Below are 144,179 nucleotides of genomic sequence, written 5' to 3' on the forward strand. Positions count from 1 at the left end.
TGTGTGTGTGTGTGTGTCTATATGTTTATTACGTATAGCCTATATGTGTCCATATGTTTATTACAGTAACTTGTAAAAATTAGAAAAAAATAGGTCGAAGGTTTTTTGAGATTTTTGGAAACAATATTACCTCCTTATGTATTACACATATACGTATCAGATACAATTAAAATATATGGCCAATGTCTGTTCGAATGTTCATCAGAGTATTGTTAAAGATTGTAAGTAATTCAGTCAAGAACTTTTCTTGTTGTTTTGTAATAACGTTTCCTATTTATATATTACATATTTATTTATATATCATATATATTAAAAATAAGTATATAAAAACATGCGCGTGTTCGAATACAGCATTGTGTCAAAATTCCGAGCAATCGGCGGAGAAATTTCCGAGATTTAAGATATCGAACAAACGAATTTTTACAATTTTATGTAGATTTCCTCAATGAGTACTACGTACATACTTATATATTATATGTGGAGCTCCAGTAGGTATATGAAAACACTCGCGTATTCGCATGCAACGATGCTCCAGAAATTCCGGAGATTTAAGATTTTGAACAAACATCTACACTTTTATTTATGTAGGTGTAAATGTTCGTTTGTTCAAAAACTTAAATCTCCGAATGTTCTTCGCGAGTTGCTTTCAAAGTCTGACTCAACTTTACATTCGAATACGCACTTAGTTTTGTATACGTCCTGGAGCGCCATTTCACCGATTGCTTTGAAAGTCTGCCACAACGTTGACTCAAATACAAGTGTGTTTCTATATACCTACTCCAACGCCATATGGTAATTACATTTTTATTATATGGTACCCCAATAAGTAGAGGGTGTCTCACTTAATTCTACCACCTCAAATATCTCTGGAACAACAATAGATATTCAAAAACGATTTTCACCAGCATGAACTTACGGCAGGTGCTTAGGAAACCAAATACTACGCGAAGTTTTAAAACGTAAACAAATGCTACTTTCAACAGAAACTTGTGTATTTTAAAATGGAAACCCCATATTATTACGTATGCAATCAATAGCACGAAAAATCACAAAAATAATGGCTGTGTTTGCATCGCATTACGTCAATTACATCCCAAGAAATTGTGAAGCAATTGATGCTTGAAATAAATGAATCGCACAGCTACCGCACGTCCTCAGACTCAAGCGTGCAACTCAGTCGTGGTGTGATTGACGTTCTACGCCAGTGGAGTGATAATGTATGGCGTGGTATTGTATGGAAACACATCATTGGTCCATATTTCATTGATGGCACTCCTAAAGGAGGATAGTTTAGCTCCTTCTTGAGCTGTACCTTACTTGAACCGGTCCACTTCTTATAATGTGTCAAATAATGCGGTATCAGAATGATGGATGTCCTGAGCATAATGTTTATTGTTGCGAAATGACAACTAGAGGTACAATTAGTTCAAAAATGGCTCTGAGCACTATGCGACTTAACTTCTGAGGTCATCAGTCGCCTAGAACTTAGAACTAATTAAAACTAACTAACCTAAGGACATCACACACATCCATGTCCGAGGCAGGATTCGAACTTGCGACCGTAGCGGTCGCTCGGCTCCAGACTGTAGCGCCTAGAACCGCACGGCCACTCCAGTCGGCGTACAATTAGTGGTAACACACTTGGGTTATAAACTGTAATGAGTCTTGTTAGCTGATTTGCTCGATTTGTGGACAAGAGTTTGTAGCGTAGCTGGAATGAAGTTTCTCTTTAATTATAAACAAAATAGTCAATTATAATCTGTTGTCATGCTGTTCAACGCGAATGTTTTTCGTTTGTTCTGTCCAAAATATGTCTCAATGTCCATACGATTTTAAGAATAGACTGAATGCGAGCAGTATTTCATCAGCTATTCTTTCGCGCAAATTTACAGTTCCATAGCTAAATGAATGACCTTCAGTAACATTCAGTATTCGATCATCACTTTAATTTTCGTTATGGATGATTATATAGGGGGAACGTCATCCATATTCTGATAATACACGGAAACATTAAGCAACGGGTGTCTCACTTAGAAATATCATTTGAATGTTGTTTGTTTGGGAGAGGACCATGTTGTGGAATGACGTATCCGCACCGGTTTTCCACACTCAGTTCGACTGAATGTCCAGCCGTATTAGCTCCGTTGCTACAGCTAGAGCTGGCAGGATTGTGTACTAGATTTCATACACTGCACACATCCGTAGCACCTGTAAAATTAATTATGTGTTCTTTCTACTATAGTGTATGCGAACAATAAGTAAAAATTTGTGATATCCTGTCCTTCCTGGTGCTGCAGACGTACTCAATATAAAAGAAATCCTTAGGATCACGACGAAACACTGTTTTATTTGATGCTGATTAGTGATCACAGTTCATGACAGCCTAAGTAAGTCATGTGGCCCTGTTTCATGACTCAGCGTAATTAACGTTTCTTTTACTTCACTAACGATCGCTTACTGACTAAATTTCGATAATTTCATGTCAACTTATATAATGTTCCCATTTTCACAAAGAGTTGTAAGCAATTAATTTTGGTCAAAACTAACAATGAAATTATGTAGTTTAATTTACACTGAAGACGCAAAGAAACTGGTAGCGACCCCTTGAGCACGCAGAAATGCCGCAGCACAACGTGGCATGGACTCGACTAATGACTGAAGTAGTGCTGGAAGGAATTAACACCATGAATCCTGCTGGGCTGTCTATAAATCCATAAGAGTACGAGGGAGTGGACATCTCTTCCGAACAGCACGTTACAAGGCATCCAAGATATGCTCAATAATGTTCATGTCTGGGGAGTTTTGTGGCCAGCGGAAGTGCTTTAACTCAGCACAGTGTTCCTGGAGCCACTCTGTAGCAGTCCTGGACGTGTGGGGTGTCTCATTGTCCTGCTAGAATTTCCCAAGTCAGTCGAAATGCTCAATGCACGTGAATGGATGTTAGTGATCAGACAGGGCGCTTACGTACGTGTCACCTGTCAGAGTCGTATCTAGACGAATCAGGGCTCATATCATTCCAACTGCACACGCCCCACACCACTACAGAGCCTCCACCAGCTTGAACAGTCCCCCATTGTCCATGGATTCAAGAGATTGCCTCCATACCTGTACACTCCGCTCGATACAATTTGAAACGAGACTAGTACGAGCAGGCAACATGTTTCCATTCATCAACACTCCAAATGTCGGTGTTAACAGGCCCAGGCGAGGCGTAAAGCTTTGTGTCGTGCGGTCACCAAGGGTACACGAGTGGGCTTTCGGCCCATATCGATGACGTTTCGTTGAATGGTTCGCACGCTGACACTTGTTGATGGTCCAGCATTGAAATCTGCAGCAATTTGCGGAAGGGCTGCACTTCTGTCACGTTGAACGGTTCTCTTCAGTCGTCGTTGGTCCCGTTCTTGCAGGATCTTTTTCCGGCCGCAGCGATGTCGGAGATTTGATGTTTTACTCGATTCACGATTTTCGCGGTACACTCGTGAAATGGTCATACGGGAAAATCCCCACTTCATCGCTACCTCGGTGATACTGTGTCCCATCGCTCGTGCGCCGACTATAATACCACTTTCAAACCCACTTAAAATATTAATAACCTGCCACTGTAGCAGCAGTAACTGATCTAACAATTGTGCACACAAGTGAAATGAAACGAATTTTCAGGTGTGAGTACGAAACTATAGTGATACAGAGACAACTGCATTCTAAAGGTTCGACCAAGAGCGGAAATCTCTTCTGAAACGCGGATGGACTACTACGAATCTTTCCTGAAGTACCCGTACTTCTCTGCAGTCCAGTGTCAGATAACGAAGAAATATGTTGGTTTTGCTGTAGACTGCCGAAATCAAGAGGACTTATGTTGACATCCATCCATGACTGACGATATAACCATGTTGTTCTGCACAAAGGCAGAGGAAAATGGTTGTGATTGTTTAGGAGATGATTTGGGTTTATGTGTTTAAGTGTAACAGTAACCTCAAAGGACCTTTCTAATAACAGGTAATGCCTCATTATATTATGTCATGGAGATATGAAATATTTTAAATAATTGTGAAGCAACAATAATATTTTCGGTAAAATACTGAAAAGAAATATCAATGTTGTTGTTGTGTTCTTTACAAATAAAACTGTTTCTGTGTCAGTCACTTGTTTATTTTGCCACGAAGCGTTTCGATGGTTTACAGCACATCTTCAGGTGGAGAACTGTTTATTTACAAGGCTGGTGTTGGTGAAGAGTACAGACGTCTTTTCACAGACGAAGGCCAAGGGCAGTGTAGATTATTTTGCGTCTTTTCCTAATGATAAAAACTATTGATTTAGAAAAGGCACTTTAGACGTTAAAAAAACGTGAATATCTGGCAGTGAATTGTACTTACAGGGAGAGCAGAGTTGTAAAAGATCTGCGAACTGTTGCCTGATGTATGTCCTCTCCACTGTGCGTTGTGTTTACACTGTCGTTTTAAGGAAGTTGTACATGTTACAGGTACGTTTGTTTATGTTGGATACAGAGATATAAAATTAAATGGTTTCTACAAAACTATGTTTTCCTTTTTTTAAGGATATGAATGACTGCATCAGAACAGTGTCATGTGCACAACTCAATTATTATATTACGTAGCTACATATACATTTTGTTGTGTGAATGTGGTGCAGCATTGGATGCAAAAATGATGATTAAATAGTTATTTACATAAATATGTTTTCGTTTTGTTTTAAAAACTGATAATGGGTGCTCTCGAATACAGATAGGTTCACACTTCAATTATTATATTAATTCCCTACATATAAAAAGATTACAACAGATTATACATATGTATTTTAGCTTGAACTTGGTGAGGTATGGATGGGAGTGATTAAATTAAATTCTGCAGCACTGAATACAAAAATAATGATTAAATAGTTATGTACATAAATATGTTTTCCTTTTTTTTTAAGAAATGTCAATGGGCTGCTCTTCAGTACAGATATATGCCCATTTAAATTATTACATTAATTTCTTATATATAAAAAGATTACAACAGATCATACATACGTATCGTGTGTTGACCTTATTCAGAGATGAATGGAAGTGGTTATATTAATTGCTATGCATTGAAACTGTATATTATGAGAATGCCTGAAGTTCTTTGTCAAATCTTTTGAAAAAGTCGGTTGAGTCTGTTTCGCTATTGTCATTGAGCAAGTGTTCCCGAAGTTTTTCTCTACGTATATAGATTTCTACTTCTCCATATAGAGCCATTCTGTGTCTTTTGTTCAGCGTATGTAGTATTTCAGGGTTGCTCTCTACAAATGGTTGTCCTGTATATTTTATATGGGAGGCTATTGCGGATTTATGTGGTGTGTTGTATCGGAAGGAGTTGATGTGTACTTTGGATCTGGTGTGGAAGTTACCGCCTGTTTGATCTATGAGCTGAGCTGTGCATTTACTACATATGATTTTATATACTGAAGCGCCAAAGAAAGTTGTGTAGGCATGCGTATTCAAATTCAGAGACGTATAAACAGGGAGAATACGGCGTTGCGGTTGGCTACGCCTATATAACATAACAAGTGTTGAACTTATTGATGGATGAATGCGACATGTATATTAATTGCAATGCATTGAATGTGTAAATTATGAGAACGCCTGAAGTTTTTTGTCAAATCTTTTGAAAATGTTGTTTGAGCCTTTTTCACTATTGTCATTGAGCAAGTATTCCCCAAGTTTTTATCTGTGTATATAGATTTCTGCTTCTCCATACAGAGCCATTCTGTGTCTTTTGTTCACTGTATATAATATTTCAGATTTTAGATCGGTTACGGCTGCTACAATAGCAGAGTATCAAGATTTAACTGAGTTTGAACGGTGTGCTGTAGTCGGTGCACGGGCGATAGGACAGAGCATCTCCGAGGTAGCGATGAAATGGTGACTTTCCCATACGACCATTACACGAGTGTGACATGAATATCAAGAATCCAGTAAAACATCAAATCTCCGACATCGCTGCGGCCAGAAAAGGATCCTGCATGAACGGGACTAACGACGACTGAAGAGTATCGTTCAACATGACAGACGAGCAACCCTTCCGCAAATTGCTGGAGATTTCAATGCTGGGTCATCAACAAGTATCAGCGTGCGAACCATTCGACGAAACATCATCGATCTAGGCTTTTGGAGCCGAAGGCTCTCTCGTGTACCCTTGATGACTGCACGACACGAAACTTTACGCCTTGCCTGGGCCCGTCAACACCGACATTGGAGTGGCGACGAGTGGAAAGATACTGCCTGGTCGGAAGAGTCTCGTTTCAAATTGTATCGATCGGATGGGCATATACGCGTATGGAGACAACCTCGTGAATCCATGGACCGTGCATGTCAGCAGGAGACTGTTCAGGCTGGTGGAGGCTCTGTAATGGCGTGGAGCGTGTGCAGTTGGAATGATATGGGACCCCTGATACGTCTAGATATGGCTCTGACAGGTGACACGTACGGAGGCATTCTGTATGATGACCTGCATCCATTCACGCCCATTGAGCATTCTGACGGGCTTAGGCAATTCCAGCATAACAATGCGACACCCCAGACGTGCAGGATTGCTACAGAGTGGCTCCAGGACTACTCTTCTGAGTTCAAGCGCTTCCGCTGGCCACCAGACCGCCCAGACATGAAAATTATTGAGCATATCTGGGATGCTTTGTAACGTGCTGTTCAGAAGAGATCTCCACCTTCTCGTACTCCTTCGGATTTATGGACAGCCCTGCAGTATTCGTGGTGTCAGTTCCCTTCAGCACTACTTCAGACATTAGACGAACCCATGCCACGTTATGTTGCGGCACTTTTGCGTGCTCACGGGGCCCTACAGGATATTGGGCAGGTGCACCAGTTTCTCTGGCTACTCAGTGTACATGCCAAGGACGTAAATCTAAGTCTTCGGCATATCTTATCGTTTGTTTGGAACGCAGTTCTTATTTTGTTTCACTTGAAAAAAATTACCTTTTGGGAGATGTACCGAAGAAGTATACTGTGAGGTACAATGAGTAATCCATCAGTTGCATAAGTGTCACGAAATCCAACAATCTCTGAAGTGACATGTCGAAAGAAGAAATGTCGGGTACGTCCTTCCTGTCTTACATCCACATGGTGATGGACAAAATCGGCGCAAACACGGCGTAAAGACTATTTGCAACCAATCAAGATCAAAGTGTGTTTCAAATCTGTAAACGACAAAAGGGACCCAATAACAATGTCGGGAATAAACTGCACATCGTGTTCAAGGATCACCGAAAATGAACGGTACCGCACCGGAGATATCGGTCGTGACGGAGCACCTGCTGTGTGGGACCTAACACACAGGCAGAGTTAGGAGGAAAGGTACATATATTCTTTGAGGGGTGATAGCATTAGTAATTCTGAACAAGAAACTTCATAGGCGGACATACGCCAGAATGGCTTCCGAGATATACACGTTTATTTGTATACAGTTATTTTTCCTGTATTGTCGCTGTTTACAACGTACCTCAGTAGTGTAGTGGAAGCTAAGACGAAGAATTTGATATAGGACACTCGTGGTCAATCAACTTGGGAAACTCCCTCACATTGGCCTACAACAACTACCTAGTCTAAAGCGCACGCATGTCGCACGGGATTTTCAATATTCTCATGTATTAGCCCTAGAGAAGAAATGGACAGGAATTTTTTGCAGGAAATTTAATGTAATTTAATTTTGTACTGCGACACTTTTCGGCCGAGGGTGCGGTTTTCGAGTTATCCATCAAAAACATAAAAAAGTGATATTAAATGCGTTCTATCTAGGAAACCACTCGGAAAAGGGCATTTGTCCATATGAAGTTTTTTCTTCAAAGTCACCAATACTATCATACCTCAAAGCATATACCTTTCCTCCTGACTCACCTTGTGTCTAGTCTGGGAGATGTCTTGGTACCGAGAATTCAAGAGCGTTGTTTCGTTGCCTAGCGACCGTAAGAAGCCGTCCAATGACGGATGGCGCTTGATCAGGTATCTCGAGCCACGTTGTCGTGCTTCAAAACAAATTTGCGCATGTGCTACACGTAACAGTTGTGAGTTAACGAGCATTTCGCTCTCATTTAAATGTATGGCCGAAAGAATTAGCCTTCAGGAATTGAGAAACGAACACTGTCGTCCAGGACCGTGTGCCACAAAGAGCGCAGATTCGCCACGAGATGGGGAAATTCACAGGCGTCTATTACGCTGAATGAGGCCTAAGCGCTGTAGTGTGCGGGTGAGACAGACGAGAACCTACATCATAGGGAGGCGTAGCAGTGTTAAATATGGCGGACCTAAGGTCGGCCATAAATTGAAACATTTATGAAAACTGTTTAATTCTGTAGTAATTAGGGGACTGAAGCCACAGAAATTTTAATCTACCATCCTTCATAAATTTTCATGGTGATCACAACAAAACTTGGATATTGATCATATCTATAATAGTTTAGGATTTATTGTTAAAGTGAAATTAACAAGTTTTGTAGCAAAGACCTGAATGCTAAAATCTGAGCGCTCTGGTCGATCTTAACGATCGACATTTCATATAGAGGCCCATCATTACAATGACAAACGTTGTAAATATCAACTCTGTAACTTTATTGTTTAAAAGATACAGTAAATTTAAATTATCAGTATTTTCAGTTAAGCGTCAGATCATAATTTCCTTCACACAAAATACACTGAACGATAACAGCATGACATCTTACTGAATCATTAGGTAATAGAATATTTGTTATAAAGTTTAAGGCATAATAGTGACTTCTGTTTTTTATTTATTTATCAGAAAGCACATTAGTGCAAGGCTACTGGCCATGACATTCCAAGCTAAGAAAGAAATTGTATTGGTTTTACGTAAAAGAATTTACCATTCATTATGTAATGGATACTATTGTTGCTTTATTTAGAAAGTGAAAGTGGTCAAGCTTTGATTATTTAAATATGTCAAAATGTAAAATAATGTAGACCAAGTTGTAGCCAATCAGATGGACGGCTTCAGGAAAGGGAACTTCACTAGTCGGTTGAGCGACGATCTTTGACATGCGGGGGACGCGGCCGGAGGCGGGCAGAGGGACAGTGCTGGTGGAGACGCGAAAGCGGACGGTCGGTCTTTAGGCAGCTATGAAGAGAAACGACCTAGAAACTTTCGCATTGTGTGGTATCGCAGGACCTAGTCTCTGAGCGGTGAGCAGCCGTGTGCCTGGTGTGAACTTCAACTTCTCGCGTAGTTAACGAGGTGGAGTGTTGGACTTGTAATTCGCGATGAGATTGTGCGTGATCGAACTGTGTCAAATGGCTATGCGCTCGAATGTAATACTAATTCTAAATACGACCACTTTCACTATTAATTTGCTTCCTTAATAAACATTATTCTAACCAAATCGCAACTGTTTGGCCTACATCATTTATGGGTCGTTAATAGAGATTCCGACATTATTATTACTTTTGTTATATGCTACACTAACGTTGTATGTTTCATACAATTTCGCAAACTTGCCATGAGCCAGACGATTTAACCAAATAGTCACAAGTGTGTAATTTAGGGCGTGTAATGTGACACGTGCCGTTCAACCCCTAGACGAGTTTGAGCCAAGACATTTCGACGGAGAGGAACCGCATGGGAGCCCGATTTCTTTGGAATGTTAGCTCGCGCAATGAGTTTCTTGCGTGTAACCGGCGCTGTCGTTTTGCATTGTCTAATTAAATGTCTAGTTCGTAGTTTTTCTTTTCTTGTGTTGTTCGTTTATTCACTTCAGTTTCATTTTAAACGATGTCCAGTGCGACGTATGATGCAAGCCTATCACGTAAAAGTGAAAAAGAGGAAGATAAGCATACTATGTAGCCAACCCAGCGGATTAATTTACTCGGTGAGGCAATATCTTGAGAGAGAAGAGGGAGAAAATTAGCCCTTATTTCCTGTTATTCGGGTCATAAAAGAGGACTATAACAACTTAAAGGGTAAACATAAACACTGTTCTAATGATAGAGAAAGAACAACGCGATATTCACTGCTTAGTCACATTAATGTGACCACCTCTCAAAAGACTGAATACCTTTTGTAGCGCAGACCGGTGCCAGACGTGCAGGAAGAAGTTGGACATCGTTCTGGAAGGGATGTGGAGCCATGCCGACTCCAGTACCGTGACTAGCTGCGCCATGTTTCTAAGGCTGAGGACCCATGACCCACACAGTGCAGTCGTGGTGGACCCACAGATTCTCGATTTGCTTTAAATCTGGGGAGTTTGGTGACCAGAGGAACACGGTGAACTCTTCCTGATATTCTCCGAATCATCCACGTACACTGATAGCTGTGTGGCACATCCCATTGTCATGATTATAGAAGCCATCGTGCTGAGGAAGAACAAACTGCATGTAGGGGCGAACATGGTCCCCAACGTTAGATGCATACTTGTGTTGATCCTGTGCATTCCTGAATGACGAGAATACTCAGGAAATTTCACGAAAACATTCCCCAGACCACAAAACTACCCCTCTGACCTGGGCCCTTACGACAATTGTTGCAGGTTGTTTGCTTTCGGATGTTTCACTCTGTACAGGCCATCAGCCAACTGTCCGGTGGAGTACAAAGAGCGATTCATCTGAAAAGGCCACTGGTCGCCACTTAATGGATGACCGGTTGCGCTGCTGGTCTGCAAATTGCAGTCTTTGTAACTGATGAACGAAAAAAATGGCTCTGAGCACTATGGGACTTAACATCTGAGGTCATCAGTCCCCTTCACTTAGAACTACTTAAACCTAACTAACTTAAGGACATCACAACCGAGGCAGGATTCGAACCTGCGACCGTAGCAGTCGCGCGGTTCCGGACTCAAGCGCCTAGAACCGCTTGGCCACCGCGGCCGGCAACTGATGAACAGCAGTTAGTATCGTTGCATGAACAAGGCCCTGCTGTGCAGGCCCATATGCATCAACGTTCTCTGAACAGTCATTGAGGAGACACTGTTGCTAGACCCTTGGTTCATCTGGGTGGTCAATTGCTGAACAGTCACATGTCTATTCGCTCGTACATGTCTTCGCAGCTGTCGTTCACAGTTGTCATCTACAGCTTGTGGTGCATCACAGTTGCCTTGGCGATAGTTTTGGATAGTGCAGTTTGCCATACACAGCATACTTTATCCATCGTGGCACGCAGGACGGCAACTGGCACCAAATGTTTATCAGATGGTTACTATATGCAGGGGCTAGCACTGCTTCAAAGGTTTCCTCTGCCAAGGCACATTTTTAGAATTCTCAATAAAAGGCGGCAGTTGCCACCGAGGTTACTGTAATGGCGTAAAGTCAAGCGCCGGTACGCCAGTCGGAAATGAGAGCAGAGAGAGCTGTGAAAAAGACGTCAGCCATTAGCACACTGGCCAACCCCTCTCCAGGACGACAATGCAACGGCAGCGGCCTCTATGCGAAGAGGACGTAAGGTCTGGTCGCGGCCCAGTTCTACAGCAGCATTAAGATTATTCACTTCAAGACCAGCGACTTAGGAATCGTATATACTGAAGAACTTTGTTTAATTTCTCTCACAACCTTTGCTTGCAACACATTTGTTTAACACGAAGTATTGTCATGTACTTTTCGTAATAAAACGCATTAATACGATTTGCTTGAATTGTTGTCTAGCAATCCGAGAAGCAGCTTTCCTAGACACCCCATCATTAACAACTAGGCAGGATTGACATTGACGATGAGTTACAAGAAACACCCAACGCTTGGCAGCCACGGATTTTCTTTTGTGTTTTGCTGGATCCTTAGTTCTGCATTGGATTTTCTTGCAGGGGCGTGTTTACTTACTTTAATAGTGTCTCTTATAGTGTTTTTGCTAATCAGTGTTTTCAGGTGGGCACTGCGAAAATTTTCTTTGCTTTTGTACTTATTTTTATTCCTTGCCTTGTCTGTTTACTGCATTTGTCTCTCTCTCTCTATGAGAAACCCACCCCCTGCTCTGGCGCCTCGGATGCAAGCGACGGACGCAACACAGCTAACACAGATGTTTGAGTTTCAGAAGCAACAAACTGCAGCACTGCTAAACACGGTGCAGCGCTACTCACCCTGAAGGCACCAATACAGTGCAGCAGGCAGCTACTGTAGCTCCGAGTCCCATACCGCCTTTCCTCCAGTTTAATGAACAACAAGAGGAAGGACTCGATTGGTTGCAGCAGTTTGAAGCCAACATAATCGCTTACAATGTAGCAGCTACTCTGAAAATACATTGCTTTTTGTCCACAGAAGGAAATGCAGTGTTTCGCCTCATTCAGAAATTGTTCCCTAATGCTAAACCAAGTGAACTTTCCTATGTTCAGGTTGTAGATTCGCTAACTAACTGCTATGACCAACAAGTCAATGTGGTGGCAGCTACGTACCAACTGTTTAATTGTAATAAATGGTCAGAACAAACTTACCATGAGTGAGTAGCAGATTTTCAGGGTTTGATGAGGAAATGCAAATTCAAATGAGCTTATGTTGCTTTATATTCAGCTGTTGTGTTGCGTGATGCGGTTATGTGCACTGTAACTGATGTCAAACGTAGAGAACAGATTTTAAAACAGTCAGATGCATCATGTCAGCATGTAGTGCAAGTACTAGATCAGTACGACTCAAGTGCCATGTCGGAGGACAAATCTGAGCAGCCACCAATCTGACAGGTTGACTCGTCTCTTGCTCACGACTGGCTCAGAAGGCAGCGACAGCATGCATGCGCCACACTGCGTCAACAGCTCTCTAAATAGGCGAATGGAATTAAGTCAGCCCGCATCTCGTGGTCGTGCGGTAGCGTTCTCGCTTCCCACGCCCGGGTTCCCGGCTTCGATTCCCGGCTGGGTCAGGGATTTTCTCTGCCTCGTGATGGCTGGGTGTTGTGTGCTGTCCTTAGGTTAGTTAGGTTTAAGTAGTTCTAAGTTCTAGGGGACTTATGACCACAGCAGTTGAGTCCCATAGTGCTCAGAGCCATTTTGAATTAAGTCATGTCGTCGTCGTTATTCACGGCACAAACACCAAGACTGCCCATCCCGACAAGCAGTGTTACGCTTGTGGCAGGAAAGGTCACATACAATCTATAGGTTTGCAACTGAACAAACAAGAATTCTGCCCACTCACAAAAATCTAGCCACAAAGCCCATGTCATCAATGCAGTGTATTCAAAGCCTGCAGCAAGCATTAGCAAAACTAACAACCGAACAGTTTATTCAGTGCAACGCCAGTCCAACAAAGTTTTTGTTCAATTCCATATTAGTGGAAAACGTGTGAAATTTCAGTTGGATATGGGTGCATCTGTTACATTGCTGAATCTTAACACATGTGAACTGTTAGGCTCCCCACGGCTGTCTAAAACTAGCGCGCACCTGATGGCTTACAATGGACAAGACATTCTCGTTCTCGGAAAATGTACTTCGCCTGCCATCGTGAGCTGCGACTTTCACTGTGCTACAATCACAGCAGTGTGAGAACATATTTGGCCTCGATTCATTTGATTTATTAGCCTTTACAATTGAGGACAATGTGGTGTCAGTGACTGCATTCAATTCCAAAGACAGTGTAGCTATCTTGCTGAAAGAATTTCCTGAACTCTTCTCTGAAGGTTTGGGCAAAGCTAAAAATTTTGTTGCACATATTAATATGAAACACAATGTTCAGCCAAAATTTAGCTGGGCCAGAACTATTTCCATTGGATTACGGGACAAAGTCGCCACTGAATTTCAAGAACTGCAAGATAGCAGAGCTATTGCGCCCATACAAGCTACTCAACGGGCAAGTCCACTGGCTTTGCTCCCCATTCAGGTCGCATTCGCCTCTGTGCTGACTTCAAGTCTACAGTCAATCCACAAACTGTGATTGATACTTATCCATTGCCATGCTCAGAGGATCTCATGGACAGATTAGGCGCTGGTCGATACTTTTCAAAAATTGATTTGCGTGACGCATATCTTCAAATACCACTAGATGAAGAATCTCAAAACGTGTGTGTTGTGAACTCTCATTTGGGCTTGTTTGAATACTTGCGTTTGCCTTTTGGCAGTGCTTGTGCACCCGCAGTTTTCCAACTGAATTTGGTGTGGTGTCACCGTCAGACACAGCACTTGCTAGGTGGTAGCTTTAAATCGGCCGCGGTCCATTAGTACATGTCGGACCCGCGTGTCGCCACTGTTAGTAAATGCAGACCGAGCGCCACCACACGGCAGGTCTAGAGAGACGTACGAGCACTCAGCCCAGTTGTACGACGACTTTGCTAGCGACTACACTGACGAAGCCTTTCTCTCATTTGCCGAGAGACAGTTAGAATAGCCTTCAGCTAAGTCCATGGCTACGACCTAGCAAGGCGCCATTAACCATTTCTAGAGAGAGCCTCACTTGTATCATCAAGAATGCTGTATACAAATGATGGATTTAAGTTAAGTATTCCAGCAGCTACGTACTTTTCTTTATAGCATTCATTACGTATCCTGTTTCAGACCTAAGCAAGCCGGCGTGATTTGACGCGTGCATTTCGGCCTCCTCTTGCAACACAGTGTTGGCTCTTCTGCCAACACTACATTTGGTACAGCTGACTGCTCAACTGCCAGATTGTTCAGACTGTTCGGACGATATTATCGAAGCGGGTCGTACACCCGAAGAACACAATGCAAATTTGCGTGCTTTGTTTCGGGTGTTATCTGACGCAGGACTAAAGAGCAGGCTGGACAAGTGTGATTTTTTTAAACGTGAGTTGCAGATTTTGGTCATCTCATAAACAGTCAAGATGTACATCCTCTTCAGTCACATTTTTTAGCCATACGTGATCTGCCAGTTCCTCGCAATGCCACAGAATTGCAGTAAGTCTTAGGGAAAATGAACTGTTATATTCAGTTCATACCGAATGCTGCACAAACCGCGGCTCCATTGCATCGCTTGCGTCACAAAAATCTTCCCTTCCTTTGGATAGATGAGTACCAAACTTATAACTGAATTGCTCAGTGATCGATGCTTAGATCACTTTGATACTGACAAACCAGTTGTATTGCAAGTTGACTCTTCCCCTTACGAAATTGGCACAGATTTTGTGATAAAGACAGGCCTGTTGCTTTCGCATGTAAAGTGTTGTCCAAGGCTCAGTGTAACTATTCACATATAGAGAAAGAGGCATTGCCCATTGCGCATGGTGTCACCAAATTCCACCAATATGTGTTTGGAAGAACTACTTAGTAACGGATCGCAGTCCTTGTTTCATCCGACGAATCTAGTTCCTGTACAAATTGCCCAAAAATTGCAAATATGGGCATTGTTGTTGTCTCAATATCAATACGAGGTTGTTTATCGTCCGACAGCTCAACACGGTAACGCGGACGCACTTTCACGTCTTCCGATTGGCCCGGATACAGACTTTGACGCTTCTGCTGCGTCTTGTTGTCACATCGATGCTCAAGATTCTGAATTGGTTCAATCCTTTCCTCTAAACCACTGGAAAATTGCACAGACCACAGAATCTGATTAAGATTTGAACATCTTGCTAAAATAAATTAGCACATCCTGGCCTCGTTCTTTGCACAGCATAAAGCACACTGTAGTGCGCCGATACTTTACACGTCGGCGTAGCCTCGCTACGCAGCAAGGTGTGATTCTTATTCAAAATGACAGTGGACAGTCACGTGTGTTCATCTCGGAAACTTTGCAAAAAGAAGTGTTGCAGTTACTTCACCGAAGACTCGGGGGTTGTTCGTACGGAACAGTTAACGTATCGACACTGTACTTGGCAGGGTATGGACACCCAAACAGAACAGATGACGTCACAGTGTCAGGCATGTGTGGATAATCGGTCAGCTCCGCTTCTCTGCCTGGCCTAAGTCGCAATCAGCATGGCATCGACTTTGCGGGACCTTTCTGGAACACTCGTTGATTGATTGTGGTAGACTCTTATAGTAGGTTTCCTTTTGTTGTGCAATGAACTCGACAATGCCTCGTAGCACAGTTCGGGCGTTGTCCTCTATTTTTTGCCTCGAACGTTTGCCTGAAGTCATAGTGTCGGACAACGAACTTCAGTTCACGTGAATTTGAAACATTCTGTGAACTAAATGGCTTACAGCTTCTAACTAGTGCGCTGTTTCATACACAGTCAAACAGCGATGCGGAACGTTTTGTGAGAACCTTCAAGCAGCAGATGGCCAAACTTTGCGCAGCACACACCAACGATCAAGCATTGTAATTGTTTCTCGCCTCCTATTGATCGCATGCACGAGTGGACCATTGCCGGAGGAGTTGCTTCACAGCCGCCGCCATCGCACACTGTTCCACCTGCTCCACCCTCCTCAGCATCCGGCGCCGAAGGAAGGCCGCGAGTATCGCTCCGCGCCGCATGATATTGTCTTTCACAGGGCTTTTAGCGGCAGCAGACGGTGGGCGCGAGGCGAGATCCTTCGTTGACTTGGCGGATGCATGTACACTGCTTGATCAAAAGTATCCGGACACCCCCAAAACCATACATTTTTCATATTAGGTGCATTGTGCTGCCAAGTACTGCCAGGTACTAAGTATCAACGACCTCAGTAGTCATTAGACATCGTGAGAGATCAGAATGGGGCGCTCCGCGGAGCTCACGGACTTCGAACGTGGTCAGGTGATTGCATGTCACTTACGTCATACGTCTATACGCGAGACTTCCACACTCCTAAACATACCTATGTCCACTGTTTCCGATGTGATAGTGAAGTGGAAACGCGAAGGGACACGTACAGCACAAGAGCGTACAGGCCGACAGGCCACACCAGCCGCCAGGGTGTGTCATCACAACACCGGGGGACGACCCCGTGGAGACGGAGCCTTCGCCTTCTCCACCTCCTCTCGTACTTCCTATGGAGATGCACCTGCCCACGCCGCAGCAGGCGACGCATTTTACATCTTGCTATGGGACTTTGGAGGTGGACATTGATACTTCTGGTCGTTTTCCGTAGGACGTTTCCGCCAGAGCGAAGCCCGAACGACAGGGTACGGCTTGAAGCCTGAAGCCTTTGCTTGTGACACAGCTGTTTAACACAAAGTTAAGGATTGTGATGTACTTTTCGTGGTAAAACTCATTATTACGATTTGCTTGAATTGTTGTCTAACGATCCGAGAAGCAGGTTTCCTAGACAGTCCATCACTGACAACTAGGCAGGATTCAAAAGATATTGCCGAACTGGAGGGCGTTAGAAGAATACTCTGCCATTTTATTGACCTATGTATCAATGTCAAGCCCCTCTGTGATCCCGCTACAGGAGGGCATGAAGTAGGAGCACTGAGAAAGCATAAATAACTTTTCTGCTTCGGCTCACGTTCAGATTTAGTGTAATGCTTTTGAGCAGTCCCTAGTGCTTTCATCCTGTACACCACAGCAAAACTTGCGGTCGCACTGCTCTCCAAAGGGGTGATATGTTGTTCAGTGTGGTTGCTAGCTCACGATGACCTCAGAGAAGGGGCGAAGCGTCAGGAAGATGTCGTGAAGTATCAGATATTGTCCAGAACGTATTCCTCTTGCCTATAGCATTGAAAACTGTCGTTTTCGACTGTCAAACGTGTGGGAATCGACGTCCGAAGGAAAGGGATGATTTTATGGAGGCCGTTTATGCCACCCCCTGAGGTCTTTTCGTGTCGATTCTGAGCGACGGTGTGTCTGGAACGTTTTCCTCGGCCACTCATAAGAAAACCTCGTGATTCTGATGTCCGCCGCAGAGGCGTCAAAAGAAGGGGTGAAACGTGCGTAAGAGGGGATTCGACGACCTTCCATCGTGTGACACGTCCATCGCGGCACTAGACAGTATTGTGGTGTAATATAGCACCAATGGGACATCATTATCCAACTTTACACGCGACGTGAACTTCTGAGCTGCGGTGTTTTTTTACACGTGTCGACACATTGCTGTCTGAAGCGTCGTCGAGCCAGCGCCATGCTATTGCACCACTACAGATCAGGCTTGTAGGCACCTCTGAGAAAAATTTCAAACTTATGCTTCGCAGTGGGAGAAAATTACGTGGTTTCGAGAACGTGCTGCTTCAACTCTGTTGCGCAGTGTAGTTACAGTAAATAAATTTTGACTTACAGTTAGGACCTGCTGGCTATCGCGTTTTTTCCCCTCCTAGAGTATGTGAGTCGCAGCGGCTGGGGTTCAGTGTATCACATCCCGTCACAATGTCATCTGGCCGCGTGAAATGTCATTGTCAATCATTCGTCTCACAGACTATATTAAAATTTGACGGCTTGTAGGTACTTGCTATGGAGAAGACCTAGGACGCTCATTTCTTCATGGAAGTTGTAGAATACCGGCTGCAGCAAGCAAGGGGAAAATCAGTAATGACAAGAGGAAATCCCTCAGTCGCTGACGGGACAGGTAGACTTAAACTGCGGCCGCCAGAAATGGTGAAACATTGGGAAAATCGTCAAACAAACGTCGTCCGAAGATCGCAAGACAAAAGCCAAGTGACAGTACGTCGCGAAGTGGTGACGAAAGCTTCAACAATTTTGTATCAATAGAAAATAGCAGTAAAGTGAGTAGTGTGAGTGTAACACTAATAATCAGTAATAAACTAATAAGAGAATCGAAGTTTCTGCGCAGAAAAAGAAACTTGAGCGCTACTGGAAACAATTTCACCCAAAATAAAATACACTTTTTGATTGCAGATGACGGTCACGACCCGGAAGCTTCGGCAGGGCAAGATGAGAGAGAGCTGTCGAAACGACGCACAGAGCGGAAGCCCGGAGACACACACCACAAGACGCGCCGAGTGAGTGTGAGTGTGTGTGTATGTCTGTGTGTGTGTGTGATGGGCAGAGAGAAAGAGAGACAGCGAGAGAGGGGGGAGGAGGGAGCGAAAAAGAGAGAGAGAGAGAGACAGGGAGAGAGAGAGAGAGAGAGAGAGAGAGAGAGAGAGAGAGAGACAAAGCACATTCGGCTGTTATGTATGATGAAGGCTAGACTGGTTGGTGCTTTTTCCAGTACCGCTACTTACACTGAGGCGACAAAAGTCCTGGGATACCTCCTATTTGCCCGGCTTAGTGCAGCAACTGGACGTGGCACCAACGAAGACACAAAAGTGATCGCAACCTAAACGCTGCAATAACCTCTCTATTGCCGCTCGATAATTTACCTCTTCTTCCACCGGCTTGGGCTAACCATGACGGAAAAGAATAAGCAAACGGCTATAGAGAAAGTAAATGTTTACATAAACCTTCCATCATGACAAACGCAATCTTCTCACACCATGTTGTGTGTAAAATGGTCGCCGCGCGGTATTAGCCGAGCGGTCTGGGCGCTGCAGTCATGGACTGTGCGGTTGGTCCCGGAGGAGGTTCGAGTCCTCCCTTGGTCATGGGTGTGTGTGTTTGTCCTTAGGATAATTTAGCTTAAGTAGTGTGTAAGCTTAGGTACTGATGACCTTAGCAGTTAAGTCCCATAAGATTTGACACACATTCGAACATTTTTGTAAAATGGTCAGGTCAGATTATTGGCGCATTCATTTTTTTTTACTCCGGCACAAAATCATCACCATCATTCCACGTTGTTCCATCTTATTCGGTGGCTCGGCGAACAGGATTTCTCTACCAATCACAGTCCTTAGACTTCTCTCTCTCTCTTCGATGCTGTCCCAGGTATGTCCACTGTGCTCGATGTCAGATTTCACTGTATCCTTGTACCTGAGAATTTCCCTTCCTCTTGGTCTTTTGTCCGTGAGTTTCAAACCATCAAGTAGTCCTGACAGCCTGTTAACATCCATGCGTCACATGTAATTATATCACTTCAGTCCCTGCGAGGTTATTTTGTCTTGTAAAATTTGACCTAGTTTTCGGATTTTCTCATTCCAGATGCTATCCCTCCGTGTCTCTCCGGCTGTGCTACCGACAGATCTCATCCCAGCTGCCTGAATTCCGCTGATGTCTTAATTCTCATGGTGCATGCTTCATAGCCATGTCAAAGTGGTAATAGGTTCCATAAACGACTCTCTTAGACTTTAGTGATACTTTCTTGTTCCATATTAGGTCACTAACTATAGTATTTCATGCAAATTATTACCTGCTTGAATTCTGTGAGTGATTTCTTTCTCTCTAGAACCATTATCGGAGACAAAACTGGCTAGATATATAAAATAATGGTCATCTGTAGCTATTTTCCTTCCATGTTAACAAGTTGCGCTGGTTGCCCACATATTTCCAAGTACATCACATCATTTTTCTCCTCGCTGAAGATGTGACGATGTATTTTAACAGGCCAAGGATTTATTTGATGACGAAGGTCCTTGTAAGAGTCGCCCACACACATACAAGGGACAGTCAAATGAAAACCGAACCCCAAAAGTAATCACTACACCCGTTAAGACATTTATCCCACTGGAAGATAAGACGATCAATTCATGTTTCGTAGAAAGCAGGTGACCTCTGACAAATTCACAACGACAACCACTCTCACACTTCCTCGCCCGACTGAAACCGACGTCCACGCATGTCTTCCTTCAGGTCGCCAAAGATGTGAACACCACATGATGAAGGATCTGGGCTGTATAGAGGATGTTGTAGTGTTTCCCAACCAAATCGCTGAGGCATTGCTTTTATCCGATTGGCAGTCTCGGAACGGACGTTATCGTGTAACAAGATGATTCTGTACGATAGTGTGCCGACAGTCCGAGGGAAAATGGCAAAACCAACAGTGGAAACATTCCACATCTCTCCATTACAAAGAAATCCAAAGCTGTTCACAACAATTCACGACGACCTTCTTCTTCGACTGCAGGTTCCCTCTGCTCGTCGAGTTCCTCGAGCGTGGAACCACAACCTATGAAGACACTTTGCAGAAACTGCGACGCGTCATAAAGTCAAAATGCCCAGGAATGCTATCGGACAGAACCATCCTGGTTCAAGTGGCTCTGAGCGCTATGGGACAACATCTGAGGTCATCAGTCCCCTAACTAACCTAAGGACATCACACACATCCATGCCCGAGGCAGGATTCGGACCTGCGACCGCAGCAGCAGCCCATTCCGGACTGAAGCGCCTAGAACCGCCCCGCCACATCGATCATTCTGGTGCACGATAACGCCCGCCCCACACCGCCAACCGAATGAAGGCTATGCTTTAGTGATGTTATTGGGAGACACTACAACGTCCTTACACCTTGTACTTTTCACAACTTTGGGCCGGCCGGGGTGGCCGAGCGGTTCTAGGCGCTACAGTCTGGAACCACGCGACCGCTACGGTCGCAGGTTCGAATCCTGCCTCGGGCATGGATATGTGTGATGTCCTTAGGTTAGTTAGGTTCAAGTAGTTCTAAGTTCTAGGGGACTGATGACCTGAGAAGTTAAGTCCCATAGTGCTCAGAGCCATTTGAATCTTTTGAACCACACCTCTTGGCGATCTGAAGACAGATATACGTGGACGTCGGCTTCAGTCGAACGAGCAAATGCAGGAGTTGATGCGGTTATGGATCCATCAGCAGTCGACAGCCTTCTATGTAAGAGGAACTGATCGTCTCTTCTTTCAATGGGATAAATGAGTTAACACGTGTGTGATTACTTTCGAATGGAACCATTCCACGATCCCGTTGTGGCGCGTGTTCAGATGACATTTCACTGTCCCTCCTGCATCATCAGTTAACATCTTTATTTAGCGTTACTCAGAAAATTCATGAGCGAAACCTTAGACATTCAAGTAAGACTAATTCCCAATTAAATATACAGGGTGTTTCAAAAATGACCGGTATATTCGAAACGGCAATAAAAACTAAACGAGCAGCGATAGAAATACACCGTTTGTTGCAATATGCTTGGGACAACAGTACATTTTCAGGCAGACAAACTTTCGAAATTACAGTAGTTACAATTTTCAACAACAGATGGCGCTGCGGTCTGGGAAACTCTATAGTACGATATTTTCCACATATCCACCATGCGTAGCAATAATATGGCGTAGTCTCTGAATGAAATTACCCGAAACCTTTGACAACGTGTCTGGCGGAATGGCTTCACATGCAGATGAGATGTACTGCTTCAGCTGTTCAATTGTTTCTGGATTCTGGCGGTACACCTGGTCTTTCAAGTGTCCCCACAGAAAGAAGTCACAGGGGTTCATGTCTGGCGAATAGGGAGGCCAATCCACGCCGCCTCCTGTATGTTTCGGATAGCCCAAAGCAATCACACGATCATCGAAATATTCATTCAGGAAATTAAAGACGTCGGCCGTGCGATGTGGCTGGGCACAATCTTGCATAAACCACAAGGTGTTCGCAGTGTCGTCTAAGGCAGTTTGTACCGCCACAAATTCACGAAGAATGTCCAGATAGCGTGATGCAGTAATCGTTTCGGATCTGAAAAATGGGCCAATGATTCCTTTGGAAGAAATGGCGGTCCAGACCAGTACTTTTTGAGGATGCAGGGACGATGGGACTGCAACATGCGGCTTTTCGGTTCCCCATATGCGCCAGTTCTGTTTATTGACGAAGCCGTCCAGGTAAAAATAAGCTTCGTCAGTAAACCAAATGCTGCCCACATGCATATCAGCGTCATCAATCCTGTGCACTATATCGTTAGCGAATGTCTCTCGTGCAGCAATGGTAGTGGCGCTGAGGGGTTGCCGTGTTTGAATTTTGTATGGATAGAGGTGTAAAGTCTGGCGCATGAGACGATACGTGGACGTTGGCGTCATTTGGACCGCAGCTGCAAGACGGCGAACGGAAACCCGAGGCCGCTGTCGGATCACCTGCTGCACTAGCTGCGCGTTGCCCTCTGTGGTTGCCGTACGCGGTCGCCCTAACTTTCCAGCACGTTCATCCGTCACGTTCCCAGTCCATTGAAATTTTTCAAACAGATCCTTTATTGTATCGCTTTTCGGTCCTTTGGTTACATTAAACCTCCGTTGAAAACTTCGTCTTGTTGCAACAACACTGTGTTCTAGGCGGTGGAATTCCAACACCAGAAAAATCCTCTGTTCTAAGGAATAAACCATGTTGTCCACAGCACACTTGCACGTTGTGAACAGCACACGCTTACAGCAGAAAGACGACGTACAGAATGGCGCACCCACAGACTGCGTTGTCTTCTATATCTTTCACATCACTTGCAGCGCCATCTGTTGTTGAAAATTGTAACTACTGTAATTTCGAAAGTTTGTCCGCCTGAAAATGTACTGTTGTCCCAAGCATATTGCAACAAACGGTGTATTTCTATCGCTGCTCGTTTAGTTTTTATTGGTGTTTCAAATATACCGGTCATTTTTGAAACACCCTGTAAATACCCCGCAGTTTAGTGGCGTGCTTACTGAATTTCTCGTGTTACAGCGAAAGAAGGCTGATCGCGGTTCGCCATCACGAGACGCGTCGCCCCCTGCCGGAGGTGGCCAAAGGAGCGACAGCAGAAGCAGGGACTCCTCGCCACGGTAAGCTGCCCACGGCTGGCCTGTTTGTGTACAGCACGGGGACTGAGAGCTGACGTAGGCACATAGCGGGACGGGGCTCCGTGTTGCGAGGCATTCAAGCGCGTGAAAAGCACACCCAAGTCTTGTCAGATTTCGGCAATGTGTTGCGAAACGTAAGCCAACAAAATTCAACATCACTTTACACGTCACAGGCTGAACCGAGCACGCGCCGCACTGGAATACAGCCTATTAAAGCCAAAGCGCCGAGACGAGTGATGGCTGTTTCGGAACTTGCGCACTACGCAAACATGATGAAAGACCTTGTCGGGCTTCCAGACGCGTAGCGTGTTTATCCGTCCACGCGCTTTCGGTAGAAAGCTCCTCAGCTGTTGGCTGACTGCCATTTGGTTGCTGGTGTCTTCCTTATCCAGTGTGGTATCTCCGTCTTTGGTCGACGTGACCGTTTGAAACGTCCCCTTAGAACAATTATACACGACTGTGCTGATAAACCTCTTACACTATTTGCTTTTCAAACAGCTGAGCAAAACTGAACGTACTCAAACATTCACTAAAGTGACACACAATATTTTTAGCGCAACGCAATCTGACTATCAAAGATCCCTGCAAAAGAATGGCCCTGAGTAACATTAAACTATACCTTTCAGAAATCACTTACCTCACAAAAATCTTCATTACTCGAACTACTGCAATACAGCGAGCGCCACTACTGCCAGCTAAATAAAAGATTCAAACTACAGAAGGCAGTAACTACTGATAGGGATAGTTAGCAAATGAAAGATATTAATAGAGAACAAACAATGTATTTACCTTAATAGTCATAATATATATAGCAGTTCATGACAAATTACAAAACTCCGCCATCTCTCTCCCCACATCCACCACTGCTGGCGGCTCACCTCCAACTGCGCAACGCTACGCGCTGTTCACATCCAGCTGCCGCTGCCCAACACTACAATGGCAGACAACAATGCAAACTAGCCACAGACTGCACACAGCACAGCCAGTAATTTTCATACAGAGCGCTACGTGGCGTTACCAATATAAAAATCTAAACAGCCTACTTACACGTTCCTTAGCTCAGCGCCTTAGAAGGCGATGTTACGCGCACCGCGTCTGTCGCGCCCGCTTTAACCTTATTACGGTTGCGTTCGGTGCTGCACTCAGTTGCAAGCCGTTGTCTTTACTAGAATGAGATTTTCACCCTGCAGCGGAGTGTGCGCTGATATGAAACTTCCTGGCGGATTAAAACTGTGTGCCAGACCGACACTCGAACTCGGGACCTTTGCCTTTCGCGGGCAAGTGCTCTACCAACTGAGCTACCCAAGCACGACTCACGCCCCGTCCTCACAGCTTTACTTCTGCCAGTACCTCGTTTGGAAGGTAGGAGACGAGGTACTGGCAGAAGTAAAGCTGTGAGGACTGGGCGTGAGTCGTGCTTGGGTAGCTCAGTTGGTAGAGCACTTGCCCGCGAAAGGCAAAGGTCCCGAGTTCGAGTGTCGGTCTGGCACACAGTTTTGATCTGCCAGGAAGTTTCGTTGTCTTTACTGATTAACTATGCGACTGTGCTCGAGGCCCAAGAGAAAGACAGGCCGCTGCGCGTACGTCCCGGAGGTAGTCCTGAACACGCTCGCTCGCTCAGCTCAGCAGACAAAATGCGTTTCTAAACCTGTTAACCCGCAGCTGGGCGTGTAAGTACTAATGAGAATTGCATCTTCCACTGGAATCTGCTATTATGAAGTCTTACTGATTAACAGTACTACAGCCAAATTTAATTTAAGGTCAATACTCGATATAAATGGTATAACGGCGTGTTTATAGCATTTAGTCTCTTCTCCTTAGCAGTACTCATTACATGCTGGAAGTGGTGCCTTGTTGTTCTGGTCTTCAGTCCTGAGACTGGTTTGATGCAGCTCTCCATGCTACTCTATCCTGTGCAAGCTTCTTCATCTCCCAGTACCTACTACAACCTACATCCTTCTGAATCTGCTTAGTGTATTCATCTCTTGGTCTCCCCCTACGATTTTTACCCTCCACGCTGCCCTCCAATACTAAATTGGTGATCCCTTGTTGCCTCAGAACATGTCTACCAACCGATCCCTTCTTCTGGTCAAGTTATGCCACAAACTTCTCTTCTCCCCAATCCTATTCAATACTTCCTCATTAGTTATGTGATCCACCCATCTAATCTTCAGCATTCTTCTGTAGCACCACATTTCGACAGCTTCTATTCTCTTCTTGTCCAAACTATTTACCATCCATGTTTCACTTCCATACATCGCTATACTCCATACAAATACTTTCAGAAATGACTTCCTGACACTTAAATCTATACTCGATGTTAACAAATTTCTCTTCTTCAGAAATGCTTTCCTTGCCATTGCCAGCCTACATTTTATATCCTCTCTACTTCGACCATCATCAGTTATTTTGCTCCCCAAATAGCAAAACTCCTTTACTACTTTAAGTGTCTCAGTTTCTAATCTAATACCTTCAACATCACCCGACTTAATTCGACTACATTCCATTATCCTCGTTTTGCTTTTGTTGATGTAGTGGTGCCTTATGCAACTGATAAACATTTTAGCACGATTTTATTTTATTGTACGCCAGTACAGCCGTAACAAGTTATAAGTACGCCCAGGGATTTCCCATCATTATAGGACTAATAACAGTAAGATTCCATAATAGCGGATTCCAGTAGAAGATTCAGTTTCAGTTTGTACGGTCACGCCTAGTTACGAGTGAACATGTGTAGAAACGTAGTTTGTCTGCTGATTTGAGCGAGTGAGCGAGCGCAGGACTATCTTCGTGACGTGCGCGCCGCGGCCTGTCTTTCTCGTAGGCCTCGACTGTGCTCCAGTGACGTCAGAGCAAGTACCACGGCAGTGTAAGGACGATACCAGTAACCACATGACTGTCAGTTACGAGGTAGCACGAGACAGAAAATTTATATATCTATGATAGGTATAAACCAAAACCAAACGGATGGGCCATGACGATGTCGTGTGCATACAGACAAATTGCCAGCGTATGACGAAACAGGCCCCACCGCCTCAGAATAGCATCATCATTGGATTAATATAGTGTTCATTTTGTTGGTGTTTTGTGCTTCGTACAAAGGACAAGAAAATCACAAAAATCCATACTCCTCACCCCCCCCCCCCTCTCACCCCAAATTAGGCTAAACATTCATTTATTAAAATTTTAGTGCTTAAGGTTTAAGATTAGAAGGGCAATCTCATCATAAAAACTGCGACTACTAACAGGACAAGCCATGCTGCACAATTAGCTTGTCAGCAATGTGTTATATAGATTAATAAAGCAGGAAAAAAAAAACAAAAGTCTTTAGTAATCAAAGTGCAGTTGTACATGTTCTGTGTTATATTTAGGATAAATATCCTCACTCCACCATGATAGTTAGTTGCCACTTGACAGTTACTAAGGATTACTCACATGGAGACCCCCCTCCTGCCCTCGCCTCCGGACGTTGCTCTCCGATACAGTGGAAACTTGGCTGGGTCGTCGAATGATGAAAATAAAGTGACATCTATCGTAGTTTACGTACCAACACGGAGTAGCCTCTGAGGAAATGACGGTCAAAGTTTCGACGTAACTTCATCATGTTAATCGCGTGACGGAAATCCAGCCGGCCGGAGTGGCCGAGCGGCTCTGGGCGCTTCAGTCTGGAACCGAGCGACCGCTACGGTCGCAGGTTCGAATCCTGCCTCGGGCATGGATGTGTGTGATGCCCTTAGGTTAGTTAGGTGAAATAGTTCTACGTTTTAGGGAACTGATGACCTCAGAAGTTAAGTCCTATAGTGGTCAGAGCCATTTGAACCATTTTTTGAACGGAAACCCAAGTGCGTTGGTAGTGCCTAAGAGCCCAGTTTCGAAGTTTTGCGCCTCATGTTCAAATACAGTCTTATGTTGATTTTTTTTCCGCAGAAGTATGTGAAAGTATTATTTTATATGAGATCGTGTAATAAAATGGAATTAATGGAAAGAGAAACAAAGTTAAAAATCTTATTTAAAGCAGATTTTACCATCACAGCTTACACGAATTAACACCTTCCAGAAAACAGTTTCGTCTTCAAGAAGTGAACGACATATTGGCTAATCGAGTATTCAATGTTCAAATGTGTGTGAATTCCTAAGTGACGAAACTGCTGAGGTCATCCGCCCCTAGACTTACACACTACTTAAACTAACTTATGCTAAGAACAACACACACACCCATGCCCGAGGGATGACTCGTACCTCCGGCGGGAGGGACCTCGCAATCCGGACATGGCTACTCGAGTACATCAAGACGTAAAACCAACTAATGGAGCGATATAAAAATGTGCACACATAACCACTAAATCTGGGAAGCTCACAAAAGAAATCTGTCATCAGTTTCTGGACAAAGTTCTGCGACCTTACGTAGAAATGGTGACGGGTCTCTAAATTACCAACTGAAAGGGTGGAGAAAATGCTCCCTCCTTATGTTATGGGCTGTTTATTGATGAAATCGGAATATCGACTTATTCATTAAAGGTAATACCGCCGAAGTTCATGCCGTTGTGTAAATCCTACATTCGCCGGTTACACAAGCAGCCTACTCTCACTGCACGGCAAAGAGAAATCACAAGCAGAAACGATGCAGTGAAGATACACGCCTTGATTCATAATCAATTGCAATCTCCGGCTTTCGAGAAAGATGCTTCAATACGCGTGCTTTACCGCGAAGTTATCGTCAGATCGCGGGTTTGTTTTCCTAATGATATTCACACAAAAAATGTGATTGTTTTATATGTGCCTTCACACAGTGCTAGTGGTTTCCGAATTTTTATGCTGGAAATGTTTTTATGAATACACTGGGTCTCTTGACGCACAAAAGTAAAATAAAAAGCAACAATAGAAATACTAAAATTCTGATGTCTTTCATTTTCAGTTACTGTTAACTATATAAGATTACTAGCTGACAAATCCGGTATTGCCCGGATATTCATTTTGCCAATTTTCTGTTAGAAACGAACACAAAACATGAATTGTGTCTGTAACGTAATATCGAAAAAAATTCGTTTTCATGAATTTGTGAAAACGACTTTGAAATTATGGAATAGTCGTAAAAAGAAATATGCTTAATGTACGAATGTATAAGTACAGCTGCTTCGCGTGACTACAACGCGATTCTGTGAACTCTCTATAGCAACGCCTCGTCATAGCTCTGTAGACGGTTATTGATTTCGCCTACAGCCGACTGCACTTCGTAGTTGAAAGCTATCAAAAGTGCTGCTAGGTGTGGGGAATTTCCTTAAGATGACTCGGCTGAAAGAGTGTTTTAGTACTAAAGAATAAATGTATTAAAACTTCATACATGATGCGATAGTTTTTCATGCATCTCAGTGCTTATGACGTCGTATATCCTGTTATATGTGTGGTACCAGGATATTATTTTGTAGGTTCATTTAGCGGTACACAGGGTGAATCAAAATTCCTATTACAAGCTTCAAGTGGTTGTAGAGGGGACTTGGTTTTTATAAGGAACCCATGTCCGGAAATACACCGTTACGACATAAAATCGGTTTGACGATAGGATCCGTTTCAAATCTCCCTCTTCATGGTACGCACACAGCGGAGACAATGAACTCGGACCTGTGTGCAGTAGCAGCACATGGCGTGGCCAATTTTTCAGGTGCTCGATGTCGGGTTCTCTTCTGCCTGACGAAGGACGTGCTCGTCAAAGTTGAGAGTGCGGCGCGCCCACGGAACACCGCAGCCGACCCTCCTAGTTGCAATCGTATCAATTTCTCGCAGCTATTGTTGTCGAACGAAGGCGTTTTGTGACGTCATAATTACAAGAGGGTCTAAGGACGGCGCCCTCTTTTCAGCTTGTGCCTTTACCGTGAACTGGGAGATTTGAAAGTTATCAGATCTTCAAACTTATATATCCAAACGGTATATTTCCGCACATGGTTTACTCATCAAAAGTTCATCCACTAAGTCCCCTCTACAACCCCCTGTAGTCTGTAGCAGAAATTTTGAATCACTGTTTGCGGAATTCATTGATAATAGAGTTAGTAGCATAGAATTAATAAATTTAACGTCATACATAATGCGGCAGTTTTTCAGGCATCTGATTGTTTATGACGTCATATCTTCTGAACTAGTATAGGTACGTGGTTCTTATCCCCACAGCGTTGTACCACGTTGGGTAAAATCGCTCCTCTGGTTTAGGAGGAGAAGTGAAACATACAAACATACATAATACGCAATTTTATGATATGTATGGATATGTACGACTTGTTATGATACAGTCTTTTTTAATGAGATTTGAATTGCTGATTTCTTTTGTCTCTAACTCAATTGTATTTTACGATATCACAGAACATATTGATGCGAACACTTTGGAAATTTGTGGTAAGTTCTATGGGACCAAACTGCTGAGGGCATCGGTCCCTAGGCTTACAAACTACTTAATATAACTTAACGTAACTTACGCTAAGGACAATACACACACCCATGCATGAGGGAGGATTCGAACCTCCGACGGGGAGAGCCGCGCGAACCGTGACAAGGCGCCCAAGACCGAACGGCTACCCCGCGCGGCCTATACAATACTTCCACGATAACAAAAAGAAAACAAAACGGTGAGGAATTTGAAAACTGTTTTGTTAGACACTGTGCTAACAGACTTGGTCTTACGATGCGCGAGTGGACTGATGAAGTCGCGTGGATAGTTTGACTGTCATTTGCTCGAAAACTATTAAGTGTTGACACCTAAGCAGGGAAAGGTGCCCCTTTATTTTCTTCTTTATTCTGATATGCCAAGTTTATACTGTATACTGTATACTTTTCAGGCAGAACCTAGTGGATGTATGAACACAGTATAGTTTTGTGGAATTGTATTTATTCTGGCAGCCTGAGCCAAGAATAGTTATATTATTGTTTATTCATGCATTGAAAGTCATGTATAGATATCTTTCGTTATCATTCTATTTATTTTAGGTATCACGAGTCAAGCGTAAGTGAAAAAAAACCTTATTAGTTTCAGTTGAAAATGTTTTTCATGTATTATTGTTTTTCTGACACGTTCTACATCCTGGAGGACCTCCTCACTACGGATCTATTGGAATGAAAGTAAATCTAATCTAATCATGGTATCTTACACTGGCAGGTCTTGACAAGTATAATGTGGCTAGTATTATCTGTCTAGTGAATGTTAATGTTTAGGTGAAACAGAATTTATCTCTATCCATATTATAGTATCTGATTACGATTACTATTTAAATTTGACTGTGTTTGCTGTTGCAGTTCCTATTGGACTCTAACTGCATTTATCACAGGATCACACTGCAAGGAAAGTTATTTAACCCCCTAAAATATGGAAACCACTAACACTTCTAGGTCGTCGTTTCCACCTGCCGAGGAGTCCTACAGGCGTACATATTCTGAATTCTGTTTTACCTTGATGTGTGTCGCGCTGCGATGTGTTCCGTCGTTTTCTTACTGCGGTTATTTTGTTGGTAAATGTTTTACTGAAATAATTTATTCTTTTTGTATTATCAATTATTCTTTTGATTTATATTTTGCGACATCGACTGTTGTCTTGCCCTGTTTTTACCTACTGCACCACCTGTACTCACTACATAGTTCTTTGTCAAAATTAAACTTGTTCGAGCACTTTTATATTCAATGTTCAGATCTATCCTCCACTCTTAATATTCTGCCTACACACTATTACTTATATTATTCTACATTCACATAATTTGACATCGCTCATCTCATCTCACGACGCTGTCTGCTTCGGCCTCCCTGTGCGTTCTATCCTCCTCCTCGCATGGCTTCGAGGGGTATATTTTTTCTGGTGATACCCTGGGGTAGCGTTCTTCTGTCACTTAAGCCGGTTGATACGTGTTGCATCATGTTTCTTCACATAGAAGGAGTGCATTACTCTTTCCATGATGTCGCTTTTTGAGTGGCGCTTTCTTGTAACCAAACTGCTCACAGTCTGGGTTTTGAGAGCATATTACTTTCTCTATCTTACTGCTACAAATTTTGATTGTTTATCGCTGAATCAAATGGAAGATGACATCAGAGGTTACAGTAGAAATCGCCATCTTACAACCTTATGCGGCTGGAGGACTTGGAAGACGTTATTCAGTCATACAGCCACGGGAACATGGATTTATACACGAAAACATGCAATTTCAAGACAAGAGCACATTAAAGATATGTGAAAATGCATCGATTTTGGTAGGATTTGTTATAATAATAGGTCAGTAAATGTTATGTTAGTGTTAAAAGTGATACCACACGTCTATGCATAAATCACAGAGCATATGCTTTGTGTAATTTTGTGTACATAAAGAAAAGGAAGAAATGTTGCCAAGAAGGAATGATAAGCAAGCTACTTAGCAATTCTATTAAATAAAAACATGACAAAGGGAATCATTATGGAAACCTCACTTTTATGCAATGGTACATGAAGCTCACAGCGCTTACATTTTAGCCTTCTTATCCTATCTCACTCGTATACAGGAAAGGTCAAATAGGTTACCTGTTCCGGAACTTTTGAGTTGTAGCATAACGCAAAAAGGGATCAATGTTTATTCTCAAGATTGTGTGATAGGAATTGGTCGACGAATAAAACACTGAAGTTTTTCCAAACAACAAGACATTAATGTAAAGAATCATACAAGTAATACTGAATCAGTGTTGTAGAACACTTCATAATAGGCGTAAGACGAAAACACATGCTCCAGACCGTTTTAGTTACTCTTGAGGTGGCGCTGATGTCAGTGTGATGGAGAGCTACACGCAGGTTACACCAGGCAAGCCTTCCAAAATACGTAACTGCTGGCATACTATCATTAAAGAACACAATACGCAACTTTGTGATCGGTGCACAATGCAATACCACAACAGTTCTGTCCGACATTAACTCTAATTGCACAATGCAGTTTCCATCCTGTTGTAAACACTGTCGAAGAGTGTCAGTTCCCCTTCGGGCTAATGTACGGCATAGCTGGATCTGTGGCGGCTACTTCTGTGGACACACTCAAAAACTCACACTGGATAGGCCATGGGATGCAACATAGCGTGGAGTGATACTACAGTTCCCTACTATTGCCTGTAAGTGGCAAGTGACATACAACGTAATCCGTCGCCGTTGGCGATCTCTGCATAGGGCTGCTGGAATACTTTCGAACTAACTTCGCCTGGTGTATATGCAGTCCCGGTCACCACCCGTTGCCGAAGTGTACTCTATGCGACAGGGATTGTAACCTGTAGTCACAACACACGTATGGGAAGGAAGGTTGAGATACAAGAATCTGTCACAGTTCTTAATTACGTAAAATATTTTTTTTTTAATTTTAAAAAAATTAATGCCTAGACGCATTTTTTCGCTACACAATTAAATCGCAGTGAGTAGTTTTGCTTGCTTTCTACAACCAACTTCAGATTGTCCAAACCGGTGAGATGCAGCGGTGAAGATGCAGTAAAAGCTATCATCATTACCTGTAGTCATGCAATTACATGCATTCGTAATGTGGGCCAACAAGACAACGACGTTATGTAGTTACAAAATTCGTCGTGAGCCAGCCAGATTCTAAATCATAATCTCGCAAGATGACGGTAACAAAGAAGGCGAATGGCCAGTTGCATTAGTAAAAATTGTATTAAAAGCCCATTATTTGCAATTCTACAGCATACTGAGAACAATATATGCAACGGTTACAAGAACTGTCAGCTGTTCCATAGCCTGGCTTACGGAGTGACCCAACTTGGCATATAGATAACCATCTTTACAAAATTTGCACAAGTTGTAAACTAAAAGCGAAATGTCAGAATCCCAACCAGCTTGACACGACACATCAAAACTAAGTGGGTTCATAAACCGCCTTTCATTCTTCATTTTCTTTTTCAGACCGGTTTTTGCACCTGCTCTGCGCCTGCCCTTGTGTGCAGATGCAGGGAATTTGGCCATTTTTAGGACCCCCATTAATAGGTCAGATGTGGACTACATGCAGGAAGCTGCTGCTAGGGTAGCAGAGTACATGTGGCAGGCACATGTGAGTTTCTTGAGATAGAAGAGTCCCTCCATAGATCCAATAAGACATGTTCCGGTTTCAGAGAGGTAAGAATACCATCTCCACTAATTAAAGAAAGTAGCATTCGTCATGGCAGACTGGAGAAAGGAAAAGTTAAAAAAGTATTAGTTAACTGCAGGTGCATCCACGGAAAGGCCCAGAACTAGCCTCGCTTATAGACAGGAACTGTGCCTGCACAGTACTAGGGACAGAACGCTAGCTGAAACCAAATGTTTCTAAATTTTAAATGGAATATATATTGCAGAGATAGGTCGAGCACTGATAATGAAATTGTGTTTACAGCTGTAACAAATACGGTACTATTTAGTGGGGTTACTACAGATTCTGAATAACAAATAATTTGGGTGAGTGGCTCGAATATGTCCCCCAGATGCTCTTATAGTCACCCTTCCTTAGATGAATTAGTGGCAGAACATCTGAGGAGAAACTTGTAGAAGACTTCAGGTAATTTTCCTGGTTGAGTTATACTTTTAGGAGCAGATTTCAAGTTACTAGCTACAGACTGGGTGACACAAATGATTAAGGTTAACTGTAGAGAGAGAAAATCGTATGAAACTATTCTAAAATGCCTTATCCGAAAATTATCTTGAGCAACAACACAAAGAACTGGCTCACGAAGTTGACATTAGATCTCCTGGCCACCAACAGACTCAACTTCACGTCTCATGGTAGAATAGAGAACCAGAGCTCGAAAGTCCGTTACAGACTCACTGAATACGGCTGTAAATAGCAATATAAGGAAGAGCAGAAAGAAGTTTCTGCTTAGTAAGAAGGACAAAAGAAAGATTTTAGATTACCAGAGTGATCAACATGAAAAATTCACCTCTAGGGCCCAACATGTTGAGTATCAATGGACGAAGTTGAAGAGCATTGTACAATACGCTTTAGACAGGTATGTGCCGAGAAAAGTTGTGTGGGACAGAAAAGATCCGCCATGGTTCGACAGCCAAGTTAGAAAACTGTAACTAAAGCAAAGAGAGCTTCACTGCAAATTTAAACGTAGCCAAAAGCTCACTAAAAAATAAAAACTGAATTAATCCAAAATTAGCGTGCGATATTTGAAGGATTAAAATGAATTCGACGGTAAAATTCTGTTTAGCGACTTAACGAAAAATTCCAAGAACTTTTGGTCTTACGTTAAATCAGTAAACAGATCGAAGCCATCTGTTCAGACACACTGATCATAATGGCATAGTGACAAAGCATGACACGGAGAAGGCCGAAATATTAAACGCCTTTTCCCAAATCTGTTTAAAAAAAATGTTCAAATGTGTGACAAATCTTATGGGATTTAACTGCTAAGGTCATCAGTCCCTAAGCTTACACACTACTTAACCTAAATTATCGTAAGAACAAACACACACACCCATGCTCGAGGGAGGGGTCGAACCTTCACCGATTCAAAAATGGTTCAAATGGCTCTGAGCACTATGGGACTTAACATCTGAGGTCATCAGTCCCCTAGGACTTAGAACTGCTTAAACCTAACCTAAGGACATCACACACATCCATGTCCGAGGCAGGACTCGAACCTGCGACCGTAGCGGTCGCGCGGTTTCAGACTGTAACGCCTAGAACCGCTCGGCCAAAACGGCCTGCGAACCTCTGCCGGGACCGGCCGCACAGTCCATGACTGCAACGCCCGAGACCGCTCGGCTAATCCCGCGTGGCAAATCTGTTTCACTAAGGAAGATTGTACTCTGGCTCACTCGCAAATCTATGCACGATCGTAAAAGTCACAGACTTCGAAATAAATGACCCTTAAGATAGAAAAGTAACTGAAATCACTCAACAGTGGATAGGTCAGTGGACATAATGGGCTATCAATAAGATTCTACATAAAGTATGCTCCTCACCTACGAGCAGTGTGCCGTAGGTCAGTGGAGCAGTGAGGCGTTCCCGGTGATTGGAAATAAGCACAGGTCATTCTCGTTTCCAAGAAGGGTCGACGAACAGACGCAAAAAGCTGTCAGCCTATATCTCTGACGTTGGTCTGTTTATTTTGGAACATACACTGCTTTGCAAAATATATGGACGAGATAGACAAAGTAACATAATGTATTAATAAATTCAATAAAAATGAATGGAAGTGCGGGAGCAAGTTGCAAGAGGTCTCCCAGTCGCGCACAGAAAACTGGACGTCAAATCGGCGAACGGGACGGGGGACGAAGTTCGGTGAGTACAGCCCAGAAGTGTGATATTACCCACAGCATTGTTTCGTGTGCATGGGGAGCATTCCGGACTACAGGCTCTGCTGTCAAAAGGAGAGTCAGTGGTCCGGATAAGCGCTGAGGGTGGGATTGCTTGTCATTGGGAGCTCCAATGTCAGGTGGGTGATGGAGCCCCTTAGGGGTATGGGAGCTAAGGACGGGAAGAAAGCCAATGTGCACTCCGTGTGCATACCGGGGGGAGTCATCCAAGATGTGGAAAGGGTCCTTCCGGATGTCATGAAGGGTACAGGGTGCAGACAACTGCAGGTGGTGGCTCATGTCGGCACTAATGACATGTGTCGCTATGGATCGGAAGAGATTCTCTCTGGTTTCCGGCGGCTATCTGAGTTGGTGAAGGCTGCCAGTCTTGCTAGCGATATGAAGGCAGAGCTCATCATCTGCAACATCGTCGATAGGACCGATTGCGGACCTTTGGTACAGAGCCAAGTGGAGGGTCTGAATCAGAGGCTCAGACGGTTCTGCGGCCGTGTAGGCTGCAGATTCCGCCACTTGGGGTTTCGGGTTCCGCTAAATAGGTCAGGTGTCCACTACACACAGGAGGTGGCTACACGGGTAACAGGGGCTGTGTGGCATGGACTGGGCGGTTTTTTTAGGTTAGACAGTCTCGGAAAAGATCAAAAAGGGTTCCAGTCTCAAAGGGTACAGGGCAAAGAAACTACAAGAATCGACCAAGCAACAGTCGGTATTGTAGCTGTAAATTGTCGTAGCGCTGATAGAAAGCACTGAAGCTGAAATAGTTATAGGAACAGAAAACTGGCTAAAGCCGGAGATAAATTCTGCCGAAATTTTTTCAGAGGCGCAAATCGTGTTCAGAAAGGATAGATTAAATAAAGTAGGTGGTGGTGTGTTTGTGTCTGTTGGTAGTAGTTTATCTCATAGTGAAGTTGAAATACATAGTTCCTGTGAATTACTATGGGTAGAGGTTATACTCAACAGCCGTACCAAAATAATAATTGGCTCCTTCTACCGACCCTCCGTCTCAGATGATATAATAGCTGAACGGTTCAAAGAAAACTCGAATCTCATTATAAATAAGTAACCCACTCACACAGTTATAATTGGTGGAGACTTCAATCTACGCTCGATTTATTGACGAAAGTACATGTTCAATGCCGGTGGTAGACAGAAAACACCTTCCGAAATTGTACTAAATACTTTCTCTGAGAATTACTTGGAACAATTAGTTACGAATGGTAAATGGTTGCGAAAACACACTTGACCTCTTAGCCACAAATAATCCTGATCTAATAGGGAGTGTCATGATGGATACAAGGATTAGTGAACACAAGTTCATTGTAGCGAGGCTCAAAACCACATCAATCAATACCATTAAAAATAAACGGAAAATATATGTGTCTAAAACAGCAGATAAAAATTCCCTTGATGCCTTCCTAAGATCTCCATTCCTTTCGAGCTAATTATGTAAGTGTAGACCAGATACGGCTCAAATTCAAAGATGCAGTATCGACAGCAATAGATAGATTCATATCGCATAAGTTAATAAGAGACGGGAATGATCCACCATGGTACACAAAACACGTCGGACCACTGTTGCAGAAGCAACGAAAAAAGCGTGCCAAATTCAGAAGAACGCAAAATTCCCAAGACTGGCTAAGTTTCACGGAAGCTCGTAATTGAGTGCGGACCTCAATGCGACATGCTTTTAATAGTTTCCACAATGAAAGGTTGTCTCAAAATATGGTAGAAAACCCAAAGAGATTCTGGCCGTATGTGAAGTACACCAGGGGCAAAATACAGTCAATACCGTCACTGCGCGATAGCGATGGAAATGTTACCGATGAAGGTGTCACTAAAGCGAAGTTACTAAATACTGTTTTCCGTAATTCCTTCACGAAAGAAGACGAAGTAAATATTCCAGAATTCGAAACGAGAACAGCTGTTTGCATGAGTGACATAAAAGTAGATATCTTAGGTGTTACGAAACAACTCAAATCACTTAAGTAAGGCGTCTTCCTGTCCAGATGGTATACCAATCAGGTTCCTTTCAGAGTATGCAGACACAATAGCGCCTTTCGTAGCAATCATATACAACCGCTCACTTGACGAAAGGTCTGTTCCTAAAGACTAGAAAGTAGCAGAGGTCACACCAATATTCAAGAAAGGAAATAGGAGTAACCCATTGAATTACAGACCCAATCACTGACCTCAATTTGCGGTAGGATTTTGGAGCATATACTGTACTCGAACATTATGAATCACCTTGAAGAAAATTACTTATTGATCTATAACCAACACGGATTCAGAAAATATCGTTCTTGTACAAGGCAGCAAGCTCTTCAGTCCCATGAAGTAATGAGTGCTGTCGACAATGGATCTCAGATTGATTCTATATTCCTAGATTTCCAAAAGGCTTTTGATACCATTACTCAGAAGCGACTATTAATCAAATTGCGTGCATATGGAGCCTCGTCTCAGTTGTGTGACTGGATTCGTGATTTTCTCTCAGAGAGGTCATAGTTGGTAGTGATAGAAGGTAAATTATCGAGTAGAACAGAAGTGATATCTGGCGTTCCGCAAGGTAATGTCATAGGCCCTCCGCTGTTTCTGATTTACATAAATGATCTAGGTGATAACCTGAGCAGCTCTCTTAGATTGTTTGCAGATGACGCTGTAATTTATCGTCTAGTAAAATCATGAGACGATCAATTCCAATTACAAAATTATCTAGAGACAATTTCTGTATGGTGCGAAAAGTGGCAATTGACACTAAACTAAGAAAAGTGCGCGATCATCCACATGGGTACTAAAAGAAATCCGATAAATTTTGAATATACGACAAATCGCACAAATATAAGGGCTGTCAATTCGACTAAATGTCTAGGAATTACAATTACGAGCAACTTAAATTGGAAAGAGTACATAGATAATATCGTGGGGAAGGCGAAACAAAGACTGTGCTTTGTTGGCAGAACACGTGGAAGATGAGACAAACCCACTAAAGAGACAGGCTACATTACGAGTACACTTGTCCGTTCTCTGCTTGAATACTACTGCGCGGTGTGGGATGCTTACCAGGTAGGATTGACGGAGGACATCGAAAAAGTGCAAAGAAGTGCAGCTCGTTTTGTGTTATTGCGCTATAGGGGTGAGAGAGTCACTGATATGATACGCGAGTTGGGATGTCAGTCACTGAAACAAAGGCGGTTTTCTTTGCAGCGAGATCTATTTACGAAATTTCAATCACCAACTTTCTCTTCCGAATGCGAAAATATTTTGGTCATCACAATAAAATAAGAGAAATCAGAGCTCAAACGGAAAGATTTAGGTGGTCCTTTTTCCGACGCGCCATTCGAGAGTGGAATGGTAGAGAAGTAGTATGAAAATGGTTCGATGGACCCTCTGCCAGGCACTTAAGGGTGAATTGCAGAGTAACCATGTAGATGTAGACGACGAGTCAACTTACAGCAGCAGATGACCGCTACGTTGTGTAACAGGCAAGAAGGGTCAGATGTCGAACAGCGGATGCAGTTGCATCCACATTTAACATGAGTCACGCAATCTCACGCTCTGCAGTGGCACGGCAACCGCATGGTGGTGGTATCTTTGCCCGACAGCCAGTTCGGTGCGTTCCGTTGACACGCGCACATCGACGGTTCCGTATGCGGCGGTGCCAAAAGCACAGGGACTGGACAAACCAGGTGCGTAATCGCTTGCACTTCTCGGATGAGACCAGATTCAGTCCGACTAGTGATTCTGGACGTACCTTGTATAGCGACAGTTTGGAATACGTAAAGCACCCAGGAACATGGTTGAATATGACTATTTTAATGGTCCAGGTGTTTTGGTGCGGGGAGGTACAATGTAGCATCAGAGGCACTGACATCCATATCTTTGAACACGGCAAACACGCCGGTCGAAGTTATTGCGACACTGTACTCCTTCCCCATGTTCGTATTTTCAGGGGTACATTCGGCGCTGACTTCATTTTTGTTGATGACAATACACGACAGCATCGAACAGTGCAGGTGTAGAGCTCTTGGAGCGAGTGGATATTCGGTGAACGGACTGGCCAGCCCTTTCCTCTGAGTTACAGCTCATCGAGCACACATGCAGTGGGATGGGGAGACGTGCTGCAGCAAGTCTATGTGCACCAATGACCGCCAAGCAATTTGGGAATCATGGAACGCCCTGCCACAAGAACGCCTTACCAGCCTTGCAGTAAAGCATGGAAACACATTGCAGAGCGTGCATTGCTGTCCCTGGTGACCACACACGCTTTTGGGAACCGTATCACTCCTTTTGTAATGTCCAGGGGACTTTTACGAATAGCAGTGATTTCACTGTAATTTTTGTCTTTGAATGAAAGCGTCAATCCTGTCCGTTTCACTACGTATCTCTTACAGCACCTTGTGGAGTGTACTGTAGTAATTCTTTCTGTATGTGGTCCAAGTCTCATCGAGCTGTCGTTCTCGGCAGAGAACATCAAGCGAAACTTACTTTCGTGCTTAATTTTTGCTCAACAGTGTATTTTATGCTCCTGTATTATAACATTTCTGGCGACCAAAAATCTTCTCTGTAGGAATCACGTCGGTTCCGAAAACAACAATCGTGTGAAAAACCCAGTTCGTTATCTTCGTCCAGGAGACCCAGAAAGCAGTAGATACCGGCTCCAAAGCTGATGTTGTATTCCTTGACTTCCAGAAGGGGTTCGATAATAATAATAATAATGAAAATGGTAATAGATCACTGGATGTAGTAACATCCGTCAAACATCAAGGAATATGCATTCGAAGCGATAGAAAGTGGAACGACCATATAGGCGTGTAGGCATAGGCAAGGCAGATGCCGGACTGAGATTCATTGAAAGAATCCTTGGGGAGCACAGTCCACCCACAAATGAGTTACTTTACAAAATCATCAGTTGAGTAATACTTGAATCTTGCTTAACAGTCCTGGATACGTACCATATAGCACTGATAAAGGGAATAGACAAGATCCAAAGAAGAGCTGCGCGTTTCGTTACAGGTTCATTGTAAGTCCAAAGAAGACACGGAGATGCTCAGCTACCTCCAGCGGCAGACGCTGCAAAGAAGCCTTTCTGCATCACGGTATCATTTACTGTTAATTGTGGGAGAGTGCAAAAAGTAACTTTCCAAACCCTAACACAGGGAATAATGAGGAGAAATACGTGTGTATGTAATATATCTGAATCATTTTCGTTTCACTCACGACTGTACCGCTTGCGTCTCGTTCAGATAAACTTGAACAACTGCTACACTACTGCCCATTAAAATTGCTACACCAAGAAGAAATGCAGATCATAAACGGGTATTCAGTGGACAAATATATTATACTAGAACTGACATGCGATTACATTTTCACGCAATTTGGGTGCATAGATCGTGAAAAATCAGTACCCAGAACAACCACCTCTGGCCGTAATAACGGCCTTGATACGCCTGGGCATTGAGTCAAACAGAGCTTGGATGGCGTGTACAGGTACAGCTACCCATGCAGCTTCAACACGATACCACAGTTTATCAAGAGTAGTGACTGGCGTATTGTGACGAGCCAATTGCTCGGCCACCATTGACCAGACGTTTTCAATTGGTGAGAGATCTGGCAAATGTGCTGGCCAGGGCAGCAGTCAACATTTTCTGTATCCAGAAAGGCCCGTACAGGATCTGCAACAAGCGGTCGTGCATTATCCTGCTGAATTGTAGGGTTTCGCAGGGATCAAACGAAGGGTAGAGCCACGGGTCGTAACACAACTGAAATGTAACGTCCACTGTTCAAAGTGCCGTCAATGCGAACAGGAGACGTGTACCCAATGGCACACCATACCATTACGCTGGGTAATACACCAATATGGCGATGACGAATACAAGCTTCCAATGTACATTTACCGTGATGTCGCCAAACACGAATTCGACCATCATGATGCTGTAAATAGAACCTGGATTCATCCGAAAAAAATGACGTTTTGCCATTCGTGCACCCAGGTTCTTGATTGGGTACATCATCGCACTCGCTCCTGTCTGTGATGCAGCGTCAAGGGTAACCTCAGCCACGGTCTCCGAGCTGATAGTCCACGCTGCTGCAAACGTCGTTGAACTGTTTTTGCAGATGGTTGTTGTCTTCCTAACGTCCTCATCCGTTGACTCAGGGATCGAGACGTGTCTGCACGATCCGTTACAGCCATGCGGATAAGATGCCTTTCATCTCGACTGCTGGTGATACGAGGCCGTTGGGATCCAGCACGGCGTTCCTTATTACCGTCCTGAACCCACCGATTACATATTCTGCTAACAGTCATTGTATCTCGACCAACGCGAGCAGCAATGTCGCGATACGACAAACCGCAATCGCGGTAGGCTACAATCCGTCTTTTATCAAAGTCGGCAACGTGATGGTACGCATTTCTCCTCCTTACACGAGGCATCACAACAACGTTTCACCAGGCAACGCCGGTCAACTGCTGTTTGTGAATGAGAAATCGGTTGGAAACTTTCCTCATGTCAGCACGTTGTAAGTGTCGCCACCGGCGCCAATGTTGTGTGAATCCTCTGAAAAGCTAATCATTTGCATATCACAGCATCTTCTTCCTGTCGGTTAAATTTCGCGTCTGTAGCACGCCATCTTCGTGATGTAGCAATTTTAATGGCTAGTACTGTATATCGACTTCATAGAGAAAGAATGAAAGTACATCTTCATCTGCTTACAACCCTACTTCTTCCTCTACACTCTGCAAGACATCTTATAGTGTGTGATGGAAAGTACTTTGTCTACTACAGTAACCTTTTACTTTTTCCTTTTTCAACCGCTTATCGTCTAGGAGAAATCCTTGTGTCAGATCGAATTTCTCTACTTTTTCCTTCGTGGTTTTTTCGCCATATATACGTAGGATGGAGAAATATACTGTCTGATTTTTCTAAGAACATATGCTTTCGGAATTTCAATACTAAACCACACTGTGCTCCTGCTATTAGAGTTGGCTGGAAATGTTCATGACGTTTTTGTGTTTACTGAATGAACCTGTAACGAAACGCCCTGCTCTTCTTTGGATTTTCTTTATTTTGTCTATCCAGTAAGGATCCCGAACTGATAAGCGCCATTCAAGTATTGCTCGAAAGATTTTGTAAACTACCTCTTTGTGGGTAGACTATACGTCCTGAATATTCTTCCAATGAATCTCAGTCCGGTGCCTGCCTTACCTACAATTAGTAGTTTCACATTTTGCCGCACGTTAAATGGATGTGACTCCTTCCGGTGATAGTTCTGCAATTGCTTATTTATGCGCAATACATTACATTTCATTACGTTAAGGTCAACTGCCAATCCCTGCACCAAGAGCCATTCCCCTGCCGGTCTTCCTCACCTTCGCTCCTCTTTCTCTAACATTACGACTTCTCTGTGAGCAACAGAATCATACGTGACAAGCCTCATGGAACATGCTAAATTATCCACTACGTCATATACATATATTGAGAGGAAAGGAAAAAAAATTGAGACTGTGATTGGCTTAAGTTCACACGCTCTCCTAAAGGGGAATAATCGAGATTATATATATATATATATATATATATATATATATATATATATATATATATGCGTACAATGACCTCCTGAAATGGTTCAAATGGCTCTGAGCACTATGGGACTCAACTGCTGAGGTCATTAGTCCCCTAGAACTTAGAACTAGTTAAACCTAACTAACCTAAGGACATCACAAACATCCATGCCCGAGGCAGGATTCGAACCTGCGACCGTAGCGGTCTTGCGGTTCCAGACTGCAGCGCCTTTAACCGCACGGCCACTTCGGCCGGCACCTCCTGAAATATTGAATAGTTTTTTAACACCATATTACGTATATACATGTGCGTGGAGCTAAAAAACTACCATATATATGGTAGTTTTAAAAACAACACACACACTAACACACTATATATATATATATATATATATATATATATATATATATATATATATATATGCCGTTAAAAAACTATCCAATATTTCAGGGGGTGCATGGGAACAAGAAAAAATGTCTAATAACCATGGGTCCTACAAAGCATACATTTTTACATAAGACCACTTTTTCAAAGTAGGTGGTCAAGACGATGTCCATTCATCACAGTGCATGTCTCTCCTTCGGTGTAAGGACTCACACGCTCTTTAAAATCGACCTAGTTGGTTCCGAATGTGCCGAGAAGCACAGAAGACACGAGTGTGTAGTGTCTGTACATCGTATATTGGAGAAGCATAGACTAGTTGCTTCATGAGCCCTCGTAACCATAAATATAGGGGATTTAGGTTCAGGGATCGAGCTGGCCAAAGTATGCGACCTCCCCGGCCAATCCACCAGTTTTCAAATGTCCTCGTCAGCTGCCGACGCTCACCCGAGAAAATGTGCTGGCGCGCCATCATGCATGAACGTCATCTGTAGTCTGTGCTCACATAGCACATCCTCCAGCAAGATAGGCAGTACGTTCTTCAGAAAGCGGTGATAACAAGCCCCGGTTAATCTCTGTGGTAGCACGTATGGCCCTAGTAATCCATCGCCAAGAACACCTACACATACATTGATTATCGATCCTGATGCCTTGTTTCTTGAACAGCATGGGTCTTTTCATCGGCCAACAAATGCTGCTTACGGAAATTTACAACGCCATCTCGTATAAACCCTGCCTCACCAGTAAGCGAAATCTTCGAGTCAAATTGTGAATCTGCACCACACTGCTGCAGAACTGCACTTTGGCAGACCTGCACACGCTGAACATGGTACGGGTACAACAAATGCTCGTGAAGTACCGCCCAGACCAGAGAATGACTGACACATTCAGCTGCTGTTATTCGTCGCACACTGGTTCCAGGATTGTCGTCTGCTGCACCTAGAATACGCTCCTCCGTTGCAGGCGTGCGAACTGAACGAGGCCTTCCACTGTCTACTTTGTTGTATGCTGCGGAACCTGTTTCCCCAAGACGCTGGAACAATCGGCTGAACATCTTAACAGAAGGCACCCTGTGTGCTGGATATCGCTCACTGTACAGGTTGCGGTCTCTCAGATTAACTCCAACTGCTAAAACATAGTAATAAACCATGTCTGTCATTTCCCTTGTGGTGTACATCTACATCTACATCTACATCCATACTCCGCAAGCCACCTGACGGTGTGTGGCGGAGGGTACCTTCAGTACCTCTATCGGTTCTCCCTTCTATTCCAGTCTCGTATTGTTCGTGGAAAGAAGGATTGTCGGTATGCCTCTGTGTGGGCTCTAATCTCTCTGATTTTATCCTCATGGTCTCTTCGCGAGATATACGTAGGAGGGAGAAATATACTGCTTGACTCTTCGGTGAAGGTATGTTCTCGAAACTTTGACAAAAGCCCGTACCGAGCTACTGAGCGTCTCTCCTGCAGAGTCTTCCACTGGAGTTTATCTATCATCTCCGTAACGCTTTCGCGATTACTAAATGATCCTGTAACGAAGCGCGCTGCTCTCCGTTGGATCTTCTCTATGTCTTGTATCAACCCTATCTGGTACGGATCCCACACTGCTGAGCAGTATTCAAGCAGTGGGCGAACAAGCGTACTGTAACCTACTTCCTTTGTTTTCGGATTGCATTTTCTTAGGATTCTTCCAATGAATCTCAGTCTGGCATCTGCTTTACCGACAATCACTCCTAATGCGTACTCCCAGATAATTTATGGTATTAACTGCTTCCAGTTGCTGACCTGCTATTTTGTAGCTAAATGATAAAGGATCTATCTTTCTGTGTATTCGCAGCACATTACACTTGTCTACATTGAGATTCAGTTGCCATTCCCTGCACCATGCGTCAATTCGCTGCAGATCCTCCTGCATTTCAGTACAATTTTCCATTGTTACAACCTCTCAGTATACCACAGCATCATCTGCAAAAAGCCTCAGTGAACTTCCGATGTCATCCACCAGGTCATTTATGTATATTGTGAATAGCAACGGTCCTATGACACTCCCCTGCGGCACACCTGAAATTACTCTTACTTCGGAAGACTTCTCTCCATTGAGAATAACATGCTGCGTCCTGTTATCTAGGAACTCCTCAATCCAATCACACAATTGGTCTGATAGTCCATATGCTCTTACTTTGTTCAATAAACGTCTGTGGGGAACTGTATCGAACGCCTTGCGGAAGTCAAGAAACACGGCATCTACCTGTGAACCCGTGTCTATGGCCCTCTGAGTCTCGTGGACGAATAGCGCGAGCTGGGTTTCACATGACCGTCTTTTTCGAAACCCATGCTGATTCCTGCAGAGTAGATTTCTAGTCTCCAGAAAAGTCATTATACTCGAACACAATACGTGTTCCAAAATTCTACAACTGATCGACGTTAGAGATATAGGTCTATAGTTCTGCACATCTGTTCGACGTCCCTTCTTGAAAACGGGGATGACCTGTGCCCTTTTCCAATCCTTTGGAACGCTACGCTCTTCTAGAGACCTACGGTACACCGCTGCAAGAAGCGGGGCAAGTTCCTTCGCGTACTCTGTGTAAAATTGAACTGGTATCCCATCAGGTCCAGAGGCCTCCATTGCTAGGTTATGTCGGAGTATCTGCAAGAGAGAAAACTACTGCACCATAAACATCACAATAACATGTACTTTAAACGTGATCTGTAAGTAGGCCAAACATCATGGCACGCACCCGGAATTAGGAGACATTTACGTGAACGTAAACAGATGTAACAAGACAACAGTACAATCACACAATGTAAACGGAACTACTCACTGCAGACTAATAGTTACACAGATACTGCACGGCAGTATCCCACCACGGTATTGACGCTGGTATGTCACTAAGCGCGTATGCAACAACGGTGTTCATATCCTCATGTTCGTGGTGCCTTCCTACCTCGCAATATTCCATCCCAGGGGTTGTAAGAAACGCTACTTATCGGGTAGACATCTGTAGTAGGACAAGTAATGCATTGCCATGATGGGGTTGATACAAGACATAGAGAAGATCCAACGGAGAGCAGCGCGCTTCGTTACAGGATCATTTAGTAATCGCGAAAGCGTTACGGAGATGATAGATAAACTCCAGTGGAAGACTCTGCAGGAGAGACGCTCAGTAGCTCGGTACGGGCTTTTGTCAAAGTTTCGAGAACATACCTTCACCGAAGAGTCAAGCAGTATATTGCTCCCTCCTACGTATATCTCGCGAAGAGACCATGAGGATAAAATCAGAGAGATTAGAGCCCACACAGAGGCATACCGACAATCCTTCTTTCCACGAACAATACGAGACTGGAATAGAAGGGAGAACCGATAGAGGTACTGAAGGTACCCTCCGCCACACACCGTCAGGTGGCTTGCGGAGTATGGATGTAGATGTAGATGTAGATCACAAGAACACATCCTATGAGCACATGTTCATATGTCATACGTCAGAGCGTAAGCTTGGTAGGACATTTTTGTCTTCTCTTGATGGATACTATCATCCCCTGAAATAGTTGACAGTTCTTTTAACACCCTGTATGTATAATAAGAAGTGATGGTGCTATGACATTGCATTTGGGCTCACTCGAAGCTAAGTTTACGTCGATTTCTCTCTGTTAAGAATGACAAGCTGTTTTCTAGTAACTCTTCAATCCAACCACACAGCTTGTCTGATGTTCCAAACATTCATATTTTGTTATTCAGACGATCAGATCACTACCCAACGCCTTCTGGAAGCCAAGGAACACATCTACCTGTCCTCCGCCAGAGGTAAAATTAAATTGTAATAAAAGTAATGCGCTACATTGAAAAGTCAAAGAAATTGGTACACGTGCCTAATACCGTGTAGAGCCCCCGTGAGCACGCAGAAGTGCCGCAGCACGACTGGACTCAGCTAATGTCTCAAGTAGTGCTGGAGTGAACTGACACCATGAATCCTGCAGGGCTGTAACAGTACGAGGCGATGGAGATCTCTTCTGAACAGCACGTTACAAGGTATCCCAGGTATGCTCAATAACGTTCATGCCTGGGGAGCTTCGTGGCCAGCGGAAGTGTTTAAACTCAGAAGAGTGTTCCTGGAGCCACTCTGTAGCAATTCTGGTCGTGTTGGATGTAGCATTGTCCTGCTGGAATTGCCCAAATCCGTAAGTGTCACCTGTCAGAGTCGTATCAGGGGTTCCATATCACTCCAACTACACACGCCCCACACCATTACAGAGCCTCCTCCAGCTTGAACTGCCCCTTGCTGATATGCAGGGTCCATGGATTCATGAGTTTGTCTGCATACCCGTACACGTCCATCCGCTCGATACAATTTGAAACGAGACTCGTCCGACAAGGCAACATGTTTCCAGTCGTCAACAGTGCAATGTCGGTGTTGACGGACGCAGGCGAGGCACATAGCTCTGCGTCGTGCGCACATCAAAGGTACACGAGTGGACCTTCGGCCCATATCGATGATGTTTCTTTGAATGGCTCGCACGCTGACACTTGCTTATGGCCCAGCACTGAAATATGTAGCAATTTGCGGAAGGGTTGCACTACTGTCACGGTGAACGATTATCTTCAGACGTCATTATTCCCGTTCTTGCAGGATCTTTTTCCGGCCGCAGGGATGTCGGAGATTTGTTGTTTTACCGGATTCCTGATTTTCACGGTGCATTCGTGAAATAGTCGTACGGTAAATCCCCACTTCATCGCTACCTCGAGGATGCTGTGTCCCATCGCTCGTGCGCCGACTATAACACCACGTTCAACCTCACTTAAATCTTGATAATCTGCCATTGTAACAGCAGTAACCGATCCAACAACTCCGCCAGACAGTTGTTGTCTTATATAGGCGTTGCCGACAGCAGCGTCGTATTCTACCTATTTGCATATCTCTGTATTTGAATAAGCATGCCAATTTCTTTGGCCCTTCAGTGTATATAATTCACGTATTGAAAGGATGATAGGACAAATTATCAAAGATCTGGCAGAACCAGATGATAAGTTGTATTAAGGCTACTGAACACAACGATTGGTTAAATGAAAGAGATCAGCAGAAGAGTAAAAGTGGTCTAAAATGCTTTGGTTCAAAAATGGCTCTGAGCACTATGCGACTTAACTTCTGAGGTCATCAGTCGCCTAGAACTTAGAACTAATTAAATCTAACTAACCTAAGGAAATCACACACATCCATGCCCGAGGCAGGATTCGAACCTGCGACCGTAGCGGTCACGCGGTTCCAGACTGAAGCGCCTTTAACCGCACGGCCACACCGGCCGGCAAAATGCTTCGGTAAAGGGAGTTCAGATCTATGATTCCAGTGTGTCTGACGCATTTACAAACAGCGTGTGTAGTACCAGTTTTGACTTACGGCAGTGTGCCAGTGAATCTTTAGTGGAAAATCATGTTGCTGAGGCAGTAACGTGGCTGTTCTGCATGTAATTGAAATATTGGGGTAAGCAGAACCGTCAAACCCTGCGTTTGCGATACTATGCCTAGTTATGAACTAATTCATTAACCAAATAATCAATAAATGAACGTTATATAACTTTGGTTATGGAAACAAAGCTGAATGAGCAGCTCACGCTTATATAAATTGCGCAACTTAATAAATAGCAGGCATAGTATGAATAACAGAACTTCAGTGAACGTGAAAAATGAATTGTAAGATATTGTCAACGCTACCAGTGTGTAATAGAGAACAAATTGTAGTCGGTGACTCTGCAATGGATGTCGAGACCCCTTAATGCAATCGCAGTACTCAAAAGTGAAAAGGGGATAACCAGTAGCAATTCGACTCAGAGTCAGTTGAATGATGTTGCATTTCGAAAGATTTGAATATGCATAAGTTGTCAAGTAATACTAGCTATATTGAGGTAACGTCCTATCTAATTTAGTTTGTGTAATATGATCAAAAGCACTTCATAGAATCAGCCACAGCAACCATCCACTTGGTGATATAACGTTAACCTATCTTTTCTGATGACAACTGCGTGCACAAGAACAGAGTAAGTATTTTTGCAAATAAGGGAGACTACCTGTGCTATTAAATGCATGGCAAATTGTTCCATGGATAACAGCCTGTTGAGACAAAGGTGAGCCCGCAGCTCGTGGTCGTGCGGTAGCGTTCTCGCTTCCCACGCCCGGGTTCCCGGGTTCGATTCCCGGCGGGGTCAGGGATTTTCTCTGCCTCGTGATGACTGGGTGTTGTGTGCTGTCCTTAGGTTAGTTAGGTTTAAGTAGTTCTAAGTTCTAGGGGACTGATGACCATGGATGTTAAGTCCCATAGTGCTCAGAGCCATTTTTTTGAGACAAAGGTGACCCCTTGTAACGCCTGTTCGCGAAAGGTTGCACTACGTCCTCCAATATCCAGTAACTGAATTAGGAAAATGGAAATGAGAAGTAGCATGTGCAGTTAAATTGCTTCCAAATCTAGTGAAACTATTGTACAAGCCGAAACTTAACTTTACGACGGACCGGGACTAACACGGGCTGTTTGCCTTCCACAGGCTAGTGCTCTACTAGGTGAGCTACTTTTATTTTTTAATCTCATTTTGTTCGTTACTCTTCGTTGCATTTGTTGGGGGCGGACGTCCCGTGACACCCGTTCAAGTTCATCGTTGATCCATTCGCTCAGCTTTTTTATTACAGAGGGCAGCTAACTCTGACCGAACACGCTGGGCTATATAACGATATGTTTACGTAATGTGTATACATAAACATACAGTTATAAATGTCCCCGTTCGTAATCTCTAATTATAACAATATGTTACTTTTGTGCTGTAACATATAGCTATAATCAGCGGTGGAAACATATTTGCGAACGCCGACCGTGTGCGGCTATTTCTTGTTGGATCGTCTGATCAGTCGGAAGTTGCATTGCATAGGAGACTAAATGCCTATTCAAAATATAATTATTTTGGATAGCTCAACATGAATTTCCTAAGGGACCGTAGTTTATCATGCATTTACCAGTAGAATATGGCGCGGAGAAAATATTTCGCCGCATGCAACTTCCGTCCGAACTCGACGAAAGAATTCGTGACTGTGAACTCTCTATTTGGCAGAAACATATAGAAAATTAAATAATTTCATGAAGGAGTGAGACATAGATTCTATATTAAATAAATAGTCCATACACCAGTTCCATTTTAACTCTGAATTTATGGCAATTAATAGACGAACTTACACTGCAATGAAGGATTTAACATGGATGTCGTTTTGACTGGAACTTCTCTTAATGAAAACAATTCCTTCGACGTTTTCACATACACGTCGCACAATAAATCTACTGCTAGGCACTTTTAGTATTACACATTCACTTTTCACAAAAACAATATTATTTTTAACGATAATAATACGGCGGCAAGACATGCGCGTCCGACACAAGAGACAAGAGAAGGATGAGTAACTGTTCATCGAGAATATCTCGTACCTCAAAAAAAAATGTGTAAAAGTGTTCTTCTTCTGTCTGTTTTTCGCGCCGCGGTTTTCAAAGTCAATAACTCACTGCATCTCTGACGGCGCTTCGACAATAAACAAGTTACGTCACAGGTCGTTCACCTTTTACATTCTCGCAACATTATTTGCTAACTGTAGCTGTTGCCGAGCGACTGCTCGATTAGTGAATGATTTAAAATGATAAGACAATCACATAATGTTACAGCTACCGTGACGACTCAGGAGCCGCCCTCAATTTCGCTTCCGCCTGTACCTTATCTCCCATCTTCCTTCATATCGGTCCACACTCCGCCGCAGAGTGAAGAGTCAATCTGAATACACAATCTACTGGGCATGTGAAAGACATATGCAATATACGCCGAATGTAGTTGCAATCACATAAATTCCGTTCTATGAACGACTTCAAGAAAACCGTAGAATAAACTGAACTGAAGAGAGAGTGATAGAATTGGACACATAATATTATGGCTTAAACAACAAGAGTACAATTCTGTAGCCAGATTCGAGCCCACCAATTCACAAAGACACGAAACTTTTGCAACTCCACGCGAATGATACAAGTTCAGTTCTGAAAGTCATAGCAAGTTTAGCACACGAAATTAATGAAAGATTTAGTCGTGGAATGCGACCATTACGCGAATGATTTAATAGAAAACCTCGCGTATGAGCAACGTCTTCGAATAACCACAATAAATGGATTTATCTTACCAGTACTGCCACCGCATCTAACTCCAGTCTACTAACTTGGCCATCCCAAGCACATGGTGTCTAACTCATGCACACTGGTTAGCACATCGCCCGGAAACACGTGAGTGAAAGCTTTCCAAAGCGTCTCAGAGACACACCTAACAGGTCTTCATTGTGTGTATCGATTCCGGTTACAGAAACATTTTCGCAAAGTGTCAGCAAAGACAAGCTCGCGATTTACTGACAAAAAAGTATTGAAAAATATAAAGTGGCCATGTAACAGGTGTTGTGGCGTATCAAGACAGCCACGCCACTCGGAAGTAGCCGAAATGCACGCGTTACACACGCCGGCTGGCGTGAGGTCTGAAACAGGATACGTAATGAATGCTATAGAGAAAAGTACGTAGCTTCTTTAATACTTAACTTTAATCCATCATTTGTATACAGCATTCTTGATGATATAAGTCAGACTCTCTCTAGAAATGGTTAATGGCGCCTTGCTAGGTCGTAGCCATGGACTTAGCTGAAGGCTATTCTAACTATCTCTCGGCTAATGAGAGAAAGGCTTCGTCAGTGTAGTCGCTAGCAAAGTCGTCGTACAACTGGGGCGGAGTGCTAGTACGTCTCTCTAGACCTGCCGTGTGGTGGCGCTCGGTCTGCAATTACTGACAGTGGCGACACGCGGGTCCGACATGTACTAATGGACCGCGGCCGATTTAAAGCTACCACCTAGCAAGTGTGGTGTCTGGCGGTGACACCACAACAGGCACCTTCCAAGGTGCATATTAAAGGCAGCTGGAAGAAGCAGGAAAGCAAGGAACTTAACGATTCAGGTAACAGACAGGAGGGAAACTCATAATTGCGAAAGCCGCAGTAAGGAAATGGAGATGTACGGGATATGCAGCTAAATGGATGGATGGATGGATGGATGGATGGATGGATGGATGGACGGATGGACGGATGGATGGAAGGAAGGATGGATGGTCGACGAACTAAGGAAGTACGTTGCTGGACTCCACGTGTTGAGAAAAGACTGAAACAAAGACTCAATGGTAGGTGGGTAAATGGCATTAGGAGGTGTATGATATAGTCAAGGACGCACACAGTTGAATATGATGTTCTGTGATAAATTGCAGGGGAGACCTCTGTCCAGTAATGGATGGTAGATTACCGATAATGACGATTTTTGGTAATAGTTCAAAGCATTAAGATTTATCTATCCTGCTGACTGGTAGGTAGAAACAAAGTCCGTGGTGACTCACACAGATGGTGACATGGTGACATGAATTACGTTGGCAATTACAGGTGCTCAATAATAGTAGATGTCGCACAGGGGACGACGAGTTAGAGAAAAGGTCCACAACACAGTGAAGATTCTCGCAAAGCTAATTAATCTACCCAGAGAGTAATCGAAATTGAGGACAACATCTGTCTACTTCTATACTCGGTAAGCTGCGTTAGATTGTGTGCCAAAGGGTACTACGTGTAGCACTGTCACTTTCCCCTCCTCCTCATCCAGTCGCGAATGGTTCGCATACAAGCAAGGATAGTCTTTACGTCCATATGGTGCGATGACTGTAGCTTGGTCCTGTAGAACACGAAATGAGGCATGAGTAGCCTCTGATCGCGGTAGTTATTAGTGGTATCGCGCCAACGGCACGCCCCCGTCACATGTCGCTTATGCCCTCTGCTGCACCGCAAGACAAATTGCTGGTTAGACGGCTCGTCGATAGGAGCACTCAAGCTGACTGAGTAACTTGAGTTGCTATAAGATGCTAAAACACTCCCCATTTAAATCGGCACACAGGACTGACTACATCTTTTTCTGTACCAGAACTGCCAAGAACAGCTGGAATCCCCGCTGAAAAGCCACATGGCGTGTGTTGTGGCGTAGCAAGACAGCCACGCCACTCGGAAGTAGCCGAAATGCACGCGTACACACACGCCGGCTGGCGTGAGGTCTGAAACAGGATACTTAATTAATGCTATAAAGAAAAGTACGTAGCTGCGGTACTACTTAACTTTAATCCATCCTTGTGGTACATCGCTCTTGATAATACAAGTGAGACTCTTTCAATACAAGCACTGTAAGGCTAATGGCGCCTTGCTAGGTCGTAGCCATGGACTTAGCTGAAGGCTGTTCTAACTGTCTCTCGGCAAATGAGAGAAAGGCTTCGTCAGTGTAGTCGCTAGCAAAGTCGTCGTACAACTGGGGCGAGTGCTAGTACGTCTCTCTAGAACTGCCGTGTGGTGGCGCTCGGTCTGCAATTACTGACAGTGGCGACACGCGGGTCCGACATGTACTAATGGACCGCGGCCGATTAAAACTACCACTTAGCAAGTGTGGTGTCTACCGGTGACACCACAGCGTGCCTACGCAATGGTCGGTCAGCTGAGGTATCAGTGCCACAGAAGTGCTGTTGATGAACTTTCTAGGCGCTGCTTGGGCCAGCATTCTCGGAAGTGGGTAACAGTTGTATCACAAAGGGTGGAACGCACACTTCCGTGTCTACATTTGACCTCCGTGCTTTGTAGTGATGGTCTTTGTTGGTGGGGTCTGGAAGTGGCTTAGGGCTTGGTAGTGGTTCCGCCTCGATAAATTTTCAATAACAGCCATTGTTTATCCCATTTTTTGTTGTGGGCAGGGCAGAGGTCATAATAATGAGTGCACACAGGCTGGGATTGGCTTGTTGTGATTGTGGTGACACGTGTGGATCAAATTTGGCTGTGTGGTTGATGGTGTGGTACACTGCCATGGTTGGGGCAGTTTCCAGTGTCAGATCAGCAGCTCGTGATCAGCTGCCATTTCAAACATTTGTTGTCCCCTCCTTTCCCGCGCCGTTTTGTTGCCTTGGAGTTACCTGGAGTTTAGGCTAAAAGCGCGGGTCTAAACATGATAGTCCACACGATTACACGGCAATGTGTACAAGTGGTGGTGAGCCAGTAGAACGAAGAAAGTGGTCTTCATCCCCGCAGCAATTTGCCTGACGCTGTCCACTGTCAGTGAAATGCGTCCGCCAGTTTCCTGGCTGACTCGTTTTATTTTCATTAATTTCCGTCACTCCGGTTACAGATGAATACAGTAACAGGGGGAATAACAGAAATAATTGTGGCGATAGCTAGTTAGATATCTCATAGCCAACTACCTGTGCTAATCAGATGCATCTCTTGCGTGGGAATGAGTGAGCAACCATGATTTCATTAAAGTCGCGTCGCTCGAGGCGGAGGGCCAATGTGGAGACTGGCCGTCTGGCCTCGCCCATACACCCTGTGGCTGGACAGGTGGCCGCTACTTCAGCGGGGTCCGAGTAGGCACAGGGGGGAGAATTTACTAGATATAGGGGACTCCAATGTTAGGCGCATTATGGAACTCTTTAGGCAGACGGCGCTCAGGGCTGGAAAGAAAGCCAATGTGCACTCGGTATGTCTGCTGCGGCGCCTCATCTGTGATGTGGAGGCGGCCTTGCCTCTGACTATCGAGCACGCAGGGTGCATTCGTCTACAAGTTGTAGCTCACGTCGCCACTAACGACGCTTGTAACATGGGTTCTGAGGCGATCCTCAGGTCGTACAGGCGGCTGACGGAGGTGGTCAAGATTGCTGGCCTCGAGGGTGGGGTGCAAGCAGAGCTCGCAGTTTGCAGCGTCATTCCCAGAGTTGATCGGGGCCGAGTGGAGGGTGTCAACCAAAGGCTCCGTCGACTCTGTGACGCTCTTGGTTGCAGATTTCTATACCTGAGTTATCGTGTGGGTATTTGTAGGACTCCCCTTGGTAAGTCAAAGGTATACTACACAAAGGAAGCAGCTACTCGGGTAGCAGATTACCTGTGGAGTGCACCTGAGGGTTTTATAGACTAGGCGGTAGTTTGAGGTGCTCTAATGAACACTCGCCAATCAATTCACAGCAATAGAAGTCAAACGGCGCTCAGAATAAAGACACTTCGAATGTCACAATTTTTTTCAGTAAACTGTCGAAATACTCGTGATAAAGTACCCGAATTTATCACCCTCCAGGGAAGTTCTCGCACTCAAATTATTCTTGGGACCGAGAGCTGGCTAAAACACGAAGTGGAAAGATCTGAGATATTTAGCGAGTCGTGGGACGTATATCGGAAAGACAGGTTAGAGGCCATAGAAGGGGGAGTCTTCATTGTAGCTGAGAAAAATACTTCCTCTATTGAGGTCGAAGTTGAGTGTGACAGCGTAGTCATCTTGTCGCGTGTAACAGGTGTAGGTGAAAACAAGTTAATTGTTGGATGTTATAACTGGCCACCCGATTCTGCTGTGATAGTTCTAGAGTCATTCAAAAAATGTCTATGGTCAAGAGCGTGTAAATACCCACATACTAGTTGGAGGCAACTTGAATCTTTCGAGGATAGACTGGAGTGTCTATGGATTAATTTCGAGGGGTACATATAGACAGTCATGCGAAATACGTTTGAACATGTTTCTTGAAAATTCTGTTGAGCAGCTAGCTTGGCAGCCCACACGCAACGGAAATATTTTAGACCCTGTAGCCACAAATAGGCCGGACGTCATCGACAATGTCAGTATAGAAACGGGGACTACCGATCATGATTTCATTATAGCAGATATGACTACAAGGATAATAAATCAATCAAGAAGGCTAGGTGAGTGTTTCTGCTAGATAGAGCAGATAACCAATTATGAAAACCTCACTTAGACAGCCAATTGGCATCACTTAGTTTCACTAAGATGAATGTAGAGGAATTATGGGCAAAGGTTGAGCAGATCGTAAATCATGGCCTGGAGAGTTACGTGCCTAGTAAGTGAATAAAGAATGTAAAAAAGCCACCATGGTTTAATCAGGAAATTCGGCGGATGCTGAGAAAGCATATGCTGTTGCACTGTAGATTCAAAAGGGAACGCGCAAAAGACGACAAGCCAAGATTAGTAGAAATTCGAGCGTCTGTGAAAAGATCTATGCGTGAAGCATACAACAACTACCAGAATCACATCTTAGCAAAAGATTTATTTATTTTTATTTATTTAGATGTCAGGTTCCGTAGGACCAGATTGAGGAGCAAATCTCCAAGGTCATGGAACGTACCACTACATGAAATTACAATATAAAAGTAATAACAGATAAAAATAAAAAGTTTATGAACCTAAAAAAAGTCAATCCATAAGTTTAAGTAAACGCAATAAACAATACAACAAGAATCAGCTTAATTTTTCAAGGAACTCCCCGACAGAATAGAAGGAGCGACCCATGAGGAAACTCTTCAGTTTCCATTTGAAAGCGAGTGGGTTACCAATTGTGAGCTACTCTCCGTATTCCGTAATGGTCCAACTTCTGTAGCAGTATTTTGTGATCAACACAATCAAACGCCTTAGTTAAATAAAAAAATATGCCTAGCGTTCGAAACCTGTTGTTTAACCCATCCAGTACGTTACACAGAAAAGAGAATATAGCATTTTCAGTTGTTAAACGACTTCTAAAACCGAACTGTACATTTGATAGCAAATCGTGTTATATAAAGTGATCAATTATCCTTACATACACAGCCTTTTCAATAACTTTAGAAAACACTGATGGCATAGAAATAGGTCTAAAATTATCTACATTATGCCTTTCTCCCTTTTTATAAAGCGGTTTTACTACTGAGTACTTTAATCGTTCTGGAAACTGGCCATTCCTAAAGGAAAAATCACAAATACGGCTAAATACAGAGCTAACATGTGCAGCACAGTACTTTAATATACTGCTAGGCACTCCATCATATCCATGAGAGTCCTTAGTCTTCAGTGATTTAATCATTCACTCAATCTCCCTGTTGTCTGTATCACAGAGGGAAATTTAAGACATCAATCTCGGAAAGGCATTTGCCAAGAAAATTATATGACTCCCTGTAGAAACTAAATTTTTATTTAATTCACCATTAATGCTCAGAAAATGATTGTTAAATACTGTACATATATCTGATTTATCAGTAACAGAAATATTTTTGATACGAGCTGACTTTATATCGTCGACCTTGTACTTCTGACCAGACACTTCCTTCACAACTGACCATATGGTTTTCATTTTATCCTGTGAATTAGCTATTCTATTTGCATACCACATACTCTTTGCCTTCCTAATAACATTTTAAGCACCTTACAATACTGTTTGTAATGGGCTACTGTAGCTTGATTGTGACTAGTTCTAACATTCTGATACAATTCCCCGCTTTTTTTACACAATATCCTTATCCCACTAGTCAGCCACCCGGGTGTCCGCCGCTCGTGGTCTCGCGGTAGCGTTCTCGCTTCCCGAGCACGGGGTCCCGGGTTCGATTCCCGGTGGGGTCAGGGATTTTCACCTGCCTCGAGATGACTGGGTGTTTGTGTTGTCCTCATCATTTCATCATCATCCAGGAACGTGGCGAAATTGGACTAAGCAAAGATTGGGTAATTGTACGGGCGCTGATAACCACGCAGTTGAGCGCCCCACAAACCAAACATCATCATCCTCAGCCACCCGGGCTGCTTATTACAGCTAGTACCCCGTCTAGAACGTTCTAATGGAAAGCAACTCTCAAAGAGCATGAGAAATGTGTTAAGGGAAGCATTATATTTATCATCTATGTTAACGGCACTATAAACATCCTGCCACTGTTGTTTAAAAAATTCTCTATTGCTGTTGGATTAACTTTCCTACATAGTTTGTAATTAAATGTGACATTTGTTTGAGTGCAAAAGCCTTTTAGTGTTAAAATTTGTGCATCATCGTTTATAAGGCCATTTAGCCTTTTACTAACAGAATGCCCATCTCGTAATAAAGAATGAATAAAAATATTGTCTATGGCTGCGCTACTGTTCCCCTGCACCCTAGTTGGGAAAAACACAGTCTGCATCAGATCGTATGAATTTAGGAGATCTACCAACATCCTTTTTCTTGCACCACCATATACAAAATTTATATTGAAATCACATGTAACTAATTTCTGACACTTTCTAGAAAGTGAATCAAGAACCCTGTCTAGCTTGAGGAGAAACGCTTTGAAGTCAAAGTTAGGAGACCTATAACCAACAACAATTAGAAGTGTAGCTTCACTAAATTAAACTGCCCCTGCACAACATTCAAATATCTGTTCAGTGCAATGTCGCGATACGTCTATGGACTCAAACGGAATACTGTTTTTTACGTACATGGCCACTCCGCCACCCCTCAAGGAACTCCTTGAAAAACAGCAAGCTAATTGTATCCTGGCAGAGAACCTGGGAAAAATCTAGTCGTATGTAAAATCGCTAAGCGGATCTATGGCTTCCATTCAGTCCCTTGTTGACCAGTATGGTATCGCAGTTGGAGATAGCAAAACTAAAGGCGAAGTTTTAAAGTTCACATTCAAGAAATCGTTCATAAAGGAAAACTATACAAACATATCGTCATTTGACCATCGGGTGGACTCCCGTACTGACGACACGGAAACAACTGAAAGTTTTGAGAACAAATAAATCAGTCCGAATGGAATCCCAGACCGATTTTACAATCTACTGCATTGGCCCCTTACTTAGCTTACATTTATCGTGAATCTTTCGCCTAGCACAAAGTCCTAAGCGACTGGAAAAAAGCGCAAGTGACTCCAGTATGTAAAAAAGGTCAGACCAATAGCCCTAAATTCGGTTTGCTGCAGAAAGCTTGAACATATTCTCAGTTCGAATATAATAAACTTTCTTGAAACTAAGAACCTTATGTCCACGAATCAGAATGGTTTTAGAAAGCATCACTCTTGCGAAACTCAGCTTGACGGTTTCTCATATGATGTACTGAGACCTATGGATGAAGGCCATCAGGCAGATTCCATATTTATAGATTTTCGGAAAGCATTTGACACGGTGACCCCCATTGCAGGCTGATTACGAAAGTACGAGCATATAGAATAAGTTCACAAATATGAGAGTAGCTCGTAGACTTCTTAAATATTGTAATCCAGTATGTTGTTCTCGTCCTTGACGGCGAGTGTCCATAGACAAGTCTCCCAGGGAAGTGTGACAGGACTGCTGTTGCTCTCTATAGACGTACGTAAATGGTTTTATCGGACACGGTGGGTAGTAATCTGCGGTTGTTTGCTGATGATGCCGTGGTGTGCGTTAGGGTGTCGAAGTTAAGTGACTGTAGGAAGATTCAAGACAACTTAGACAAAATTTTCAGTTGGTGTGATGAATGGCAGCAAGCCCTAAAAATGTAAGTTAATGCGGATGAGTAGGAAGAATAAACCTGTGATGTTCGGATGCAGTACATTACTAGTGTCCTGCTTGACACAGTCAAGTCGTTTAAATATCTAGGCGTAAGGTTACAAAGCGATATCAGGTGGAGCAAGCTTTTGAAAACTGTGGTAGGGAAGGCAAATGGTCGACTTCGGTTTATTAGGAGAATTTTAGGAAGTAGTGGTTCACCTGTAAAGGAGACCGCATATAGGACGCCGGCGCGACCTGTTATTGAGTACTGTTCGTATGTCTGGGATCGGTACCAGGTCGGATTGAAGGAAGCCATCGACGCAGGTCAGAGGCGGGCTGCTAGGTTTGTTGCCGGTCGGTTCGAACAATACGTAAGTGTTGCGTAGATGCTTCGAGAACTCAAATTGGAATCCCTGGAGGGAAGGCGACATTCTTTACGGGAAAAACTGCTAAGGAAATTTAGAGAACCGGCATTTCAAAGTGATTGCGAACGGTTCTACTGCCGCCAACATTACATCTGTATACGAGAACTTAGGACTCATATGGAGGAGTAAAGGCAGTTGTTTTTTCCTCGCTGTATTTGCGAGTGGGAGAGGAAATGACAGATAGTACAGGGTACCCTCAGCGACGCACCGTACTGTGTCTTGCGCAGTATCTATGCAGATGTAGATGGAGATGGAATTAAATTTCCGCCTTGTCATAAGGCTAGGCAGATGTGTTTTCTTTTGGTCGGTTACAGCTGACTTTCTCTGGACAGAGAGACTTTGTGGTGGGTCATCTACTCCCAAGCGACGGCAGTCTCTCCTCACGCAATAAGATAGCAAATTTTTTTGGACAGAGTGGAGATCTGCCTCCACCCAAGCGATAACGTGACTACAGTTTGGCGCCTTGCCTGTTGGTTGTGCGTTTACTTCCTCTCATTGCACACGGTGACAACTGGTCGCGCACTGTGCCTGGCTGATGCAGGCTTGCGTAGGATTGCCCTTTTTTCTCACGTGGACACCAGGAGGAGAGAGAAGTGAACCGACGTCTCCAGTTCGTTGCTACGGTTGGCAGCGCCTGTCTTGTGATGCAGTCTTGAGGTGCCAACTTTTGCATGGGACTTCGTTCTACGGACGCTGTTGATTAATGTTCAGGTCCTGTCACTACACTGGTCCTGAGCTCCACCCAACCTCACTGCATAGCAGAGGACAGCTTGCAAAGTATGGGACCACAGCCTGTTTCTGCCGCTACCTTGCGTGCTGTAACTGGGAAATCGTCGAAGGCATGTCACATGTTGGTTTCCAGGGCAAATCTCTGCACTTTCTGCCTATCTAGTTATGTGTCTGTAGTTCAGAGAAAAACACATTTGCATACTGTGTAGTTGGCCGTTAGTGGATTTCGTGCTTGTGATTACAAAAAACAAGTCATACTGTGGCAGCCGTGCAGTGTTATCACGAACTTGGAGGTCACTCGACGAAATGAGATGTTCATTTGGAACTATAATCATTACAGGTAAATTTTAAATTTCTTGACTTTGTTTTTGTCTAGCGCACTCATCAGTGCTTCAGAACTGCTGAATACGTATGCAAATTAGGTATACGCCCTCAGCCCCTACTGCTCCCTGTCTCTGACTTTCACCTTCTCCCCCCTCTTTTTGTCCATCTCCTCCTCCCCCTATATTTCTCCACCTCCTTTTCCATCTCTCTCTGACCGTCTCTCCCTTTCCCCTCTCTGAGTGCATTTGCTTCCCCTTTCCTTTCTGTCCATCTCTTCTTTCTTCTTTCCTCTGCCCTTGAGCCTCATTTGTTCTTATTGCCAACGAAACCTTGATTGGGAATTGAATTCACGAGTAAATCGGTTGGAATCATTGGTATTTGCGGTATGAGAGACCACTCCTGCTGCTGGATCTGTGAGAGTAGTGGCGTCAACGACATTATTTCGCACAGTTCTAATCTGCAGACGGGTAGGATTACAAAGTTTCAGCCGATTCAGATTGAGTGCCGTAGTAGTAATTCAACCGTAAGTTGATAAGTCTTAAATACAACTTTCTGTAGAACCGACGGCGAGTTAAGGAGAAAGAATACATACAGGAGTAACGATTTATCTATTGGTTTAAATGGTCTACTATCGCAGTAAAACCTGACTGCGAGAAAGAAAACGACACCGCCCATTTTCGTAGCACAGCATAGCGCAGTAGTTTCCTTTTCGCGGCCTGTTTTAACACAACACCTGTACATTGTTGTTGAAGCAAATACACTCCCGGAAAAAAATAGTAGGCATGGAAAGATGACGTCGATTTTGATCCGATGACAGCATATTGCCACCTGGCGGAGATCATATGTGCTGATAATGTGTTCAATGTCGTCCGCCATCAGGTGGCGTAGTGCTATAGCTACCAGAACGCTATCTGTGCACGCCCTTAAACAGGGAATGTCCACAGCCAGAAGGCTCAGTGTGGTGCAAACTCATGAAGCAAGCAGGAAACTAGGTCACGGAGACGCACTCGTGCTTCCTATAGTCAACTGAGTGAGTTCGAAACGTGTCAAATTGTGGCCTTCCGCGTGGCGAGCAGGTCTTTTCTGAAAACCGCCACACAAGTTGGACGTGGTGCGTCAGTTCTGCAACGTTGCTGGTGTAAGTGATCATGTGAAAATTCTCACACCCGTAGACCGAGGATCTGGACGTCCACGTAGGATAGATGCCCGCTAGGCAGCAGTGGCAGATAGTACAGCTACCGCAGTACAGACAAGAGAGCTTATTAGCCCAGACGTGTCAACACGAATTGCCGCGCAACTGGTATTGGGACTATGAGCACGCAAATCTCTAGCCCGTCTGCCACTCATGCCACAGCATCCACTTGCACCACTCGACTTGTACCGTCAGACGATCACTTGGAATGGCGCGCCGTGGTTTTCAGTAATGAAAGCGTATTCTGCCTGTACGCAAGTTAAGGCCGTTTGGGCGTATGGCGTATGGTGAGCGCTTGTAATCTCCCCACGGAAAATTACCCTCTACCACGCACCAATTAATCATTGTCAATGAAACCATCCACATTCATTCACTTTGGAAAAGTATCTGATCTGATTTTCTAGTAATATATGCGCCGACAGCTCGTCGACGCCAAAGTATTTTCTAGTACGTTTATTCTTTGGAATAACAGAGATACATATATGTATTCTCCATGGTTGTGAGACGGGTAACTAGGACAGCTTCGGAAGGATCTGTTGAAAGATTGACGGGTTTCTAAAAGAGACATATTTGCTTTTCTTCTTGCTAAAGCGAGCTATTAACATTTCTGCCACTAGCGGGTTGTTTGAAGAGAAAGAAATTGTAACGGAAAATAATTAAGACTTGAAGCCAACAGAGATCTGGACATGTAATGGAGATGGATTGAATATACAATGTCCTTCATAAATAAGGTTTGTGACCCCTTTTATTCTGGAGTGAATGAACGAATGAGTTCTTTGTCTGAATCATTGATGATCGCGTTGACCCTGTAATTAGTGGGGAAGTTTCAGCTGTGTCGAAGAGAGCCTGCAATCACCGAGTCTTTGTTAAATCGTCCAAAAAGGCTTCGTACACATCTGGAATTCGAAATCTTTCGTAAAAGGAACGAATTGTTCAAACGATTGATATTCCCAACTGAATGCAGCGCTTAACAATAATAATAAATGTAAAGATCTCTTACAGCAAGCCAGCCGCTGAATACTAAGACGAAGGGCTCCACCAGAGATTCTATTTGGCTGATTTCACGTAATGAAATTTTATATCAAAAACTGTACACAGATAAAGGAGAGAGAGAGAGAGAGAGAGAGCGAATGAAAATTAGAGAAAATACCAATAATCCTCCATTAGTCTAATTTTTCGCCTGTCTTATCACGGATCAGCCTAAAGACAAAACGGGAGGCCCTTACTTTACTGTATAGATTTATGTGTGAAAGTGAAGCGATCTTAAAGGCAACAGATACACGTCTATACAGACAAGACATTACACAAAGTTAGCGGCAAGCTGCATGCATTCATCATTCAGCATCTATTCTCCTTACATTAATACATTATACGCTGTCTTGTACAGTGCATTCGTCCAGGACACACTGGCGCCACCCCAGGCCTTACGGTCTGGGGTGCAGTAAGCTGCAACTTTCGTTCACCTTTGGTGTTTCTGTAGCGGACACTAACCAGCGCTCGCAGAATGTTGCTGGACCCGTTCTTGCCGTTCTTGCAACAGAAAAGTGATGTATTATTTTAACAGGGTAATGCTCGCCCGCAGCCTGCCAGTGAAACTCAATGTGCTCTGCAAGGCGTGCAACAGCTTACCTGGCGAGCACGATCTCTGGTCTTCTGTCCAATCGAGCACGTGTAGGGCATGATGAGGCGAAGAGGGACCAGTGCGGCTCGTCGGCCTGCAGCTCTGACGGAACCACGTGAACAGGTCGAGCAGGCGTCGCATAACGTATCCCAGCACAGTATTTGCTATCTGTACGATTGACTGACGCCCTACACCATACACTAACATTAATGTTTCAGCCTGGGTCGACAGCTGGTTCCTCAGAACAGCTTGTACTATTGATATGTAAATGAAACCGTTTCATCTACTCCATGTACGTTGCCGCAACAATAAATCTTGAGTGAACTGCAAACCTCTAAAAGGGTTTCCCACTTTTTCCGGCAGTGTCTATAGCCTATGTCACTCTGAATGATTATCAAAGTATACTGCAAAAAATTAAAGTAAATTGGGCAAGAACTTTTCGAGAGTTCTTTGTATTATATTATACATATATTTATGTGCCGTAAATAATAAAAAAATTAGTAGCCTGTGTTCGTTTGAACGTTTATTAGAGTATCGTCAAAAATTTGAAGAAAATCGGTCTAAGCACAGTAGTATGCATTGCTGACAGTTTGTTCTCAGCTGCTTTGGGCAGCAGTTAACGTTTTGTATTCAAACACTATCAGCTGTTGCATGGTGACGGCATATTTATTAGTACCAAATTTATAAGTGTCGGTAATCAGCAGAAAGCATTTACAGCTCGTGTAAAACAACGTTATCCAAGCGCGAAAACGCGTTCTCATGCTCAACGCTATGTGTAGGATCAGCTGAATTTAGTGAAACTAAACTCCTAATTGTTGATACTTATAGATCCGCTAACTCTGACTACTTAGCATTTCTGCTCAAGCTACAGAGGGTTCTTGGTTCACTTTATAGGAAGTACCAAAATTAGTTATATATGTGGTGACTTCAGCGTTAATTTTGTATGTGGTTGTGCAATAAAAAGCATGTTGGAAGGTCTCCTAAATTTATATGATCTGATGCAGAATGTGTTCTTTCCAGGCCGGCCTGTGTGGCCGAGCGGTTCTAGGCCTTTCAGTCTGGAACCATGCGACCGCTACGGTCGCAGGTTCGAATCCTGCCTCGGGCACGGATGTGTGTGATGTCCTTAGGTTGGTTAGGTTTAAGTAGTTCTAAGTTCTAGGGAACTGATGACCACAGATGTTCAGTCCCATAGTGCTCAGAGCCATCTGAACCATTGTTTTTTGTTCTTTGCAAGTAGGGTGCAGGGGAACGGCAACCCAGCCATAGACAATATTTTTATTCATTCTTCATTACTAGATAGGAATTCTGTTAGTAAAAGGATGACTGGCCTTTCAGACCAAGATGCACAAATTTTAACACGAAAAGGTTTTTGTAGTCAAACAAATGTTATATATAACTAGAAACTATGCAGAAAATCTTCCTGTTGGCTTTTGTGTCGGGTTCTTCGGCCGACGTTCGTGTGATGATTTTTCGGACGTTTCGCCAGCACGAGTGGCTGGCATTGTCAAAGTTTCACCCTCCATAGCTGGTGGTGGAAGGTCATACTTTGACAATGCCAGCCAATTGTGCTGGCGAAACGTCCGAAAAATCATCACACGAACGTCGGTCGAAGAACCCGACACAGAAGCCAACATGCAGTTTGTCAACAAGCGGCCACGAAAGCCTTATCAATTTTGTGTATAGAAAAGCTAATGCAACTGCAGTAGGGACTATTTTAAACCTCGTCAAGGAACAAGAGTGCCAGGATGTTTACAGTACCACAACTATTGTGGTGTCACCGCCAGACACCACACTTGCTAGGTGGTAGCTTTAAATCGGCCGCGGTCCATTAGTACATGTCGGACCCGCGTGTCGCCACTGTCAGTGATCGCAGACCGAGCGCCACCACAAGAGAGACGGACTAGGACTCGTCCCCAGTTGTACGACGACTTTGCTAGCGACTACACTGACGAAGCCTTTCTCTCATTCGCCGAGAGACAGAATAGCCTTCAGCTAAGTCCATGGCTACGACCTAGCAAGGCGCCATTAACCATATCTAGAGAGAGTCTCACTTGTATCATCAAGAATGCTGTATACAAATGATGGATTAAAGTTAAGTATTCCAGCAGCTACGTACTTTTCTTTATAGCATTCATTACGTATCCTGTTCCAGACCTCACGCCAGTCTGCGTTAGATTATAGCGTGCATTTCGGCCTCCTCTAACTACAAGGTGTTGGCACATCTGCCAACACATCAACTATAATGCTTTCGTAACACATTTCTCATGCTCTTTGAAAGTTCCTTTCCGCTAGAACGTTCTAAACAGGGTACTGACAGTAACAGCAGCCTGGGTAGATGACTAGTGGGATAAGGATATAAAGTACAACAAAGTGAGAATTACATCAAAATGCTAGAAGTAGTCACAGTCGACTTACAGTACCCCATTACAAACAGTAGTGTAAGGTACTTAAAAGTGTTATTAGGATGGCAGAGAAAGTGGTAGGCAAACAGCATAGCTAACTCAGAGGATAAAATTAAAACCATATGGTCAATCGTGAAAGAGGTGTCTGGTCAGCAGCACAAGGTCGGCGATATAAAGTCAGTTCTTAGTAAAAAAGTTTTAGTGATAAGTCAGATATATGTACAGTATGTAACAGTCATTCTCGGAGCATTGCTGATGAATTAAATAAAAACTTAGTTTCTACATGAAATCATATAACTTTCCAGGAAAATTCCTTTCTGAGACTGATGTCTGAAATTCTCCTCTGTGATACAGACAAGAGGGACACTGAGTCGCCGGCTGGTGTGGCCGAGCGGTTGTAGGCGCGTCAGTCTGGAACCGCGCGACCGCTACGTCGCAGGTTCGAATCCTGCCTCGGGCATGGATGTGTGTGATGTCCTTAGGTTAGTTAGGTTTAAGTAGTTCTAAGTTCTAGGGGACTGATGACCTCAGCAGTTAAGTCCCATAGTGCTCAGAGCCATTTGAACCATTTTTTGACATTGAGTCAACAATTAAATCACTGAAGACTAAGGACTCTGATGGATATGATGGAGTACCTAGCAGTATATTAAAGTACTGTGGTGCACATCTTAGCTCTGTATTTAGCCGTATTTGTGATTTTTCCTTTAGGTATGACCAGTTTCCAGAACGATTAAAGTACTCAGTAGTAAAACCGCTTTATAAAAAGGGAGAAGGGAATAATGTAGATAATTTTATACCTCTTTCTATGCCATCAGTGTTTGCTAAAGTTATCGAAAAGGCTGTGTTGATAAGAATGATTGATCATTTTATTTCATATAATTTGCTATCAAATGTAAAGTTCGATTCTAGAAGTCTTGTTCAAAGACCCAATGCTGCCATTTTTATTATTCGAACGGTATCTGAGGTCAGTGATAGTTCGACACTGAAAGCAGTCTACTTTGCTTATTTCCATTCGCTTATGCCGTATGGTACTATATTTTGGGGTAACTTATCCCATTCTCAAAGGATATTTGTGGCTCAGTAAAGGGCGGTTCGGGCAATAAGTGGTGTGAGTTCAAGAACCTCTTGTCGACTCCTGTTCATTAGTTTGGGTATTCAGACATTGGCCTCTCAATATAGATATAGTCTTTACTGTCATTCTTCTTAACAATATCAGCTTGTTGCCAAGAATTAGAAGCTTTCACTCAGTTAATACTAGGCAGAAATCCAATATGTATTTGGATCGCACTGCCTTGACTCTTGTGCAAGTGTGCAGTATGCAGCTGCATCCATTTTCTATAAGTTACCACGAGAATTAAAAAATGTTAGCAGTAATCCACGCGCTTTCAAATTGAAACTGAGGAGTTTATTCATGGGCCACTCCTTTTGTTCTGTCGAGGAGTTCCTTGAAAAATTAAGCTGATTCCTCTGTTATATCGTTGATTGGGTTTACATAAACTTATGGCTTGTCTTCTTTTCAGTTCATAAACATTTTACTGTATCTGTTATGATTTTTATGTTGTAATTTCATGTACGGACACGTTTCATGACGTTGGAGATTTGCTCCTCAATTTGGTGCTATGGAACTAGACGGGTAAAATAAGTAAAAAAAAAACTTTGTTTTGATGGAGCAGCAACTTCAGCTGATTGCCACCTACCTACCTCCGTAATTCAGATGTTCTCCTTACTATCTGTTTAGTACATAGCATGACACCGCAGATTTCGCTCACCATAGCTGAAGGGATGTTCCTCATAATTAGCCGTGTGCGATTTTAGGCAATTCCATTAACACGTTGACTGCCACGTGGCCGCCGGCTGCCACACGACGTTCAACGCGTTAAATAATTGCCAACATAGGAAGCAAAAACCTCATTATAGACTTTGTTTGACATGCTTGCAGGAACCAACAGCTATTCCAATCGGACAATAAAGGGAATAGAGAAGGAGAGAAAAAAGGTAGCTGCACGTATAAGGGGCAGTCAGATGAGAATCGTAATTGGCGCGCACGTTGGTATCTCAGGTGTGTTCAGAATGTTCCCTATTGGGAGTTAGGAAGTAACAGCACCAATGTTCATCGCTGCGCAGTTTGTCTGTTAGACGTACTCGATTTCAGGTAATCGAGTCGTGTGTGCTTTTAACTTGAATACGGAGGCCGGGAAATAGAACAGGGAGGCGTAGAGCGGTGTTTGACTGCGGAAAGTGTGTCAGGAAGCGAAGTTCATGCCCGAATGTGTACCGTGTATCGCTATCACAGTGTGTCACATGCGCATGTGAATGCGTGGAATGAACGATTTCGAGGAGGTCTGGTGTCATTGAAAGACAGCATTTGCCCAGAACAGGCTCATCGAATAATTACCCCTCCTGTCACTGCCGCGGCGCGTGATGCAATCAGAAATGGCCGACAGCAGATGGTGGAAGACACACGGCTGGTGTTGGTCATCAGTCACGGAGTGTGTCACGCCAAGGTGACAGGGCAGCTGAAGTGACGGAAAGTCTGTGCGCTGTGAATTCCCCACAGCCTGATTGAGGAGCCGAAGTTGAACAGAATGTCGACGTCGCTGCAGCAACTGGAACGTCATTACGATGAAGATTATCGTTTCCCGGCCAGTATTGTCACGGGAGATGAAGCATGCAGTCATTTTGAGCCGGAGAGCAAACGCAGAGCTAACAATGGAAGCACATGGATTCGTCCCCACGGAAAAAATCCAAACCTGGACACGCCACCTGCGAGAAAGTCATGATGACATTTTTCTTTGACTGAAAGGGCCCACTATCCACTGAGTTTCTGGTACATCTACATCTACATCTACATTTATACTCCGCAAGCCACCCAACGGTGTGTGGCGGAGGGCACTTTACGTGCCATTGTCATTACCTCCCTTTCCTGTTCCAGTCGCGTATGGTTCGCGGGAAGAACGACTGTCTGAAAGCCTCCGTGCGCGCTCTAATCTCTCTAATTTTACATTCGTGATCTCCTCGGGAGGTATAAGTAGGGGGAAGCAATATATTAGATACCTCATCCAGAAACGCACCCTCTCGAAACCTGGCGAGCAAGCTACACCGCGATTCAGAGCGCCTCTCTTGCAGAGTCTGCCACTTGAGTTTGTTAAACATCTCCGTAACGCTATCACGGTTACCAAATAACCCTGTGACGAAACGCGCCGCTCTTTTTTGGATCTTCTCTATCTCCTCCGTCAACCCGATCTGGTACGGATCCCACAGTGATGCGCAATACTCAAGTATAGGTCGAACGAGAGTTTTGTAAGCCACCTCCTTTGTTGATGGACTACATTTTCTAAGGACTCTCCCAATGAATCTCAACCTGGTACCCGCCTCACCAACAATTAATTTTATATGATCATTCCACTTCAAATCGGTCCGCACGCACACTCCCAGATATTTTACAGAAGTAACTGCTACCAGTGTTTGTTTTGCTATCATATATTCATACAATAAAGGATCCTTCTATCTATGTATTCGCAATACATTACATTTGTCTATGTTAAGGGTCAGTTGCCACTCCCTGCACCAAGTGCCTATCCGCTGCAGATCTTCCTGCATTTCGCTACAATTTTTTAATGCTGCAACTTCTCTGTATATTACAGCATCATCCGCGAAAAGCCGCATGGAACTTCCGACACTATCTAATAGGTCATTTATATATATTGTGAAAAGCAATGGTCCCATAACACTCCCCTGTGGCACGCCAGAGGTTACTTTAACGTCTGTAGACGTCTCTCCATTGATAACAACATGCTGTGTTCTGTTTGCTAAAAACTCTTCAATCCAGCCACAAAGCTGGTCTGATATTCCGTAGGCTCTTACTTTGTTTATCAGGCGACAGTGCGGAACTGTATCGAACGCCTTCCGGAAGTCAAGGAAACACGGCGCGACAATTAACGCACAGCGATACGTGGACACTTTGCACAAACTGAAGCGCTTCAAACGCCTAGGAGTGTTGACGGATGGCATCATTCTTTTGCAGGACAATGCCTGCCCATTTGTTGCCAAGGCTGTTTCGAGTACGCTGCAGAAATTTCGCTAGGAAGCTCTTACGCATCCTCCGTACAATTCCGATCTCTCTCCATGCCATTTCTATATTTCTGGAACCCTGAAGCAAGACATTCGTAAGCGTTGATTTGCTTCGGACGAAGAGGTGCACTCCCGAGTACAATCTCAATAGTCAACCGCAAACATTTCCCCTTGAAGACATTGACCGTCTTGTCTCACAGTGGGATAATGAATTAACAGTTAAGTTGTAACGTGAGTGAGCAGTTCGGCTGTCGAGAAGAGTGACCGTGTGCTGTTAGTGAAACTGTTTTACGTGAACTTCATCAGTTATAGCGCTGCGTTGAAAAATATCGCCGACTGAAATGTCTGAGGAGATGCCCTATGATGTGTCATTAAATGGTTTAAAGAAAGTCATAACTAAATTCGAAAAGACGAGTGAGCTTGCTGTGGCATGGGAAGAGGAAGCCGTCCTATACCGGTGGAAGCTGTTGACGAGCTTCCTCTGGCTGTAACTGACTATGCAGCACGTGCCCCAGTTAGTGCTGGTGCAGCGTCACGAGAACTGTCCATCCCACGGTCACCAGTACGGAACGTTTTGCGGTCTATTATACGTTGGTACTCGTACAAGACCCAGAAGGTGCAGCAGCTGAAAGCTCATGATCCACAGCAACATTATGAATTTACTGTTCGGTTTCTGGCACGGATCGATGTGGATGACATGTGGCCGGGCAATATTTTGTGGACTAACGAGGCACATTTTACACTACAGGGTGCACCTGAATATGCAGAACAGTCGGACTTGGGATGCTGTTAAACCGCACGCTGTGCACCAGGAGCCACTGCACCCGCCGGGCGTGACTGTGTGGTGTGGGTTCACGAGCACCTTCATTCTTCGGTCCGTTCTTCTTTGAAAAGAGTACACCCAGGAGTCCTGTCAGGCGTGCCGTGACATCTGCACGTTACTGAAACCTCCTTGTACATCACGAAATTCCTACTTTGGAAAAGTGCAACTCTGTGGAAACCACTGTTTTCATGCATGGTGGTCCAATACCTCAGATCACTTCCCAGTAGAAGATCAAGCCAATGCAAACTTCCAAGAACCTATTGTCTCCAGAGGCGAGGCCGCAGTGTCACCCGATCTGAATACGTGTTGGCTCTCCGCATATCTAAAAGAACGCCTTTACCGAGGACACGTTCAGTCTCTTCCCGATCTGAGGGCCAGTAAACAGGAACACGTTGGCCAGATTACACCGGAACTGCTGCGAGCAACTGCTGGCCTCGCCGACGTCTCCGTTGCTTACATTGAAGAAACTGTGTAAACGGCGGTTTAAAATAAAACCAACAAGATGCCTTTCTAAATTGTTTGACCTTCTTTGCCCATATTTCGTTTCTAGTCCATTACATATGGTAATATTTCTATACGACTTTCTTTTCATACACGAGATATGCACCTGGTGGCCAAGAGTGGAACTAATTTCTTTCCAGTGTAAATCTGTTCCGCATTAACGCGTTGGAATGTCCACCAAGTCTCTCTACCATACCTTAATTACAGCCCATACTGGACCATTGTGAACAGCTGTGCCTTAATTATAACCACCCGGTTCTTCTCAAGGCAAATATGAGAAGAAGAAGAAAATTTAAATTTTAGGTAATATTGGGGAACAGGTTTTCAGGGTAAAAAAAAAAAATAATTTATGTGTAACACATTTATTTCAAAGAATGGTTCAAATGGCTCTGAGCACTATGGGACTTAACTTCTGAGGTCATCAGTCCCCTAGAACTTAGAACTACTTAAACCTAACTAACCTAAGGACATCACACACATCCATGCCCGAGGCAGGATTCGAACCTGCGACCGTAGCGGTCGCGCGGTTCCAGACTGTAGCGCCTAGAACCGCTCGGCCACTCCGACCGGCACATTTATTTCACTTTGTCAGTATCGTAATAAGTGACATTGTCTGCTACACCTCCTTTTTTACTCCTTCAGTATTTCACAACAACGTGCTGACATGAGGAAAGTTTCCAACCAATTTCTCATACACAAACAACAGCTGACCGGCGTTGCCTGGTGAAACGTCGTTCTGATGTCTCGTGTAAGGGAGAAATGCGTACCATCACGTTTCCGACTTTGATAAAGGTCGGATTGTAGCCTATCGCGATTGCGGTTTATCGTATCGCGACATTGCTGCTCGCGTTGGTCGAGATCCAATGACTGTTAGCAGAATATGGAATCGGTGGGTTCAGGAGGGTAATACGGAACACCGAGCTGGATCCCAACGGCCTCGTATCACTAGCAGTCGAGATGACAGTCATCTTATCTGCATGGCTGTAACGGATCGTGCAGCCACGTCTCGATCCCTGAGTCAACAGATGGGGACGTTAGGAAGACGACAACCATCTGCACAAACAGTTCGACGACGTTTGCAGCAGCATGGACTATCAGCTCGGAGACCGTGGCTGAGGTTACCTTTGACGCTGCATCACAGACAGGAGCGCCTGCGATGGTGTACTCAACGACGAACCTGGGTCCACGAATAGCAAAACGTCATATCTTTCGGATGAATCCGGGTTATGTTTACAGCATCATGATGGTTGCATCCATGTATGGCGACATCGCGGTGAACGCACATTGGAAGCGTGTATTCGTCATCGCCATACTGGCGTATCACCCGGCGTGATGGTATGGGGTGCCATTGGTTACACGTCTCGGTCACATCTTGTTCGCATTGACGGCACTTTGAACAGTGGACGTTACATTTCAGATGTGTTACGACCCGTGGCTCTACCCTTCATTCGATCCCTGCGAAACCATACATTTCAGCAGGATAATGCAAGACCGCATGTTGCAGGTCCTGTACGGGCCTTTCTGAATACAGAAAGGCTCTGAGCACTATGCGACTTAACTTCTGAGGTCATCAGTCGCCTAGAACTTAGAACTAATTAAGCCTAACTAACCTAAGGACATCACACACATCCATGCCCGAGGCAGGATTCGAACCTGCGACCGTAGCGGTCACGCGGTTCCAGACTGAAGCGCCTTTCACCGCACGGCCACACCGGCCGGTCTCTGAATACAGAAAATGTTCGATTGCTGCCTTGGCCAGCACATTCTCCAGATCTCTCACCAATTGAAAACGTCTGGTCAATGGTGGTCGAGCAAGTGGCTCGTCACAATACGCCAGTCACTACTCTTGATGAACTGTGGTATCGTGTTGAAGCTGCGTGGGCAGCTGTACCTGTACACGCCATCCAAGCTCTGTTTGACTTAATGCCCAAGCGTATCAAGATCGTTATTACGGCCAGATGTGGTTGTTCTGGGTACTGGTTTCTCAGGATCTATCCACCCAAATTGCGTGAAAATGTAATCACATGTCAGTTCTAGTATACCCGTGAATACCTGTTTGTCATCTGCATTTCTTCTTTGTGTAGCAATTTTAATGGCCAGTAGTGTACTTACACAGCCAGTTAATAACGATCGTTTGCCGATTCCCTACATGTAACTTGCAAGTTTACGAGAAACGCGTTTTTGCACAGCTTACAGCTTTCCAACTTCACCTTCCCTGTCGCACGGTGAACGTTCACAAACGAGCCGCCACTAATGCCATTGTTCCGTCTCCTAGCGCACAATCTGCGCCGTACGGGCCTATAGTTGAGCGGCGAAAGTTGGCCCCTGAAAGTTGCAGTTTTTTTAAGATGTATTTGTAGCATTTGACAGTTCACATAATAACAGAAAACAAACTTATTTTAAAAATTTTATATACATTACAACTCATTCACATTTCATTCTTTTGTATGAAAATCTGCAAGAAATTGTCTATTGAGTTATTTCTTTGGTGACACATTTTTGGAATCCACATTACATTTCCTTCCTTTTTTTGTATATTTAGTTTCATGTCGCTGAGACGTCAACGTGTGTTCACTGTAATGCTCGTCAAACCACTGTAGCGCGGTTCTGGGTCCGAGACACGGACAAGTATACTTCTGAAAGATGACATGGCTGTCGCAGAGGACATCAAGCATAAAGGAGAGCAGGTGATCTGCAGCTGTCAACGTGTCTCCCATTACTACCGCAAGTCGCATGCAAGTGCACCCGAATGTCTCCAACAGTATAATACTGCTCCCACCAGCGTGCGTCCGTGGCGTGCTGAACATTTCGAGGCGCCGGTCATCTCTATGACGGCGTTTATGGAGACGACCATCGACATAGTGTAGCGAAAACGTTTTGAGTTGAAGCGGAGACGTGTTGTATCTCCGCTTACAGTCTCTCATGTGCAGTGAACCGGCTTTATCGCCGCGCCCACGCACTATGCTCAAGGGAGAGGCTTTCTAGCAATAAACGACTAAAGCGGTTTCTGGACAGGACACATTTATTTTTCCTACCGTTACAAAATGACAAATAATATACCTCGCTAATGTCCGTCTATACAGGCGCGTTGCACTGGCGACACGGCTCGGTCACCGATCCCGGAGGGTGTACACTCCAGTGACGAACCGTGGCGCGACCGCGTGGACCGAGCGAGACAAAAGGCCGCGTCACAGAATGTTCTGCTCTTGGCGCGACCGGAGGCGCCGTAACGTCCGCGAAGAAGCGAAAGACAATTTAACGGCGACTGCGTTTACGACCGCGCATACGCATTTACGGCGGAGTCGCGTTGACTCGACGCACGTGGTCCGCGGCGGAAGAACTGGGGAGACGTGTGTCGCGTCGCGTCGGCTAACTCGCACTGGCCGCCTTCTTTGTTCCCGTGCGGTCCGGTGTGCGACGCACCGTTGCCGAAATTCTGCGTAACGGTACAGCTGCCCCTACTTGTGTCGGCAGTGCCGTAGTTCAGCCCTTCGTGCGTTGGACGGTGCTGCCGACACAGAGTCATTCGAAGAGCCGACACGTTTCCATTGATCGACGGTCGAACTCCGATGGTCCCGTGTCCTATACAGTCTTCATGGACAATGTCTTTGGGTCTACATGTGAACACGTAGGGATGGTCTGTTGCGGAGCTCCATGTTCAACAATGTAGGAAGAAGGGTGTGATCCGAAATACTTGGCATGCACCAGCATTGTGCTCTTTCAGTAGAGATGTCACTGATCACCATGTATCCTACTTTACAGAGCAGACAAGCGCCTTAACGTCACGTTCTGTGAAGAGTAGTGGACGTACAACCATTTAGCGCCTAGTGGTAGTTTCACTGTCCTCCTACCTCTTTCCGCAGACGCTCACGATAGTAGCACTCGATCATTCGACTAGTTTCGCCGTTTCCGAGATACCTGTTCACAGGTTCTGCATAGTAATAACCTGCCCTTTGCCTCAATGGATTTCTCCATTTACAGCCCATATCTTCGCTAGGGTGATCCCCCATCCGTGTCTACCCCGCTTACATACGAGGGCTGTTCAGAAAGTAAGCTCCGATTGATCGCGAAATGGGAACCACAGTGAAAATTAGAAATGTTTTATTTTTAACAGTTAGCTACACCATCCAGCTACTTCTCTACGTACTTGCCGTTCTGACTAAGACATTTGTCGTAGCGTTGTACCAACTTTCCAATACCCTCATCATAAAAGACAGCCGCCAGTGCTTTCCGCCAATTCTCTACGCTGGCCTACAGCTCGTTTTCTGTGCCAAAATGTTGTATTCATAGCCAGCGGTTCATGTGAGCAGAAATGAAACGCAGGGGGAGTCAATTACGGGCTGTATTGTGGGTAGTCAGACATTTCCAATTGAAAACGATGCAGGAGCATCTTCATTGCCCCTTCAGAATGCGGCTGAGAATATTGCCTTGTAGAAGAAACTGCACGACAGTTATGTAATGTTGGCTGTATAGCTTCAGGCGAAATTTCTCACCAGGTCCTCGTACTTGGCGGGAGACACTATTCTCTAGACAACTTTACGCGATCACTGTGAGCTCAGAAATGAGAGGAGTGACGTGATGCTATCTAGGGTCATACTAGAGACACTGCCCAACACATCTGTGCAAAGCTTTATCGGATTATCATAGTCGTTTCCATTTCGCGATCAATCGGAGCTTACTTTCTGAACAGCCCTCGTACTTTTGTTACCGCGTCATGTGCCGGCAGCACCACCAGACGGCATCCAACGTCGCAACAGGCACTGGTCGTAATGTTTCGGCTAAGCAGTGTATAGTTATTCTGTGTGCACCTGGGTTAACAGTCGCTAGAATGTGGCTATTGTTAGACACATTTTTGCTAAAGCTTCTCGGAAGAAGGCATGTCCAGACAGAGATGTGTCGTCGCGTGTTCCAGGCGCCCTAGCGAGCCGGAGGAGTCGATGCGCGGCCGCTGGCGGCGCCGCTACGTGGAGAGCCGACCCTTGCTGTTGCGGATGGCGCAGCTCAACTGCGCGCTGCAGAAGAGTCGCGCTGCCGCCGCCGCGCTGTTGCACGAGCACGAGCACGTCGCGCATGCGCTGACGCAACGCCACGTCGCATGCGCCGACTGCCGTGGCGCATGCGCGTACTGCCACAGCGCACGTGCCGACCGTCACGGCGCATGCGCGAAAGCATCCGGGTGCGCGTGTGCCTGCACGTGCGCAGATCTCGGCTCGCAGCCGCGACTTCGCGCGCTCCGCGAGCGCTTCTTACAATCGCTGAAGGTGCCGAAGTTTCTGGGCGAGGCGAAGGTAGCCGGCAAGCAGTTGCACGAGTGGCTGTGGCGTTATGCCCAGCCGCAGCAGCAGCAGAAGACGAACAAGAAGAAGAAGAAGGTGAAGGACAAGGAGAAGACTCCTGTGCTCGCTCTGGTGCCGAGGGAGCTGAGCGCCAGCGACGATGACCGGCTCGCCGCAGGACTCGCCTGTATCATCCTGTAGCAGTCCAACGCCCGTGCCGTCAGACGTGACACGGGCTAATCCACTGTACAGTTCGCAATCTTCACCTCATTGAAATTATTCGACCAGGTAACCAGTCATCATCAGCTCTTGCAAAGTCAGCGACACAGAGGACGACTACTCAAGGACTGGTGCAGGTGGCGCAGCGCCACGATTCCCTCCTCTAGACACGACGTGTCGTTTCTTGTTTCGTCGCCTTTATAAGTTCCGACGATGGCCATAAAGATGAAACCGGCAAACTGTTCGAATGATTTAAAATGAGATTTGCACTGCTGTTTCTACAGTTCATTTAGATATCGTGCTCGCCAGTCTCTTACAATGGGCCAATAGACCTCATTTCATAATCCACTCGCATTACATGCACGTTCAACGAGTCGTGCAAGACTTTTAAGTGAAGAGACCTCTCACAAGATAAGTAACACCAAAAGTTACCAGCGATGCCCACACAGGGGCCACGAGGTGTCGTCATCTTTAAATACAGCTCATTCTCTCCCTTCCCTGGTAAGACACTCATTGCAGTTACACTGCCCAGTAATCAACACACCCAGTGCCTAGGTATACAAACATCATATACAAACCATATATACCACTGTATCCTTAGACATATAGTATAGAAACATTGAATTCCTTTTCTCCAGAGAAGATGCTGTTTGTATTTGGTAGTTATAATTAAAGTGCAGCTACTCACAGAGGTCCAGTAAGAAACGAATTATTGTAGATATTCTAATACGTTAATGCGGAACCGACGTACACTGAAAAAAATTTTAGTTCCAGTATTGGCCACCAGGTGCAAGTCTGGCGCTGTAAATGCAACGCATAGAAATGTTTCATTATGTAATGGATTAGGAACAGGACATTGACAGAAACAGTAAAATAAGTAAAAAAGGCATAAAGTTGGTTTTATTATTAACTGCCACTTACACAGTTTGTTGAATGTGAGCACCGGAGACATTGACGAGATGATGTACAGCACCAGAGTTGCATCTGGTGGCCAAAATTTGAACTATTTTTTCCCACTGTCAATCAATCCTGCGTTCTTGCGTTAGCGTATCTATCAAATTTCGCTGCTGTACCGTAATCACAGCCCACACTGGACCTCCCTGGGTAGTTGCACTTTAAGTATAACCACTCGGTATAAGGATTGTTTTAGTACTAGGCATTACTAAAATAAAAATTACTGCTGTTAATTTACAACACCGAATGAGGACTTTTTCTTACACAGTAGAACCAATATATATTTAGGTGTTTTTTATTAATGCAAGCACATTATCGAACTGAGTATTGGAATTAACGACGAAGTGATGTCGGGACAGTCTCGTATAGTCTAGTACACTTTTAGTTTGTTCGAGAACTTTTAACTGAAAAGGAGACCGCACGGCAATCTGGGATTTTTGTAATTTTTTTATATTTATGGTACGTGAAGTACAGAACTCAGATATTAATAACCGAAAGCATTTCGATGCAACTCTCAAAAATTCTCAGGAAAATGATCTCTGAAGTTTTCCGAGGGGCTTGGGAAACTTTATTTCCGTAATATGAAGGTGATTACCACGACAGGTCATCAGTGGATTGCTGTGTCGAATCACGTTATGGTATTCTTCTTCCAATTATTTTTTTTCATTCAGTTCGAATGAAAACAACATTTAATTATAAAATTCATCAAATATGTGCCAGTTAACACATATCTAATCATTATTTTTTATGAAAAATCCACGTATTCTTGTTTCCAATTACATATTGCTCACAAAATTCCAGTTTTAATTGCAGTTGTAATTTCTTAATTATCGATAGTTTATAAAAAAAACTGTTAATCAGTTATGGTGTTTTCTTTAAACAGACTTTATTAGCGATATTTTATACAATATCGGTAATTAAGAATCTATATTTGCAACGAAAACTGGAATTTTGCATGCAATATGTAAATAGTTACAAGAAGATGTGCCACCTCGAGAAGCTTTAAAATTTCTCACTGGGAGAACGTGATTCTATCAAATCCGCCATTCTTATGCGTACATGAATTTTCTCTCGCATCAGAAGATGGATCTCATCTGTCTTGTCTTCCAAAAGGATTGCGTTCACCACTAAGCTATATGGCAGGAGTTCATTGTTCGTCACAATTTCCAGTATGAAAACTATCATACCTTCTGTGATCGATTTAATTTTACATATGAAAGAAGCTGTTCGTGAATTTTATTAACCTCTTCTTTATGTTGTTGGTTAATGGTCAGTTAACCATGCATGTCTGAATAAATGTCATTTTTGGTATTCATCAGAATCGGTAAACTGTTTGAGTGTAGCGGAATTTTTATCGGCACTGGTAGACAATTGTGCCATGTTTGCAGTCAGCTTGATACTTGATTTGTAATCGTGCTTAAATGTTGATTAGTCTTTAGATACTATCTTTCAGATTGTAATTTACCGTTTCTAATACCTCTGATACATATCTTGCTGCTTCCCTTGCTCATTCTGCTGCGAAATCTCAAAAGTATCTATATGTTCAAGTTTGGACCACTATTTTATTTATCTCAGACTCAACGCACCTTTTTACTAATCTGCACTGACAACTCATTAAAGTTAACCAGAAGTTAATCTCTAACCTCTTTCTTACTCTCTTCCTTCATTACTTCCCTAAGTCCCTTAGCAATCCTATCTTGTTGCTGCTTAAGATTCTCTTCCTACTTTTTAAAAATTCTCTTCCTGCTTTTTAGAGGACTCTTCTTGTTCTTATCACTTTCTCTTTTTCGTTTACTCCACCCTATAAATAAACTTAGCATATTATCCACGTTTGCAGCTGTAGGATTACTATTTGAAAAGAAGGAGTTACGTTAGTTTGTATAATTTGTGAAGTATCCTAACCAAATTATACATTGTTACTGAAAGATAAAAAAAACTGTGTAAGCTGGCGATGATATCATAGAAGCTAGAACTGAATCTTCAACCACTGAACTAGAGTGTTCTTACGGAATTGTTTTCAAATACGAATTCTCCTACTGCATTCTCACGTTTATCTGTGAGTACTGAAAGATCATCTCTGTCACTGCCACACCTATTTCACATGAATCATTAATCTGGAAAGACCTCCATTGACTCATCTTTTCTACATCAAATAACTCATTAAACGCAGCTTCTTCTTGTCTTCTAACATCTTATATCTTATTAGGATCTAGTACTTCCTGACATATTGACTCAAATATTAAAAACGACAAATGAAAATCACAAAATGCAGCATCATTACTGAATAATTATTATACACAAATAATTATTCCAACCACATCCTACACCACAATAAATCTGGGAATCAATAAATGTTCATAAAAATGTTAGTAGTATATCTACCTCAAAACGTAAGCTTCCATGAAAAATGCAAATGTATAATAAGGACGAATATTCAGTGCAACGTCCATCATAAATCACTGCCTTTATGTATTGCTAACAGCCACAAGTAATGTTCAGTAGAAGCAAAAGACTTAAAAGGCAACTCCTCAAATGCAGAAAATCCGAAACAAAGGTTTATCTTACTCATTGGATGTTACTTCACAATATTATCTAGTTCAGATGTTTCTGTCTCGCAAATAATAGGATACATTATGCTGCTGGACTTCTCAAAAACATCAAGTAAGCTAAGGACTTTTATACTGTGCTATCACAAATTACCTTTCTCACTTACACTGTTACGTAGCACACAAACATTTATGTCATTAATAATACATGAAATATAACCAGAAAACAGTCAAGGCGCATAAAGAGTCTTTAGTAGTACACGCAAGAGCAGAGCAGAACTTCTCATCTAAGCAACCAATAAGATTGAATCCTAGACAGAAATGTTGACAGGTGAAACTGTTATGCTGAAACTTGATGCTTGGAAAGTGTGTGCAATAAAAGTTCTCAATTAAGACTACATCTTATTACTATTAGCGTATAGCTTCTAGGCATTGTCAGCAGTATGAATTTTTATTGTTTCTACAAGAATACAGTCTCTGTTTTTATTAGCAGTCAGGATGCAAGTGCTCTAAATTCCGATTACAGCGTTGCCCATGCGTTCTGATCTAGAACAGCCTTTGCTACACCGTTTTTGATTACGAACACAACTGTGTAAATAAATTCGATATATATAATGCCAATTATTCTAAAATGAATCTGACCTTTTGTAACCGAAACAGGAAAAAAAAAATCGCTGTCAACAAGACACAGAATGGCTTTTTCCTCAAACAAACACAACACTCTGACTAACTGTTGCGTATTTAATCTGTGTCTTGTTAGAAAATGCGTCTACTAAATTATGTAAAGCACATACAAACGAATACAGTTTCCTAACATCTACCTCACGAAGTTCGTTTCGGCCCTACAGTTGATATTTACCTGCATAACAGACAACTCAGTTCTGCTCTGTTCTGCTTTACTGCATAACATGAAATATTTCATTGCATGTTCCTGAAAGAAATCATGGCACGGCTATTTGTCTTATTCTTTACTTTAAGCTGCTTCCAAATAAGATTTTTGCTTTCCAGAAATGCAGCTAGCTTACCACGTAATAGCGCCAGGTGTGACAGCGCAGTGGTGACAAGATTTAATTTTAAACTGCAAGGAGAAGCTTGCTGAAATGTTGTCAAATGAATCAAAAGTTGCTATTAGTTGAAATTATTTTAAGATCTTTTTAACGACAAAGAAGTGAATCGTATTAAAATGAGACTATGATCTTCCTTCAACATTGTCACAAGCAATGAAAATTTATTCAGACAAACAGTATTTAAGTTACATGAATTTTACGCATTTGGTTTTCTTATAAAATACTTTTAGCTTTAAGTTTAAGGTGAAGAATAGTTATTAAAAGTCGGAATAGATGACCGATATTTGCCCTGGATACCAAAATGTATATATTCTTGAACAAAAACACAGTATTTACCCTACAATAATTCACAGTTTGTGCTTGCGGCAAATATGAACCCAGTTCGTGTTACCTCTTTTCCAGTTACTCAATGAAAGCATTTCAAAAACCATCCTCTATCCTCCATTGACATCATGGAGCACATCACAGAAAAATCATCGTCTGTTCATCACATCCTCTATCAGTGCTCCTCACTCATTGACCACACAACATTCTCTCTTTCAGCAGAATAAATGTAACATCATCATCTCATAACACAACATCTGGTAGCTAACAAGTAACGTCTCACTCATGTGTTCAGGTATTCAAAGAACAAATAATGGCAAATATTTCAGACAAACTGCCACTGTTTACAGTACACAAATGTTTCATTACCCCCCATCCTAAGAAACAAGAATTTTGCAGAATGTTTGTTGCTAAGACATATAGCAAGGGACATTCAAGAAATTCCTTTAAAATATTACTCTTACATGCAAAAGAACTGCAAGTATTGACATATGAATATGTGAAAAAAAAGAAAAGTATGTAGGGTTGTGCATTCAGCAATTACAAAATAGAATAAAAAAACAATATACATTAAAGCAGTAAACAAATTAAGCAACATTAATAAGTTTCAGTGGTGGTAATTTAATGTGGACAGCAAAACATTTCTAATGTGACTTGAATTTGAGGAAAGAACTTTGAATATAATGTTTGTGATTAATACTGTGAAATTAAAATCAATAATGAATAGTCATATATAATTGTATAGCGCATACATTATCATTAGTATAGAATAAGAATATAATATATGAAATAACGATAAGGTATATCTTGAGCAAAGAAATACTCTGAATGATGTACAACTATTAACACTATATTGACAATAAAATATTAAATGTCTTTAAAAACATATAAACTATACAGGTAAACAGAGAGAAAAAATGTATGGAATAAGGTACATTAGTTACACTGGGGGATGCAAATGCTTAACTAATGGTGAAATGTCACACACAACACACTTCACTTTATGGAGAGCACACTCTTAGTTGGTTCATGTAGTCACGACTGGGCAAAGACAGATAGATTTTTATGGACTAAGGGCAGTCTTAGGGAGCAAGTAACGTGATCAGTTTCTAAACCAGCAATCTGAAGATCCTGAAAAAATAACAGCGACTTAGATAAAGGGAGGCTCAGGGAGGACAAAAGTTGGGTCAGTTGCTCCACTGACACCTAATGATTTACTGTAAACAGAATAATAGAAGTATTGGCTCTTTCATCATTCACTGTCAGCTGTAGATATTTAACCCATTTTTGATGAAACGCCAGGCACTTCAACAAAGTGACAAACCAACGTCGTGGTAATGTTTACATAATTGAGTACTTGACATGGTGCCCAAGTAAGTGTCTCTCGTCCTTCACTAAATGATGGAGAAGTGGACATCAAGCTTCAATGTTCATGCTGCCTATATAAGAGTTCCTCTCAAGGCAACGTGTGTGTGCATATCTTTACAATACTGAGAACCTCCCACGATTGTCCATATAACATGAAACATAAATGAATAAAAATTACATGTTGTACTAAATACATCTGTATTCCAAGTTGGAATAGATTAAGCAAAATATGTTTACAGTGCCTTGAAGTATCTTATACCATGAAATCCCACGTTTTGTACAGATTACAGAATGAAGGTACACAACAATATGTACATTGTATGTATGTGTAATGAAATGTACCTTATGCAATAAAATCCTGAATTTGTACACTAGTTACACTATTAGTTATGGAATTACATGAACTTTGCATAAGAATAACAAAATATGTCATAATATGCTGTTTATATTATGTTGAGATTTCAATTAATAAATAACCACAAAAGAGGAAAAGAAAGTAACTTGCAGCATACCCTTCTGTTGAGAGTATCTATCTACACAGGCACATTAAACTACAACACGAAACCAGCATACATAAGCTTATGGAAATAGAAAGGAGGTCGCCATGGCTTTGGTAACTACTGTGTGTGCACTCAGTTAATACAAATATCAGTTACAGAGAAAAGTCAGTCCATTGTCAGTCATCACATGTTCTGAATCCTAATTTGATACTGTCTTTCTGCTCAAATGTAAATAGCAAGTTATAACAACATAAGAGAAACTTTTCATTGTACATACCTTAACTGTATGACAGTAGCGTAGACATCAACACAATGACAGTATAGATCTTACCATTATTATCAAAATAGTAAGCATGTTTTGATACCTCGATTACATCCGCAAAGTAACCCTGTCACCCGAAATAAGACTTGGAGCTGGCGGCCCAACTTCTCCGAACAGGGCTCCCCACGCCATAATTTCATTTTTTTTTAGCAGTAAATTATGAAATATAATGACATAGTTAAGCTTCTGTACATGTAATTACTTTCTGTGAAAAGTCATTAACGTCATTATTCTGTGTACAGTCGATTGAAGAATTATTTGTGTGAAAGACTAAAGAGCAATCTGATATCTAAATCTCTAATTTGTGTTTCTATTATTTTGTTTAGCATGAAAAAGTTACACTTATGTTCTGAGATAGCAATCTCAATTTAGCTGCTTATTTATGTTATCCAGAAACTAGCCGTGGTGAGGAGTAAGATTTGCATATGAAAAAGAGCTATTTTTCCATGATAATAATTTATAATCAATATGGATACTTTGAGCAAGACAATTAGTTTATCTGAGTAATACGTGACTATTGTGCCCTATGGAATCGTACAAGGCACGAGCTGTACTGTCCCTCTGGTACACTCATTATGTCTGGGGTGCTACTAAGTGCTCGAGGAAATGGAGTTTACACTGCTGCTTCCCAAATATGCGCAGATACACAGAACAGCTTTTAAAAACCTGTCTCACGTGCCAGAAGGTTAAGCCAACAAACAAAAGCTGTATATTTGTACAGACTAGTCTGTATGTTTTAGTATGCAGCGTAATGCTGACTAAACTGCCATACTCCCATGACTACATATGACATACGCGTCGTGAGAGCCGAAGAAATTTTCTTTATTGAAATGTTTTTTGCATTGAGTCAGTACTCTATGTGGATTTATTTTGTTCTTATGGTAAGTAAGAAACTTCAAAAATTATTTAAGGCTTTGCTCTGGCAGCTTAATGTAGAATAAGAAACTAGTAGGGTGTAATGGACGAACGTTTTAGTGAAGTTTGTTGTATGTACATTGCCCAGTGATGCACCGAGTTTGGCCTTTACTCACATTTTTTTGCTCTGCCGCGTGCAGTGTTTCCTGCTTGATATAGGATATGCTTTATGTCCGAATTCGAAATGGGTGTAGCGCCGGTCTCGTAATGAGTATTTCGAAAACCATATCGTCTTAACTGCTGTTTACTCATCTTTACATGATGTAATGAGATACAAATTAAACGCTTTTGTAAAGGACAAGGCTAGACTCATATACGCAGCAGAAAACTATTCATGCTCCTAAGTACAATATACAGAATAAGTAAAACTTCTTGCCGAGATCCGTAGCGACAAAACTGATCTGTTATTGTGCCATGTAGAAAACTGTAACAATCTACAAAATGAAAATACTATATCGGAACTAAACTGAAATCCATGGGAAACCATTTTTCGAAGGTGTTGGCTGTGACGTGGTCGTAAAAGTAAAGATTTAAACATGGATAGGGTTGAGTGTTTGGTGTAGGTTACTGCTTGCCAGCAGATTATTTCGTCCACATTCAGAGAAGGAACGAACGGTTTGCTTACCTGAAGTATGTCCTGTGAGCAGTTGACTACTTGCGGTCTACGGTGTGAGATGCTGGATGCCCACGGACTTTTCGTAGCGGCATAATCTCCGAATTTCTCACACGGGAACTCGTCAAGCACGCTGTGGCTGCACCCAGCTGAATGCTTCGGCGCGTGTGCACACTCGGCGACAATCATGGCAACGCTACCACAGACTTGATTGTCGAGTAGACCGCCGAGCAAGTAGCGCCGTTACAGAATTTCGAACGTCTAAAGTTCCAATGAATGTACACTGCTGGAAATGGAAAAAAGAACACATTGACACCGGTGTGTCAGACCCACCATACTTGCTCCGGACACTGCGAGAGGGCTGTACAAGCAATGATCACACGCACGGCACAGCGGACACACCAGGAACCGCGGTGTTGGCCGTCGAATGGCGCTAGCTGCGCAGCATTTGTGCACCGCCGCCGTCAGTGTCAGCCAGTTTGCCGTGGCGTACGGAGCTCCATCGCAGTCTTTAACACTGGTAGCATGCCGCGACAGCGTGGACGTGAACCGTATGTGCAGTTGACGGACTTTGAGCGAGGGCGTATAGTGGGCATGCGGGAGGCCGGGTGGACGTACCGCCGAATTGCTCAACACGTGGGGCGTGAGGTCTCCACAGTACATCGACGTTGTCGCCATTGGTCGGCGGAAGGTGCACGTGCCCGTCGACCTGGGACCGGACCGCAGCGACGCACGGATGCACGCCAAGACCGTAGGATCCTACGCAGTGCCGTAGGGGACCGCACAGCCACTTCCCAGCAAATTAGGGACACTGTTGCTCCTGGGGTATCGGCGAGGACCATTCGCAACCGTCTCCATGAAGCTGGGCTACGGTCCCGCAAACCGTTAGGCCGTCTTCCGCTCACGCCCCAACATCGTGCAGCCCGCCTCCAGTGGTGTCGCGACAGGCGTGAATGGAGGGACGAATGGAGACGTGTCGTCTTCAGCGATGAGAGTCGCTTCTGCCTTGGTGCCAATGACGGTCGTATGCGTGTTTGGCGCCGTGCAGGTGAGCGCCACAATCAGGACTGCATACGACCGACGCACACAGGGCCAACACCCGGCATCATGGTGTGGGGAGCGATCTCCTACACTGGCCGTACACCACTGGTGATCGTCGAGGGGACACTGAATAGTGCACGGTACATCCAAACCGTCATCGAACCCATCGTTCTACCATTCCTAGACCGGCAAGGGAACTTGCTGTTCCAACAGGACAATGCACGTCCGCATGTATCCCGTGCCACCCAACGTGCTCTAGAAGGTGTAAGTCAACTACCCTGGCCAGCAAGATCTCCGGATCTGTCCCCCATTGAGCATGTTTGGGACTGGATGAAGCGTCGTCTCACGCGGTCTGCACGTCCAGCACGAACGCTGGTCCAACTGAGGCGCCACGTGGAAATAGCATGGCAAGCCGTTCCACAGGACTACATCCAGCATCTCTACGATCGTCTCCATGGGAGAATAGCAGCCTGCATTGCTGCGAAAGGTGGATATACACTGTACTAGTGCCGACATTGTGCATGCTCTGTTGCCTGTGTCTATGTGCCTGTGGTTCTGTCAGTGTGATCATGTGATGTATCTGACCCCAGGAATGTGTCAAAGTTTCCCCTTCCTGGGACAATGAATTCACGGTGTTCTTATTTCAATTTCCAGGAGTGTAGATAGAAGGAATAAGATGGACGCTAATGTATGGTGTATGTTTATGGTGAAGCGGGATGAAGAAGACTGCGTCGTACTGTACCACAATCGCAGAACTTGAGTGGTTACACTGTGACGAAAAGTAATAAATAAAATAAGACAAAATAAACTTTAAGAGAGGTCATGCCTTTTGGCCGAAAATTTAAGAGATCTCTAAGATCATCACATAAAAATTTTTAAATTTATATACCTGTACTTGATGCCAAGAACAACAGTTTTGTATTTTTATGTCTAATGTTCTTCTTTCAGCAGAATCATCGTGATTTGTGCTGAGACATCACTGACACTATTATGTAAATAGTTCATGATTCCTGAATTTTGGTGCTTACTGAATGACATTCTGGTCATTCTACTATGCTATGTGCCAGTCCACACAGAGAACTCCTTACTTAGATCTGGTACCTGGGGTGGTACGACTCGCCAACCTGTGTCGTTATCTATATCTATGTCGACAGCGATTCTACGTCCAGGCACATCATATAGTGTGGTACACAATCAGTGAAGGATATCAAACTTCATTCCTTAGGTAAACCTTTCTGTTAACATTGAAACGATAATGTAGATCTGATATCGTCAAAGAATAATCATGCTGAGAATGTTGTACACAAAAGAAAATGACAGCAAAGCTCCTATACAGAGAAAGGACAATACCTGTGGAAACAATCTACCATTTGTTATTGATAAACTCACTCATATTTAAAGTGAAAACTCTGTACAACGTACCGTAAAGTGAGTTACTGAGTTATTAGTGTGCATATATGTCACTGAGGACTGATTACGAAGGTAAGAGACTATTAACACCCATCACCCCACTACTTGTTCAATGCCGTCGTCAAGTAAGGTGATAAACTGTGTCAACACCATGCGATACTTCATTTTCTAAATTAACGGGATAACCGATCGCTCCACCCGATGGAACGACGCGATGTACTAAGAAAATTATGTAAACCTAATCTGTGACTCTTCAGATGTGAACTAATGTCTGTTGAAATAAATGATTCTAGTGTATTTAGCGTGGGATCTTGTCTTACTCACTCTCTTCTGTCTTAGCTTTCGATACTGACACATACTTTAATAGCAGGTGCGGTGTTGTCCATATGTGCATATTTTACGTTAATATATAACTTAAACTATGAAAGTTTTTAATGTAAAGTAAATTACTGTATCTCCTTGTATTTATCTGTTTCGGCATTAATTTGAGACGAGGCGACTTGGAAGCCTTGATAAGGTGATGCAATTGATCGGCCGCCATTAGGGCAGCCTATATCAATCATAGAACTTGACTTCACTATATTTTCATGATTTACGAAGTCCGTTTGCAATTTGTTGTTGCTAGCATTATCTTATTAATGACGAACCACGAAAACCAGCAACGCCGATTTTAAAGTAAAACTTCTTTTCATTTCATTTTCTTTATCAGAACGTCTCATCTTTCCTTATAATATTGCTGTTCTCATCAATTCCATTAGTAAGCATTTGTAATGATTAAATCTGAACCAGAGCAGAAATATTATACTTTGCCACACACAGTTCTCAAGCACCAAGTTTCAACATAAAAAATTTCATGCGTCGACCTTTCTGCGTAGGATACGATTTTATTGATAGATTAAATGAGAAGCTCTTCTCTGCAATTACATGTACAACGAAAGACTATTTATGCACCTTGATTGTTTCTTGCCTATATATTTCATATAATATTAATAACATGATGGTCTGCATGTTGCATAGCATTGTAAGTGAGAAAGATAATTTCATGTGATGGCACAGTATAAAAGTTTTTAGCTGATTTGATGTTTTCGGGAAGTCCAGTAACATAACACATTTTAGTGTCTGTGAGACAGAAGCATTCGAGCTGTGTAATGTTGTGAAGTAACGTGCAATGTGTAGGATAAGCCTTCGTTTTAAGTTTTTGTTTCCACTGAAATTTACTTTTCGCCTGTAGCGATACAGTTAGGCAGTGATCTGCGGTGGATATTATACTGAATATTCATTCTCTTGTTAGTGCCATTCTATAAAAAAACATTTACATTGTTCATTGAAGTTTATGTTTTGAGATAGGGATACAGTTAACATTTTTATGTACTTTTATTGATTCTCAGTTCTGTTGTGGATTTGGTTGTGGTTTCAGTAACTATTTCTGTATAGTAATTATTCACTGATAGTGGGGTGCTTGCGATTTTTATTCGTTGTTTTTCATATTTAAGTCCACATGTCAAGAGGTACTAGATCCAAATCAGGTGTTAGAGTACTAGGGGAAGCTGCTTCTAATGCGTTATTAGATGAAGAAAAGATTAATGAAAAAAGGCTTTCTCAGATTAATGATTCAAGTTAGGTAGGAGTGACAATGATAGATTCAGATGATCACAACAGCTTCCTTTCAGTACCTAGAAATGAATATTAGAATGCAGTAGGAAAATCCACTTTTGAAAATAATTCTGTAAGATTTGATTCGTCACAACACTCTAGTTCGATGTTTGAGATTTAGATCTTACTTCTACGATATCATTGTAGACTGATAAGTAAGGAAGGTAGGAACCTTCTCAAATAACACAGACTAATATAACCCCTTCCTTTTTAAACAGCAGTACTACAGATGGGAATGTGGATAATGCGCTGAGTTTATTGGCGGTGTTGAGTAAACAAGTAGAAGAAAGTAGCAAAAAATCAAGACGAATCTGTTAAAAAGCAGGAAGATAATTTTAAAAAAGAGGAAGAGAATAATAAAAAAGACATTGTTGAAGGGCTACGGAAGAAATGAAGGAGAGTAGTAAAAGAACGAAAGAGAACAACAGAAGCCAAGGTATGAACTTTTGGTTAACTTTAATGAATCTACAGTGCATATTAGTAAAAACGTTCGTGAGGATTTCAGGTCTGAGACAAATAAAACAGTCCTCCTGTAACGTTACAAATATCTAGGCGAGCTTATCGGCCGCCAAGAACTGGTATGAGAAGGCGTATTTGATGTACAGCTGAACGCTAGTAGGCGCGACAAAGGGCAAGCCGCAGCAGCTGCTCGAGACCAGACGAAGACGAGCAGGGTAAAGCCCAAGAGAGGGGAGCTGGTCAATGGTCGCTCGTTTAGCAGAATGCGGAATTACCAGCATTGGTGGACTTTGAGACAAACTGAAAGATGACATCTTACAGCTTTTTCAGAGTCAAATTTACAGTCAAATATTATTTGAAATATGAATACATTGGCCATCCCAGAAAAATAGACTGAAAAGTAATGCCTTCGTAACTCTTCAACAGTTGGCAGCATTGGTATGCGGCAGGAACTGGCTTATTCTCTACAGCTCCAGCTGGCGGGAAGCCTTAGCATTGAACGGTTGTGTTGTTACAGTGTAAAGCATGGAACCCTGCGCATACGGTCGGTAAATGCGATTTAAGCAAAGTGTAGTCATCGTATTCTTGACAGCAGAAGGTGTCACCTCAAAGGCGATTAATCAGGGAATGAAAGCAGTATATGGTGATTGTGTTGATGTGAGTACTGTGCGTCGTTGGGCGAGTAGGTTTAAAGATGTTGAGGCGGGAACATCTGACCTGCGTGACAAACAAAGAGTTGGACGTCCTGTGACAGCAGCCACCGAGTTTCACAAGCAAAATGTTGACAGGTTGATCAGGACGATCGTCGATATCACTCCGAGAGAAATTGCAAGCACAATCGGCATTTCACAAGAACGTGTGGGTCACATTATTGCTTTGCTTGGCTATCGGAATATCAATGCACGATGGGTACCCCGGATACTGACTCCTGAAATAAAAGCGCACAGACTTGAAATTTGTCAGAAACTCCTCTCGAGTTACGAGAATGAAGGAGACGCCTTTCTCCATTCAATTGTGACAGGAGATGAAGACGTTGAGAGAACTGTAAGGCTGTGGTTGCGGAAGCAGAGTGTCGACTTCTTCTGTGACGGCTTCAGAAAACTTGTTAATCATTGGCAGAAATGTATCCAATTGGCTGGTGATTATGTGGAAAAGTGAATATTGGTAATTAAAGATCACATTCTAAGGGTTATTCTGTGTTTGATTTATTAAAATATTCCCATCGAAACCAAATTAACGAAGGTGGAGACATTACTTTTCGTTCAGCCCTCGCGTATGACGCATCCAACGACAAAATAATATTTTTAATAAATTTAAAACGATAAGAGTTCACATTTCACAGCGAATAAACATTTTCACACTGAACCTCTGAATTAATTACTTTTAAATGTTACACGTGATTTCAACATATGATACCTCAGATAATAGCATTCCACCATAGCTGTCATCCTTGAAAGCGACAACTCTGTATTTATTTTTTTCTTGATTTACGCTGTCTTTTACGCCTTTTCCATTATGCAAATGTTTTTTCTGAACATCAGATACTCCACAGTACACAGCAAATGAATCCTGCATGAATATTTCTTCATACTTGTCTATTTATTTAATGAATAGTTTACTATTTTGCCAGCAACTTTATTTAGATGTTGATGTTCTGTCAAGAAGGCATAAATGATTGTTTAAAGAAAACTTAACGACAATTCCTTGTCATTTAACACGAGTCACATCCGCAAGAATACCAACTACTTTATTTATGAACAAACCCTTATTTGTAACCATTTTTCATGGTCTGATTGTGACCAACTGTTAATGACATTTCTTTTGTTTAAGTAGTGTTGTAATATAATAATTTAGCCCGGAAAGAGTCAGGTTAAATCAAATCATTCCTGTAGAGTTCAAGAACGATTTATTTTTGTTGGGGACAGCCTTCAGCCAATGGAAAAGCAGGTAGTTGCGAAACACTATGGGAGTCGAGTCTGGTACGTTTGGAATGAAGAGCTTAAGGGAGCTGTTCTGACATTTGTATATTGAGAGCTGGAAGAAGACAGAACTGCCTATTGTAACATGCATGATTCAATCGGATAGATGACTGATTCTGGGCAGTATACAGCCTCCACTATACTTTAATTTCCGAAGGGATTTCATATATCGAGAGGTCTGAATTTGTTCCAGTGTAGGTCCCTTAACTTTTTCCGCTTGCATTAAGGAACTGAGGTCAGACAGCGTACGAATGACTATTCTTTGTATTACGTGTTCAATTTAGCAGTCATTTTGAGCTCTGAACTGTTTAGACCTGCACAAATGTTTCAAGTATTGTGATTACGAAAGGGATGTATTTTTCACGTATTTTCAATGACTATTTAGTTTGGGAATTTTGCTACGATTCTCATAACGTTCTCAACGTAGCATTACTGCAGTTCATAAATATATTTTCTGCATGTATTTTAACTGAATATCACAGAACCACAACCCGTTTATCCTTTCTAGAATAAATATTATTAAACATAATTCTTTGTCGTGTACATGAATTACTGATGTTAGAATAGAACCCTTGTTATTCAATTATTCATTTAAATTTTATTTTGTATTTCTGTATATTTTATTGACTCGCAGTTCTGGCCAATGCATAGATATTTCACTGCAGGATCGAGCTGCAGGTTATTATCTGCAGCGTATTACCTGCTGGGCATGAAAGCAGATGTGCGCGTCTCGACCCTATGACTACATCGAGCTATTCCTTTTAATTTGAGCCATGCATAGCCCAAGTACCTAAAGTATGAGTGACCACAGGTACAGATACAACTGGTTTTCTCATATGGGATACTGTTAGAAGAGCAATTACGCTATGCAGTAACCATCAGGTATTGTCACACTCCAGATTTCGACATGTAGATACTGTTGAAATTTTGCATCTGAAAGAACAAGTGAATCAACTCAGTGCGTATATACAAGAATTATAAAGTTTAAATTTCAATCTGAAATGTAGTCATTAAAACCTAATCAACACTTAAGCACAGTTACAAAACAAGTAGAGGATCTGACCGTAAACATGGCACAATTGTCTACCAGTTCTGATAAAAATTCCGATGATACTCAGTCATCCCTTTTACCAATTTTGAGGAATTCTAGTCATTACAATGTTTTAGACAAGATCAAATGACCATTAACCAACAATATAAGCAAGAGATTATTTTACATTCGAGAGAAATCGATGAGAGAGATCATGATAGCGGATGTGATAGTTCTCATATTGGAAATTGTGAACTCATGGCACATGTGAGAGCTTACTCGTGAATGTACTAATTTTTGGATGCACAACAGCTGGGATGCAACTTGGGGTACATGAGAAAATTCATGTATGCATAAGAATGATGGATTAGATTACAAACATATTTACACATTTTGCAAATTGTCGATAACAAAATATACTGGAAGGAGTGGCTTCAACAATTTTATTACTCTCTTCCACCTAAATGAGCAATTTGTCATAAATTAGAATTTATGTACAGTTATCTCAAGTGTGAACCACCCACTTTTAATGATTTTTAGCACGTATTTTTGTCAGCTTATTGGTCAGAAACGATATAAGGTCGTATCAAACAGAGCATTATTATGCTTAAGAACTTTGAACAGTATGAGTTTTCAAGTCCTGTGTTCATTCTGACTATATAATGCACAAGAATCAATTTTTGATGAGTCCCTACAGTCCCCCTGAACTACTATGAATATGTGTAATTAAATTACCAGTTCGATTAAAACACATAATATCTGCAAATCATTCCAAGAACTACACTGAAGCATTTCAAGTTCTGTTACAAGACTTGAGTTTGATAACAATGAAAACCATTGCATTGTGAAAGTAACGATAATCACAGGCAGAACTATAGCCAACAGCGTGACCAGTCACGTAAGTGAAAATCGAGACGGCAATTTAACAGTAATTGGGGAAGTAACAGTCACACAGACACCAGCCACACCGGACAAACAGCTGGCGTTCCAGACATAATATTCACAACTGTGGAGGTTTCCAAGCAAAAACACAGATCACAGCCCTTGGAACCAAAGATGTTATAGAAATGAAAAATATTTTAATCGTGACATTTATGAAGAGAGTTCTAATCAGAAATGGCGAGATCGAAGAAGGTGTAACCCAGAGCAGAGACCTGAAATAACTGAAATCAGATGATCAGGCGCATATTATAATGAGACACAAGGCTGTCGCCACAACAGTGACATGTTCGCAGCCAACAAACGATATGTTTACCAATACAGAAGACAGGTCTGTCACCAAAATAAAATACAGTACATATGGAAGACATCAGAGAGAAGGGGTCCAACAGCTGTTTTGCTGGAATACCAATTGGCGTCAGGTATGCTATCGGCTTAGTGCAATTTTATTCTTTATTTCAAGTTCGCCTCCTCTCATCTTCTTCTTTCCTATCTTTAGACTACGGAATTTGTAGTGGTTATCTTGCAATAACATTCATAGAATGACTTAGAATGTGATGTGGACTTCTTGAAGCAGACTGTAGTCTGTAAGAGTATGCATTTGCTGTACAGCTTAATCGATACTGCTTAATAACAGGTAATGTCTGTTAGGCATGTGAGATAACTATTGCACACTGTTTCAGAACAAAATCCTGCTGTAAATTACATACACATTTAATTTGCAGGCCTGTTGTCACAATGTTAAAAACAATGATATTTTTGTTTTACGTGTATCCAGATAACATTAGATTAAGATTTAAGGAAGCAGGATGATATAATACTGTGTGGAGAAGTTGTGAAGAGAGAGAAGAGTCTGATGTAAAATGTATGATGCTAAGAGTAATTTAGAGGATGAACGACTTTTTTATTTAGCAGAGATATAATGAGGTAAGAGTTTTCTATTGGGCATTTATGGATGAATCTGGAAAGATGGATGGTAGCTTATAATCAAGAGAGTTACTACGGAATTTCTTAGTACAAGTATGAAAATAAGGGTGTTGTGGAATATGTATTTTGAACTGGAGCAGCGTAATGAGAATACATGTCATCATTTGTAAGGTATGATTATTGTTAGTTCGTGTGGAAGGATATTCATAAAAACGGATATCATGGAGTTGAATCTGGTTTCGCAGGACAGAGCGAATCAGGTTATAGTTGTGGAAAGGGGCCAAAATCAGTTACTGTCAGTTGCACAAAACATACAAACTTTATTTCCCTAAAACACTTAATCATACAGCCGGCCGGAGTGGCCGTGCGGTTCTAGGCGCTTCAGTCTAGAACCGCGCGACCGCTCCGGTCGCAGGTTCGAATCCTGCCGCGGGCATTGATGTGTGTGATGTCCTTAGTTTAGTTAGGTTTAAGTAGTTCTAAGATCTAGGGGACTCATGACATCCGATGTTAAGTCCCATAGTGCTCAGAGCCATTTTTTGAACTTGATCACACAAGCCCTTAAAAGCATTCAAAAACAATAGGGCTGAAGGCCCGAACACAAGTTATTAAAATTGCCTTTAGGAACACACATGGCTGAAGGACTTAGTTACAAAATTTTAAATAAAAACTCGGCTGAAGGCCACAAACTGGAGATAGAAGAAGAGGGCTTAAGGCCTGGATAACAAGAATTTCAGATAGAGAAGAAAATTTTAAAACGTTTTAAACAAGTGACTTTTCAAATTTTAATTTAAGATGGCTGAAGGCCTTATCTTAACATTAAAACAAACTAAATTAATAGATGGCTAAAGGCCAGGCACAGTACTTGAGACTAAAAGAAAATCACAGTCTAAAACAACGAACAGTGGTGCTCAGAAGTGGCCTGAAGAGAAAACTAACGTAAGTTTAGGTGAGACAGGCAGCCAAGCGTAATAATAAATAATCGGATGGCAACCCGACCCAGAGACAGCTGAAGGACCGACCAACAACCTAATCAGTTCCCTTCCGCCTGACCAACAGTACAACGGAAAAATCAGGAAGAACGGAGATACCAGCAACACTACGTCTTGAAAATTGGCTCTAAATACAGTCAAGACGCAATAACCACTCAAAAATATGAACAACACCAAAGGCTGTCGAACTACACGCCGTGTCGGGCAGCATCAACAAGGTAAGGAAAAACACACTGCCGGAAAACTACGGTAACAATCAAGGCAGGTAACTGGAACGTTAACGGCCACAAGGCAGAAGATAGTATCAACCAATTCAATAGTTAAACACCATACAGGGAGACGGCTGCAAAATTTCACCGACTCCAACATTCCATACGTTGCTGCTTGCGGGAACGGTCCAGAAACAACAACCGGCAATGAATGAATGAAGAGGTGTCAGTTGAGGTGTCAGTTGAGGTGTCAGTTGAGGTGTCAGTTGAGGTGTCAGTTGAGGTGTCAGTTGAGGTGTCAGTTGAGGTGTCAGTTGAGGTGTCAGTTGAGGTGTCAGTTGAGGTGTCAGTTGAGGTGTCAGTTGAGGTGTCAGTTGAGGTGTCAGTTGAGGTGTCAGTTGAGGTGTCAGTTGAGGTGTCAGTTGAGGTGTCAGTTGAGGTGTCAGTTGAGGTGTCAGTTGAGGTTTCGTAACAGGTTAATTGATCATTCAACTTGAGTGTCGAGGTTCGGTGGGCAACAAAGTTTGTAGCTCTCGCAGCTAGCGCCTCACAAATCCGACAGCACGTGCACACTGCCAGCGGCCATGGAGACATCCTCGCCGCTCTGTCCCGACCGACCGACTGCCACACACACCACATACGGAAAGACAGCGGTCACACCAAAGATGGTACAGCAGTACTAGTATCGATAAGCGCTGCTGCCGTCATTGACAGAGGCAAGTAATCAACTCGTTATGGCATTAACTCGGGGAGAAATAAGACGCCACTCGATTGTAACAAATGGCAAGGAACAAGGCATCAACACGAGCCGGCCACGGCTCAGGCGTAAGAGTTGTTGAGGCTTGGAGAGAGGTATTATTCGTTGATAATTAAAGAAAATATTATGGGAATCTAAATGAATGGTTGGGAAAGTTTATTCCAGTACTGGAGAAAGAACTATTCTTGCATGTGCGACTGAGGAGTTTGTGAAGTAGTAATATTATATAGATCTTTGTGGCTTTCATGACAGCTATTTTTTCTCTATTCTTTTGATCCACAAACACTTTGAAAGCTGTTTAAAAATAAGAATGCTCCTCTACATATTAGAGGCAGAGGTGCTATTATAGGCTACCACTTTATTTTTAAACCATAAATTCCAAAATTACTGAAAAATCTTTGTGATGATATAAAAAATCCAAACATGTTTTTTTAGTTTAAATCAACATGCAACTTCAATATGAAAACATTTTTACAAAATTGACATGTTGTGAAAAAATGAAAATGTGATGGTAATACGGGCTACTGTATGAAACAAAAAGGTCAATATTTCCTGCAAATTTTTATAGAGTAACTACGAAAAAGCAAATACTCTATACAAGGACACGTTTATCATAAGTTGTTCATCAATCACAAATATAATGCTCTGTTTTGCAGCTAGCACACTCGTTGTGCGCCCACACACACCACTTTAGGCAATTGATCCATAGCTAGCTTTTAGTGTCTTTGGAATATAACCCCTCACAAAAAAGGCAGGTAACATCTTCATTTCTGGGATTTTCAACACCAATACATGGCTCTAAAACTGACTCCTCAGAGTTTATCGATCCCTCCTCCGAGCTATTGGATGATGATTGTAGATCGATCATCAATTTTCACTTCTCTGAATGCGTTTTACTTTTCATTCCTCATTTCTTTCTTTTGTCAACACGTGAGTAGTAGAACAAAGCGGTCAACACCCCAGCCTCCACTGTTGCCAGATGTGTCCAAGATGGCGGCGATGACTTCATCCGACGCTGGACTGTAGACTTGGCAACAACACATGACATCATCGATGATGGCGGATTTTGGCGGGAAGATAGGTCACTTGGGCTACATCCACTAACCTGAGACATCCGACCACCATCTCGTCCTAGGGACTGGTTTGAATTTTGGCAGGAAGATAAGTTAATTACGCTATGTCTACTAACCTAAGAAAATGGCAGGAAAGAAAGGGCAGATGGGCTGCCTCAACTAAGCTAAGTCATCCGACTGCCACCTTGTCATAGGAAATGGTAGGAAGAGGACTCGACCTGTGCAGGGCACAAGTCTTTATTTTGCATGCACTATTTATTTAAACAATCAGAGGCAGTACCACCATCAAGTGTAGCTGTGATGGGGGCCCGAGTTCAGCTGACCTACTACACAATATTGCCACCAGAGGGCGCTGTTGTCCATTCTGTGATGTAACTCAAGATGACTGTCAGGAGGGGAAAATGACTCAGCCTGCGCTGAGATGTTGGAGAGGAAGGAGTATTTATTTTGGAACAATTTACTAGGGATGGATTTTAGATAGTGTATTTATCACACTGATTCAAAACACTCACTGACATGCTTGGGGCACACCACACAGCCTACAGACCTGTAAACTACTCCTAAATTACCGAAATAACGCTCTGTAGACAAGCAAACAACTCCTAAATTACCGAAATAATTTCAGTACACAGAACACAGACATGCAAACTACTTAGTAATGCAGTGTGCAGACATGAAGTCAACTCATCAACTGTCCAAATAATGCATAGCACAGCGTACAGACCTGCTCGCAAAATAATGCTACAGACACGCAAACAACGTGCACAGGCACTGCCCACAGCCCCCTATCCACTGGACTGCACAGGAGGCTACTGCACATGCTCCCAGTAGTTAGGATGGACTGGCAGCTGCCCATCCATGCACAGGTGCCGGCTTGGGTCCCTCAAGCATGAGGCAGCAGCATCCCTTTCATACCTGACTCCTGAGAAATCCGTCTCGAAATACATGATCACCTAGGCACCATTGATGACGCGACCGGATGGGAGCGAAGACCTATTTGCAGAATGCAGACGCTCCAAGGGCGTGTGCTCGTCGCCGCCTCTGAGGACCACCGCCGGATGCAGGCCAGTGCAAGTCATCACTCCCATGCCACTGCTGCCTACAGTGAGCAGTTGAAAGTTGGGTCTATTTTCGGGTATACAGTTAGAGTTCTTCTAGTGTTAAACCGACGTCACTAAACTCCAAGGCGCGCTCACGCTGGTCCCATATGTGAGACGCCTCTGGGCAGCAGCTGTGTTTATCGTTGCTGATGCGATACCTGCGGATACTGATGTCACAGAATAGCACACGCTGCATTTTTCCTAGCGATCCTAACAGGACATGCAAGATGAATCTAGCTGTGCACGTGTACCCAGCATCTCGAGAAATCTTGTGCATTTGAATGGGTGAGGACTTGGTAAGCTCCATTCATTCACGATACATGGAATGTAGCGGTCTACTTCTGGTCGATTGCAGATTAAATAGGTAATGATGCCACGGGGTGGGTTGGTTAATGACAGTGTGAGAGGGGTTTTCAGTCTCTAATTTTACCCTAAGACTGCAAGAATGCTCTGTGACTCCCATCAGCATAGAGAGAGATCGTAAATTAAGCACTACAGTTGAAATCTTAGAAATACATAGTGCGCTCTTTGATATACTTTGATAAAGGATGTGTTAGAGAATTAACAATGCATGGATCTACTGCACATTCATATATCCACATTCGCAATGATGCTTGCAATGTGGGGAGGGGGTCGTTTACCTTTGTTACTGAAATTGGGAAACATGCTGTCACATCACTGTTCAGTGTTGAAATTACTGTAATATTGGTGAAATTGCTCACACAATCAACTGTAATGCTTATTATTTCAATACATCAGGAGTGTCTTTTCCATCCCATCCATCCACTGCTATGCTGTTGGTTACCACATAATGATTGACTGACATCGCTGGTTTGAGTTGGAGAAAGTTTTGGTAGAGGGACAACACCTTCTGGGGACGGATAGCACCGAAACAGTGATTGCGTACATTATTGCAATCTGGAGCGATAGACATGAATGGGCAGTGAGGGACGTCTATCTGTAGTAGATGCTTGTAGTTTGGAGAAGCCAAGTCTTCATCCTTCCCACACTTCCTGTACTGTCTTTTATACTACCTCGTGTTGCAGGAGCAGCTTAATTTCTGTTTAATGGTGAAAACACTGTTCTGTTGCAGTAACTCAGCTTCGCTTGTTTCTACATGGGTTGCAGAAGGTGGTAGATATAGTTTTTCTATGACCCCTACTCATTCCGATTTACATTGGAACGATCACATGCACAAAGCTGCAGAGATGGTAGTGCAGAGTCCGAGGGGGCAGTTGCAGCATGCGTGGTGATGATGAAATCCCATTCTCCTTGACAGATGATCATGATGAGTGACAACGCTACTGCGAGACCACAAGCTGCAGACACAGGATGCATAGGGGCTACCTAAAATGAGGCGGGAATTTTACTGTAGCAAATAGGTTCGAGAAAGGTGACTTTTCGACGTATGAGAATGCCAGAAATGTGATTCACTTGTGGCTGTAATCATTAAAAGTCTTCTCCATAGGATCCAATGCATGCATGTGGTTGAATGGAAGGACACCCGCAAGCCGCAAGCCACCTGACAGTGTGTGGCAGAGGGTACTTTGAGTACCTCTATCGGTTCTCCCTTTTATTCCAGTCTCGTATTGTTCGTGGAAAAAAAGATTGTCGGTATGCCTCTGTGTGGGCTCTAATCTCTGATTTCTAGTGGACAGCACAGCAGTAGAGATCTGAATAGCTAGTGTACATTTCTTACGACGTCAATCGGCACGCCATCTACTACTGTCAGTTATCCTCTGCAATGAGTCATCGCCTATAACTCAGTGGATATATCACGCAACCTCTGACGTGGTATCAAGACATAATACGTTGCAAATACTGGAGAAATATCTAGTTGCGGTGGCGTGAGGGTGCTGCAAATAGCAATTGCATACCACGTTCCTTAGCCGAATCACTTTCAAAATTGAGCGATTTTATGACGAGTTTACATCGTGGGCTACATGTGACCAGATTACCGTCTTGGCATTTTCTGGAAAAACCACATGATTCTTAGGTAATGCCATACATGGATTTATAAAGCTGATATAGCTTTTAACATGGTTACTCATATGCATATGTAGAACCAAGACCGTTGTGACAGTAACATACAATAGCTGTTGGGATCTTTTTTTGTTTTTTAACATCTGGCAGTTTTTAAGACGATTAAACCTCTCTAAGAGACAGTAGCAGCACTCGCATGAAAAACTTACGAGACATGTCCACCCATCGTTGATTTTCAGTCAGTATTATTTCGCATCACCAGCGACCAGTTGTTGAACTATTATACTTTGTAGTAGGGGGTGCGTGATAGGTTCGCCTTGAGCATCAGGATTATAAAGTATGTGTTTGTGTTCAGACATGTACAAAGGAAATGACTACGTCCGTTTATAAGGGAGGTATGGATGTGACGTCGAGTACTGTGATAGCGAAGGGAAAGAGTATGTCCACTCATAAGAATGGTACTGATATTTCATTTCGAAAGCCACAGCCTGCAACAGGGTGTATTTATGATACTTTGCTCATTGTTAAATGTCTTTCAACTGAGGCCGTACTTTTAACATTTAGTTGTAAGTACAGGGATAAAATATATATGTGACCGATTTCTTAGGATGATGATTCTACTTGTGCATGTTTGGGTTGCAGCGCCGGAGACCTGTGCAGGGAAGATTCATGTTTCCCATTAACGGTAGGAGCTGTCCAAATGGAGAGGCGTGTAGGAGTGTAGATGACTTAAACGTGTTGTCCTCTGGACGACCGAAAAGCGAACTAGTACTTAGTATGTGTTGGATAGTTTTCGTGTTTGTGTGAAAATTTGAGAAGATTGAATATGGAGGTCTGCTTGCGCTGGACCATTATTCCCTCCTATGTAAATTGTTCAGTTGATTGCTTCTGCACATTTCGCGCATTTATTTAGTTGAAAGAAGATCGATTGTGGTGTATGTATCTAGCATGTGGAATACACGTTTGCCGGTTCTCTAGACATGAGAAACACCTTAGTTGACTTTGTAAATTATAGGGATGATTTGGAATCTGCTACATCGGCGACATCGGTAGTCACAAGTGGAAATATCAGTTTTCTCTATTTCCTTCAAGTTTCCGCGTAAATGTCCTCGCAGACGTGACAAGTTTCTAGTTAGTCAGTGGTTTACAGCATGCCCCATGTATTCTGGTTCCTAGGGAAATAATTTCCAGTCTATATCTTCGGAATTATTTTGCACGAGCGACCGGTAAGATACTGCCGTGTGCTTGATATCGAGAAGTACTGCAAATATGGTGTAGTATTATGGCAAACCATGCCAAAAAACGTGGTCTTGTAATCCCAGATTCTGGAGATGGGTGTAGAAAAAGATAGCAAGCAAGTCTGGACCAGAAACAGCAACACGTCTGTGCCGAGGGGAGAGAGCCCGAGTTTGTAGAACAGTTCTGAGAGTGACTTTGGTCCACTGAGTGTGCTCTGGTTACCCGTCAGGGGTGGATGACTGCTGACCTTGTAGGGAAATATCTGATGCTGTGAATAGTGTATACGATGCTGTCTGTCTTCGAAGTATATGTACGAATGATGTAAAAGGGGCTGACTTTGTATGGTGCAGGATACTAATTGTATGTTTACTACAGCGACACGGTACATGGTGGTATATTACTGGGTTGGAGATCTGTTTCATGCTCTAATATTCAAGCTTCTGTCCTAGTGGGATAGCAGTGTAAATGCATAAGAGTCTTTCCATATCTGACCATATGTAGACCGCTTTGAAGGGTATAATTGTTGGTGTAATATGAAGGTACAAAATACCATCATAATGCTCTATTCACAAGACATCTTTTGTGCCGGGACATAGGAGCGTCTACAAACTGATTCGAATAAGATGGAGACAAGGTATGTACGGAAAGTTCTGAGAAAGCAAGTGTTCAAAGACAAGTTGAAGCAGACCATCTCTGGCGGGGATGCCGTCACTCATCCGCTACTGTGGCGTTAGGACATCTCCAGACCTGTAGGATACCGCAAATTCCGGCCATTTTTTCTCTTCTGTAGGATAGTGCTTTGAATTCTGCTTGTGTAATTGTCCTTATTTCTCCCTGTCTGTGCTTAAGGAGTGCTCTCTTTTCAAACAACAAGAATGCATTTATGAGTAACGGTGTTTTGTGATCGTGCTTAGGCTTTTAGTGGTGAATGTTTAACGTTTCGGAGACTTACATTGATAGCAGGTCGAACATTTCGCACGATGCATCTGTCACGCTGGGTACACGTGCATGGCTGGACACAGCTCGCATGTCCTCTTAGGATCGCTAGGAACAATGCACCCTGTGCTATTCTGTGATGTCCGCAGGTATTGCGTCAGCAACAGTAAAGTGCTGCCCTGACGAGAGTAACATTATGACATTCTGTTAAAATGGGCTGTGTTGTGTCATTGAGAGTCATTTCTGCAACAATTGTTGCTATTGGCAGAACTTATTTCGCATTTTCGAACTTTAACACAATCACATTCGCATCAGGGATCATAGTTTCATTAGCTGACGACGATAAGCATTCGAATTTACAGAAAAGTTCTGAATTGACTGGCACCCAGATTGGTTGCCCGTCGAAGACATTTCCTGACGTTTTGGTGACTGTCGTTCACGGAAGATTTTCTTTTGTGGTTGCCTGAACACACACATTGGGCCGCCAGGCCAGTGCATCGTACCTCTGTACAGCGGCGGTCAAAGTCTGCAGCGTCACTTGCAAATTATCCTTGAAGGTAATGTATAAGCAGTGTGGTGTATTTCTGTTTCAGTCCAGGTTGCTGCTTTTGTGGTGCATCACATCGTATCAATATGGGCCTTTGTAGCGAACTGCTTAATCCAAGGAATTTCATTATTTTAAAATGTTTTAAAGACAAATCTGCCTTTCGTAAATGTTTATACGTCCTGATAATATATTAAGGTACGTTAAAGCGCTTTAATATTTCAGTCCAATATTCATACCTTACTTTATTATGTTACTATCTGACAGTGACAAACTAATACATGTAACTGTTCATAAATTACTGTAATCTGTAACACTATCAGCACTTGTATAGTTTCCTTCCTTGAGTTTATGGTTGCTCCGTTGGTCTGTCCATCAACCATCATCGCGTCCTCGCTTTTATCGAGGCATTACTGAAAACTGGTGCAAATACAAAATGTGTTCAAAGACATGTCTTTACACAACATAACCTGCTCTAGTGTCAACCAAAAATCTAAGTGAAAGTATCGTTTTTATCCACTACCGTATTTGATTCAGATTTTTTTTTACTAGATGCTCTGTAGTAACATTGTGGTTACATTATTCTGCTTACATTCTTGCCTTGCTTCATTCAGCAGGAAGACATTTACGTTGCATGATTTTGAGGATATGACGAATTTGCTTGTGACAGAACTGGATATAAAACTACTTTTAATCATTTATTTCTTTCATTACTGCGTGCTGGACATAAGATTAAATACTCTTACGAAGTTCACTAACCGAAGATCAGCACAACGTGAAAACTGTTGTAAGCCCGTCTGATTTAATTCCTCTGTACAAACAAAAGATTGAAGTAGTGAAGCATTTTATCATATAAGTCTTTGTGTAGTTATAATTATTAGTAACTTTACAACCACTTCAGTATATTCCCATCAAATCAGCTGCGAAGTGTGATTCAGTACTGGAAGGAAGTAAAACAACACTAATGCTGTGACTAATGTAACGCTCACATTGGCCTGAGCCTAGTGAGAGAAATCGAGACGCACTAAGGCTTGTCGATCAATTTCTCGTAAAGCGTATTTCCTAAAACCCGAGAACATGACCATACTTGTGACATCAAGACTAGGGTTAATCCACAGTACGACTAGAGCCTGTGGCCTCGCGGGTTAGGTCAGTAGCTGAGAGTACACCTGCAATCTGGCAGGCTTGTGACGCTATACAACACACGTGGAAAGTTCAGTCATTTTATTAAAGTTGTACGATTCGTTTGTCAAGCGGAACTAAGTCACATGAAACGCAACGGTGTTAATGCATGTCGGTGTCGGGGAGAGAGAGGGGGAGAGAGAGAGAGAGAGAGAGAGAGAGAGAGAGAGAGAGAGAGAGAGAGAGAGAGAGAGAGAGAGAAAAACCACGTGTGCCTGGTATTATTTTACGAATGTTTCAGAAATAGTGTGTGTGTTCTGGAAATTAGTTTCGAAAGAATAAATATAAGGGACATGACTGGTCATTTAAAGAACCAATATTTTAGAGATAATCAACCTTTTTTTTAAATTTGACTTTCGGGACATGCCCATGCAGCCATCTCAACAGTAGAACGTCAGTAATGACGATAGAAAGGTAAGGACAACAACGCCCAGTCTCCGAGCGGAGAAAATCTGCCCTAGCTGGGAATCCAACCCGGATCCCTTTGGTTAGCAATCCGCCGCACTGACCGCAGAGCTACTGAGGAGGACACAACCATCTTCGTTGGTTAGTACTGCAGGAAAAATGTTCACTGCGTTTTATCCAGTTTCTGTGGGCGATATTTTTTCTGTTCGTACAGTTGGCATAAGACAATTTTACTACTAGTATTGAACTACTAGTATTGAACTACTAGTATAGTATACGTTAGACAGCCTCTTTATTATTCTATTAATTCTTTACATGTATCTTCACGTAAAGCAGATGTAAAATCTATGTGTATGAGAAGAATCGCTTAACAAGAATGTGCTTCATACACACACTATTACATACTTCATATGTAAAGTATGTCAAATTCTTTAAACGGTAACGGTCAAAAACTTCAGGTGTCAAAAATTTAAGTAGCAGCCAATTTAGTTACATTGAGTTACATTGAGTTCGGACACCTAAGAACTATAAAAAAAGTTAAATTCTTGTGCTACCATCATTTAATATAACCAAATTTTATAGAAGGAAGAGTTCAGGCACGCATTTGCCAAGCTTGCCAGCGATTGGGTTCCTGTTACAGTGGTAACACACTGACGGTCGAAAAGCCACAATTTTAAATTATACATAAAAATAGGCGCAGAAAACGTGCGAGGCTGAGAATCAATGTAGGGGCTGGCCCTCTGCCTTGATCATTCTCCATGTGAGAGGACAATTTGCAGCTTCTTAGCTCATATTGAGCAGGCACACATGGGCACGAGTGTTATGTGCGTTATGTGCGTTATGTGGCCTCTTCGAGAAATAGAGTCCAGGGCCGTAAAGAGAGCTAATGTGAACCCGATGTGTGTGTCGTGGGAAGTCACCCAACATGTGGCTGCTTAAGGTGGCACCAATGAAGTCAGGGACGGAGGGACGGAGGGTGCTAGCACAGTTTGCAGCAACGTTCCCATATCCCTTCAGGGTCCTTTGGTTTGGAGCCAAGTGGAGGGTTTCAGACAAAGACTCCAACGATTGTGACAGCCTTAGCTGCAGACTTCGGGTCTTGGTTTACGGGATGGAGAAATTTTTACACCGAAGCGTCAAAGAAACTGGTATAGGAATACGTATGCAGATACAGAGTTACGTAAACAGGCCGAATACGGCGCTGCGGTCGCAACGCCTATACATGACAAGTGTCTGGCGCTGTTGTTAGATCTGTTACTGCTGCTACAGTGGCAGGTTATCAAGATTTGAGTGAGTTTGAACGTGGTGCTACAGTCGGCGCACGAGCGATGGGACACAGCAGCTCCAAAGTAGCGATGAAGTGAGGATTTTCCCCGTATGATTTTTTCACGAGTGTACCGTATCAGGAATCCGGTAAAACATCCAGTCTCTGACATCGCTGCGGCAAGAAAAAGATCCCGCAAGAACGGGATCGCGATGACTAAAGACAGTCGTTCAACGTGAGAGAAGCGCAGTCCTTCCGCACATTGCTGGACCACCAACAAAGTGTCAGCGTGTGAACCATTCAACGAAACATCATTGGTATGGGCTTTCGGGACTGAAGACCCACTCGTGTATCCTTGATGACTGCACGAAAAACTCTTTACTCCTCACCTGGGCAGGCCAACATCGATATTGGACTGCTGATGACTGTACATGTTGTCTGGTCGGACGAGTCTCGTTTCAAATTATTTCGAGCGGATGGACGTGTACTGGTATGTGTATGGAGACAACCTCATGAATCCATGTACCCTGCATGTCAGCAAGGGACTGTTTAATCTGGTGGAGACTCTGTAATGGTGTGGGGCGTGTGCAGTTGGAGTGATATGTGACCCTTATACGTCTAGATACGACACAGGTGACACATACGTAAGCAACCTGCCTGATCACCTGCATCCATTCATGTCCACTGTGTATTCCGACGGACTTTGGCAATTCCAGCAGGACCATGCTACACCCCACACGCCCAGAATTGCTACAGAGTGGCTCCATGAACACTGAGTTTAAACTCTTGCGCTGACCACGAAATACTCCAGACACAGACATTGTTGAGCATATCTGGGATGCCTTGCAATGTGCTGTTCAGAAGAGATTTCCACCACCTCTTAGTCTTACGGATTTATGGACACCTCTGCGGGATTCATGGTGTCAAATCCCTCCCGCACTCCTTCAGACGATAGTGGAGTCAATGGCAAGTCGTGTGGTGGCACTTCTGCGTGCTCGCGGATGCCGTACACAATATTAGGCATGTGTACCAATTTCTTTGCCTCTTCAGTGAAGGTCTCCCCTTGACAGACCAGGATGCACTGCACAAAGGAAGCAGCTACCCGGTTTACGGATTACTTGTGCGGTGTAAATGGGGGTTCCTTAGGCTAGGATATGGCGATATGCAGAGAGTGAAATCAGTCTGTGTACAAACTGAAGACATTTGAGTAATTTTTGAAAACGTTACTGTTGAATATCGGCAGTCTTGACAAAATATTAAAAAACTAAATAACAATGTCGAGAGCAATAACAAGTTTATTGGCAATTGTATCCAAGTAATTGGTTTAGATCAAAATGTTGCCATATGCAGACCGTATTACAACATGTCAGGCAATGGTGGCGAATGGATCAGGCATAATGGATCAGGCATAATGGATCAGGCATAATGGATCCCTCAAGCAGCTGATACCTGACATTCGTGGATACACGATACGTACTCCGTTCACTGCCACCACCTGCCATCATGGCGTAATATGGTCCGAAGATTGTTATATTTTGACAAACCGGTTACCATTTCCAAGAAATGTTTTATTGGAGTCAACAACGTCTTTATCGAAAGATACCTTAATTGTAACAATGGTGAATTGCCCAAGCATTCGTAACAAAGTTCCTAAATTTACTGCCCACCAGGAAAGTAAATGCTCTATTCTCGGAACCCAGAGCTGGATAAACCTGAAGTACAAAGCTCTGAAATATTTAGCAAGACATGGGACGTGTGTCGGAAAGACAATTAGGATGGCGCGTCATTTCAGTCGACAGAATAAGTATTGTTTCTGTCGGGATCTAAATTTAATCTGATTTTATGTGGATTGGTGTAACGGGGCTAGGTGAAATCAAGTTAGTTATCGGATTTTGTTTACTGGCCATCTTATTCCACTTGACAGTTTCAGAACCATTCTAAGAACGTGTACACTTAATAGCGTGGAAATACATCATGCAGTATCGCTTTGAGAGGACTAATCTATTGAGTCTCCTGGTGGTACTGACAGTTGTCAGATCTGACCACGTTTCCCACAGCCCACACGCAATGTAAACATTTTAGATTCCGTAGCTACAAACTGGTCTGGCGTCACCGACAGTGTCGATATAGATACGGATTAGTGTTGACGACATCAAGTAACGGTAGTCAATGAACCCATCAGAAAAGGCTAGAAGAGTATTTTTGCTAGAAGGAACACGTACATAGTTGGTAGCATCCTATTTCGATAACAACGAATGGAAATCGTTTAGTTCCAACATAATGGGCGCAGAGGAATTACAGGCAAAGTTTAAATGGATTGCGACTCGCGCTCTGGAGTAGCATGTGCCGAGTAACTGGATTAAGGACGAACAAGACCCATCGTGGTTTAGTATCAAAATTCGGAAAATGCTGAAGAAGCAAAGGCTTTTACGCTCTTTGTTCGAGGAGGAACGCACAATGACAAGAAAAAGTTAATTCGTATTCCTGTAAAAATATCGATGCGCGAAGTATACGACGATCACTACCATACCTGAGTAGAAGATCTTGCTCAGACCACGAACAAATTCTGGCTGTATGTAAAATCTTTAAGCGCATAGAAAGCTGCAACTGGATCACTCGTTGACCAGTCTGCTGTGGCAACAAACAGAAATCAGAAAAACAGAAATGCTGAAGTTTTAAATTTCAGCATTAAGAAATCACGCACCAGGATGTTGCAAACATACCGTCGTCTTACGTTCTCCCGTATAGAGGACATAGTAATAGGTATCCCTGCCGTAGAGTGTTAACACAGAGTTAGAAAAAGTCGCCAGTTCCCGATGGAATCCCGATTCAGTTTTACAGAGGGTGCTCAACGGCATTGCTTCTTTCCTTAGCTTGCATTTATTGCTAATCTATTGCCCAAAGCTAAGTACCGGGCGAATGGGAAAATCTGATGTCTTTCGCCATATTGCTACGACGGACAAAAAAACTTGACAGTCCGCGCGTCGTTCTCTAAAACGGCCGATAACAAACAAAACCGGCCAGTGTGGCCGAACGGTTCTACGCGCTTCAGTCTGGAACCGCGCGACCGCTACGGTCGCAGGTTAGAATCTTGCCTCCGGCATGGATGTGTGTAATGTCCTGAGGTTAGTTAGCTTTAAGTAGTTCTAAGTTCTAGGGGACTGATGACCTCAGATGTTAAGTCCCATAGTGCTCAGAGCCATTTGAACAAACACAAATCGGAACGTAAGTGGTTAAGAAATAAGGACATTCGGCCACGAAATGGAGAACCGTCGACGTCTGATGACTAGCACAAAGTGGTGGGAGATTTCACCCGTCGCCATTTTTAGGTGGTAAAGACAGTGTTCAATACACAATCTAACTAAAATCTTCTCGCGGCGAGGGGGCGGAGAGGAGGTTGGCTAAGTCGGTGGAAGACAAATTCCCCAGAGCCTGTTCCCACGAAGGGAAGACCACTGGTGATGCCAAAGTGACACCACCTGCTGACAGCCAGCAATATAGACATGGGAGGGAATGGAAGAACTAGCGGGCTGAGGTAGGACGACTGCAGCCTTGGCAGAAGCAGCCTCGTTTCCCTTCAGAGCGACGTGATCAGAAACCCACAAAACCACAGTGCCTCCAACAAGAGTGAACAAGTCAACGTTTTCCTTGACCCGTTGCACTAACGGATGGACGGTGTCCAGCACACAGAGGCTCTGAAGGGCACAGAGTGTGACAAGGTGACAATATAAAAGCCTGTATCATTGGCTGTAATGAATAGCCTGATAGAATGCTAAGAGCTCCGCTGTGCCCTAGCGAAGACATCGGCTAAAAATGAGGAAATCCATTTGAACATGGAGCTCTGCAGCAGACCACAGCTACATGTTGAACCAAGGACGTCAGTTACGACTGCAGTGAGAGTGGGACCATGGGAGTCTAACGTCACTCAATGAAAACGGTTGAACTCTTCGGGTGAATCACATTTTTGCTACACTATGCCGATGGTAGTCTCCACAAACACCGTTATAGAGGTGAACATGATGTGGAAGCACAGTTATGCCATGGATGACATTCTCTTGCACTTGCATGGGACCTGTGGTAGTAATCGAAGAGAGACTGTCAGCTGCTAACCACCATCTCTCCATGCTTTATGTCTTCCCCGAAGGCGATATCTTTAAGGGGCTCCGGAGAGGTTCAAAATCATGGAAAGTTCAATTTTTACTTTTTTGCGTTTTCTGAATCTGCAGACTATTACCTTTTAATAGATATATAATTTATTCAATTCCGAAGACTACAACTATTTTTAAAGTTTTTTTGAAATGTGTTCTACATGAGCGTGACCCACTGTGGCGCTGTGCGATATATTAATTACCTTGGTGACGGCGATTCTAAAAGTTTCAAACATGTTAAAGGACTGAAGCCCTATGGTGGTGATGTTGCAGTGCAGAAATTTGAGTGTATTGGACACGTACAGAAGCGAATGGGAACAAGACTTCGGCGACTGAAAGCTTCGTACAAAAAACAAAAACTCAGTGATGGTAAAGGGTTGGATGGGAAGGGAAGGTTAACTGACAGTGTAATTGACAAAATACAGAACTATTATGGAATGGCTATTAGGCAAAATACACAAAGTGTCGACGAAATGAAGAAGGCTGTTTGGGCTCTTTTTTCATACTTCTTCAACCAATGAAAATCCCCAACATAGCTTGTGTCCCAAAGAAGAAGACAGTTGGTGCAAATATAAAAAAAGAATTGCTAACTGGTGAAGTGTACACTCATAAGCATAGTCTGCCTCATGCAATAATGGAGGTGATAAAACCTATTTTCAGAGACTTAGCAGCACCTGAACTGTTGAAAAAGTGTATTCACGGAAAAACTCAAAACCCCAATGAAAGTGTAAATAGTGTTATATGGTCGAGAATCCCCAAGACTGTATTTGTTGGAATAGAAACACTTCACTTTGGTGTGTATGATGCTGTTGCGACTTTCAATGATGGCAACATTGTAAGGTGCAAGGTATTTAGAAATATGGGAATGAAGATAGGTTCTAACATGGTACGAGCGATGCTTGCTTTAGACAAGGAACACCTTCGGGCTGCAGACAGGGCTGTAAAGAGTCTAGAAATACAAGCAAGAGTAAACAGGAGCAGGAACAGGAGGAAGCTGGAGGAGGAGTTTGCAGAGGATGAAGATAATCCATCCTATGGACCTGGAATGCACTAAAAAGTTAATCCAATCTTTGTCGCTCGATTCCCAAAACTTTTATTTTCTCATACTAATTACATGTTTTCTAAGGATCTTTCAAACATATTTGTTTCAAACTTTCAGTAAATGCTACACAGTACCTTCTGCATAATTTAACACAGCCTTTTTCCAAAAGACTGTATATTTTTGAATATATAAATAAAAAATTGCAAAAAATGTTGTGAATTTTCATTACAATTGAAAAAAATCATCTTTAATAACTGAACTAAAATTTTGTAAAATCCCTGTGTTAAGTTGTAGCCCATATTCCAATAAATAATCTGTAAAAAGTTCAACTTCCTACCTCAAATACTTTGTGAGGAAAGATGTAATTTATAAGCGTTATTTTAACATGGCAAGTATAGGGCGTTCCGGAGCCCCTTAAGCAGTATTACTGCCCGTGTGTTTGAACCAGAACCGTGCTATAGTGGTTAGAGGAGCGTTATAGTGAACTCACAAAACTCGGCTGATGTAAATCCTGTCAAACCCATCAGGGTCGCTATCGGGCGCCATCACCGGGTATGCAAATCAGCAGCCCATTACTTACGGGAATTACAAAAATGGTTCAAATGGCTCTGAGCACTATAGGACTTAACATCTATGGTCATCAGTCCCCTAAAACTTAGAACTACTTAAACCTAACTAACCTAAGGACATCACACAACTGCCACGAGGCAGATAAAATCCCTGACCCCGTCGGGAATCGAACACGGGAACCCGGGCGTGGGAAGCGAGAACGTTACGGGAATTACACGACTTGTGCGTAGACATCCAGTGCCACACACCTCCACAAACCTACCAACAAACTGTCAGATCCATGATAAGCAAAACAATGATGTACTACGTTCCAAAGACGGGCGAACAAGCTATTAAGCATGTGTTCATAATGTTTTGGCTCATCAGTGAACTTCAGAGTGGAACAGGAAAGAAAATGTCTGGTGGTACAAGGCTACCATCCGTTATGCACCATACGATGTTTTGCAGATTATGTTGCCACATACCGTGGTAATATTTGTACCCTGATACTGTCGCAGCTATTCAGAACGTACACCGGCAAAATTGACTTCGTACCAGAACACTTAAGTACCGAGAAACTTTTGCTCAATGTTAGAACGATAATTTTACAACAGGAACCATATAGAGTGTCCGAATATTTGTTTCGCATTTAAAATTGGTAACACCTTACAAGGGGACCCTCCATACTGTAAGTCACGGATTTTGATGCGCTTCAAATATGTTGTAGAGGCACTTACACTAAGTACTTGACTATCTGGTTTTTTAGCGACGGGCCTTTGCTTTTGAGAAAATCGATGTTGAAGTTCATTGAGTGGTTTGTATATCCGTAACACGAGATGTATTACGAGCAAGTCACCGTAGCGCAGTGGTAAAGGTTTACGGCTACCAAGCTGGAGGTACCGTGTTCGAAACCTGCTCGTGTACTTTTTTCAAAATCGAACGAATTTTTCAATTTTATTTCAGAGATCATCAACACAGTTTAAGGTGTACCAAATTATAACGATATATTCAGTTATTAATTTTCTCTGTCATACAATTTTACAAAATCTTACTTTCAATCGTCCACGTTGCTTGATGCGCCAGAACAATATTGTGGGTGATACTCACAGAAACAACCGAAGCACAAATTTTCGCAGCACCACGCGCATTTTATGAAAGCAATCTTCTTGCAGGCGCACGGTTTCTTCATGAGCGATACCGGGAAACAATTGTTTGCATTATAAAAATTTTCATCCGCTAATTTCGATGTGAATCGTGCGTATCTAACCATTCTTCCAAAATTAGGTGCACTGAATGTAGGATTAGTGAATGTAATTTTATCGAATCTTCCCTAGAAGCGATCTCTCTCTTGTCTTTCATCAAGTCGGGAGCATCCTGAATAATTTCAGTTAAGATTTTTACCTGTCTGTAAAAATAAACACCGCAGGTTTGGCAATAAGGAGTGCACTTTGGTGGGACCACTTTTAGGGTGCAGGTGCTCGCTTACCTTCCATCAGTGATTAGATGATCGTATAAAGTTCAATCGATTTGCCCTCCCCACGAACCGATAATGTACAAAAAAAATTAATCCACGTACGGAAGAATTACAGAAAGCAAAAAATTTTTCGTACACCAGTTTCGTGAACTTCCCGGATTTCACACAGGACACGACTACATTTCTGTATTTCCCAGTTAATTCGTCTACTCGTTTTTGAACGTTAGGACCAAATTTTCCGGACAGTTCTAATACTAAAAAAATGGGAGCAGTATTCGAACAGTGTACCTGCAGCGCGGTAGCCGTGAACCTATACCGCTACGCTACGCTGACTTGCTCGGAGTATATGTAATGTTACGGGTATACAAAGCGGGCAATGAACTCCAAAATCGATTTTCTCAAAAACCAAGGCCCGTCGCTGAAAAACCGGATAGCAAGGTACTCAGGGCAAGTGCCTGTGCAACATATTTGAAGCGCATCAAAATCCGTGATTTGCAGTATGGAGGGTCCCCTGGTTAGAGTTTTGTTATCTTTCACGCAATATTTAATTATTTTGCTTACTTGATCTGGAATTAATACAGGGTGGTTATAATTAAACTTCAGTTACATGAGCCAGTGCTGAAGGAAAACTATTCAACATTCAACGTATGGGTACCAAACCTTATAGAAGTGATATTCAGACTATCCGCTGCAGTATGTGTTGTTAGCAGTATTAGTATCTTATCTTGCCATTAGGCGCTTGTACTGATACGGCGATGTAAGGCGGAAATAATTATCAGTGCACATTGCAGACAGTTAACTTGGGTCTGGGCAAGGTGAGCAGGGCTCTGTTCCGGCTTAACGACGAGCGACGGCACGGAGGTGAAGGACGCAAGAGCACAGAAGGCTGAGAGACGTCAGCCAACAGCTTACTGACTAGGACCGCACCACGACAGGCGCGGCCTGTAGCCGAGGAGAATACTCGTGTAAGCGCCGCCCCTGCCAGCCTTGCGGCAGCAGAAGATCGGCACTAGCAGAGCCGTCACCGTATTTGTCGTACTGAGACCTCTGCCTTATATTAATTGCTTGTATGGAAACTGTATAAAGCGAAGGGCATTGATTATTTGCCTGTCGCCTGTCGCCCATCGCTTGCGATACCATTTCAAACCAAAGTTAAGTATTGTCAATCTGCTTTATTGTAATAACCATTAATTTGATTTGCTTGAATTATTGTACAGCTATCCGAGACAGCAGCATTCTTTAGGCACCCTATAAAAGACGAGTGGGCAGGGCACCGGAGACTTTACTTGTAAAACGCCCAAAACAACAGCAAGTGCTGCTGCTCTTTACTATCTACGCATTAATGGCTTGGTCCATTTTTCTTTGAGGATCTCTGATCCCCAAGGACTTGCAGCGTGAACGGCACACGCTACACTAACGTTCTTCGCCAACCTGAAATTTGTGCAAGAGAGGTGCTTTTGGACTCTTATTTTGAGGCACGTTGAAGCTCCGCCTTCGTTCCTCGTGAGGTCACACTCTTACTTTAATATTTGGAGAAAACTGAGTATTGCCCGATCGTTCCAAACTACGTAGCCACCTAGATCACTAGGTATTTACGCGTGTAATTTCCGGCTGCGGTGTTACCTGAAGGACAGGGTTTATCAATGGGGCGCAAATACACATTGGAGGTTGAATATGAATGTCGCCAACAGCCCAGTTTTTCAGGCAGCAGTAAAGCAATATCTAGAGTGGTTCCAGGCTATCACAGACGCTGATGGTTAAACTCAGCAACCTGTGTAGCCTGGAATGTAAACATTGCACTTAGTTAACAAATGTTACCCTCTTATGTGGAAATTAAAATGTGTTTCTTTCAGTGGTTTATTCATTTTCTGTTCCACATGTCCTTAAATGTGTTTCTCCAAAGACCCATTGCCATACTGCCCACTTCAGCAATTCAGAGGCTTGCTGGTAGATTTGTTACACATGGGTTCACGGAGACCTTTTCGCGAAAAAGCTTAGATCACTGGTATGTCCATCGAAGCAGCAAAGAAACTGATATAGGCATGTTCATTGGATTTCAGAGATGTAAACATGCAGAATACGGTGCTGCAGTCGGCAATGCCTATCTAAGACAAGTGCCTGACGCAGTTGTTAGATCGGTCTCTGCCGTTACAATGGCAGGTTATCAAGATTTTAGTATGAACGTGGTGTTAGAGTTGGCACACGAGAGATAGGACACATCTCCGAGGTAGCGATGAACTGGGGATTTTCCCGTACGACCTTTACACGAGTGTACCGTGAATACCAGAATCTGGTAATCTCCGACATTGCTTAGGCCGGAAGAAGAACCTGCAAGAAAGGGACCAACAACGACTGAAGAGAATCGTTCAATGTGACAGAAATGCAACCCTTCTGCAAATCGCTGCAGATTTGCATGCTGGGTCATCAACAAATGGCAGCGTACGAACTGTTCAACGAAACATCGATAAGAACTGTCGGAGCCGAAGGCCCACTCGTGTACCCTTGACGACTGCAGGACACTAAGCTATACACCTCGCCTGAGCCTATCAACAGACAGACTTCACGCCTGGAAACACGTTGCCAGGTCGGACGAGCCTCGTTTCAATTTTTATTGAGCAGATGGACTTTTACAGGTGTGGGTATGGAGACAACCACATGAATCCATGGACCTTGCATATCAGCAAAGGACTGTTCAGCGATGGTGGAAGCTTTGTAATGGTCTGACGTGTGCAGTTCGAGTGGTATGGGATCCCTAATACGTCTAGGTAAGACTGGCAGGTGACACGTACATATGCATCATGTCTGTACTTCTGCATTCATTCATTCATGTACAATGTGCATTCCGAAGGACTTTGGCAATTCCAGGAGGACAATGCGACACCCCACACGTTGCTACAGAGTGGCTCCAGGAACACTCTTTTGAGTTTAAATTCTTCCGCTGGCCACCTAACTCCCCAGACATGAACGTTATTGCGAGTATCTGGGGTGCCTTGCAACGTGCTGTTCGGAAGGGATCTCCATCCCCTCATATTCATTCTGATTCTTTGACAGCCCTGCAGGATTGGTGTTATTTCCCTCCAGCACTACTTCAGACAGTCGAGTCCACGACACGTCATCCTGTGGCACTTCTACGTGTTCGCCTGGGCCCTGCACGATATGAGGCTTTTTTTTTTGTTTTTGGTTTTAGGACGCAAAACTTCTATGGTCATTAGCGCCCAGCCCGTGACTTAAGACAGTAAAAAACCGAAATTGAAAACCAGCAGCAATGGGAACAAAGTCAGAAAATTGGAGAAACTAAAAATAGAAGGAATGCTTAAAAATCCACTACAGAAAGGGGGTGGTAGTCCCCAAAAAAGCTTCAAATGACTGACGTCATTTCACTGTCACTAATAAACTGGAGAACGCGGTCGGCTGAGCGCGTGTCATCTGCTAAAATCGACGATAGATCAGGCGATAGCTGTAGACGGGAGCGTAACGGATTAAAATAGGGACATTCAATTAAAAGGTGTCTTACCGTCCACAGCTGAGAGCAATGGGGACAGAGTGGGGGAGGATCGCCGCTTAAAAGATGTCGATGGCTAAAAAGACAGTGCCCTATCCGGAGTCTAGCTAAAATTACCTCCTCCCGACGACGCCTTCGGGAGGAAGAGGTCCAAGCGCAAGGAAGGGCTTTCACTTCCCGCAATTTATTACGGGAAAGTGTTGACCAATGCGCATGCCATAAATGAGCAACTTGGCGACATAAACCGCTCCGTAGATCGGTGAAGGGAAGCGACTGAATAGCTGGCCGAGGAAGAGAGACTGCAGCCTTGGCCGCTATATCGGCCGCCTCATTCCCACAGATACCAGCGTGTCCCGGGAGCCAGAGGAACGCCACCGAGACGCCCCCCAGGTGGAGCATGCGCAGACAGTCCTGAATCCGGTGGACCAGAGGGTGCACAGGGTAAAGAGCTTGGAGACTGAGGAGACAGCTGAGAGAATCTGAGCAGATAACGTACTGTATCCGCTGATGGCGGCGGATGTAGTGGACAGCCTGGAGAACAGCGTAAAGCTCCGCAGTATAAACCGAACACTGGTCGGGAAGCCGAAAGCGATTTGGGGTGTCGCCAACAATATAGGCACTCCCTACACCTAACGATGTTTTCGAGCCGTCGGTGTAAATAAATGTGGCGTCCGTCATTTCTGCACATAGAGCAGCAAATGCCCGACGATAAACAAGTGGAGGGGTACCATCCTTGGGAAATTGACGAAGGTCACGGAGCAGGCAGACCCGGGGACGGAGCCAAGGCGGTGCTGTACCCCAAGTTGTCAAGAAGGTTTTAGGAAAGCGGAAGGAAAGAGAATGGAGCAGTTGACGGAAGCGGACTCCCGGGGGTAGTAGGGAGGAGGAGCGGCCTGCATACCCTACATCAAAGGAGGCGTCGAAAAAAGGTCATGGGCTGGATTAGCAGGCATGGAAGACAGATGGCTAGCATAACGACTCAGGAGGACTGCTCGCCGATTGGACAGCGGAGGTTCAGCAGTCTCAGCATAAAGGCTTTCCACAGGGCTAGTGTAAAAAGCTCCAGACACTAAACGTAATCCATGGTGGTGGATAGAGTCGAGACGCCGAAGAATAGACGGCCGAGCAGAGGAGTAGACTATGCTTCCATAATCCAATTTTGAGCGCACTAAGGCGCGATAGAGGCGGAGAAGGACCACTCGGTCCGCTCCCCAGGAGGTACCATTCAGGACATGGAGGGTGTTAAGCGATCGCAGACAGCGAGCCGAAAGATAGGAAACGTGGGAGGACCAGCACAGTTTTCTGTCAAACATAAGACCCAAGAATTTAGCGACGTCTGAAAACGGAAGGTTGACAGGACCTAGATGTAAGGAGGGCGGAAGAAACTCCTTACGTCGCCAAAAACTGACACAAACGGTCTTACTGGGTGAGAAACGGAAGCCGGTTTCGATGCTCCACGAGTGGAGGCGATCGAGACATCCTTGAAGACGCCGTTCAAGAAGGCTGGTCCGTTGAGAGCTGTAGTAGATCGCAAAATCGTCCACAAAGAGGAAGCCCGAGACATCAGGAAGGAGACAATCCATAACTGGATTTATGGCGATGGCAAACAGTACAACACTCAGCACGGATCCCTGGGGTACCCCGTTTTCTTGGGAGAAAGTACAGGAAAGAGTAGTGTTCACCCGCACCCTAAAAGTGCGCTCTGCCTAAATTCGCGAAGAAAAAGGGGCAGCCGGCCTCGAAAGCCCCAAGAGAACAGTGTGCGGAGGATGCCTGTCCTCCAACAGGTATCGTATACTCTCTCCAGATCAAAAAATATTGCTACCGTTTAGCGTTTCCGGAGAAAATTGTTCATGATATAAGTGGAGAGAGCAACAAGATGGTCAACTGCAGAACGATGCTTCCGAAATCCGCATTGGGCTGGTGTTAAAAGACTGCGGGATTCCAGCCACCAAGCTAAACGGTAATTCACCATACGCTCCAAAACCTTACAGACACTACTCGTGAGAGAAATGGGGCGATAGCTAGAGGGGAGATGTTTGTCCTTTCCAGGTTTCGGAAATGGAACAACAACAGCTTCCCGCCACCGTCTGGGAAAGGTACTGTCGGTCCAAATTCGATTATAAAGGCGAAGGAGGTAACGCAGGCTATGGGTTGATAAATGCAGCAACATTTGGACATGGATACCATCCGGTCCTGGGGCGGAGGAGCGAGAAGAAGAGAGGGCATGTTGGAGTTCCCGCATGGAGAAAACAGTATTGTAGCTTTCGCGATTTTGAGAGGAGAAAGCAAGATGTCGCACTTCCGCTGCACGTTTCTTCGGGAGAAACGCTGGCGGGTAATTTGAAGAGCTCGAAATCTCAGCAAAGTGCTGACCCAACGAGTTAGAAATTGCGACGGGGTCCACTAAGGTATCATGCGCGACAGTGAGCCCAGAGACCGGGGAGAAACTAGGCGCGCCTGAGAACCGTCGAAGCCGACTCCAAACCTCCGAGGAGGGAGTGAAGGTGTTAAATGAGCTAATAAAGAATTTCCAGCTTGCCTTCTTGCTATCGCGGATGACGCGACGGCATCGCGCACGGAGCTGCTTATAGCTGATACAGTTGGCCAAAGTAGGATGGTGACGGAAAATGCGAAGAGCACATCGCCGCTCACGTATTGCGTCACGGCATGCCTCGTTCCACCAAGGAACTGGGGGGCGCCGGGGCAATTCGGAGGTGCGTGGTATTGAACGTTCCGCAGCTGTAAGAATAACGTCGGTAATATGTGTGACCTCATCGTCGACGCTGGGAAAGCGACGGTCACCAAATGTCGCTAGAGACGAAAAAAGTGTCCAATCGGCTTGGGCAAATTTCCAGCGGCGCGAGCGCATATATGGCAGTGGAGGCTGCAGTCGAAGGACACATGGAAAGTGGTCACTCGAGTGTGTATCATCAAGGGCGAACCATTCGAAGCGCCGAGCTAGCGGAACAGTACCGACCGCAAGGTCCAAATGAGATAAATTTGTCGTGGAGGCAGACAAAAATGTGGGGACCCCAGTGTTGAGGCAAACTAGATCCGCTTGGTGGAAGACGTCTAGCAATAGAGAGCCACGTGGACAAGGATGTGGAGATCCCCAAAGCGGGTGGTGGGCATTGAAGTCCCCAACCAGCAAATAGGGGGGTAGAAGCTGACCAAGAAGATGATCAGCTTGTGCCATTGGTGTGGATGATGGAATGTATACAGTACAAAGAGAGAACGTGTATCCAGAAAGGGAAAGACGGACGGCGAAAGCTTGGAAGGAACTGTTTAAGGGGATTGGGTGATAATGGAGAGTATCATGGAGAAGAATCATGAGTCCTCCATGGGCTGGAGTGCCTTCAACAGAGGGGAGGTCATATCGGATGGACTGAAAATGAGGGAGAACAAAGCGGTCATGGGGACGCAGCTTTGTTTCCTGAAGACAGAAGATGACTGGCGAGTAGGATCGTATGAGGACCGACAATTCATCCCGATTGGCTCGAATGCCGCGGATATTCCAGTGGATAATGGACATAGGGTGAACAGAAAATGAAGGAATGTGACCAAGGGTGCTGTCAACTCTACGAATGCTCAGAGCTTGCGACCGACAGCATGGAAAGGCATTCAGCCGAAGGCAGAAGATCCTGATCCATAGGTTGGTCAGGAGCAGCCCCTGCCACCAGCGATCGGCCGGTTGACCGGCCACCAGCAGTGCGCCTCGGCGACACAGAAGACGGCCGAGGGCGATTTCCGCCAGGTGGTGCTGTAGATGGGACATGCCTTGGCGGAGAAGGAGAGGAACTGGGTTTCTTTGTAGCCTTCTTTGAAGTATGATGTTTAGATGAAGGAGGAACCGATGGTTGTGAAGTTGCGGTACGTAAAAACTCTTCACGAGTATGCTCTTTTTTCGAAGACTTGGCGTCTGACTTTTGGGCTCGAGATTTAGCAGAACCCGACGAAGGGTGAGCCATAGAGTGGGCAGGCGAAAGTGGTGAGGTTGAACGGGCGATCTTTGCGCTGGCCGATCTGACGACCGTGGTACTAAAGTTGAGGTCGCAAGTCTGCATGGCCGCCTCCTTTGTTGGCCGAGGAGAAGCAAGGACAGTGCTGTATTTTCCTGTCTGAGGCACGGTGGGCTGTCGACTGGCGAATAATTTTCGAGCAGCAAAGGTCGACACCTTTTCCTTCACTCTTATTTCCTGGATGAGCTTTTCGTCCTTAAAAACGGGGCAATCTCGAGAGGAAGCAGGGTGGTCACCCATACAGTTGATGCAGCGAGGGGATGGAGGTGGACAAGCACCCTCATGGGCATCCTTGCCACACGTAACACATTTGGCCGGATTGGAACAGGACTGGCTGGTGTGATTGAACCGCTGACATCGATAGCAACGCGTAGGGTTTGGGACGTAAGGGCGAACGGAAATTATCTCATAGCCTGCTTTGATTTTCGATGGGAGTTGAACTTTGTCAAATGTCAAGAAGACAGTGCGGGTTGGAATGATGTTCGTGTCAACCCGTTTCATAACTATGAATAGCCGTTACGCCCTGGTCAGACAGGTAGTGCTGAATTTCTTCGTCAGACAATCCATCAAGGGAGCGTGTATAAACGACTCCACGCAAGGAATTTAAGGTACGGTGCGGTTCCACCCGGACAGGGAAGGTGTGGAGCAGAGAAGTACGCAGCAATTTTTGTGCGTGGAGGGCACTGTGTGTTTCTAACAACAGGGTGCCATTCCGTAATCTGGAACCAGACTTTACAGGACCTGCAATTGCGTCGACACCTTTCTGAATAATGAAAGGGTTGACTGGAGAAGTCGTTATCTTCGTCAGACCGATCAACAACAAGGAAATGTGGCAACGATGGAAGAATCGTCTGTGGCTGAGACTCAGTATACTTAAGTTTGTGAGCAGACATAGTGGAAGGTGAGGAAACCATTGCGGAAGTATCCCCCATGATTACCGGCGTCTCCGATGGCGCGATCCTCCCTTGTGGGGGCCCTCTGAGGGCACTCCCGCCTTAGGTGATTGTTCACACCTCAGGTCACACCTCCCGACAAACGGACGGAGGGACCAATCGGCACTTTCGGAAGGTATCAGATCGGGTCATCACCCCTCCCTGGGCCTGGCCGTTACCAGGGGGTACGTACGTGTCCTACCTGTCTACCTGGGGCGGGGAATTACGCGTTACCCCGTCACCGGCTACGCACAAAGGACGTGGGTTGGCCTTCAGACACGCACAGGGAGGAAGAAAGAGAAAGTAAAGAAGAGGTCCTAAACGCCGCAGCGGAGAAAAGGGTAAAGAGAAGAGGTAAGGGAAAGAGAAGGACAAAGGAAGTATAAAGGCACATTTGCATGCCGAGCGTGAGCTTCCTCGGAAACTCGAAATATTAATTAAATAAATAATCAGTGACAAATAAATAAAGCCTATGGCACACAACTGCAGCGCTGTGTCGCTGATAAAACAAAAAGCACAATTACGTTACTCTTATGTTTGATTAAGAAATGGGAGAGCTCTGGTAGAAGTGGTGCGAGAAGCACGTATTTTATTCTATTGTCTGGCACACCGCCATATTTCATGTTATAGAAGAATACTGCGAGTTGCAACCAGACTAGGCACTCGATTCTGTAAAGAATTTATATTTATAAAAGTAAGTAGGATTATGAACTGTAGGTTTATTCATTGAATATATCTGATTTAACTAACTGTGTAATTTTTTATGTTTAGTAGACAATCACCTCTGTACGACGTTTTGGCATGGCTGGCAAATTATTGTAATATTGAGATTTAGATTATGAGTCCGCACCTACCGCAGCAGTCTTTGGAAACGATTTAATTACGAAGTCCGATTATTTCAGTTTTATTTCACGGTCAACTACGAGTAACATTGCCTTTACGAAAAAGCCATTGTCAAGCGTCTGATACCGAATAATTAAACGTCCACGTTCCAGATAAGCAAATATCAATTACAATTACAATCACCATCATACAGATAGAATAATTAATATTTAAATAATATTTTTTATTTTAGTTATTTTATAGAAGGAAGAAGACATAAAAGCAAGGAAGGCGAAGAATGCAGTACATTTACGAGCGTCCGTCTCCGGACGTAGGCACAAACCATACTCCCAGATGGGGAGAAAGGGAAGGAAAGAGCCAGAGGTGAGGGGAGGAGGGGCGAAGAGAGGGATGGTGAAGTATGCGGAAAGGGAAGGTATGCAGCCCGGAAAGGAAGGAAGGCCACATTAGCTCGGGGTCCCGTGCTCGCTACGCACGTATCCACAAAAGAGTTGTGGACCCCCTGGGGGGTGCACAATATGAGACAGGTGTACCAGGTTCCCTGGCGTTTCAGTGTGAGAGACAAAGAATTGTTGCCAGCCACCTACATATTGCTTACGGAACGCGAAGGCAGATAAACCGGGTATGTTACAGGATGTATGCAGTATTATCCCTATCTTGATTTGCTAATGGAAGATGAAAGGGAATGAGAAGCAATGGTGGAAGTTACCTTCTGTAATGCACCAAACATGTCGCTTGCAGACTATCGACATAGATGCATTTTTATGAGAAGATACCATTCTAGACGTGTCAATATGCCCAGTTGGCTTCTCTCGCCAACAGTTTGCCTTTTCTTGTGTGTTATATTACTAATTGCTGTTCATACTTTTTAACATTTTCGTTGAAATGAAGCTAAATGTATTCCAAAAATAACGGAAATGTTATCTCATTGGAAGCTTTATTTTCTTAAAAGAGGTACATCTTCAAATAGGTGTTCAAAAATGAAAGTTAAAATCCACTGATTATTCAGAAATCCTCTTTTCTTCCCTTTTTGTGGCTTCATGGCATCACAGTCGAAGACGTAACGAAAGACGCTGAAACACGAAATTTGGCAATTTAAATGAAATACAGCTTAGCATGGCAGACGCACACGCACAAAACACTACGCACACGCACAAAACACTACGCACACGCACAAAACACTACGCACACGCACAAAACACTACGCACACGCACAAAACACTACGCACACGCACAAAACACTACGCACACGCACAAAACACTACGCACACGCACAAAACACTACGCACACGCACAAAACACTACGCACACGCACAAAACACTACGCACACGCACAAAACACTACGCACACGCACAAAACACTACGCACACGCACAAAACACTACGCACACGCACAAAACACTACGCACACGCACAAAACACTACGCACACGCACAAAACACTACGCACACGCACAAAACACTACGCACACGCACAAAACACTACGCACACGCACAAAACACTACGCACACGCACAAAACACTACGCACACGCACAAAACACTACGCACACGCACAAAACACTACGCACACGCACAAAACACTACGCACACGCACAAAACACTACGCACACGCACAAAACACTACGCACACCACTCACCTTGGACGACTTTCGCTTCCGCGGCTGCGTCCTCTGCCAGCCTAGGACCACTCGTACTGTCTGCTGCTGAGGAGATCGGTCCCCGTCTGTCCCTGACGCTGGCTGCGACTGCGGCTGTGTCTGCTGTTGCCGCTGCGCCCGGTTCGGCGGCTCGTTCTCCATCTCCATGTCAGAGTTCTCTCCTGCGATGCTGGCGACGGACAGGTCCCAGAAGGCGCGCGAGGCGCGCACCAGACGGGTCAGGACCCACGGCGGAATCTCCAGCTCGTCGTCGCTGCTCTCTGAAGGGGCGCGGCCGAAGTTCGGCAGGTCCACGCCTTCCGGGTCCGTCCGCAGCCGCTCCAGGAAGCGCGCGCTCGCGCTGCTCACTGCTGGCTGCATGTATTTGTCGCCTCGGCAACTACCTAGTGGGCCAAAACGCACCAGTCTGACATATCTGATATCTAACATCTTCCAAAAACAAATTTACCACTCCAAGGTAATTAAATCCAGCACAGTTGGTGCAGACAGCAATTAAATTCAAAATCTTTTGCTGTTTAATGGTGCAAAATGTTTGAATATCATCAGTAATGATAGATGTGTCACAAGGATTGACAAGCAAGCACTTTAAATATGGATATACCTACCAGTGTAAACTGATGGAAAAAATCAGAACAAAAAATTATGTAGCGTAATGAAATTGCGGGATTTCATTTGAATAGGTAAAATATTTAGGTTATTAACATTGCATTTCACAGGTTAATACAAGTGTGACGTCAGCCACTGAGAATGTGCAAGGCTGGCACATTAATAACCAGTGTGACCACCCGAATGTTGAATGCAGGCATGCAAATATACATGCATTGTGTATTTTGTGGGGTGGAGTTCCATGCCTGTGGTGGTCAATACAGGGACAGTTAATGCTGTTTGTGGAAGACACGAGTTTTCGTCCTACGATGTCCCATATTTTCTCAAATGGGGACATCTCGTGATGGAGCAGGATAAACGCAACATGTCGACACACTGTAGAGCATATTTTGTTCAACAGTGTATGTGGGCGAGCGGTATCCTGTTCGAAAAAACCTGCAAGGCTGTACATGAACGACAGCCCAACAGGTCAAAACAACAGACTGACGTATAATTTTGCAGTCAGGGTGCGTGGTATAGCGACGTGAGTGCTCCTGTTGTACGAAATCGTACCCCACATCATTGCACAGATGCAGTGTGTCTAGTATGCACACAGTCTGGTTGCAGGCTCTCACCTAGCCGCCTCCTAATCAACACATGGCCATCACTGGCACCGAGGCAGAACAAGCTTTCATCAAAAAACCCAACAGGCCTCCATCCTGCCCTACAATGAACTCACTTTTGGTGCCAGTGAAGTCGCAAATGCAGTGGTTTGGTGTTAGTGGAATGCACACTACGGGACGTCTATCTATGAGTTGTTCTTTAAGCTGCCAGTGTGTAACAGTTCACTGCGTCGTTGTGGCGCCAACTGCAGCACAAATTTTTCTGTGCCGCAGATGCAGTCCGTTGCGGCAGCTCCAGGCGCCGAACACGACGGTCTTTCTCTCTCGGTAGTTCCATTTGGCCGGCTGGAGCCCAATCTTCTTGTGACAGTACATTTTTGTACCCACCGCTGGCAGCGATGATGTACAGTGGCTACTTTCCTGTCAAGTCTTTCAGCAACATCGAGAAAGAAAACTTTTCACAGGCCTATTATAGGACCTCAATCAAATTCTCAGTGGTGATAATGGCGTCTTTGCGGACTAATATGAACTGACCACGTGTTGTCTCAAATGTAACTGGCTCACGACCGTTACAGCATGTATTTAGACAGACGCAGATGAGCAGTTTGTTGATGTCACACGGTGATAAGGTAGAAAACAGTATTTTTTGAATCATTGGCTCGTTCACATAAAGCCTGAGTCAAGAACCATTCTTCACTACTCTGCTTACAACCTCTCAGTCTCTCATGCTGCACTAACATTTGATTTTTGTATGTACTTCTACATTCACTATTATTCAAATTAGAAGAACACATCTCAAATTAAGTTGAATTACAACAGTGCGAATATTTCTGTCTGCTGTATATGCCAACTTCAGCTGCCAATTTCTCTAGTTTTTTATTACTGTGACACCTATTGCCAATCTTTACTGTAAATCTTGTCAAGTTTGCAGACTTCGTGTTGCACCATTAATGAAATGTATTCCCACTAGTTCCTGTAACACATATACATCTTCGACAACCGATCTTTAACTGTATGTATTTGTTTAACCTGATCTGATTAGGGCCATTACAACCTCTCTCACATCAAACCAGGGTTTCACACACACAGTATCTATCACATCATCGTTACCTAAGATATAACGGTGATTTGAGTCTCTGAAGTGGGAATGAATTATACTGAATTAACTGAAAGTTAATATTGGCGTTACTTGCACTACTGCAGCTGCTGCCATTATTATTATATTATTGTTACTAACCATTGTGACTACAATAATGAAAATGTTAGAAGAGTTTATAGATTTACAAAACAGACTTTTTCTGATATAGCAAGTGCTGGGAAGTGGAAATTTAAGAAGACTGCATCAGCTAAGAATACTGGGAAACGAAGATCAGGTTGGAAAGATTGATGATTGTGTGTTTAAGGTGCTAAACAACAGGGTCGCCAGTACCTCCTTATGAAACATGTCAAAAGGTAAAAAGCGAAAACAATGGGGACTAGGCTGCTCAAATTATATAAGCAAGTCAAAGAGTTTAAAGGGTGTGACAACAGTTGTACCGCAACAGGTGAAAGGAAGGAGAGAAACCAGGCAGCATCCTGCACGAGGGGGGCTAAAAGCACAGGAACCAGGTGAAGGGCAATGAGCGTCCATAAATGTTCAAGGTCATACAAAAATTTCTGGATACCTCTGACTAAGGGATGGCGTGGATAGCAAGAGCTTTAAAACTGATCAAGAATGTGCTGCAGATGAGAAAGGACTCATTGGTGCAGATATGTTAAGAGCATGATAGTTGGCTACCAACTCCACCTGTCTGGCAAGAAGTGCAGGTCAGTAGGTCCCACGTGAGTATAAACAACGCCTACGTGACTAGCAACCATCGAGCTGTCAGCATAGACCGCTTCTGAACCCCAGGATGCACCAAGGATATAGAAAAACTTGTGGCAGAGGGCATCAAGATGACCCTAGTCTTTCTGACCTTGTGATAGGTCGAGACACAGCTATGGCTGAGGCTGGGGGATGCACCATGGGGGTATACATGAGTGGGCCTATAGGAAGGGTGGTAAAGGACGCAACTGGAGTTCAGAGGAGGGATCAGATGTATTGTGATCGTAATTCCTAATCTGGGTCACCGTTGTGGGAGATAGATTTCCACATTTGGAAAGAGGAGAAAGTAGATGGATACTTAGGGGAGCTGTGATTTTTTTTGTTTGGGTTTAATGGCGCTCAACTACTGAGGTCATTAGCGCCCAGTCACAATTGTTAGAGCACATAGAATCTAGTAAAACTCAAGAGGGGGAGGGGGGGGCCACCATGAAGTTCTTACAAAGAGGCAGATAAAATAAGTGAAAGAGACGTCTTTGGACAATCCAGTCAAAGTAATGAAACGAAGAACACGAGCAGCTGCTCGAGCGTCATCCGTTAAAATATCCTGTAAAGTAGATGGCAGAGACAGGACAACACGAGATTGACTAAAACGGGGACATGACAAAACATGGCGCACTGTTAATGCATGACCACAAGGGCACTGCGGGGCTGGGTCACCGGAAAGCAGGTAGCCGTGGCTAAACCAGCAATGCCCAATCCGCAACCTGGTCAGAAGGACATCTTCTCGCCGAGATGGTCGAGAGGAGGTTGTCCAAGCAGTTGGGAACGGTTTTACTGCCCGGAGCTTGTTTCCTTGAAGTGAGGACCAAGTATCCCACCACAAGGACACAAGCCTCTTACAAACAACCCCACTAACGTCAGATGACGAGACAATGGGAGGCTGGCCGAGGCAGGAGGACTGCAGCCTTGGCTGCAGCATCAGCAGCCTCATTCCCAGGCACTCCTACATGGCCGGGAACCCACAGAAAGCTGACAGGAGAGCCATCCTCAGCGAAAGAATGGAGGGACTGCTGGATCCGTTGCACCAAGGGATGGACCGGATATGGAGCTCCAAGGCTCTGATGAGCACTGAGTGAATCAGAGCAGAGTACATACGATGAATGGCGGTGGCGGAGGTTTTTTTTGTGGTTTAGGGCGCACAACTTCAATGGTCATTAGCGCCCTGACTACTCTAAGAATGAACCGCGAGGCACAAGTGGACAACAACTAAAAGGGAAAACACGATAAAAGACAGACTGACAGGCATAGGATTAAAAAACAGCATCATCAAATGTCCTGAGAGAGGTTTGTCAAATTGATAAAACGAAGAACACGAGCAACTGCTCGTGGGTCATCCGCTAAAATGGCATCGAAAGTACTTGGCAGGTTAAGATCTAGACGCAGTGTGTTAAAATATGGACAGGACATTAAAATGTGTCGAACCGTCAGCAAGTGCCCACATGGGCAGAACGGCGCTGGCGCAGCCGTCAGCAGATGGCGATGGCTGAACCGGCAGTGTCCAATTCTTAACCGGGCCAAAACTACCTCCTCCCGCCGAGAAGGGCGTGAGGAGGACGTCCAAGCCACGGGAAGAGGTTTTAAGGCCCGAAGCTTGTTGTCTGTAAGTGCAGCCCAATCGGCATGCCACAGCGACACAATGCGCCGACAAATGACCCTGCTAAAATCGGACGAAGGGACACAACAAGAAGCTGTCCGAGGCTGGAGGACCGCAGCCTTGGCCACGGCATCTGCAGCTTCGTTCCCAGGGATACCGACATGGCCAGGAACCCACATAAAGCTAACCGGAGAACCGACGTTCACCAGCTGCTGAAGAGAGCGTTGGATCCGGTGTACGAAAGGATGAACCGGGTACGGATCACTGAGGCTCTGGATGGCGCTCAGGGAATCCGAGCAGATGACATAAGCAGAATGTCGGTGGCGGCAGATGTAAAGAACAGCCTGGTAGAGGGCAAAGAGCTCAGCTGTGAAGACCGAACAATGGCCATGGAGTCGGTATTTGAAACTTTGTGCCCTGACAAAGGCACACCCGACCCCGTCATTGGTCTTAGAGCCATCTGTATAAATGAAAGTCATGTTGATGAACTTCGAACGAAGTTCCAAAAAACGGGAGTGGTAGACCGAACCGGGGGTAACCTCTTTTGGGAGCGAGCTGAGGTCAAGGTGAACGCGGACCAGAGCCTGGAGCCAAGGTGGCGTGTGGCTCTCGCCCAACCGAAAGGTTGCAGGGAGTGAAAAATTAAGGTGTTGAAGGAGGCGACGAAAGCGAACTCCAGGGGGTAGCAGGGCAGAGACATACAACCCGTATTGACGGTCGAGAGAGTCGTCAAGAAAGGAACGATAAGACGGATGGTCGGGCATTGACAGTAGCCGACAGGCATACCGACAAAGCAGTATATCGCGCCGGTAGGTGAGTGGCAATTCGCCAGCGTCAGCATGAAGACTCTCTACGGGACTAGTATAAAATGCTCCGATCGCAAGTCGTAAACCCCGATGTTGTATGGAGTTGAGGCGGCGTAAGATGGATGGCCGTGCAGAGGAGTATACGAAGCTCCCATAATCCAGCTTGGAGCGGACGATCGACCGATATAGACCAAGTAGGACAGTTCGATCCGCTCCCCACGACATACCACTGAGAACACGGAGGACATTTAAAGAACGGGTACAACGGGCGGCCAAATATGACACATGTGGAGACCAGCTAAGTTTCCTGTCAAATGTAAGGCCTAAAAATTTTGTTGTCTCCACGATTGGGAGAGCAACGGGACCGAGTCGTAAGGACGGTGGGAGAAACTCTTTGTAGCGCCAGAAGTTAATACAGACCGTCTTCTCGGCAGAAAAACGGAAGCCATTGGCGACACTCCAGGAGGAAAGACGGTCAAGAGAACGCTGAAGACAGCGCTCCAGGACACGTGTACACTGCGCGCTGCAATAGATGGTAAAATCGTCCACAAAAAGGGAGCCTGATACATCAGCTGGGAGGCAATCCATTATTGGATTGATCGCGATGGCGAAGAGAGCGACGCTCAAAACTGAGCCCTGTGGCACCCCATTCTCCTGGCGAAAGGTGTCGGACAGGACAGAACTCACACATACCCTGAACTGTCGACCCATTAAAAAGGAACGAATAAAAAGAGGGAGGCGACCGCGAAGGCCCCATGTATGCATGGTGCGGAGAATGCCCGCCCTCCAACAGGTGTCGTAAGCCTTCTCCAAATCAAAGAACACAGCCGCGGTCGGGCGCTTCCGCAAGAAGTTATTCATAATGAAGGTCGACAAGGTAACCAGATGGTCAACAGCAGAGCGGCGCCTACGAAATCCACATTGTTCATTGGTAAGTAGGCGTCGAGACTCGAGCAGCCAAACCAATCGAGAATTAACCATTCGCTCCATCACTTTACAGACACAGCTGGTAAGCGAGATAGGTCGATAACTGGAAGCCAAGTGCTTGTCCTTCCCCAGTTTAGGAATCGGGACAACAATAGATTCGCGCCAGCATGCGGGAACATGTCCCTCAATCCAGATGCGATTGTATGTACGAAGAAGAAAACCTTTACCCGCAGGAGAAAGGTTCTTCAGCATCTGAATATGAATAGAATCAGGCCCTGGAGAGGAGGACCGTGATCGGCCAAGTGCGTTTTCGAGTTCCCGCATGGTGAATGGGGCATTATAACTTTCACAATTCGAGGGGCGGAAGTTAGGTGGCCTAGCCTCCTCTGCCTGTTTGCGGGGGAGGAAGGCAGGGTGGTAATGAGCGGAGCTCGAAACCTCTGCGAAAAAGCGGCCGAAGGCATTGGAGACAGCCTCAGGGGCCACAAGGACGTCATTCGCGACCTTCAAGCCAGAAACTGGTGAGTGGGCCTTAGTGCCAGATAGCCGGCGCAGGCTACCCCAGACAACAGAAGAAGGAGTAAAACTGTTGAAGGTGCTTGTGAAAGCAGCCCAGCTGGCTTTCTTGCTTTCTTTAATAATACGACGACACTGAGCACGTAATCGTTTATAATTGATACAATTCGCCACTGTAGGGTGGCGTTTAAAGGTGCGTAAAGCACGTCGACGAGCAAGTAAAGCGTCTCTACACGCTGCGGACCACAAGGGGACCGGTACGCGATGTGGAGAAGAAGTAGGGTGAGGGATGGAATATTCAGCAGCAGCGAGAATGACTTCCGTGAGGTGGGCGACCTGACGATCGCAGCTTGTGAAGGTTTGATCCTGAAAGGTCGCCCTGGAAGTGAAGAGCCCCCAGTCTGCCTTGGAGATGGTCCAACTAGAGGAACACAGAGAGGGGGTATGCTGCAGGAGATGGATAACACACGGGAAGTGGTCGCTCGAATATGTATCAGAAAGTGCATACCACTCAAACCGGCGTGCAAGTTGGGGAGTACATATAGAGAGGTGTAAATGGGAATAGGTGTGAGATGTGTCCGAAAGAAAAGTAGGGGCGCCAGTATTGAGGCAGACAAGATTGAGCTGGTTGAAAAGGTCTGCTAACAAGGAGCCCCTCGAGCAGGATGCTGGAGAGCCCCAAAGGGGATGGTGGGCATTGAAGTCTCCAGTTAACAAAAATGGTGCAGGTAGCTGAGCAACAAGTTGCATCATGTCTGCCCTGGTAACGGCAGATGACGATGGAGTGTAAACGGTACAAAAGGAAAACGTAAAAGTGGGGAGAGTAATGCGGATGGCAACTGCCTGCAGGCCGGTGTGCAACGTGATGGGATCGTAGTAAATATCATCCCGGACCAGCAACATAACCCCTCCATGAGCTGGGATACCTACCATAGGGGGTAGGTCAAAACGCACAGAGGTGTAGTGTGCCAAGGCAATTTGATCGCGTGGGCGTAGCTTCGTTTCCTGGAGGGCTACGACGAGCCGACGGTGCAAGCGGAGCAGCAACTTCAAGTCCTCTCGGTTGGAGCGAATGCTGCGAATATTCCAGTGAATAAGTGCCATCGTAATAAAAGGAAGATGAAAGAAGGGGTCACCTCGAAGGCCGCTGAGGGCCTGGCTTCGAGCGAGCACTGCCGCCGCTATCAGTAGGTGGACAGTCATCGTCCGTTGGGTCGATAGGTTCATCGGCCATCTCGGGAGGATGGCCGGGAGGGGGAGCTTCCTCCGCCGGTGAACGGCCAGATGTTCGGCTACCAGCGGTGCGGCCAGGCGAAACGGACGACGGCCTGGGGCGGCAACCGCTGGGTGGCGCAGGAGGAGAAATGCGCCGTGGCGGAGAAGGAGAACTGTGCTTCCTATGAGTCTTTTTGGAAGGACGTTTGGTGGAAGTACCGGTCGAAGGCTGGGAGGTCGAGGTACATAGGAAGTCTGCACGGGATGATTCCTTCTTGAAGGCCCGTGCATCTGACTTCGGGGTCTTCGTCTTAGCAGAAGCTGATGAAGGGGCTGGTGTCTGTGGGGTGATGGGAGGAAGAGGAGACGTCGACCGCGCGATCTTAGCACCGGCCGAACGGACGACCGTGGTGCTGAAGGTCAGATCGTATGTCTGGGAAGCTACCTGCCTGGTAGTCCGAGGAGAGGCGAGGACAGTACTGTATTTCCCCGCTGGGAGCAGCGCGGGCTTCCTACTAGCCAATAGCTTGCGAGCAGCCGAGGTGGACACTTTCTCTTTGACCCGAATTTCTTGGATACAGCGTTCTTCCTTATAGACAGGACAGTCGCGGGAGGATGCGGCATGGTCACCCTGACAGTTCACACAACGAGGAGACGGAGGTGGACAGTCACCCTCATGGGCATCCCTGCCACAAGTGACACATTTAGCCGCATTGGAACAAGACTGTCGAGTGTGATTGAAACGCTGACACTGGTAGCAGCGCGTAGGTGTCGGGACATAGGGGCGAACAGAAATAACCTCGTAGCCCGCCTTGATGCGCGATGGCAGCTTAACACTATCGAAGGTCAAGAAAAGTGTCCGGGTCGGTACAAGGTCATTGTTGACCTTTTTCATGACCCTATTGGACAGCCGTCATGCCCTGCTCAGCGGGGAAAGATTGAATCTCCTCGTCCGTCAATCCGTCGAGGGAGCTAGTATAGACTACACCACGAGACGAATTCAAAGTTCGGTGGGCCTCCACCCGGACAGGGAACGTGTACAGGAGTGTGGCCCGAAGCAGTTTTTGTGCCTGAAAGGCACTCTCAGTTTCTAGTAATAAGGTGCCGTTACGCAACCTGGTACAAGATTTGACAGATCCGGCTATGGCATCTACGCCCTTCTGGATAACGAAAGGGTTGACAGAGGAAAAATCCTTTCCGTCCTCAGATCGAGAAACGACGAGGAACTGTGAGGCAGGCGGTAGTACTTTTGTCACTGGTGGCTGGTCACGTTTCCGTTTTTGGGCAGAAGTCGAGAGAGATGGAGTAGAATCCATTGCGGAGGAATCCCCATGATTGCCAGCGTCTCCGATGGCGCGCTCCTTCCTTGTGGGGACCCTCTCAGAGGGCACTCCCGCCTTAGGTGAATGTTTACACCTCAGGTCACACCTCCCGAGAAACAGACGGAGGGACCAATCGGCATGGTCAGAAGGTATCAGCCCCTCCCCGGGCCTGGCCTTTACCAGGGGGTACGCGCGTGCCTTACATGTCTACCCAGGGCGGGGACTTACGCGTTACCCCGTCACCGGCTACGCGCGAACGCGTGGGTAGGCCTTCAGGCACGCACAGGGAGGAAGGAAGAAGAGGAAAAAGAAGAGAGAGAGGGAGAAAGGGGACAGACTGTCTCAAACGCATAGGCGGAGACCAGAGCAGGCAAGAAGAAGAAGGCAATGAGAAAGCAAGGAGAAAAAGGCAATGAGAAAGGAAGGAGAAGAAGGCAATGAGAAGGCAAGGAGAAGTCAAGGGAAAGAGTAAGGAAGACAGTGAGGAGGAGAAGAGCAAAGAAAGGAACCAACCAAAGGAAGGAAGAAACGAAAAGTGAAAAACCAGAAAGACCACAATTATAGGTCGTGGAACCGTCCGTCTCCGGACGCAGGCGCTAACTACCCCCGTGAGGGGGATGGACTCCTTTTAGTCGCCTCTTACGACAGGCAGGAATACCTCGGGCCTATTCTAATCCCCGGACCTGCAGGGGGGACAGGGGAAGTGGTCGCTCGAATAGGTGTCAGAAAGGACATACCACTCGAACCAATGGGCAAGAGTGGTAGAACAGATCGAGAGGTCCAAGTGGGAGTAGGTATGAGTAGAGTCTGAGAGGAAAGTCGGGGCGCCAGTATTGAGGCAGACAAGATTGAGATGGTTGAAGACATCTGCCAAGAGGGAGCCTCTCTGACATGATGCAGGATAGCCCCCAAGGGCATGATGAGCATTGAAGTCGCAAAACAAAAATGGCGGAGGAAGCTGAACAATCAGGTGCATCATGTCAGCCCGACTAACTGCGGATGACGATGGAGTGTAGACAGTACAAACAGAAAAGGTAAAGGCAGAAAGAGTAATACGGACAGCTATTGCTTGAAGTGGGGTGGTCAATGGGAGGGGATGGTAATAGACATCATCCTGAACGAGCAACATGACCCCACCATGAGCTGGAATACCGTCCACAGGGGGGAGGTCTGACTGCTCCGAGGTATAGTGGGTAAAACCAATACGGTCAGTTGGGCGCAACTTGGTTTCCTGGAGACCAAGGACGAGCGGACAGTGCAGGCGGAGGAGCAGTTTTAATTCCTCCCGATTAGATCGAATACCTCTTATGTTCCAATGTAACAAAACCATCGCTAGTCAGAAAAGAGGGGGAACGAAACGGGTGAAGAGCTGGTCACCTCGACGGCCGCGGAGGGCCAGGTGTCGAGGGAACAACGCTACAACTGGGGGGAGGCGGATCCTGTTCCATCGAGTCGTCGCCAGCGGCGGCCGCTTTCCCGGGTTGCGTATGAGGGGCAGCGTCATTCGCCGACGAGAGGCCAGCTGAGTGCCTGGCAGCAGAGCGTCCCGGCGAAACTGAGGACGGCCGGGAGCAACAACTCACGGATGGAACGTCAGACGAAATGCGCCAGGGTGGAGAGGGGATAAAGATTTCTTCTTGGAGGCCTTCTTGGAAGGCCGGTGAGGCATCGGGATGGTGGGCTGGACCTGAAGAAGGTCCACATGTTCAGGGTCTGTTTTGGAACGCAGGACCTCTGAAGCTGGGGTCCGGAATGTTTCCCCGATGGATGCCTGAGAAGAGGATCGCTTCTCAGGCGGCGGAGGGGAGGAGGAGGAAGGGTGGCCCCCGGGGCAGAGGGGGCAGGGGCGGCGAGGGAGGAGGATTTGGAAGGGAGGGATTTGGGAGGCGGAGGCGTAGACCCCGGATGGGGTGAGGAGGTGGAGGGGGGACAGGATAGGGGTGAGGATACTGTGGAAGGAGTGGACACGACTGAGGCAAACGAAGTTGTCAACATCACGGGATGGAGGCGGTCATATTTCTTCGTGGCCGCAGAATAAGAGAGACGATCCAAAGTTTTTAATTCTTGAATCTTTTTCTCCTCCTGATACGCAGGGCAGTCTAAAGATCTAGGCGAGTGGATGCCAGGACAATTGACGCACCGAAGTGGTGGGGTGCATGTATGTTCCTCATGAAGAGGACGTCTGCAATCGCCACAAAGGGGCTCAGCCTCACACCGTGACGACATGTGCCCAAAGTGCAAACACCGAAAGCAGCGCATAGGAGGCAGGACGTAAGGTTGCACGTCGCACCGGTAGCAGATCACCTTTACCTTCTCCGGGAGAACGTCCCCCTCGAAGGCGAGGATAAAGGCTCCGGTGTCGATGCGACGGTCTTGGGGCCGCGCTGAACTCGCCGGACGAAATGCACGCCTCGGCGCTCCAGGTTGGCCCTGAGCTCCTCATCAGATTGCAGCAAGAGGTGCCGATGAAAAATAACCCCCTGCGTCCTATTCAGTGCCAAATGCGGGACAATGGACAGTGTGTTCCGAAAATGTCGAGTTTCGACCAAAACCGGCATGGCGTAGACATCGCTTAGGTACTGCTGAATGAAACTGACGATCAGAACTTCTGAAGAATGTTAGAAGAGGTGACGGGAAATGGGTACACGGCGATGACGTTGAAACCAATGATTATCTTCCCAATGGAAACTGCCAGAAGAGCTAAGACCGAAAAAAATTCGACAAGATCGATTACATATGAAGCGTCTGTTTTCTTCGATTACAATGGGATAATGCATCGCGAGTTCCTGTCTTATTGGTCGTACGGTCAGTAAAGAATACTACGTGGAAGTTATGCGTCGTTTGCGTGAAGAAAGCGACCATAACTATGGCAAAACTAATCGCGGAAATTTCACGATAATGCTCCCGCTCACACCGCAATGCTTTTTCGTGATTTTTTGGGAAACACCAAAACCTCTACGTTGCCTCAGCCACCACATTTGCTGGACATGGTTCTCTAAGACTTCCTTCTATTCCCGAAATTTAAGACCATGGAAAGACGTTTTGCCATCATTGATGAGATAAAAAACAGGACGCTGAAGGAGCTGAACAGCATAACGAAAAGTGGGTTCAATAAGTGCTTCCAAGATTGCAAAAAGCGATCTGAGGGGATTACTTTCGAAAGGGCGAAGATGACAATGAAAAGGTACTGTAAGAAAATCAAAATACCCGTTACTTTATCATACCTCTTACAGCGGGAAATAAGTAACCCTAAGGCTGCTACAGCATAAATGGCTCAATAAGAATGAAAAGAATGGAAGATACTACTGCTCACTGCAACAACTTAAGTCATAACCTGATCAGTCAATGTAAAACATTCATCTCAGAAAATATTTACATCACTATAATGGACAGACGTAAATAATATAGCAGGCTTTGCAAAGTTGTTAAGGATGTAAAAAACCCGCCATTGTTTGAGAACCATATTCTAAAACAAGAGTTACTTCACAACAGATTTAAATGCCGACAAAGCCGATTAGGTAAACTTAACGAAGCCAAAATGAGCGCGTAGGGAACCAAGCGCGAAGCGTTGAACGCAATGTAAATTTCTACATACCAATTAGGCTAACCGCAAGTTTACGTCAAATATGCAACGGATCAAAGCTTTCTGGACAATCTAAACAGCCTGACAAGTGTGAAATACTACATTCGTTTTCTTCGAAATCGTTTCACCGAGGGAAATCATATCGCGATTTCCCTTTTTAATAGTCACACAAACGCCAAAATGACCATCTTTACTAATGTAGCTACAGTCAAGATGAATGGAAAGCTGCGCTAAATGGATGTCTACGTTAGACTTTCAAATCCACCGTGACCGGAAGTGCAGTATTTTAAGAGTGCTACGGTACCGTTTTGACCCGCGTTGGTTAATAGAAAACATTTTCTAATTTATGCCCTGTATTGTCTCCAAGACCTATGCAGAACGTACCATGTGCGTTAACGAGGAATATAGCTCCACATATTTAACAGAACTATTCAATAGTTAAGATACTAGCTACTTCCGCCAAGGCATACGAGATGCGCACTCTTACCCTAGACAGTACCAACAGTGTAAACATTAAGCAAGATTATCAAGCTGTATAATTAGCGTATGGTACTATAAATCAAACTGCATGTAAAGATCATTAAGTACTCATTAAAGTTAAACATTACGGCCACAGCGCGAATTTTTTAACTGCTACTTGTCCTTTCGTGAAATCTACTGCAGACTTTGATGATTCAACCTCTGAATAAACATGACAGTCCTAAGACTATTTTCAGCTAGAAAAATGAGCCATCCCAAACGAAACAAAAATTGTTTGTTGGGTTGAGGGGGCGCTCGACATCACTCATCAGCGCTCCGACGAAAAGTCAGCATGAAATTTCATGGGTGGGGACGATGGCTGTCCCCACATGCAGAGCAGTTCATAACGTACTGAAGTCTGCCACCCTTCCCCACTAGTTTACGGATGGGGCCCGATAGTTCATAAAGTTTCACCACTGGATCGGTATCTGTGAGGACGGTGGGCAGATCTCCGCGAGATCAAAGGCTGCCCTAATATCATTATACAGGACACACGTAGCCACAATATGCTGAACTGAAAGCGGCATGCCAAGAACTTCAAAGAAAGGTGGATCCTCCCCCTCCCCCGGCGGAGGAAGCAATGTGTGAAAGGGCTATGCCCGATGCACAGTCTGGTAAGCAAAACATCGTTCCAGCGGCGAGGCTGACGCGAAGTCCGCCAAGCTTTTGTGGTCGGTTAGAGTGACCGCAGTTTGTTGTCCGACACCTGCAACCATTCAGTCTCCCACTGACGCATGATGCAACTGTCAGGAAATGAGATTATGGCGTCCAGCGGGATGGGACATTGATGGACAGCAGCATCCCAACATGCTTCCTTGGCAGCTTTATCAGCCATGTCGTTACCATGTATCCCAACGTGGCCAGGTACCCGTCAAAAGATCACCACCTTGCTACGGCGTTGGAGCCGCTGTAAGCAGTAATGGATGAGCTGAATCAGCGGGTCTACCGGATACATTTGGTGAAGCGCTTGCAGAGCACTAAGAGAGTCTGAACAGACAAGAAAACTCGTACGGTGATGTCTGAACCATCTCCAGTGCCATTAGAATGCTGTGTAACTCCGCATCATAATTTCCCCTATCAGGGAAAACCACAGAACAACCGAGAGCATTCCCTGTTGGGATCCATCTGTATAAATAACGATAAAACTATGGTACATAAAATAGACGAAAACAAAGTTGTAAAAACCATATCTGGAGTACAATTTTTCGGGTACTGCTTCAAGATTAAAATAACTTGGGGACTTCTGAAGACACCAAGGCGGCAGTGTCTTCCATCCTTGGGTGTGTATTTTCAAGCTCGAGAGATCCAAATCCTTGAGGCAGTTCGTAGCACGTATACCAAATGGATGGGTCGCTTGGGGCCGATTCCTGAAGAACCGTTCGAAGGTGGATTGGATCACTGAACTAAATGCCAATGACTGGGTTGACGCTAAGATTTTCAGCGCCTGTCGAGCCAAAATGATACGTCGCCGAATCCAGAGTGGCGGTTCACCAGCCTCTGCACACTGACTCTGAAATCGGCTGGTCCGAAAGGCTCTAGTCTATATCTGAATGCCCGCATGGTGGACGGCATCTAACACCCGGAGGTAGGAAGGACGGGCCGATCCATAAGCGTGATCGAACAAATGCCCTATAAAACTGTAGGAAGCGGGACCTGCCAGCTCCATGTTTCTCCGCCGAAGCATTTCAAAATGGTAAACAACCGGAAGCTCTTTCTTCGTAGGTCTTTCAGGTGTGGGAGCCATGTTAATTTAGAGTCAAAAAATAAACCCAAAAATCGCACTGTCTTGAAAAAATAAAATACGGTCCCTAAAAATGAAACAGAAGTTATCGCTCTTAACTATTGCCATTTTATTTTCGGCTACGCGGCTATTACAGCTAGTTTTTTTAAAAAACCAAATTAGTTGTTTAGAGACATCGATGTGAGCATGACCACATAACCAGCACACATTTAAGGTATTTTGTAGCTAAGATGATCACAAGTCGTCACGATGACTCATTATCGCACACCTCTTATGTTTGTACTCTGCACTCGGAATGGGAGCCGCGCAGAAACCTGCAACTATACAGTGATAGCCGACTATAGTGTCCCTGCCAAATAGTCTTTTCCCATGGAAGGATGTCAATTTGAAGATACGACACCCTCGCTGACGAGGCAGCTCGCTGCAAAATGTGACCTACGATAGATACCCCGGGTCTCGAAGAAGGCTATCTGCTCTCTCAGTTGTGTGCTAGCTGCACATTCGAACGCGCCTCGGATCGTTCTCCAGCACAATTTAAACTTGTCACAAATCCGAACTCATATGATGTGTGTGCAGAAATTAAACTGGCGTCGGAGTGTGTACTGTTCTACAACCATCTCTGACTTCGATGGCACTGAGCCACACTCATACAATATTTTTTGAAAGAAAAGACCGCCATTACACTGTATTACTGTATCTTTTGTACACCTAGATTTCGGCTTTTGAGGCATTACCGAGTACAATGTTAAAAGTTTGATCATTAACGCGTCATATTTGGTAGTCAGTCGAAAGTAGGTAACTATGACATCTTAAAGGCGTGTGCTAGCCTTGTTTATCTGTGGTTTATTCTTAAATCGCAGACCTTACCAAACGAGAGGAATGTGGGAAATCCAACTTAACCTCTGTGCCAGTCCAGTTCTAAATTAAGTACCAATAAATAGGGAAATAATGAAATGTCAGATTATAACTTCGGGTCGACCGAAGCGTCCGATCCCACCTGTCGGCATTGACCCGTGACGTAAGGCTGTTGTCGTCTAAGACATCATGATGGCGCGGAATTTAGTTTGTGAGAGTGGCGTGTTTGTAGGAGTCTGATGCGATCGGTGGTGTTCTCTGGTGATGTTCTTGGTTTAGTTTGCGAGTGTGGAGTCGTGTGTGAATTTTGGTAAAGTGCTTTATTTATGTCTTTGGTAGGTATGGATATGACTGACAGGGTCAACAGTTTTCGGTTGTCTGCTATGATGGAGGACAGTGCGTTGTCTCTAATAAAATTTCTTCAACTATTCGGATTTTTGGATGAAGTCGTGAAGTGTTCAGTATGTCGTGAAGAAATGAGGCTTACTTAAAGTTCCGGCGTCTCTGAGCAGGGACGGCTGTATGTGGAGATGTCTTAAGGATAACAGGTCAAGGGAAGTGTTCGATCCCAATTTATGGAATCTGGAGCTTCTGTTGAGCTATATAGGTCAAGGGAAGTGTCCGATTCCAGATGATATTGTTAGGTGGTATTTGGGGAGTTTTGTGATGCCGGTTTTTTTCGTCGTTTTGTATGGGGGTGGGTGTCTAAATTTGTTTATATTTAGTTTGTCCTCACCCAAAAACCCCCTATTTTCCGCGCTTGTCCCGTTAGTGCCATTAGGCTTTTTGTGGAACGTGTGTGTGTGTTTGTGGTTTTTAGGGCGCAAAACTTCTATGGTCATTAGCGCCCAGCCCGTGACTTAAGACAGTAAAAACCCGAAATTGAAAACCAGCAGCAATGGGAACAAAGTCATAAAATTGGAGAAACTAAAAGTAGAAGGAATGCTTTAAAAATACACTACAGAAAGGGGGTGGTTGTCCCCAAAAAAAGCTTCAAATGACTGATGTCATTTCACTGTCACTAATAAACTGGAGAACGCGGCCGGCTGAGCGCATGTAATCTGCTAAAATCGACGATAGATCAGGCGATAGCTGTAGACGGGAGCGTAACGGATTAAAATAGGGGCATTCAATTAAAAGGTGTCTTACCGTCCACAGCTGAAAGCAGTGGGGACAGAGTGGGGGAGGATCACCGCTTAAAAGATGTCGATGGCTAAAAAGACAGTGCCCTATCCGGAGTCTAGCTAAAATTACCTCCTCCCGACGACGCGTTCGGGAGGAAGAGGTCCAAGTGCAAGGAAGGGCTTTCACTTCCCGCAATTTATTACGGGGAAGTGTTGACCAATGCGCATGCCATAAATGAGCAACTTTGCGACATAAACCGCTCCGTAGATCGGTGAAGGGAAGCGACTGAATAGCTGGCCGAGGAAGAGAGACTGCAGCCTTGGCCGCTATATCGGCGCCTCATTCCCACAGATACCAGCGTGTCCCGGGAGCCAGAGGAACGCCACCGAGACGCCCCCCAGGTGGAGCAAGCGCAGACAGTCCTGAATCCTGTGGACCAGAGGGTGCACAGGGTAAAGAGCTTGGAGACTGAGGAGAGAGCCGAGAGAATCTGAGCAGATAACTTACTGTATCCGCTGATGGCGGCGGATGTAGTGGACAGCCTGGAGAACAGCGTAAAGCTCCGCAGTATAAAGCGAACACTGGTCGGGAAGCCGAAAGCGATTTGGGGTGTCGCCAACAATATAGGCACTCCCTACACCTAACGATGTTTTCGAGCCGTCGGTGTAAATAAATGTGGCGTCCGTCATTTCTGCACATAGAGCAGCAAATGCCCGACGATAAACAAGTGTAGGGGTACCATCCTTGGGAAATTGACAAAGGTCACGGAGCAGGCAGATCCGGGGACGGAGCCAAGGCGGTGCTGTACCCCAAGTTGTCAAGAAGGTTTTAGGAAAGCGGCAGGAAAGAGAATGGAGAAGTTGACGGAAGCGGACTCCCGGGGGTAGTAGCGAGGAGGAGCGGCCTGCATACCCTACATCAAAGGAGGCGTCGAAAAAAAGGTCGTGGGCCGGATTAGCAGGCATGGAAGACAGATGGCTAGCATAACGACTCAGGATGACTGCTCGCCGATTGGACAGCGGAGGTTCAGCAGTCTCAGCATAAAGGCTTTCCACAGGGCTAGTGTAAAAAGCTCCAGACACTAAACGTAATCCACGGTGGTGGATAGAGTCGAGACGCCGAAGAATAGACGGCCGAGCAGAGGAGTAGACTATGCTTCCATAATCCAATTTCGAGCGCACTAAGGCGCGATAGAGGCGGAAAAGGACCACTCGGTCCGCTCCCCAGGAGGTATCATTCAGGACACGGAGGGTGTTAAGCGATCGCAGACAGCGAGCCGAAAGATAGGAAACGTGGGAGGACCAGCACAGTTTTCTGTCAAACATAAGACCTAAGAATTTAGCGACGTCTGAAAACGGAAGGTTGACAGGACCTAGATGTAAGGAGGGTGGAAGAAACTCCTTACGTCGCCAAAAATTAACACAAACGGTCTTACTGGGTGAGAAACGGAAGCCGGT

Source organism: Schistocerca cancellata, chromosome 1 (assembly GCF_023864275.1).
Source record: "Schistocerca cancellata isolate TAMUIC-IGC-003103 chromosome 1, iqSchCanc2.1, whole genome shotgun sequence".
Lineage (NCBI taxonomy): Eukaryota > Metazoa > Arthropoda > Insecta > Orthoptera > Acrididae > Schistocerca > Schistocerca cancellata.